General features: G+C 40.2%; 4 protein-coding genes and 1 non-coding gene across 5 annotated transcripts; 4 read left to right on the forward strand and 1 right to left on the reverse strand.

Moving 5' to 3' along the window:
• Positions 1–20,788: 20,788 nt before the first annotated feature.
• Positions 20,789–21,748, forward strand: LOC101974082 (olfactory receptor 6S1). Its single transcript, XM_005342763.2, has one exon. The coding sequence runs from the start codon at positions 20,789–20,791 to the stop codon at positions 21,746–21,748; it is 960 nt and encodes a 319-aa protein (XP_005342820.1).
• An 8,622-nt stretch (positions 21,749–30,370) lies between these two features.
• LOC144367226 (olfactory receptor 2A12-like) lies at positions 30,371–31,324 on the forward strand. The gene has a single exon (XM_078022834.1). The coding sequence runs from the start codon at positions 30,371–30,373 to the stop codon at positions 31,322–31,324; it is 954 nt and encodes a 317-aa protein (XP_077878960.1).
• An 11,952-nt stretch (positions 31,325–43,276) lies between these two features.
• LOC144367228 (olfactory receptor 11L1-like) lies at positions 43,277–44,248 on the reverse strand. The gene has a single exon (XM_078022836.1). The coding sequence runs from the start codon at positions 44,246–44,248 to the stop codon at positions 43,277–43,279; it is 972 nt and encodes a 323-aa protein (XP_077878962.1).
• Positions 44,249–59,772: 15,524 nt separating this feature from the next.
• LOC144378590 (E3 ubiquitin-protein ligase TRIM58-like) lies at positions 59,773–79,295 on the forward strand. The gene is given in 8 exon segments (XM_078053107.1): positions 59,773–60,210; positions 62,432–62,527; positions 65,674–65,904; positions 68,325–68,347; positions 68,424–68,524; positions 74,225–74,470; positions 74,473–74,540; positions 74,542–79,295. Coding segments are annotated over 8 exon segments (1,449 nt in total). The 5' UTR covers positions 59,773–59,787; the 3' UTR covers positions 74,803–79,295.
• Positions 67,168–67,269, forward strand: LOC144367857 (small nucleolar RNA U13). The gene has a single exon (XR_013427393.1). It is a non-coding gene; the product is annotated as a small nucleolar RNA U13 (small nucleolar RNA).
• Positions 79,296–144,179: the final 64,884 nt, after the last annotated feature.

Consider the following 144,179-nt stretch of genomic DNA (forward strand, 5'->3'; position numbering starts at 1 on the left):
TGAGCAGTACTTCACAGTGTTCACAGACTATTTCAATCCATCTAGCCATTCTCTGCTCTGTGCTAACCATAGACTGAGATTCTTATACATTTTGTAGATCCCTGGTAAGTGGTCAAACTGAGCTGCCAAAAGTAGATTAAAGGCCAAACTGGAAGGTCAGTTCCAAGACTTCCCCTTCCTCCCAAAGTCACCCAGCTGCATAAATGGAGCCACTGAGAAACAAAGTAAGACACATACCACAGAAACATTGATAAGAAGCTCAAAGTGTCCTAAATGCCACCCACAGATTAGCTCAGGTGAGCAAAACCTCAGGGAATTAAAGAGAGATTTGAACTCTCACACATTGCAGTTTGGAGAGCAAAGTCACACATCAGTTCAGGGAAGGTTTGTGGCATATTCTCATGAAGGTAACCAGAAAAGCATCCTATGATCCTCATAGTTACATGTTGGAAGGAAATAAAAGCATGTGAACACATGAGCAGGCACTAAAACTTCAAGCAGCCTTATTAATGATTTCTAGTACCTGGGACCAACACAAATGACTCTCGCTTGAAATCTGTATGAATAAATTGCAATTGATTCAAAAATGAATTTGAAAATTTGACAATTTGACATTTTAGAACCAAAACCCTGACACATTCAACAGACACAGGATTATCAAAGACACTGTGCTATATGACAGAATTAAAGTGTAAGAAAACTGTAGACAGCCATGTATGAGGGTCTTAAAAGGCTTATCAGCCTGCACCCAAGAAATGGTCATGGTGTCAGGGAGGGCTACCTGGAAGGGAAGGAAGGACAGTCTGGAGAGGGACATTCTGCTCCCCTTGTGCAGGGGTGTGTGCATGATGTGAACCCAGGGCACAGTCTGCACCTGCCCCCTAGAGGTCCTGGCATCCAGTGCTGGACACCATCCCCCAAGATGGCCTCTCATCATCCTTGCTTCCTGGGGTCCTTGCCCTGATATCCAGGTGCTGCTGCCTTTGCTAAGTAAGGGCTGACCCTCCAATGATAAAGATAACAGTTTGTACATGCAAGGTTCATCCTCAAGGGCAGGTCCACCTGGGTCCCCTGCAGTGTGTTCTGTGAGAAGATGGCACCACACCATGACTACAGTCACGTGGTCCTATAAAGGGGCCAGGGAATCTGAGTCTTTTGCACAGAGCCCTGTGGACCAGGAGCCTTGAAGTGATTTTTCCAGTCCCGTTGATACAACCTCAAACTATCATGTAGGGATAGATCCAGGATGAAGCTTCTGACCAAGGCCCAAAACTCTGAACTGCATCTCTCCATGGCTGGTGCAGTGCCTGGGGCTTTCTCAACTAACTCAGACTGAGGAGGGTGTTCCTAGCTGGATGGGAAGGGTGCATGGTATCTGTGTATTGTGTCACAATCATTGTAAATAACAATAAACTCAATTCAGTAGGTTTTGTCTTTGAAGCAGTATAAGAAATTCTCTGTAGTGTAGGCCTAGAAAAATGAGAAAGTATATTAAAGTAAATGAAATCTGAGTTTCTCCTAGGTGGAAACCTTAGTTTCCTGTGAGTCTGAAGTGTTTCAATCACTTTTAATTGATTTTTTCATATACAAATATGAAGGGGAAGGAGAACATGTGCCCTTTTTTATTCTGAATTGAAATGGAGGCAAATTTCTATGTTGCTATACATATATATGTGTATGTATGCATATGTATAGATATATCCCCTCTATGAAATAGTAATAGATTATCAACTAACAGAAATGTATTATTATTACCAATTCACTTAATGTAGACAGGAATCATGAATATGAATGTGTATTCCATGTGCACGTGCAGAAACCTGTTGCTTAGAAGGTTTCAAACCTTTGAAAACTCAGTATCAGTGAGCACACCAGTGACCAGAGATTGATCTGTAAAATATCCTCATTTAATGAAACTAGAGGTCTTGAGAAAAGAGGTGATTTCCAGGAATGAGCAAGTCAATGTGTGGGTTGGGCTTCTTAGGTCTTGTTGTAAAGAAGGGAATCTCTCTAGATAGTCCTGTTTATTGAAGTATAAATTTTCTAAGGATGCCTCTGATTTTCAGAAGAATTGTGATGTTAATTCATCTTACATTTCTACTTTTGTTGATTTGGGTCTTCTCTCTCTCTCTCTCTCTCTCTCTCTCTCTCTCTCTCTCTCTCTCTCTCTTTCTCTCTCTCTTTCTCTCCCCTCCTCCACAATTTATAATTAGTTTGGCTGAGGGTTTACAAATATTGTTTGTGTTTTTAAAGAACCAACTCTTTAATGCATTGAAAATGCAAATTGTTTTCTTTCCTCTTTCATTAATTTCATTTCTAATCTTAATTACTTTCTGTCTTCTACTGATTTTGAAATTAGTTTGTTCTTTTCTTTTCTAAAGACTTGAGTTGGAACATAAGCCTATTTATTTGAGAACTCCCTATTTTTTTAAAGTAGGCACTCGATGCTCAAAAATTTTGCTTTAGAATTGCTCTTCTCTGTCCCAGAGATTTTGGTCTATTGTATCTATGTTCTCATTTGTTTCTGAGAATTTCTCAAATTTTTATCATTTCTTTTATGATCCATTCTTCATTTTAAGAGAGTAGTGTTCAATCTCCATGTGTTTATGTGGTTCATTTGGTTTATAGCAATATTTGGGTCAGAAATATTTTTATTGATCTTATATTTGGCTGGTGGCTATGTTTTGACTGATTATTCATCTGGAGTATCCATCTCTCCAGTTCTGTGTGTTGAAATGTTGTTGAGGCTCACATAGGGCTAGATGTTTTGTGGAGTGACATTCCCTGTTACTTGTGAGAATTTCCTGGCACCAGGATCTATGCTCTGTGAGTCTGAAGTATTTCAATCACTTGTCAGCCTCTCTTGGAGAAAGGGAGAGCCAAAGGTAGCATTAATGTTGGCAACCATTGTATAAACTTAAGATAAATGTTTGACATTCATAGCACCAATTGTCATTTGTATAGGAATGGAGGGGGTCATCATCTAACATCTGAACCAACAATAAAAACCTGAGCTAGATCAGGCATTAAACAGGGGCATCTACTACATCATCCACCATATTCACAATCACTACTCAATTAGGGGAGGAATTTTACTAATTACTTAACTGTATCAGAAAGTTGTCAAGTGAAGGGAAAATAAACCATTGAGGCAAGAGAAAATCTAAAATATTTAAAAGTGAACGGAGGAAGACAAGAGAGAAGTAGCAGACAATCACTATACGGATAGAGAAAAAAGGTAATAAAAAATGAAAAAAAAATAATTTAGAACAGGGAATTTAGCTAATAGTGTAAGAGAGATTAAAGGGGTGCATTAATAAGGACAAAACCAAGGTACAAACAAACGCACAAATGTAAGATCAAAACCACTCAAACACATGGATAAATTTTACCCAACTAAGTCAAATTAAGGCTATATGATAAATGAGTCAAGAACAAAGCAATTAAGTTAAAGTTAAGACTGTGGCTGCTGTCACTGCCACCACTGCTGCTGCCAGCCCACTGGCACTGACACTCAGAGGCCTGCGGCCAGATGCGGCCAGGTTGACTCCATGCAGCAGCTCCATCTTGGGTTGCGTCAAGGTCTGGGGGAAGAGGGCCCAGGAGGTTTGCTGCCACTGCCATCTTGAGGTGGACCCGCCTTTGCCTGTGGGGATGCAGATCCCCTCTATGGCTGAGGTCAGGTTCGCCCCATGCTGCCTTTGTTTCGCGAAGATTACAGGACCTTCCACATTCACCCGTACAGGTCCCAACTACCACTGTACCTTGACCCGGTTTCGGTCACCAGCTGTCCTGCCCTCAGCACTGTGCTGCACAGGCAAAAAGAGTGTCGTGTCCTTTTGATCTTTTTGCTGTATAAGTTCTTTGGTCATATTTTAGAATTACAGTTGGGTCAGCTTATAAAACTTTAATGTCCATGTGTATGGGTTTACTCCTCTCATGTATTTTTTCTCCCTGGGTGGGGCTGAAGGCCACCGCTCTAGTTCCAGTCTCTAATGCTCACCGAGTGGACACTCTCTGTGGTTATGGAAGGAGTGGGAGGTGGCCTCATCATACAGCCCCTCCTGTCCCTCCCAGAGCCTGGGGTTTGGGTCTGAAGAGCTCTGGCCTCTCCTGAATCAGCACAGGGAGTCCACAGCAGCTGGCCCGAGTTGCCCCCCCCCACCCCACCGGGCGTGCTCATGCACGGCAGCAGGCTCAGGGGCCCACATACTCTGGCGAGGTCCCCATAATGCTCAAGCAACTGTGTAATCCAGGAGAAAGTGCAATACAGGACGTGATCTTCCTCTCCTTACTCCAGAGAGAGAGGGTTCCATGGGTGCAACCTGGATTCTATGGAGGCTCTGGGCCAGGTAAAATGCCTAGGTGACAGGATCTGGGTTCATAACAGCAAAGATAACAGGAAAGACTTAATTAGGGAACCAAAGAGGCTAGGGATCCCAATTATCTTCTGTGGGAAAAGCCAGCCAACACCTCCTCCGCTGGAATAGCTGGATACATGCAGAAAAGTCAGGTTTCTACTCCTAATTGTGATTACACTGACAGAAAGACATGTACACCACACATTTACAACATTATTCCTTGTCAATAACATTACACTTAAAAAATTGAAAAAAAAAAAAGCAGTAACCCCTGGAGCATGCCTCTGCTTCACACAGGCTGTACATGGAGACACAGCTCAGTGCCAGGCCCCACACTGCAAGGTCAGCTCAAGTGGCTGCTCTGAAATGCCCCACCTGGGCTAACACCCAGACAACTGGAATTCAGCCAACTGGCGGGGCAGGTTTGAAGACTCAGACTGGGAGATCTGGGTAAGGAAAGTGCTGGGAGCCATGGCAAAGCTCAAGAAGGAGCTCAGCAACAGCCATTGGTCTGAACTAGGGGCATTTGCAGGACCTGAAACTGATCAGGGAGCCAGAGCAGACCCTCAAGGGGCTACCCCAGAACAGAGGTCATGGACATGCCACCCTGTCCACACCACCAACTGCTTCAGTGGATTTAAAGATAGCTCAGATGGAGGGTCACACTCAGATGGTGCTAGGAGGGTTGAAGGGCAGAACTCCTGCTATTTACAGTTCTACAGGGCAAAGGGCAGCCAGGAAGGCCATGCCGATTGCTCCTGGGGTCTAGAAAGAGGCAGCCAGAGCTGTGGGAAGTGGATTATGCCCCAGCAGGCAATATGGCTTCAGCCCAGGGCTGCTAATGTGGTTTTCTGTGCTCTGGGGAAGAGGGCTGTCCCTGGCTGTCTGCTGCCTGGCCCTGGGATGATTAGAGCTGGTACAGTAGCCAGGAGTGTGAAGTCCAGGTAGAAAGAGTGGTCATTGTAAGAGATTCAAGGAAGGGAACTGACAGTGCCTCATTACTATAAAAAACACCAGTGTATACCATGGAGAAATACCACAACACACCTTGAAGTTTCCCTGAAATCAAAAATTCTAAAATCTCCAAGCACTGATGAATGCTAGACAATGGAAATTCTCATAAGTAAGCTGGTCACCCTCTCTGGAACTGTGAGGTTGTCTGGGAGATTCAGGTGTGCTCACATGAGGTGCACACCAGGTTGCTCCCAACACACCTTTTAAATAAGCCCCAAACTGAAACAGTCACACTTGTCCATTGTTGGTGGGACTGCAGACCAGTGCGACTCTCTGGGAAACAATATGAAAATGCCTCAAAAAAACTGGGATGGACCCACAATAAGACCAGCTATCCCACTCCTAGGTATTTCCCCAAAAGAACTGAAATCAGCATACTACAGCAATGCAGCCAATTCACAGTAGCCAAATGATGAGATCAACCCAGATGCCCATCAATGCAGAAATGGATTAATAAAGTGGTGTATATACTCCATGTGGTTTTTCTCAGCTGCAAAGAAAAACAAAATCATGGCATTGGCTGGTAAATGGAAGGAAATGGGGAACATCATGCCAAGTGAAATAGGCCAGATTCAGAAAATGAAGGGTCAAGTTTTTAAAGGAAAGGAGAAGGGAAGAGTAGCACATCACAGAGACAAGGGTAGATCAGTCATGCACAAGAAGGGAAGCCAGAGGCAGAACACAGGGCCAGGAAGGGCAGGAAATGTGGAATGGATATTCACTCATTCAGTGAATATATACCCACATGTTATGTGTGCAATGTGTGCATACAAATACAGCACAGGGATCCACCTTTATGTGTGAGTAAAAAGAACCAATTGAATATAAATAAATAGAAAAGCCAAGTCCAGCAGAGCAGAGGAAGGAAAGTGAGGTAGGGAAGGGGAAAAAGAGGACAGGGGAGAGGTGAACTGAAATCAAATTCCATGCATTTCTGATTTTGTCAGGATGAACCCAGCTACTAAATATAACTATAAAACTCTAAAAAAAAAAAATAGCGCCAAACCCAAACCTCCCAAATTGTTGAAAAAAGTAAATAAATTTTTACATATTTATGTGAAATTCTACAATGTTAAAAGAGAAGAGTCTTCAGGTGCCAACAGTAGGTTCAAGGGCACATTTTACAACTAAAATATTGAGTGAAATTAATCTCTCACAGAGGAATACACATTTCCTGAAAGTTCTTGAACTACACTTTATTTTAAGGAATGCATAAGTGTTAGTCAGCTTTTGTGTCATTGTGACCAAAATACCAGAGAAAAACAACTCAGGGAAGGAAAGTTCATCTGGGGCTCACAGTTTCAGAGGTCTCAGTCCATAGACAGCAGCCTCCATTGCTCTGAGACTAAGGTGAGGCAGCACTATTTCGGAGAAAGGCCCAGAGGAGGAAAGCTGCTCGGCTCAGGGGAGGTCAGGAGGCAGAGAGGGGCATAGGCAAACACATCCTTGCAGGGCATGCCCAGGGACCATCCATCCCCACTGCTACACCTACCATCACATCAATCCAGTCAAACTAAGATGGAGGGCTAGGTTACATCTCTCACAATCCAATCATCTTACCTCTGAATATTTCTTCATTAACAGGAGCTTTGGGGGACACCTCACATCCCCATGGTAACAGCATATTTGCTGCATAAAAACGGGGAAAAATGGGAATATTGAATATGTCAACTCAAGAAACACATTCATGAAATAAGTGTCTGCTTTACCATATCTTTTTTAGAATTGCACATTTTTTCATACTTTTTAGGGTCTATGTCACTTGTAAAACTAAAAATAAGTCCTTATATTTGTTTATTTCTGGGAATAATCACGAGGTTATCTAATGACAGTGATTGGGCCTGGTCATGAAGTTCTCATTTCTGGTGCCTGAGGGTTTGAACTTCTGCTGCTTGTTTAGGGAGTTTTCTTTTACTGCATGTGTAGGAAGTGAAGGATGTGTCCCCCTAGGTGCCAAGAAACTCAAATCTCAGCACTCTGGTCCTGCCCCCAGCTGCATGGGGATGGCCTTGCTCATGCAGTGGTGGCTCCTCCTGGATGTCTAGGGGGATGAAGTGCCCTGCCATCACTGAGGGAGATGTGGACCCTGTCCACAGCCACCTCCCAGGGAAGGTCCCGAGTTTCCTACAGCCCCTAGCTGTTCCAGATGTGCATCTGAGAACTCAGAGGTGGGAGCAACCTGAGGGCTGCCAGAGGTGAAGGAAGCACACCAGACTTGGTGGCTGAGCAGGGCAGCAGTGAAGCAGGTTTGAAAAAAGGAATAATTAGTGGAAAACTTCGGATGATTTCAACCTTCTTGAGTTTATTCCCCTCTGCTCTCAGCATAAAAACTTGGCCAACCTTGTTCAACCCAATGAAAACAAAAAGTAAGAAGAAGATCTCTCTCCCCTTTTTTTTCAGTATTTTGAAGTAATTGAAACTTATTAGTTGAAGTCTTCCTTCATATCCTAAATTCAAGAGCAGGTAATGTCACCAGGCACGTGTTCATGTGTAATCTCAATGATTCCGGAGGCTGAAGTAAGAAGATCACAGATCCAGGGCCAGCCTCAGCTGCTTAATGAGGTCCTCTCTCAAAATAAGAAGGGTGGAGTTTAGCTCAGTGGTAGATCACCCCAGGTTCAATCCCCAGTACAAAGGGAAAAAAAAGAGTGGTCATAATCTTAATGAGTTAAACTCATTTCAACACATTCCTTTATTCCATGATTTTTAAATTATAAGTGACTCCACAGAGTCACTTATACTTTTGTAGTGACTAGCAATGAAAGCATTTAATTTCAAAACACTTGTCATTTTTATATTGTTTAAATTTAGAAAAAAATCTGCTTGCAATTTTGATATTTATCTACAATTTATCTTCATGTTTCTCTGAACATCTTTTTTAATTCTAATTTCTTTTGTCAGTGATCAGCTCAGTGGTGGATATCCTCTAATATTGTATCATTGGACCTCATCTCTTCCACCATCTTCTCCTTCTGCTAGTTGATTAGCTGTCCACAAGATCAGCTGCCTAAAATGTGCTCATAAATTCTGACTAACATCCAAAATTTATGTCTTCTCCTGAAAAACTCAGATCTAAAACATTAGGCACTCAGTTCACTCTTTAGGCACCTGTAAAATGCATATATTCTTACTTTCCCAGAAATTCTGTTTTGCTCAACTATTTGTCTCTTCATTTATTCCCCATACAAAATGGAGTTGCTGATACTGTAAGTCACACCTCATGTGCTTAATATTTGCAATACAGCATGAGGAACACACTTATAGTCCTGGATCTCTTGGAATGATTTATTTAGCTAGAGGGAAGCTTAATACAGATAATATGAAATGTTATTAGTGTTCTGTAGCCAAGAACTGTGCATGATTTTGGTGGAGGCAGGTTCCATTCCCCTAGCTGTGAAGATGGTGATGTTTGGAAGAGACTATGAAACTCAGGACATGGAAATACACAGGCTCGAGATTGAATGTAGCTTGAATAGCTCACAAGGAGGGAATCTGAGGTACATCATAATCTGAGAATCACTTGGCCTCCACTGTGAACCCAAGCCCAACAGAGGTGCAGCATGCAAAGGGAGGGTGAAGAGTTGAGGTTTCCTCCCAATCAGGTCCTGGGGGGACCCTTGGGGAGCATCTGTCCTTCTATTGATGAACATCTGGTGGAAGCTCCTTCCTATCTTTCTATGTCAGTGCATAATTGTACTTTCCCACCAAAGTGCACAAGGGCTTTAATTTCCCCTCCTCTGCCTGATACTGGCTATCCACATACTGTTATTTTCACATCTAACTGTTTAACTCTAGACTAATTTATACACTTCTAGGACAGTGAATCAAAATATGGACTAAGCATTCAGAAAGTGCTAGCAATTACTTTTTAAAATAATGTTTCAGGCCAGGAGTGGCGGTACACACCTGTAATCCCAGCTACAGGAGACTGAACGGGAGAATCACAAGTTCAAAGCCAGCCTCAGCCATTAAGCGAGGCCCTAAACAACTTAGTGAGACCTCATCCCAAAATAAAAAAATAAAATTCACTGAGGTCAAAGCTCATTGGTTAAGTACCCCTGGATTCAAATGCCAGCACCATAAAGTAGCGGAAAAAATTTTGTAATTTTTTAAATTATTTTTTATTTTAATTTGTTATATATGACAGCAGAATGCATTACAATTCATATTATACATCTAGAGCACAGTTTTTCATATCTTTGGTTGTACACAAAGTAGAGTCACACCATTCATGTCTTCATACATGTACTTAGGATAATGATGACCATCTCATTTCACCTTCTTTCCTACCTCCATACCCCCTCCACTCTCCTCCCTCCCCTTTGCTCCACCTCGATTTTGTCTAATCCTCTAATGCTCCCTCCTAACCCCACTATGAATCAGCCTCTCAATATCAGAGAAAAATTTGGCATTTGGGTTTTGGAGATTGGATAACTTCATTTAGTATTATCTTCTCTAACTGCATCCATTTACCTGCAAATGCCATGATTTTGTTCTCCTTTAATGCTAAATAGTATTCCATTGAGTATATATACCACATGTTCTTTATCCATTCATCAACTGAAGGGTACCTAGGGTTGGTTCCACAGTTTAGCTATTGTGAATTATGCTGCTATAAATATTGAAGTGGCTGTGTCCCTGTAGTATGCTGTTTTTAAGTCCTTTGGGTATAAACCAAGGAGTGTGACAGCTGGATCAAATGATAGTTCCATTCCCAGATTTCCAAGTATTCTCAATACTGCTTTTCATGTTGGCTACACCAGTTTATAGCTCCACCAGCAGTGTATGAGTGTGCCCTTTTCCCCACATCCTCTCCAACACTTATTGTTGTTTGTCTTCATAATAGCTGCTATTCTGACTGGAGTGAGATGAAATCTTAGAGTAGTTTTTATTTGTATTTCTCTAATTGCTAGAGATGTTGAACATTGTTTCATATATTTGTTGATTGATTGTATATCATCCTCTGAGAAGTGTCTGTTCAGTCTCTTCACCCATTTGTTGACTGGGTAATTTTGTTTTTGATGTTAAGATTTTTTTTTTTATTGTTGGTCGTTCAAAACATTACACAGTTCTTAATACATCATCTTTCACAGTTTGATTCAAGTGGGTTATGAACTCCCAACTTTACCCCGTATACAGATTGCTGTTTCACATCAGTTACCCTTCCGTTGATTGACATATTGCCTTTCTAGTGTCTGATGTATTCTGCTGTCTGTCCTATTCTCTACTATCCCCCCTCCCCTCCCCTCCCCTCCCCTCCCCTTTTCTCATCCCTGTTTAATGTAAATCTTCTTCTCAAGCTCTTCGTCCTTACCCTGTCCTTGTTTACTCCCCTTATATCAAAGGGGTCATTTGGTATTTGTTTTTTAACGATTGACTAGCTTCACTTAGCATAATCTGCTCTAATGCCATCCATTTCCCTCCAAATTCTATGATTTTGTCGTTCCTTAATGCAGAGTAATACTCCATTGTGTATAAATGCCACATTTTTTTATCCATTCATCTATTGAAGGGCATCTAGGCTGATTCCATAATCTTGCTATAGTGAATTGTGCTGCTATGAACATCGTTGTAGCAGTGTCTCTGTAACATGCTCTTATTAGGTCTTTAGGGAATAGACCGAGAAGGGGAATAGCTGGGTCAAATGGTGGTTCCATTCCCAGCTTTCCAAGAAATCTCCATACTGCTTTCCAAATTGGCTGCACCAATTTGCAGTCCCACCAGCAATGAACAAGAGTGCCCTTTTCCCCGCATCCTCTCCAGCACTTATTGTTGTTTGACTTCCTAATGGCTGCCAATCTTACTGGAGTGAGGTGGTATCTTAGGGTAGTTTTGATTTGCATTTCTCTAAGTGCTAGCGATGGTGAGCATTTTTTCATGTACTTATTGATTGATTGTATGTCCTCCTCTGAGAACTGTCTGTTCAGGTCCTTGGCCCATTTATTGATTGGGTTATTTGTTATCTTATTGTCTAATTTTTTGAGTTCTTTGTATATTCTGGTTATTAGGGCTCTATCTGAAGTGTGTGGATTAAAGATTTGTTCCCAGAATGTAGGCTCCCTGTTTATCTCTCTTATTGTTTCTTTTGCTGAGAAAAAACTTTTTAGTTTGAGTAAGTCCCATTTGTTGATTCTAGTTGTTAACTCTTGCGCTATGGGTGTCCTATTGAGGAATTTGGGGCCCGATCCCACAGTATGTAGATCATAACCAACTTTTTCTTCTATCAGATGCCATGTCTCTGATTTAATATCAAGCTCCTTAATCCATTTTGAGTTAACTTTTGTGCATGGCGAGAGATAGGAGTTCAGATTCATTTTGATGCAAATGGATTTCCAGTTTTCCCAGCACCATTTGTTGAAGATGCTATCCTTCCTCCATTGCATGCTTTTAGCCCCTTTATCAAATATAAGATAGTTGTAGTTTTGTGGATTGGTTTCTGTGTCCTCTATTCTGTACCATTGGTCCACCCGCCTGTTTTGGTACCAGTACCATGCTGTTTTTGTTACTATTGCTCTGTAGTATAGTTTGAAGTCTGGTATCGCTATACCGCCTGATTCACTCTTCCTGCTTAGCATTGTTTTTGCTATTCTGGGTCTTTTATTATTCCATATGAATTTCATGATTCTTTTATCTATTTCTACAAGAAATTCCATTGGGATTTTGATTGGCATTGCATTGAACTTATAGAGAACTTTTGGTAATATCGCCATTTTGATGATGTTAGTTCTACCTATCCATGAGCAGGGTATATTTTTTCATCTTCTAAGGTCTTCTTCTATATCTTTCTTTAGGGTTCTATAATTTTCATTATATAAATCTTTCACCTCTTTTGTTAGGTTGATTCCCAAGTATTTTATTTTTTGGGGGGATATTGTGAATGGAGTAGTTGTCCTCATTTCCGTTTCAGAGGATTTGTCACTGATATACAGGAATGCCTTTGATTTATGCGTGTTGATCTTATATCCTGCCACTTTGCTGAATTCATTTATTAGCTCTAATAGCTTCTTTGTAGACCCTTTTGGGTCTGCTAGGTATAGGATCATATCATCTGCAAATAGTGATAATTTAAGTTCTTCTTTTCCTATTTTTATGCCTTTAATTTCTTTTGTCTGTCTAATTGCTCTGGCCAGTGTTTCGAGGACTATGTTGAACAGAAGTGGTGAGAGAGGGCATCCCTGTCTTGTACCAGATCTTAGAGGGAATGCCTTCAATTTTTCTCCATTCAGAATGATGCTGGCCTGTGGCTTATCGTAGATTGCTTTTACAATGTTGAGGTATGTTCCAGTTATCCCTAATTTTTCTAGAGTTTTGAACATAAAGGGATGCTGTACTTTGTCGAATGCTTTTTCTGCATCTATCGAGATGATCATATGGTTCTTATTTTTAAGTCTATTGATGTGGTGAATAACATTTATTGATTTCCGTATATTGAACCAGCCTTGCATCCCAGGGATGAATCCTACTTGATCATGATGTATAATTTTTTTGATATGTATTTGAATCCGATTCGCCAGAATTTTATTGAGGATTTTTGCGTCAAGGTTCATTAGAGATATTGGTCTGTAGTTTTCTTTCTTTGAAGTGTCTTTGTCTGGTTTCGGAATCAGGGTGATGTTGGCCTCGTAGAATGAATTTGGAAGTTCTCCCTCTTTTTCTATTTCCTGAAATAGCTTGAAAAGTATTGGTGTTAGTTCCTCTTTAAAGGTTTTGTAAAACTCTGCTGTATACCCATCCGGTCCTGGGCTTTTCTTAGTTGGTAATCTTTTGATGGTTTCTTCTATTTCCTCTATTGTTATTGGTCTGTTTAGGTTGTCTATATCCTCCTGACTCAATCTGGGCAGGTCATAAGACTTAAGGAATTTATCTATGCCTTCACTATCTTCTATTTTATTGGAGTATAAGGATTCAAAATAATTTCTGATTATCTTCTGTATTTCTGAAGTGTCTGTTGTGATATTACCTTTTTCATCCCGTATGTTAGTAATTTGAGTTCTCTCTCTTCTTCTCTTCGTTAGCATGGCTAAGGGTCTGTCAATTTTATTTATTTTTTCAAAGAACCAACTTTTAGTCCTGTCAATTTTTTCAATTGTTTCTTTTGTTTCAATTTCATTTATTTCAGCTCTGATTTTAATTATTTCTTGCCTTCTACTTCTTTTGCTGTTGTTTTGCTCTTCTTTTTCTAGGATTTTGAGATGAAGTATGAGATCATTTATTTGTTGGTTTTTTCTTTTTTTGAGGAATGAACTCCAAGCAATGAATTTTCCTCTTAGAACTGCTTTCAATGTGTCCCATAGATTCCGATATGTTGTGTCTGTGTTTTCATTTAACTCTAGGAATTTTTTAATTTCCTCCTTGATGTCTTCTAAAACCCATTGATCATTCAGCAACCTATTGTTCATTCTCCAAGTGATGCTTGATTTTTCCTTCATTCTTTTATCGTTGATTTTCAGTTTTATTCCATTATGATCAGATAAGATGCATGGTATTATCTCTACCCCTTTATATTGTCTAAGAGTTGCCCTGTGACATAATATATGGTCTATTTTTGAGAAGGTTCCATGTGCTGCTGAGAAAAAAGTGTAACTACTTGATTTGGGGTGGTATAGTCTATATATGTCAATTAAGTCTAGGTTGTTAATTGTGTTATTGAGTTCTATAGTTTCTTTATTTAACTTTTGTTTGTAAGATCTGTCCAGTGGTGAGAGAGGTGTGTTGAAGTCTCCCATGATTATTGTATGGTGGTCTATTAGACTCTTGAACTTGAGGAGAGTTTACTTGATAAACACAGCCGCACCATTATTTGGGGCATATATATTTATGATTGTTATGTCTTGTTGGTGTATGGTTCCCTTGAGCAGTATGAAGTGTCCTTCTTTATCCCTTTTGATTAACTTTGGTTTGAAATCTATTTTATTAGATATGAGTATGGACACTCCTGCTTGTTTCCGCATTCCATATGAGTGGTATGATTTTTCCCAACCTTTCACCTTCAGTCTATGAATATCTTTTTCTATCAGATGCGTCTCCTGTAGGCAGCATATTGTTGGGTCTTCTTTTGTGATCCATTCTACTAGCCTGTGTCTCTTAATTGGTGAATTTAAGCCATTAACATTTAGGGTTATTATTGAGATATGATTTGTTCTTCTAGCCATATTTGTTTATTGATGTTTCTAAACCTGATTTGTTATCCTCTTTGACTATTTTTCCCCCTTTACTGTCCTATCTCCCATTGTTGGTTTTCAGTGTTATTTTCCATTTCCTCTTCCTGTAATGTTTTGCCAAGGATTTTTTGAAGAGATGGTTTTCTAGCTGCGAATTCTTTTAACTTTTGTTTATCATGGAAGGTTTTAATTTCATCTTCTATCCTGAAGCTTAATTTCGCCAGATACACGATTCTTGGTTGGAACCCATTTTCTTTCAGTGTTTGAAATATGTTATTCCAGGATCTTCTAGCTTTCAGGGTCTGTGTTGAGAGATCAGCTGTTATCCTGATTGGTTTGCCCCTAAATGTAATCTGCTTTCTTTCTCTTGCAGCTTTTAAAATTCTCTCCTTATTCTGTATGTTGGACATCTTCATTATAATGTGTCTAGGTGTGGATCTCTTATGATTTTGCACATTCGGCGTCCTGTAGGCTTCTAGGATTTGTGATTCTGTCTCATTCTTCAAGTCTGGGAAGTTTTCTTGTATAATCTCACTGAATAGTCTGTTTATTCCTTTAGTTTGGAGCTCTGTGCCTTCCTGTATCCCAATGACTCTTAAATTTGGTCTTTTGATATTGTCCCATAATTCTTGGATGTTCTGCTCATGGTTTCTTAGCAGACTTGCTGAGCTGTCTATGTTCTTTTCCAGTTGAAATACTTTGTCTTCATTGTCTGATGTTCTCTCTTCTAAGTGATCTAATCTGCTGTTAGTATTCTCAATTGAGTTTTTAAGTTGGTTTAATGATTCCTGCATTTCTAGGATTTCAATTTGTTTGTTTTTTATTACCTCTATCTCCCTGTGAAATTGATCTTTTACTTCCTGGGTTTGTTTGTCAATGTGATCTTTCATTGTCTGATTTTGCTGTCTCATGTCTTCCTTGAGACTCCAGATCATCTGAAGCATATATATCCTGTACTCTTTATCTGACATTCCGTCTGTTGCAGCTATTACCTCTTCTAAAGTTGAGTTGACCTGCATTGCTTGTGGTCCTTTCTTTCCTTGTCTTTTCATACTGCTCACGTTTCTTTCTGCTTGGTGCAACTGTTGTGTTTTTGAAATTTACCTCCTATTTATTTATATTGCTCTTGTATAGTTGGGAAGTCTCCCTTGCAGGGCGGGTAGTGGCTGTGCTCCTCCCCTAATTAGGGTGGTCTGTCTACCACGCTAATTGGTCGCAGGTCTGCCCCCACTGCAGGCACTGGTGGCTGTTCTGCTCTGACCCCACTCCAATTGTGGTAACGTAACTACCACACCCTGGGGTCGTTGGTCCTGATCTGGATGTGGGTGGCGGCTCTGCTGTGCCCCCACTCCAATTGGTGTGACGTGTCTACCACGCTGGCAGACCTCTAGGCCGGTGGGTCGCAGTTCTGCACAGCCCCCACTCCCAATGGGGGTACCTGACTACCTCTCCAACGGGTCGCTGAGCCCCCTCTGGACCTGGGCGGCGACCCTGCTCCACCCCCACTCCAACCAGTGTGACGCGACTGCCTCAGTGTTACGTGTCCACCACGTTGGCAAGCTACCTGGCCTGTCTTGCCAGTGGGTTGTTGGTCCTATTCTAAGCGTGGGCGGCTTCTCTCTTCAGCACCAGCTGCATTTGGGGTTTCATGGTACCACGCCGGCGGGTCACTTGGCCTGCTCTGGGCGCAGGTGGAAGCTCCACTCTGCCCCCACAGCACCAGGCAGGACCCTGGCCGAGAAGCAGTCACCGCCGGTTCCCTAGCCTTGGGCCAAAGCAGCTTAGGTAGCAAGAACCCCGCCTTTCCTATCCGGATACACTCTCTCCGCTGGGAGCTGGCCCCAGCGAGCGACCCCCGGGGTTCCCCAGCCCCAGGCCAAAACTGTCTCGGGAGTCAGAACCCAGTCGCCCCAAGCTCAGCGCACGCTCCACTCGGAGCTCGCCTTCACAGGCAGTCTCCGCAGATTCCTCAGACCTGGGCCCGGTTAGCCCCGGGAACCCAAGTCCCGGGAACCCAAGTCCTGCTGCTCAGTGCCCGGTGCACGCCTTGCCAGGCACGAGCCTTCAAGAGTATTCTCCACAGGATCCCTAGTCCCGATCCTGAGCAAGAAATCTGTCTGCTAGACGAAGGCAAATACCAGCCTGAATTCACCTGTTCTGTAGCTGAATGAGCTGAGATCAGCAGAACAATGGGATGATTACATCATCTCTCCAAGATGGAGGCCGCCGTCCTCCGTGGTCAGACCGGTGACTGGAACCGCCGCTTCTCTCCTCTGTCTCAAGCCGGAACTCTGCACCAAGTGCTGCCGATGTATCACTGGCAGGGGCCCCCCGAATCCGTATCGCTGTTCTCCCTCTCCTCGCTGTTCTCCCGGTCCGGCTCCCTGCCGATCCCCAGCACGCGCCACAGACAACCCGCCGCGGAGCGATCAGGCTATGCGACCCTCAGTGCGGAGAAATGGAGCTCCCACTGCCGAACCTCGCACGATGGAAACCTGTCTATTAGATTCTGTAGTGCCTCAATTTCACTGGAAATTCCCAACAAGATATCCTTCAGCCGTTTCATATCTTCTTTCACTGGCTCAGTGATGCGGCGCACTGGGGTGATGCACTCCCTTCGCCGCCATCTTCTCTCCTCCTGATGTTAAGATTTTTGAGTGCTTTATATATCCTAAGATTAGTGCTCTATCTGATATGCCTGTGGTAAAGATTTGCTCCCATTCTGTAGGTTCTCTATTCACCTCACTGATTGTTTCTTTTGCTAAGAAGAAGCTTTTTAATTTGAATCCATCCCATTTATTGATTCTTGGTTTTAATTCTTATGCTATAGGACTCTTATTAAGGAAGTTGGAGCCTAATCTGACATGATTGAGATTTAGGCCTACTTTTTCTTCAAATAAGTGCAATGTCTCTGGTTTAATTCCTAGATCTTTGATCCACTTTGAGTTGAGTTTTGTGCACGGCGAGAGATAGGGGTTTAATTTCATTTTGTTGCATGTGGATTTTCAGTTTTCCCAGCACCATTTGTTGAAGAGGCTATCTTTTCTCCAATGTATGTTTCTGGCACCTTTGTCTGATATAAGATAACTGTATTTATGTGGTTTAGTCTCTGTGTCCTCTATTCTGTACCATTGGTCTACAGGTCTATTTTGGTGCCAGTGTAATGATGTTTTTGTTATTATTGCTCTGTAATGCAGTTTAAGGTCTGATATAGTGATGCCTCTTGCTTCACTCTTCTTGCTAAGGATTGTTTTAGCTATTCTGGGTCTCTTATTTTTTCAGATAAATTTCATGACTTTTATTTATATTTCTATGAGGAATATCATTGGGATTTTGATTGGAATTGCATTAAATCTGTATAGTGCTTTTGGTGGTATGGGCATTTTAACAATATTAATTCTGCAAAGCAAGAGCAAAATAGATCTTTCCATCTTCTAAAGTTTTCATCAATTTCTTTCTTTAGTGCTCTGTGGTTTTCACTATAGAGGTCTTTCATCCCTTCTGTTAAATTGATTCCCAGGTATTTTTTTTTTAGGCTATTGTAAATGGGGTAGTATTCCTCATTTCCCTTTTAGAGAACTTGAAACTGATGTACAGAAATGCCTTTGATTTATGGGTATTGATTTTATATTCTGCTACTTTGCTGAATTTATTTATTCACATTTTTTAATTTTTAACATTTTAAAGTTAGTTTTTCTTTTATTGCTTATGTAAAATAGTTATCATAACTCATGGTAATGGTGCCACCTATTTCATATGGTTATCATAAGTTTACAAATAACACCCTTACTATTTTGGGAGATTACTAGTGAATATTATTTACTATGAGTGCCTACAGCTAGTAGATAGTACTTACTAAGAGTTGGCTAAGGCGATAAGATCTAAAAGGGAGAAAACCTACCTCCTGCCCTGATGGTGGAAGGATAATATTCTGCAGTTAATGGAGCCAGCCTTGACCCACTGATAATTTCTCTGGAGGTCCCTGTGTTTCTCATGGAGGTTGTGTTTGCAAGTTCACCTGTTCAATTTGGAAAACTTTTACTTTTCTTTTAATTACAGAGTTTTTTCTTTTTGGTTGCATAAATTGATCTCTGGAGACCACCATTCCACTTGAAGCCCTGCCTCTAGGGAAGCCACCGTGCCGAACCTTGGCTTCCCTCCTGCTTTCCAGTTCCAATAACCTGAAGACCTGAAGATGAACAAGATCACAGACTTCACATCAGTTCTTTCCAGAGGGATGTGAAGAAGACACACCACCCCAGGCAACTGCACTTGCACACACACACACACACACACACACACACACACACACACACACACAGTTGTAATATCCATAAATTTGTTTTCTAACATTTTGAGACTGTCTGAAAAAGACAATAACCTTTAGAAGCATTCCCACTGTGGACCATACCCAAGTCATGTGCTTAAAAGTAAAGAGAACTGGAAGCAATGCCCTCAAGCACTCACAAACATCTGATACACTGTAGCGGGTGAGTAGATGTTCTTTTTTCCCATTTCCTCTTTATATTCTCTCTATGGCTGTGACTCTCCGGCTCTTTTCCATCTGAACCCATGCAGAGTTTTCTGATTGAGTAGATGGAGCCCCATTACCTCTCCACCTGTGTTCAGTCTCTGCCAGACCCTGCTGTACATCACTGATTGCTCACAGTTAAGCCAGCTCTATGGGGACCACAGGAGGAGCTCTTTCTAGTGACATCCTGTAATCAAATGTTGCTTTGCACTTCTCCATCAGCCATTCACATGTTCTCTGTCATGATCACAGGAATGAAACTGATTGCAATTTTTCTCACCACATCACCTTACTGACACCTTCAGTGCTTATTAATTAAAATATATTGAACTCAGGTTAATGTATTTGGAAAGGTCATTATAAAGTATTATAGTACAAACCTCCATTTTAAACCAAATCCTTTTTCTTCCTCATATCCCTAAATGAAAAAGGATATGAGGAAGAGAAATTCCTATATGAAATTTATTTGCTTTCCAGTGTGCTATAAATATGTAATAATAAAAGTGAATTAAAGAACAAACTAATAAATATTTGTGTCATACAAGCATCCAAACCTAAAGCCTAATTAGATACAAAAGCTTATCTTGTTTGCAGCACAGGCCTTTGTGATAAAATTTTCCACTAGCCTCTAACACACTCATCCATCACTCTATGGAAAAGTAGCAATAAAAATATCCACTCTCCTAAAGTCAGCTTTGTCAAAGCCTGTCAATATCAATTTTTTGTTTGTATTGCAATGTGGGATTTGAAATCATGCCTCATTTCAAACTTCTACTCATAAGAGTGGATAACTTCAGTTGATTACCTTGATAATATAACATAAATATTTCTAAGTGACAACTTAACACATACAAAACTGTCTGCAACAGGTTCCTGTTTTCTCTGTACTTCTGGCCCATGATTTCTGAACAACTGCATAATCTTAGGTTCTTGTTCTTACTCATAAGAAAAGCAAAATCCCAGAGGTTCAACTCCTCTACCCCTCTTCCTGAACATTTGCTTTATCTGTCTGAATTCCAAGATAAGAATAAGCAACAGTGCTATTTTTAAAAGTTGTATTTTGCGATCTTTTACCTTACTTCTGAATGTTCTATTAACATTTTATGCACACTGATATCAGATTCCATGGGGAGTTGGCACAAGGCTGACTTTAACTATTTTAGTGGCCAATTTGACAGTGTTGGTTGGTGCTCAGGGGTCATCAACCTATTATGTGATTGTGTATAGTTGTGTTTTTTCAATATTTTTCTTTCTCATTGGTAATAAAATAACTTTAAAAGACACTTTGTATCTATGCACTAATGTAGAGTTGGTCGTGATTGCAGCTGTGCCGGTCAGCACTGTAAATGAATACTTGGCCTCTGAGAGGGTGAGGGGCACTACAATATGTCCATGCAGTTGTCCACAGGTCTTGAGAGCCGCTGGATTCCCCCATCATAGGAGGTTCACAGCTTTCTTAAGGAGAGGTAGAAGTAGTCATAAAGTCCTTGAGACTCATTCCTATTAGGAGGGCGTCTCAGCTTTGAGCTCTCTTATCTTCCCTGGCTCATCTCAGGGCCTATTTGAACACTGGAAAATAATCATTTGCTTTCATTATGATTCCCTCCATAAAAACAAAAGGTGCCTAATCCATATAGGTAGGATGGGTGCCTCCAGGGCGAGATGCAAGGAACGGGCAATGAACCCCTCTTTCCTTCACTACAGGTGGAAGTGGAAGCTGCATGGATGGGAGCAACCTGACCAGGGTCACTGAGTTCATCCTGCTTGGGTTTCAGAATGAGAAACCGGTGAACATTCTTCTTTTTTCTGTGTTCCTGCTCATGTACCTGACATCTCTGGTCGGCAACACCCTGATCATCCTTCTAGTGTGCTGTGACCGTCGCCTGCACTCACCCATGTACTTCTTTGTAGCCAACCTCTCCTTCCTCGAGGTGGCCATCACCTCCACTGTGGTGCCTGAGATGTTGGGCAACACTTTCTCACTCACCAAAGCCATCTCCTTTGTGGGTTGCCTCACGCAGTCTTTCTTCTACTTCCTCTTGGGGTCCACCGAGTTCTTCCTCCTGGCGGTCATGTCCTTTGATCGGTACGTAGCCATCTGCAACCCACTGCGGTACGCGCTCATCATGAACAGACAGACGTGCGCGGCGCTGCTCCTGGGATCTTACGTGGGCGCCTTTCTGTCCATCCTGGCGCCATCAGTTTTAACGGCCCCCCTGCCCTTCTGCGGGCCCAACGTGGTGAACCACTTCTTCTGCGACAGCGCCCCAGTGCTGAAGCTGGTCTGCGCGGACACCTCTCTGGCCGAGCTGGCGGACTTCGCCTCCTCGGCGGTGCTGCTCCTGGGCTCCCTGCTCCTGACCGGCGTGTCCTACACCTGCATCATCATCACAGTGCTCAGGATGCCCTCGGCGCAGGGCCGGCGCAAGGCCTTCTCCACCTGCGCCTCGCACATCACGGTGGTAACGCTGTACTACGGCAGCTCCATCTTCATCTACGTGCGCCCGCGGAAGGGCGGCGTGATGGACGTGAACAAGTTCGCCACCGTGCTGAACACCATCGTGACGCCCATGCTGAACCCCTTCATATACAGTCTGCGCAACGAGAAAGTGAAAGGCTCGCTCAGAGACGCCCTGGCGAAATGCCCTTGCAGACTAGGGACAACCATGTGCCAAAGGTGACACTTCCACGAAGGTGCCCTCAGGACGGGCTGCAAAAGCATTTGTCAGTACAGAGTTAATTTTCCGTGTGAGGGGTTAATGATCTCTTAATGCCTATTAGACTCTCCAACAGAAGCTGACAGATGAAACATAAGACACGTGCTGCATTTGTCAGGCATGCTGTAGCTTGTGACAAAAGAAACCGCAAAGCTACAGCATCTGCCTTAGGTAGGTTCTCTTAAGGATCTAACTGGTTCCTCGCTGTGAACTGCGGATGCCTTGCGCCTCTCGGATTTTGAAAGTCTGACTCCTCTTCTAATCGGAAGAGTGAGTCCTAATAATCTTCCTCGTGTTCCTGGTCTTCCCAGCAGCATCTGCTCACTTGCCAGCAAGCTTCTAGGGCACATCTGGAGCACTCTCCTAGAGTTCAATCATGGCTGGCCAGCGGAAGGGAGATAGAGTTCCCCCAGTACAACATCTGGAAGTCACCGTTTTATTCCGCTATGTTGTCATGAGAAAAACCTGGGAATATGATTAGTGATGAAGTTAGTGGGCATGAACTTCCGAAGAAAAGCCTCTCTAGAGCAGCTGGCCAGCTTGCAGATGGGGATGATGGCAGTCAGGCAGCTCCTGGCAGCAGCTCCCTCCCCCTCACTGTTCCAAGATAAGGTGGCTCTCCACGTTTCCCGGGGAATTGCATGTCCCGGACCTCCCATATCAAACACTACTTTCCTTTACTTGAAATTGTATTGCATCCCCTATTGCGATTGGTTGGTAAACTTCATTGCCTATGATACAGAATTTACAGAATAGGTCATTCCTGTGGCTGTTTTACTTATATTTCTGTTGCTGGTTGTCTTGGTATGCCTCCATTAGTTGAGGAAAATGGGAGAGATGAAATAATATAATTTAAATAGTTTCTGATTTGTTAATGCAACTGAAACAATTCTTTTTATTTTTATTTATTTTATTTTATTTTTTTTATTTTTTTGAACTAGGGATTGAACTCAGGGGCACTTGACCACTGACCACATCCCCAGCCCTATTTTGTATTTTACTTAGAGACAGGGTCTCACTGGGTTGCTAAATGCATTGTCGTTGCTGAGGCTGGCTTTGAATGTGCGATCCTTCTGTCTCAGCCTTCTGAGCTGCTGGGATTACAGGTGTGCGCCAGCTTGCCCTGCAGCATCTGAAACAATTCTTGTACTTGTAAGTTAGATTCATTTGTGAAATATCTTCTGTAAATGCATACTTTTGTATTACTCACATGTGGGTGTAACAATGTTCTGGGGAGAATTTGAAAGTGTTCAAAAATGTGTTAAAAAGTTCACAATTTTTTTTTAATTTTCCCTTTTTCCTGAAACTTTCAAATAAAACTCAAAAGAAAGCCAAAGTAAGATCACCATATAACTTCTTCAAGATTGAAGATAAGTTCAGCTATTTGTCAAGAGGATAATAAAATTGTCTAGATGAAAAATATCTAGAATACCTTATTCTAACTTCTTACATGGTGGAGATAAGAAGGGAGATCTGAGGCCACAGCGTAAGCAAGGCAGGGGCTGCATGGAGCTCAGAGATTCAGTCATTATTTCTCAAACTTAATATGTATTTTTATCCTGTTAAGTGCAAGGTTACTCAGAGTTAATGAGAGCCATTGTAGACAACCTAGGTAAATATGAAAAGAACATGGGGAAGAGAGATAAACAATAACACAAGACAATAAATGGTTTATCAATAACCTTACCACATTTTTTGCACATAGACTCACATGAAGGTTCTAAATTTATATATATATATATATATATATATATATGTCTTTTTTTATACAAAAACTGATCCATACATGATCCATTCATGATAACTTTACTGGGGCAAAATTCACACTACATAAAATCTGTGTTTTCCCTGTTGCAGGGCACAGTCCAGTGGCCTTAGGTGCATTCACCTGTGGGCAGCTGTCCCCACATTCCTTGTCCAGAGACATGCATCCTCTCAAAATGGAACTCCATGCCCCCTGGGAGAGAAAGTCCTCAGCCCTTGCACCACCTGCCTCAGGGGATTTGTGCTCCTCCAGGCTCCTCCTATAAAGATGCATGTCCTCTTGCATCCAGGTCAGGTTAATAGCATACAGTTCCAGGTTTATTGCTATTGCAGCACACATCAGAATTTCATTTCTTTTACAAGGCTAACTAATCTCTCTCTCTCTCTCTCTCTCTCTCTCTCTCTCTCTCTCTCTCTCTCTCTCTCTCTCACACACACACACACACACACACGTACACACACACACTCCTTTGCTATCCTGCTCTCTGCCAATGGACTTAGATTCCCATAGTCGTTCTACCATTTGGTTAAAAGGAATAATGGTTCTATAGCCATTGGTTTACAAATATCTGTTTGATTTCAATTCTTTTAGGTATATACCAGTAGTTAAAATGACATGCCATAAGGTAATTCTATGTTTAATCTTCTAAAATTGATAGATATTTACATTTAATTTTTGAGGACCCTCATACTGTCATCACTAGCAATGCTCAGGAGCTTTAATTTATCCACATCCTGTGAACACTTGTTATTTTACAGTTTGGGGACCTTTTGAATAACTGGCATCCTTTTGGATATGTAGTGGTATCTCATTGAGCTTTGGATTTGCATTCCCTCAATAATGAGTGATGTGAAATAGGTTTTGATGTGTCTATTGGCCATTTGTATATCTTCTTGGGAGAAAGTCTGTTCAAGTCTTTTGCCCATTGTTGACTTGGATAAGTATTCTTAGGTTGACTTGTTTTCTTTATTGTTGAGCTTTGCAGGTTCCTTACATTTTCTTAATATGACTTCCTTACCAGACATATGATTTGCAATAATTATTTCCACTCCATGAGTTGCCTTTTCACCATGCTGATTTTGTCTGTTGATGCACAGTTTTTAATTTGGTGAAACACAGTTTACTTCCTTTGTTCCTTGTATTGCCTGCTATTTTGATCTTATATCAAGAAATCCTTGTCTAATCCAATGTCATAAAGCATTTCCCCTAGGATTTTAACGAGTTTCATAGTTGTACATGTGAAAGCTGAAAACGTTGATTTCTTAAAAGAGAAAACAGAGTAGGGTTCATAGAGGATGGGTAGAGTGTATGTGTTCCTGGGTTCCTGGTGTAGTCAATGGTTACTCAGCTATCTCAATTGGGGGGGGGGTAGAGACTCTGTGTCAACGCAACACAGAGATGCTGGGAAACAGTGAGAGCTGGCAGGTGACCTCCAGGCCATCTCGTTTATTTTTGGAATGCATACAGCTGTTATAGGGTTCAGGTAGGGCGTGCCTGCCAGTCATACATAAGCACCTTAACATCTCTAAGCCAATCATCTTATGCCTAATGTAACTGCACTATGAGGAAGCACTAAATCTTGCTGTCGTGATGGAAGGCAGTCTGGAAGGGTCTTTGACCCTACGGGAGGGGGGCTATGAGTTGGGGGGTTACATGCCCTGAAGCGCTTGACGCTCGGTTTCCTGACTTGGTAGTCTGGTAGCTTGATAATGCTGACCACAAGTGCTGAGGATGTGGATTCACAGCTGGCTAAAGCAGGGCGCCTCATCCTGCTGGTGTTCCTGGCAGGTCTGTACTACTAGCATAGGTTTTCCTAGCACTCTGAGCTGCTTGTAGCTGCTAGCTGTGAACTTAAAGTTATTCCAACAGTAGAGCAGGGAGGAAAGTGGGGGCTAGGATAATGGAAACCAAAATAGTTAGAAGGAATAAGTTCTAGCATTCTATACTACTTCTCTACTACTTAATAAATAACAACTTATTTATTAAGTATTTTAAAATGAACTAGAAGAGAATAGTTCAAAGATTATCAATACAAAGAAAGGATAAACATTTAAGGATAAGAAGCTAATTACCCTGATCTATTACTCATTGTACACATGTAGTGAAATATCACAGTGTATCCCATAAATATGTACAATTAAAAATAAAATGTTCTTTTTGGAAAATAAGAGTTTCTAATTTTAGCTTGTGGTGAAAACAACCACACATGTCTTGCTCCTGATCCCAATGGAAGAGGTTTCTGTCTTGCACCATTGAGTATTATGCTGACTGTGGATTTTCATATATGTCCCTTATTACAAGTTGAGGAAATTTCCTTCTATCCCAAGTTTTTTGAATGTTTTTATCATGACAATGCACTGAGCATTGTGAAATTCACTCTTACGGGGGTGCCCAGCACTAGGGACCGGGGCCTCTTCTGGATGTTTTTAATGACCTATTTGGTGCAGTGCTTGACATCACTGTCCTAATTGCTGGGCAGGCTCCTCTCTTCCAAGTATTTCTCACCTTCAGTGAAATATTAACCACAGCCCATGCTGTTCTGTGAGGTTAGCAGGCTTTCTTCCAGCAGAAAAGAGCCTCATTTGCTGGGTGATTCACCCAGTCCTGTTTACTTTCTTTCTGGAGGCTCTGAGTTATTCCCTTGGCTGTCGCATCCCATGACCACTGTGTGGCCATTTGCAGCCCCTTTCAATACCCTGCAAAGAAGACCAGTTCCTTCTATCCACCTCCCCGTCCCCTCTGGGGTGGGTGGCTCTCTCCTCACCCTTCCATTTATCATCTTCAAGGTAGGGCTGCTGCTCTGTGGTCCAAGTTGACAGATCACTCTCTGTGGAAGCATCGCTCCTCCCCTGGACTTGTGTAGACACTGGTGCCATGAGCCCCTGGGCTTCCTCAGCCCCTTGTCCCTCTGAGCAGGTCCTGGCATTCACAGAGGTTCCTAGGTCCACACCATCTCCACCATTCTGCAGGGGCCCTCGGGCTGAGGCCCAGTGCAGCCCATGGCAGTAGCACCTCTCTCTGCTCAGTGGTCTCTGTGGCTGTGGGACCCCCAGCTTTGCCTGAGTCATCCCATCTCAGATGAGCAGCCTGTCATGGACAGGAAGCTCCAGGGTCATGGCACCTCTCCCAAATCCCTTCACCTTCAGCCTATGCCATGAAACCACGAAAGACTCACTGGAGGACACTTGGCTGAGGCCAGACATCCTCCAGGGATGAGGCTAAGTGACAAGATCTTTGGAGTGGACTTCAAAGTACAAGACCCTCAGCACCACAGGGAGCAAGTTAAGGATCTGTCACTACAGCTGGGAGAGGGTGGCTGTGTTGTGTTCCCATCATCTACGCTCACAGTCACATGGTGAGATTGTGTTTGTATATGAATTACTTTAAGATGACTAAAGATTAAAAAGCACTTTGATGGTCACAGGGACACTACAGACCTGCACATCGTAGATTATCAAAGTATGGGGACAGCACTCTCTATAAGGTGGTCACAGTGATAGTTTGCAGTCACATTGCCTCCTGTTGAGTGTGGTAGTTTGCTGAGTTGATATTATGCAGAAAAAGGAAGCACTCAGGTTTTCAGGAAGGGAAGACTCATGCCACACACACACACACACACACACACACACACACAGAGGACACGGTCGGTCGAGGGTTCACTTAAAACAGAATCTGAACTCCCCAAGTCCCTTAGGAGCATCTGAGACACACCTACCTGCTGCTTCAGCTCAGCCATTATCCAGTGTGCCCTGCACCTCTTTCTTCCATCATCCCAGCCCCAGAAGAGCGAGCTCATGGATGTGGGGGGGCAGTGAACTCTCCACTCTGCCCTCCAGTAATCCTTCCTCACCTACGGCATCCTCCATTTCCCCAGGTATCCTCTCACCTGTCGCAACATTATGAAGTCTTTGCTCGACTTTGATCAAGGCTGGTACTTTGGCTATTCTTTATTTTACCCTGCTATAAGTCATAGTGCTTATCACTGCATGGTAATGTGTTGTGATGAACACATGGACAGGTGAGGTGTCTTTGCCCCTTCAGTTATAAGTTTCATGAGCATCTTGTATATAATTGGAAATTTGCCCTTGTTCCCTCTAATTTTGTCTGGAGATGATTTGATGCTCAAAAACTCAACTTTTAAAGGGAATGGGCAATAGTATCAACAAAAAACAAACAGTTATTTTTATTAATTTATACGGAATTAAGTCAATTTTTCTGCCTATGATTCAAGTTTGTTAAAGGGTTGTTATGGAAGCCCACCCAGGAGCTTTATCTTGCCAGTGTTCTTTTTTAAAAATATATGTATATATATTTTAGTCATAGGTGGTCACAATATCTTTATTTTTTTTTTTTGTGGTGCTGAGGATCAAACCCAGTGCCTCACACATGCTAGGCAAGTGCTCTCCCACTGAGCCACAACCCCAGCCCTTGCCAGTGTTCTTGCTTTGGAGAATAGCATATGTCTGACCACAAAAGAGTTATCCACACTTCAGTAACATAACATTTCTTTGTTAATTGTATTACTTATATTTATAACGTAATTGAATTTACCTAGGATTTTGCAAAATTTCTGTTCAGAAAATTTGTATGTCTTAAAATATGTCATTAACATATTAGTTTTAAATTTTTTGAATTTAAAATTCCAAATTAAGGTGTTCCTCTCAGAGAAGTAACAGAGTCAACACCTGGAACCATCAGTAGGAAATTAAAGTTGCATTAATGAGCTGTCTGCATCAAAAGTAAGAGGCACAATAATTAATTAGTTTTTATTTTTTACATAAAGTTAACTGGTTCCCATTGGGATTCAGCTAAAACTTCGGCTGTTAATATATTTCACTTAACTCACTGAAGTCTCTATTCCAATTTATAATGCCTAGAAAGCATCTTTCCCTCACTTCATTTTCATTTCCTTGCAGTGAATGCAATATAAATTTTTTGGGGGGGGGAGTAAGGAAGGGAATAAGAGGATGTGAATAAGCTTAGATGTGAAATGGGCTTTGCAGATTATTACAATGGTCCTCTCATTCTTTGCAACCTGAGTTCCACAGTGCTGAGAAGCACCTTGTGAAGAAGACACAATTTCTAGCTAAGTTTAACTGTGAGGAGCCCCAGTGGCTGACAAAGCTGTGCTCCTCATGCCACCTCTTTAATAGGTGAAGATCTGAAAATGTGATCCTTTTCAGGACAATTCATTTACAAAGTACCAGTACCAACTATGAATGAACATGCTGCCTAACATCTAAAAGCAGGCAAGTATGGAGACTCCTCTCCCCAAGCTCCTCCCTCCCAGTGGGTATCCTCCAGTTCCAGCTCTCCCTCTCTGGCTTCATCTGGGCCTCTGTTTCCCTTTTATCCTCCCCCACTGTGTGGCTTGGTGTCAAGTAGTCCTACTCATTGATTGATGCAGGCTGTGCAAAATGGAAAAACACTGAGAAGAGAGTAGGTGGACAAATCTAGAAATATCCTTCATAAAGAATCAAACAGGGAAGTGACAAAGGGGGGGATTTTAAGCAGGACAAAGAGAAAAATAGTAGAAATAGAACTCAGTGGAGAAAAGAGTGACGTCTGAGTTTATGTGAATCTTGGGCTCCATGTTTTATGATTTCTGCACTGCTGTAATTCAAAATATTCTCAGAGCTGGGCAGAGTGACACAAACTTGTAATCTCAGCAACCCAGGAGGCTGAGGCAAGAGGATCACAAGTTCAAGGCCAGCCTCAGCAACTTAGTGAGGTCCTAAGCAACTTAGGGAGACCCTGTCTCAAAATCCACAGTACAAAAAAAAAAAAAAAAGAATCTCAGGAACAGGACTGGGAACGTACTCAGTGGTAGCGTACTTGCCACTTGCCTAGCAGGAATGAGGTTATGGCTTTGATCCCCAGCACTAGTTGGGAAAAAAATATCTCAGAAGCTCTGTTTGTTTCCCTTTGGTACTATGCTGCATGGTAGCAGCAGCGGATATTGGCATATGTGTGTCTTAGAAGACGATCTGCACTTTATGTGACCAGTCCACAGCTTCTGTTTCAGCACAAGCAGGAACATGAAATTCATGTTTTCTTAAAGATTATAGGAAGTGTATTGCTGCAGATGTGGGCACATTTGAGAAACACAGTTCGGTAGAGCCAATCCCACATTGCTTAGAGTAATAAAGAGGCCTGGGTTTGAAATGACAGTATTATGTACTCAGAGATCATGACTAGAAATTCCTAGAAATTCAAAAGCTCCATTGTTTACATAATTAACTATATTATTTTTACTAACACTAAGATGGTTGAAATAGACCAATTAGCTGTAGTGTTCCACAAATATGAGATGATAATTTATTTTCCTTAGGGATCAGGAAGAAAAAACAAACCTTTTGTCATGATAAGGGAAAACTATTCTGTCATTTCTGTTTTTACTGTAGTTAGAGGAGAATGGAATTATTTTCAGCCTTCAAATTTTCAATGTGTGATGTTGGACAAGTCATCTTATTTTATTGAACCTAAAACATTTGATTGGCCAAATATAGGGGTGCACTGGATACATGGAAAATAGTGAGTAGAGGTGGCTGAAGTGCTCAGCTTGAAACCTAAAGATCTGCCTTGCGTCATATATGTGATTAAAATAAATACCTAAGTAAAGTTCCGCTTTACCAGAAGGCAGGCCACGGGATGAGAGTGCTGTTCTCGAGTGTTCTGCTGTCCAAGGAGATTTCACAAACGGTTGCCACTTCTGTTTAAAACGCACTGACTTTGGCAGTGGAGCCGAGTGCAGGGGGACTGGCTCGACCCCAAGGTTCCTTCCTCAGATGCTGCTTTCTCCTCCCTGGTCAGTGGCGGCCATGAGACTGGAGAACGCCAGCATCGTCTCTGAGTTGGTGCTTGTGGGCTTCTCCAATCACCCCCAGGCCGAGCTCCCCCTGTTCCTCCTGCTCTCTCTGGTCTACCTGACGTGCTGCTTCGGGAACACGGCGGTTGTCACCTTAGTGGTCCTCGATGTCTCTCTTCAGTCGCCCATGTACTTCTTCCTTTGTCATCTGGCTTTGCTGAACGTCCTCTTCAGCACGCTGGTGGTGCCCAAGATGCTCTTCAACTTCCTCATAAGCAGGAAGGTCATCTCCTACGCCTTCTGCCTTGCTCAGACCTACCTCACCCTGTTCCTCGAGTGCACGGAGTGCTTCCTTCTGGCAGTGATGGCTCTGGACCGCTACGTGGCCACCTGCCACCCGCTGCTATACCTGCTGCTCCTGAGCTGGCCCGCGTGCGTTGCGCTGGCGCTGGGCGCCTGGGCTCTGGGTTTTTTCGCTTCGGTGGTGCCGCTCTCCTGCTTCATCCTCCCACTCTGCGGTCCCTACGTGGTGGACTACATTTTCTGTGAGCTGCCCATCCTTCTGCACCTGTTCTGTGCAGACACGACGCTGCAGGAAGCCATGATGGCGGTAGGGGGCGCTGGAACCGTGATGGTACCCTTCCTCCTCATTCTGCTCTCCTACCTTCGCATCCTGCTGGCTGTGATGAGGATGGACTCCGCGGAGGGCAGGAAAAGAGCCTTCTCCACCTGCACTTTCCACCTGACTGTGGTGACCATTTACTACGGGACGGGGCTGATCAGGTACCTGAGGCCCAAGTCCCTTTACTCAGCCGAGGGGGACAAGCTCATCTCCTTGTTCTACGCAGTTATCCACCCCATGCTGAATCCTTTCACTTACAGCCTGAGGAACAAGGAAGTACAGGGAGCCCTGGGGAGGGTGATAGAGAGAGCGCGAAAGCCACAGGCTGCGCTCTTTAGACGCTAGCCACATGCCCACTTTCCTTCTCAGCATGCTCACATCCAAATTACATCATGGAAATCCAATCTGGCAGATTGGCAGGTGAAGATCACCACTGCATTTTTGCAAACCTTCCCTAGTGCTTCCAGCTCAATTTCTCCTCTATAAATGGACACGTGTAGGTATTCACATGTCTTCTTGGAGTCTTGGAGCATCGCTCTGCTGGTTCGGATGGCATACCCGGGAACCTCCCTCAGACTCTACCCTTGCATAGCATTTGATTCCGTCTTCTCTGTCTTCCGAAGCCTCAGGTCCCGCTGAGGTGTTCATTCCTGTTCCCCACAGCAGCTGCCTGGTGGGGTCTCAATGTGAAGGTGAGTCTCAGCTCTTTCAGAAGCAAAAGAATGGCAATGGAAATGGAGAAATCCATATTGTTTTCAACATCAAGAGATGGAAATACATTTAAAGCTATTAATGATCATTTTTAAAGGAGCATAGATTCTGTTAATTTTTATTTATCTAAATTTTTGCCCATTTTGAATAATTTTAGAAAACTATATGCTTTCCTTAACTTTAAAATGAAAAGAAATTCTCTATTCAGTTTGTTCCCTATCGAATACAGCTCCCATGAATAAATAATAACAGTAATTCCATTAATTTACTTTTTATATACTTAAATAAATTGACTACAATATAATAACAAGTGTGGAATTTCCAAGGGCTACATACTAATTTGTTAGTTACTAAGATTGCTGAATTTAGAGGCAGAATGAAGATTTAATTCCAAATCACAACAACTAGTTGTTCTATGTTCTTTACAAATAACTTCTCTGTGCATGGATTTCTTACTTGAAAGCTCAGGAAATGCCACGTAAACTTATAATTTTGTACAGGTAGATGAACATTATCCCCTTAGACCCAATAACACTGATTTAGAACACCATGCAGTCTAGATCCTCTGCCATCTTCCATCTGCTAGTGAGAACAATTTCATACTGAAATTGTGATTGTACTTCCACTAAATAGACATCCTATTTATTGATTTATTTTGGTACTGGGGATTGAACCCAGGGGCACTGAGCCAGATCCCCAGCCCTGTTTATTTATTTACTTATTTATCTTTATTTTGAGACAGGGTCTTGCTAAGTTGCTTAAGGCCTTGCTAATTGCTAGGGCTGCTCTAGAATTTCAGTTCTTCCTCCCTCAATCTCCCCAGCTGCTGGGATTACAGGCCTGTGCTACACACCTAGCTTACATAGACATCATTTTAGATGGAATTTACTGACCACTGTTGGGAGCTGATGTTCCTGTTGAAGTGGATGTTGTTTTCTGGGGCCAGGTAGTGTACTAAAAAAAAAAAATGAGGCTCTAAATATAAGGTGACTAAATGTAGGATCCAAAGAACTTAAAAAGTGTCTAGTTAACCCATGCACATCTGTACCCTGGAGATAACTAGCTGATCATAACAGTTCATCCCTGTGGGGACAAGTGCATAGAGTACTACTGCGTAAGTGGCGACTGTTGAGGGCTTCTGAGTGGCAGGCTACTTCCCCAAGCTAGGCCAGTTAGTGGCAAAGGGAAGGCACAGCCCTGGGTGTTTGGCCTCCTGTTGCAGTCGCTGTGCTTGCTCCACAGCCGGCTCCTCCACTGGTCACTACAAGGACAGTTGGCTAGATATTGCATTGGTGGCTGCCTGAGATCTGCTTAGCTGCTGCCTGAGTATATATACATGGTAACTGCACAATAAAATCAGACCTGCTCCCTGATTGGTCTGCAAAGGTCTTGATTAACGACTCTGCAGCCACACTCTCCTCTACCCTGTTCCGTGGATCTCCTCGCTGAATGAGAGAGAGCCCACACACATCCCTATTCAGATGGACATAGATTTCTTGTGAAGACATTTAATACTAAAATATCCAAGAATTTGGACTTGTTCCTCTGCCATAAATTTTAATATATTTTTATGTGCAATGCCACAAGAGAAAAAAAAGCAAATATTAAGATGGAATGAGATAGTAGGTGCTTAATTGATACATCTATGCCACCATTGCAACATGGTTTTGTGTGTCCCCAATTGTATGCTTTCATTTTACAGTAGCTGTATGTGTATGGCTTTTGTTGAAAGCAACAATGTTTTTGTGGTGACCCAGAGCCTTGCCCTCTTACTGACACAGTTGAACATGACATCTCTTCTTGCTCTCAAGTGCCTTGCCTAGCCAGTGAACAATCCTGAGGAAAAACACTGTGTATAAAATCAGAGGCCTGAATAAAATCCTGACTCAAACCAAAGTTAGTAAGCATTACTGTCTGTTTTTTTCATCTTGAATTTAATAACTGCATTACTCTTAATGCATTGCAAACTGATCATTTTATGGTTTTAATAAAGTTTCCCAATTACTTACATTATGCAAAGAAAAAAAAGCAGAAATGTTGTATGAGAATGTGGTAGGGGGTAAATAAACCTAGAGTTGGGCTGGGGATATAACTCAGTTGGTAGAGTGCTTGCCTTGTATGCACAAGGCCCTGGGTTCTAATCCCCAGCACCACACACACACACACACACACACACACACACACACACACACACACAAATGTAGAGTCAACAAACTCACAGTGAAAACATTGTGGTATTTCTGTTTGATTTTCTGTTTGATATAATTATGTGTTAGGTGAAATGAATTTCACAAAGCACCAAATTAACTGTGAACTCATAGACTTGGTTTAATATAAATTAATAATAACTCTGACTGAAAGATCACATTTTAAGACAGCCCATAATTATAGATTCCCATGTTTCATCTTAAATTCAATAGAATTAAATGTTTAGCTACTTCTAAATGAAAAATCCCAAGGGCATGGATTCACCTATTTCTCAGTTATTCACCCTGCTCATTAGTTTTCTAGTTTCACATAAGAAACACAAAATACATTCATTTAATACTTGCATGATAATTTATGTTAAAAAAAAAACTTTGCAAAACTACCTGAATTTGACTAAATTTTGCACTTTATCCCACAAAGACTTAATTAGTTCACTCTTCAGTTTTGATTAAACCAGACCCTGAAGCTACATGAAAAGTAAACCTGAGATTGGTTACTGATAAGATGAGTGTGTGAAAATTGAAATGATTTTGCAAATCAATCTGTTCCTGGAAAACAGACAAGAAGTGGGTAGAGGGAAAGGTGTGTTTATTGGAGGGTGGCACAGGGAGAAGTCAGTTCCCTGGGTGACTTCAGGTTCAAGGATGCTCTCAGTGCTCCCAGAATCTTAATGAGATCACAGCAGAAGGTGCTTCTTGATTTTGACTCGTCATTCCCAACACATAAACGAAAATGACTTTTTAGGGGTCTAAATGGGATACCTGCAACTTTAAACAGAATCAATTTGACCAGTTGAGATGAGCTGAATAATCAAGTAAATTTGTTTATTTATTAATTACATTAAGAAAGTTAAAAGCCCATTAATTGTTTTTTCTCTCTAGCATAGAAAGAGGACAGATGTATTGTGTGTGTGTGTGTGTGTGTGTGTGTGTGTGTGTGTGTGTAAAATATATGAACTTAATCAGTTCTTTGTTGTGGGTTCTAATCAAGTAAGAATTTGATATGTCTTAATACTTAGAAGCAAACAAGAAAGAAGTCTCTCTGACAGCATTGCACTACAAATTAGAAGTCATCATCTTCTTCCCAAAGAGTAACTATGTTTAGTCACAAGAAATCGTGTATCTCTTCCTTCCTTTTATTTTCAATAAAATATTTTTGTTTTTAATAAAATGTTTCAGAATTCATCTTTCCCCAGCTTGAACATCACATTTGACAAGTGAAATTGTAGAAATTTACTGTACACAACTTGATGCTTTTATATATGAACATACTGTGAAATGATTAAACCTGTGTTTAAACTTTGAAAATTCTCTTTTATTTATATATGTGAGAATGTTGAGCCCAAAACTAAGAAATTTCTTTCCTATTATGATCTCATTAAGGTTTCTGGAAAGCTATATGTGGTAGTGCACACCTGTAATTCCAGCAGCTCGGGAGGGTAAGGAAGGAGGATCACAAGTTCAAAGCCAGACTCACCAATGGCAAGGCACTAAGCAACTCCAGTGAGACACTATCTCTAAAAATAAAATACAAAATAGGGCTGGGATGTGGCTCAGTGGTAGAGTGCCCCTGAGTTCAATACCTGGTATTAAAAAAATAGATTTCTGGGAAAACCATGTAATCATTAATTAATGCAGAAAGTTTCCCACATATGGTACTTAAAGAAGCTGGCTTCCCTCCATATCTTCCCACAATTATACTTTTTTGGCCTTGTTTAAATTTGCTGTGGTTCCAGGAACAGAGTTATTTGAAAAATTGTTTGCATTTTCCACATCCACATATTGTCCACAGCCAGTCTGACATTCAGTTTTGTTTTTTGTTTTGGAAGGGGTTGTTGGGGGAGAGTGGGTATAAAGAATTGAGCTCAGTGGCACTCAACCACTGAGCCCCATCCCCAGCCCTGTTTTGAATTTCATTTAGAGACAGTGTCTCACTGAGTTGCTTAGCACCTCACTTTTGCTGAGGCTGGCTTTGAACTTGCAATTCTCCTGCCTCAGCCTTCCAAGAACATTCAGTTTAAGTGTGATTTTATTCAGGCCTCTGGTTCCACACCCAGGTTTTCACACCCTTAAAACTGCCACAGTCATCCCTTGGATGTGGGCTGTCTTTAAGTGGTGACATTAGGTCCTTGGGGCTTCATACTTACCTAGAATGGATAGAACCTCTAAATTATTATATGCACAGTGCCTGGTCTAGAAAGAAGAATTAAAATTCCATGGAAGCATCAATTTCAACAATGATACATGCAGCAGTCAGACAAATTGTCCTTTTAGCACCATTTCCTTGGGGCTTCTCCTGGCTGAAGCATGGACCACAAGAGCAGGACATGATGTCATGATGTCAGTGTGCACTTGCATATGTAACATGGTGTCATTTACGATCAACAAGGTGGCAGCACAGCTCTCAACAGATGTCCAGATGCAGCCACTGCAAAAGGAACCCACTAGATTGGAGTTTGGGCCCAGCATTCATGTCCATGTTTCTGCAGCACTGAGATACCTGCTGCAGGAGGCATCATAAACTAGACACACAACCTGTTTCCTTTGTTCTCTGGTGACATCACATGTGAAAACCCAATGAAGCTCCTAACTGAAGAATAAATCCAGATGCTTGGAGTGTTTCAGCATTGAATGTCTTTGGAAGAAACCAGAGGTCTTTTACTGTGAAGCAGCTGAAGGGCTCTGGATCCAGGTAACACTAAGATAGCTGTGGATGTCATGTTCCCAGGGCTTTGCATGTACCTAAAATATGGACGGAACCCCAAATTACTCTCAGTGTACTACCTGGCCTAAAAAGAGGAGTTTCAATTGCCGAGAGTGGTAATAAAAGTCTGAAAAGTTGTCTACTTGGTTAAATTGCATATTTCTCTTCTTTTATGAGCTTACAAAATTCAGCACAGAACACTTCCTTTGCACTTAGTAACAGATGAAAATGATGGTATCCAGTGTGCTCCGGGTCCTCACTGCTCTAGCTATCTTGTTTGTGTTTACCTGAGCAGTGTCCTGTAGGCTGTATCACCTGGTCCATCCAGTATGAAAGTGATGCAGAGTGGTTTTTTGATGAAAGATGGAAAAACCCAGTTGCTGATTTTGGAATTATCTCTGAAGTCTGCCTCCAATTTCAGCAATGTCAGAATAATTGGCATCTGGCTCCTTGAAACATCAAAATTGCAAATGTTGTAACTAATATATCTTCCTAAAAAGAAAGTATATAAAACTTCTATAAGTATTTAGGCATCTAAACTATTTCACATATGGAGCTAATGAATATGTAATTGAGAAGAGTCTCTTTCAATTTAAAGTTGAATCACATTCTTTTTCCCTCACAGGTAGCATTTTTCTTAAACGGACAATAAAACAAAAATGAGAATGCCTACACATCTTTTAAAATTTTTTTATTAATTACTTCAAAAGATATTTTTCTCTAGTAAGATTTAAGGGTATATGTATTTCATAAGTTGGATGACTTTTTTTTCTTTTTTACTTTTAACCTTGGTATTCGCAGAGGATTGACTTTTGCCTCAAAGACACCAAAATTTACTGATTCTCAAGACCTTTACCAAAAAAAAAAAAAGTATAGCATTTGCATATAACTTACACATATCCTGCAGACACTACACACATCAACTCTAGATTATTTATAATACTTAATACAATGTAAATGCTACTTTAGTTTAGGGAATAATAAGAGAAAAGTCTATATGCGTTCCTTACAAATGCAATCTCTAAAATATATCAAGTGTAAAGTTGGTTGAAGCCATGATCCAGAAACAATCCAGAGTGAAATTGCTGGATCATAGGGTGTATTTTAAATTTTTATTTTTCTCAGCAACCCCTAAACTGTTTTCCATAAGGGCTTCAAAATTTTACATTCTACAAGTAGTACACAGGTTTCTAATTTCTCTCATTTTCAACTAAACTTATTATTTTATGAAATAATAGCCAAAAAAAGCTACATAGTAAAAAGGACTGGGGTATAGCTCAGTGGTGAAGCACCCCTGGAATCTATCCCCAGTACATCATCATCATCATCATCATCATCATCATCATCATCATCATAATACTTTGGACATATAAAAGTTGATATATTTCTGTTTTGTTGCTTTGTCTTTATGCTAGTCCTTTACTAGCTTCTCCATTCCAATGGAAAACAACATGGAGTTTCCTCAAAAATTAAAGAGAAAATAGAACTACAATATTATCCAGATTACCCTCTTCTTAGAATGGAGGAAAAAAATTATAGTATTAAAATGAAATTGTGTACACCAGTGAAAAAAAGAAATTAGTTTCACTTCTACACATGAGTAACTATCAAAAACAGAACTGTAATTAAAAAGGGTAAGAAAATGTAAATTTATTTATAAGACTTTCTAAAGTGGGGAATTATATATATATATAATTATTATATATATAATATATTCTGCTTGGGCACTCATAGATAGTGAAATCAGCAAAACTAAGCAAAGGGAAGGTTATTCCAAAATTCAGAATAATAATTATCTCATAGAAAAAAGAAGCCATATTCTTCTTTAATCTAAAGTCTTGACTACAAAACCAATGAGAATGCAAAAGTTTTTAAGCCAGGGTGATTGCGGCACAGTTGGTGTGAACTGAGATCATGGAATGACTGCACTTTGGCTCAGAGCCCAGAACAGAGCTGGGCAGCTGTGGAGGGCACTGGACCCATGGCATTCTGACCAGATGTTTTTGGGTTGTGCCAGACCACAGAAACCACTACACCCTGGACCCTCACTTGCTCTTTGTGCATCTGCAGCAGCTGAGCAGTGATGACTATTGAACTTGTGGTCTGTGAAGTGGCCATTCCCTGAGAACGTGGGTCAGCCCTAGAGTGTCCCTGAGTTTGATTCCTGGGAAAGAGAGAGAGAGAGAGAGAGAGAGAGAGAGAGAGAGAGAGAGAGAGAGAGAGAGAGAGATACAGATTTGGAGCTATTCTTTGAGGCATCACACAGATTTAGAGATGGGAAAGAAAGGTTATAAATAGATTTTTGGTTAAAACAACAGCAAACATATGAAGAGGATGAAAGATTACAAACCCAGGAAAGAATGTGGATTCATATGCCATTTAAACTCTAAGATCAGGCAGTCATTTTCCTCTATTTTAATCATAAACTCTTTTTCACTGTTGAACCACTCCACAAAGAAAAGACCACTGATTCCAATTTTAAATCAAATTAAGCAAGCTTATATTGTGTACACAAAGAAAGCTGGCCAGGACTGATTTTCCCAACTCTGCGCTAGAGATCAGCACCCCAGATCTCCAGAAAAGTTTTATAGCACAAAAAGTTGCAAAGGGAAGTGTCTTGAGAACTTATAGCTAACAGGATTTTGACAAGCATAATACAATGATCTGCATGGCTTAACATTTCAAGGTAGGGAATAAATTCGGATATCAACATCAGAATTTATGAGGTGCTGCTGAGATTTCAGAGAGGGTTGTTATCTGGTCAGGGGGAGCCAGGATTTATGAGGTACCACTAAGGTTTTAGAGAGGGTGGTTCTCTGGTCAGGGAGCCCCAGGCATGGATGAGTTCAAGGCATGGGCAGGCATTCCAAACAAGTTGAGAAATCTCATGAATTTATAGTAAAACAGAAATGAACTTTTCATGAATTTGTGAGGAGATGGCTCCCAATCTTAAAATGGAATTAGGCTGGGTTTATCAGTCACTTGGTGGTTAAGAAGTAAATGGGAAATAGAGGTGATTTTCATGAAAATGGAATAGTTTCTCTATTCATCAGGAAATTGAATGTCAAGTTTCCTTTTCTACACCCATCATTAAATAGTTGGTCATGTTGACACCTTAATCAAAATAATGGTATTTATATAATAAATGCATTCTTTCCATTCTATGTGCACAATAGGTAATGTACCCACGTGATTCAGTTTGTTATATCACAGTCAGAGAACTGAAGCATCCTTTAGGCATTAGTAAGGCCACAGGAATTATTTTCAGCATGGGGTGAGCTTTATTCTAACTCCTGTCTATGTTGTACCTATGACAGAAATACTTCAGGTATCTGAAATGACACCTTAAAAAGTTGATACATTTATTTATTCAACAACTGAGAATCAAAATAAATAATAATTTTAAAACACATATTATTACTCATATAACACTGTACAATGGTCCAGTGATCTTTGGAAAAGTAACTGAGGAATAAATTGCGCCGAACTTCAGGTCCATTAAACCATCTCCCACCAAAGACAGGACTCCGTGAGCCAGCACTTGCACAAGCCACTGAAGGGGGAGGGAGGTGTGGGGCGGAGTGACAGCTGCTGCGCCTGAGTGGCCTTGCACAGCCAGGAGGGCGCTCCAGGCAAGGCCACTGCTGGGCAGAGGGCATGGCTGCATGCCTGACCCCATTGCGCCCACCCCGTCCAATGGAAAGCTGAACTCTAGGTTTCCTTCTTTCTCAGGAGTGGCTGAGGAGCCTGAGGAAGTCCTTGCTCTACCCTGCTTAGTCCTGGGTGTCCTCCCACACTCCCTTTTGAAAACCTCTTCCTTGGAGAATCTTGCTCCTAAATACAAGAAGCTGTCTTTCCAGATTAAGATGACCCCTGTGCCCCGGGATGCTCCCTCTCATTTGCAAATGACTCTAAAGTCCTGCAGGTCTTCTCACAGCCAGGAGCCCTGCAGGGACTGATCCCTCCCCACTTCATTATGCCCAGCTCCTCACTGTTCCAGCGGCCACACCTTTGGCTCTGCTTTCACTCCAAGCCAGACAATGCCTTAAATTACTGATTGAAGACACCAGACCCCTAAGTATCACTTCCTGTCAATCCAGGTAGCTCAGGTAACCTGGTTAGATCTGCCTTTAGTTTTTGCTTTGGATTTCTATCCTTGGCTTCGCTTACTAACTGACTCTTCATTTCTCTTCTTTGTCATCACCAACTTGAAGTCGTTCTCTTTCTTGTTCCATCTCCAACTGTGCCCACAAGCTCAGCCTCAACCCAGGATGAACCCTGACTTTCACCATAATCCTAAGGTGCTGAACCCACAGGCAGTGCCACATGAACAAATGATACCACCCTCACTGGGCAAAGTGGGTCTGGGGCACCTGTAGCCCTCCCTTCAAGCCCAAGGGTGCTGCTGTCTGTGGCACATAGGCGCCACTGACCTTGTCATAAACATAAGCAGGATAGGGCTGGGGATACAGCTCAGTTGGTAGAGTGCTTGCCTCGCATGCACAAGGCCCTCGGTTCAATCCCCAGCACCACATACACACACACACACACAAAAAAAAAATGGCAAATCTTACTGTATGTTAATTGTATGTTAAATATGTTAATTGTACCTCAATAAAATTGACACACACACACAAAAAAAACACGTAAGCAGGTGAGCCCTCAGGTGAAAGTGCCCAATCCCATCTCCATTTCTAAGACCTCATCCAAGGAAGACCTCTGCCTTCTGCCCCTGAGGCTGAACCAAGTTCTCTCCCTCTGAGCACTGCCACTTCACACTTGTCCTGGACCCTGCCCTGCCCAATCCCAGGCTTTCAGGTGCTGCTTATACTAGAGACCTCTCAGGATTTTGCACACACCTGCGTTGGAATCGACCCAGGGGCTAACATCTTACAATTTATAAAAACACAGCTACACCTCCCGTGAGATAGTTGGCTCTCACCCCTTCAACACCACCCTTCAGGAAAACTGTTTGCAAACACAGCTGCTCCCTTCCCTTGGAGCATTCTCTGGGGTACTGCCCCCTGTAGTATCACCCTCTGCATGACAAAGACACTGCCCTCTCGGGACAGCAGTGCTCTGGGTCAGACAGTGTGCAACTCCCTGGCTCCAGCTTCCCTGCTGTCCCTTCCTCCTGCCAGCTCCACCCCTGAGCCACCAGCTCCACCACTAGCTCAGCCTCCTCTGGGTGTCTCCTACCATGTGGGGTTCCTCCTCCCACCTTTTTGTATTTTCCATTCCTTTGCTCTGCTCTGTCTTTGCTCTCTTGATTTTTTGGTTACACTTTCCTGAAGGGACCTGCTTTCATGAATTTCATTATTAAATCTAAAATCAACTGCATTTGAGCTGCTGCATTAACCCAACAGTTCTTTCTCTGTCTTTTCTTTAAATAGTCTTTAAATAGTTGTAAATGCAAAATTCATCTTCAATTCTATATTTAGTACCCTCCAATAATCAATCATTTCTCTTAGTGAAAAATCAAAAACCTCTACAGGATTACTAATGATCCATAGGAACAAGGCTCTACCCCTCCCCAGGCTGACCTCTGTCCACCTCCCCAGTCACTCTGCCTCCCTTTTCTGTCCTGCATGCCACCATCTCAGCCTGGACTTCTCTGTCCACTTCTGCTCTCCTCCTCCCAGCAGTGAAGGTTGAGCACTAGGCGGGCAAAGCTTCCCTAACCCCCTGCTGATGCAGGCCTTGCTGGTCTGCCTTCACGCCCAGCCTACTCTCTGTTCCACAGTGTTTACAAAAATAGAAGCACATCCTTATTCTCTATAGGGCTCAAGCCCTCTTACCTTCTGGAATTAGGCTTCATTGAGGCCAATCTTCCTCGACTTTTCTAAATCTTGTATCTCCAGGCACTGCAGACTGCAGCAGGAGACCTCCTACTTCAGGGGATTAAAAGTATTTGTGGAATTAAGAAATGGAATCTGTCAGGGTGTGTGTGTGTGGGGGGTCGGGAGTGGCAGAGACCTCCTAAATCCTGGGTGAGCAAAGGATCTTGTGAAAGAAATTTGTATTATGCTACAGGGCCTGACTCCAGTCTTCCAATCCCTCTACCCCCTTCCTTCCTTCTCTGGAATTTCATTAAACAGAAAATATTAGAAGTCTAGCTTATCCAAGACAAATGCTTAGCACTTTAAAAATCCTTATTTGTTCTCTTATCACTAGTAGATAATGGAGGACAAAACACAATTCCAAAGCCTTGGCTTGCTTTTTCATTCATTCTTGCCACAGCTGTCATACATCAGGATTGAGGTGTGCAAGGCCAGTTTCCCAACAGTGCGTAAGAGGTTAGAACTGCCTGTCCCTGTGCTGTGCAAATGCAAGGAAATCCCTCAGGGACCAGTGGCCTTGCTGCCTTCTCAGGGCTTTTCTAACAGCCTCCTTGAAGTCTTTGTTCCTCGAGCTGAAGACACTGGCTTCAGGCCATGAGTGCCATCACCAGGTGCTAAGACTGCAGATTCCCAGCAGAAGAGAAAACATGCCTGAGGACAGAAGGTCCCCAAACAGAAGCCCATCTTCTGACGTCTCGTGGGCAGGGGGACCTCAAGTCACTGATTCCTTACAGCCGCAGGACCCTCTGCACACTAGCGGGGATGCTCGGCCTGGGCTCGGAAGCCGGAGTCCTGGTCCTGCCTGGCCCCAGGAGCTGCTGCCTGCAGACTCTGCCTACCTAATGAAGACCTGTCCTCTCACTCCGACTCCACAGCGGCCGCGCTGCCTTCTGATAGCTTTTCTAACAGCCTCCTTGAAGTCTTTGTTCCTCAAGCTGTAGATGACTGGGTTCATCAGTGGTGTGACCACAGTGTAGAAGACAGAGATGATCTTGTTGATTTCGGGTGACAGGTGGGCACTGGGGCGCACATACATGGAGATCATGGTCCCATAGTAGATGGTGACAACAGCCAGGTGGGACCCACAGGTGGAGAAGGTCTTCCTCCGTCCAGAAGTTGAAGGGATCCTTAATATGGAGGACACAATGAAGACATAGGACACTAGGGTCAGGAGAAAGCAGACGCACAGCACTGCGACCGACAGGACAAATATGGCCATCTCGGTGATGTGGGCACTGGAGCAGGAGAGTTGCATGAGCGGCGGGAGGTCACAGAAGAAGTGGTTGATCTGGTTGGGCCCACAGAAGTCCAGCTGGGAAATCATCATGGATGGCAGAAAGCCTGTGCCCACCCCTGTCAACCAGCAGAGGGCCACCAGGTGCCTGCAGGTGTCAGGGCTCATGAGGAAGGGGTAGTGCAGTGGACTGCAGATAGCCAGGTACCGGTCGTAGGCCATCATGGCCAGGAGGAAACACTCAGTAGCCCCAAAGAACACGAAGAAGTAGAGCTGTGCCATACAGGCGGAGAAGGAGATGGCCCGGCCCCAGGAGACCAGGTTGGCCAGGAGAAGGGGCACGATGGTGGACGTGTACCAGATCTCCAGAAAAGAGAGGTGCTGGAGGAACGTGTACATGGGGGAGTGCAGGCGCCGGTCCTGGCTCACCACTGCGATGATGACCATGTTCCCGGTGAGGGTCAGGAGATAGATGAGTAGGAAAATGGTGAAGAGCAGGGTCTGCCACTCCTGAAGGGTCCGGAATCCAAGCAGCTGAAACTCGGTGACTGCAGACACATTTGGGGCTTGCATCGTCTGGGGGCAGGGACTGCAGAAAACATGTATGATAAGCACAGGGTACAAGGACAAGAATATTATGACTGCTGGTGTTTGGACCTTCAGGGCTTTTTTGTTTTGTTTTAGGTTTGCATGTGCTGCTCTTGGGAGGTTCAAATGCACAATCCCATGCTCCTTTTATTTGACCACATTTGGATCTGAATATCAATGGCTCCAGGCTTCCTGACCCAGTCACTCCTCCTGACCCAGTCACTCCTCCTTCTCCTCAGTGAGGATTGCAAATGTGTTCTGTTTTCAAACCTCAGCATGGCCTTGTCTCTTGACCAGAAGCCTGGGGTCCCCATGGGAGCACGTGCAGGCTTAGGCCACTAACACCCCCACTGACCGTTCATCTGTACCCCGAAAGAGTGGTGTGCATGGGTCTCAGCTAGTCCCTCACTTGGGCTGTGTCCTCCCCCACACTGGGAGGTGCTGCAGGTTTCCAGCTCACCCTCTCCTGGCCAGCAGTGGCCACCTCTCTGCTGGAGTTGTTCCAGTTTGCCAAAAGCCTGGTTTTTACTCTCTGTAAATGAGAGATGAAGCACATATCAAAGGTCCAGCTGTGCTGCCTCCATGGGCTGCCCACCCCCATGGACTCCTTCCCTGGTGGAGACCGTTCCTTTTTTCAGTGGCCCTTAGTCTTCTGCTTCATTTATGAGTTGGTTTGTGCGTTTGCTTGTTGTAGTGGGGGTTGAACCCGGGCCTCATTCGTGCAAAGCAAGTGCTCTACCACTGAGCTCCACCCTAGCCCTTTGGATTTTAGACAGGGTCTCGCCAGCCAGTTGCCCAGGCTGGCCTTGAACTTGCCACCCTTCTGCCTCTGCCTCCGAGAAGCTGGGATCACAGGTGTGACCACCACCACCCCCAGCTCCTCTGCTTGCTTTGTCCACTGCTCTCAGGACCCCTCCCTCTTCCTGATCAGCTGTCACTTAATATCCATGACCTTCCTCTGGATTCCACCGTAGCTGGCTCTTCACGTTTGCAAACTCTCAGGGTTTGTAGCAGCTCAACATGCAGCTCTTGACTTTACTCATTCATTCATTCATGCTGCTGGGGTTGCACCGGGCCTCCTGCTAGCCTGACTCTAGGTTCAGTCTCTCAGCTCTTAACCCTCAATTCCACATGTCAATCTTGAATATTAGGGTGCAAACAGCTGTCCTATCTGAAATGCACCACAGATGTCCACTCAGCTCCTGAGACTTCTGTGACCTCACCTCCACCCAGCCTCCCAGAGCTGCCCACCAGACCCTTGGTGCAGCTGTCCACCCCCACAAGTGGGTACTCTTCACCACTGCTCAACCAGAAACCTTGACTTTGACCCAATATTAGACTGTTCTGCAAAATCAGCTGGCTCCACCTGCAACTATTTCCAGGTCCAGGGGGATCACTATTTTCCGCCCACTTTGCTTGCTGCCTGGAATAGGTTCCACCATCTCTCACCCTGATGGCTGCAGCGCTTTCCCTGTGGCCCTCCATGACCACTGTGCCCTACTCAGTAACTCAGTCTCTGTGAGGAAGTGAAAGTGCATCTTACAAAGGGGCACAGAGAAGCTGCGGATCGTCCCTGGTTGGTGAACAGAACACTGGCCAGTCCATGCACTCCTCTGATGACTCTCTCTTCTGCTGATTTGCCACTTTGCTCATCATCTCCAAGACTGCAGTTCTGTTTTTTGCTGTGTTCTGTTTTCTCCTCTTGTGCCTGGGCAAAAGCATCAGGAAGGCTACGTCCACTGAACATGGAACCTTTACATGGACTGAAGACGACATCGTAAGCTCTATGAAGCTGCCTTCAGGAGCCCAGCACGGAGCAGGAAGCCTCACGCACACACTGGATCTCTTAAATCCAGCTCAAGACGAGGCCATAGGGACCCCAGGGCATTCTTGGTTGGCTGGGCCCTGCTGGGTCTCCCTGCCTCTCACACCTGGGTCTGCTCTTCTCCTTGCCCATTTGGTTCCCAACTCTCATCTCCTCTGGGTTCTTCTAGCCACCCAGATCTTGCCTTTCTGTCGCCTTCACAGGCCCCTGGGATATTGTCCCTGGACATGTCTGCGGGCTCATTTCCCACATCCTTTTGCCCCCTCAGAGACCACTTCCTTCCTGAAGTCTGGAGGAGCTGGTTACCTGTGTGACCAGCAGGTGACACCATCCAAGGCAAGTGCTGCCCCTTGGCCTGAAGAGCATATCCCAGCAGTTCTGCCTCTGACCTTCGCATGAACAACCAGGGGATGCTGAGTGCTGGAATTTAACCACATAGAAGGATTTGCTCGAAGATTGGGCAATACTTAGAAGCTGTCTGGGCACACAGCCATGATACAGCTATGCCCCCAGATTCTTATAGTTATTAACTACGCCATCTTGGAACATGGTCTTTTCCTGCCTTGGCTTTCTCACTTTTTGTGTGTGACATTATCATGTAATTAAGTAAATCTATTTACTGTTCCTTTTAAATGTAATATCCTGCTTATCTCGCTCACTTTTTCAGACCCTTATATACACCTAATATCATACTTTTATTACCATTTACCTTGATCATGAATAAATTAAAAATAAATCATTTAGCCATGGGGAAGTATGATATGCAGGTTTGTGAAATCCCAATAAAAGCAAACAAACACAGCATTCCACTAGACTAAATTTACAGGGTTTTGGGCTAAGTTTCCCAGTTAAAGTTCCTTTTTGGGAGGCAGGGTACTGGGGAATGAACTCAGGGGCACTCAAACACTGAACCATATCCCTCGCCCTATTTTGTATTTTATTTAGAGACAGGATCTCACTGATTTGTTTAACACCTCAACGTTGCTGGGGCTGGCTTTGAACTCCAAATCCTCCTTTCTCAGCCTCCTGAGCCTCTGGGTTTACAGAAGTGCACCACGGCTTCTGGCTAAACTTTCTCTTATAAGTTCAAATGCAACAAGAAACTGAACTTATTTAATCACCATTCATGGCTTAAATACTTTCAATAATAAACTCACTACAATTACTTAAATATTATTTCCAACTTTTAAAATTAACTTCATGAGCCGGGTGCGGTGGTGCATGCCTGTAATCCCAGTGGCTCTGGAGGCTGAGACAGGAGGATTGCGAGTTTAGATCCAGCCTCAGCAAAAGCAAGGTACTAAGCAACTCAGTGAGACCCTGTCTCTAAATAAAATACAAGGTAAGGCTGGGAATGTGGTTCAGTGTTTGAGTGCCCCCGAGTTCAATGACTGATAAAAAAAAATTAGCTTCATTACATTAGCTGAAAATAATAAAGATTGCTGCCTCTCAGAACGCTGCCTGCTTCAGTACTAGAGCAACAAGCATAAACTCAGGTCTAATTCTGTGATTTTTCTTTTCAAATTATATGAGAATAAACACAATCAAGAATATTATCGTTCTTTTTTGATGTTTTTTAGATGTCAATGGACCTTATTTATTTATTTATTTATTTATTTATTTATTTATTTATTTATATGCAGTGCTGAGAATTGAACCCAGTGCCTCACACATGCTAGATAAGTGCTCTACCACTGAGCCACTTATCCCAGCCCCTTTATTGTTCTTACATGCCATCTGCCTACAGTACATTAAATGGCTTTGATGTCTCAGAAAGCCTTTTTAAGTTTTTGTTGTTGTTGTCATTACAGTTTTATATCCCAGCACATTTAGGCAAGACCATCTCTTTCCACATAGGCAGAGCAAGTTGCCTTGACAAGGAGGAATCCACAACCATAGCCAGGAAACTGTGCCCTTGGATATGAAACACATACCATGCTGATTTTCTCCTTGAAAAGCTGCCTCATCTGCACGCGCCTCCCCTGCTGTCCCTCTGGCCATCACAGGGAGATCCAAGGGCTGCTGCTCTGAAAGCTGCCTTGCCCTCCTCTGACCCAAAGTCCACCTGCATTTTCATTGTGAGAGCTGGAACTTGTCTCTCCTGCTGGTGTCTGGCTCTGGGTGGAGCAGGCTTCTCCTTTCAGAAACCCTGGGTATCTCGGGGACCTGGCCCTTCCGAGAATCCTTTTCCCCAATGTGTTCTATAATTTGCCAATTAAGTCTGTAAACAATGAAAGCTAACTTCTGATATTCCTCTGTGTCCACTGAGGCTTTGTTGTGGGTAAAACGTTGAGATAGAAGCAATTTGCACATTCTTTTTAAAATGGATTTAATTTTTTCTTAACTCAGAATGGGTCCTACCTTTGCTATAATATATGTATATATATGTGTGTGTATATATGTATATGTGTACATATCTATATGTATGTGACAGCAATAGTAGGACCATATACATATACACATATATGTATATACATATGTCTAATATATATCTCCATGTTCAAACTAACTCATTCAATTAAAGAAATATTGCAAAAGTCTTTCTTTCTTTCTTTCTTTCTTTCTTTCTTTCTTTCTTTCTTTATTTATTTATTTATTGGTACTTGGGATTGTACTCAGGGGCACTTGACCACTGAGCCACATCCCCAGCCATATTTTGTGTTTTATTTAGAGACAAGGTCTCACTGAGTTGCTTAGTGACTCACCATTGCTGAGGCTGGCTTTGAACTCCTGATCCTCCTGTCTCAACCTCCTGAGCCATTGGGATTACAGATGTATGCCACCACACCCAGCTTAAAGCTCATTCTTGGCCTGGGGATGCAGCTCAGTTGGTAGAGTGCTTAACTTAAGTGCACAAGGCCCTGGGTTCAATCCCCAGCACCATTTTTAAAAAAAAGGCTCATTCTTAGTGAATCTCTCAATCTAAGAAAATGTAACATATGAATTACAGACAAATTGGAAAGGTTTATCAGGTCTTAAGTATAGCAGGATTTATTTTTAATCTAAGTATGTGGAAGTCTATTTAAGGTTTAATTTGTTAATACTTCTAGTGAAAGTGATTTTGAATATTTCAGTTTAAAAGAAAGTGTTGAAGTATTGAATAAAAAAGTTAAAAATAGAAACTTTTTTTGCTTTTTTAATCAATCATTAATTTAATAAATACATGCATGTTAAGCACCTACTACATACCTTGAACTCGTTGGAGTATTAGGATACACAAGAGAATCACACAAATACCCTGATAGAGAAGGCTATATCATTAGTTATTTGTTGATGCTTATTTGACTAATATACTGTTTTTTAAAAAAATATGATTCATATGTATAATTTTAGAAAATTTGGAAAATGAAAGAAATTACAGACAAAATGTATATTCCCAAATACCCAGAGTGCTGTCACCCAGAGTCAGGCTTCTGGTGCTCTGCCTGGTGCTCTGCTCCACTCCTGGTGTGGCCCACAGCAGGGGTTCTGGTCTATAGTCTGTAGCTTGTCTGCAGGTTTTTTTTTTTTTTTAATGGTTAATGTCCAGACTAGTGTGGTAGCCCATTCCTGTAATCCCAGTGGTTTGGGAGGCTGAGGCAGGAGGATCATGAGTTCAAAGGCAGTCTTGACAACTTATCAAGGCACTAAGCAACTCAGTGAGACCCTGTCTCTAAATAAAATACAAAAATGGGGCTGAGATCTGGCTCAGTGGTCAAGTACCCCTAGTGCCCCTGAGTGCCTGGGGTACCCCTCCCTCCCAAAATAATAATAATAGTTAATGTCCGTGATAGGCCTTTTCTCTCTAGTGGGAAAATTAACATACTGTTAATGGATTCTGTTTGAGGATGGACCATTTCCATCTGATGCCATTATAGCTCTTCTAAGACCCGAGACCTTGCAGAGAGAGGCTTGGTTGGGTCTGCAAAGCAGTTTGTGTATTCTTTCTTTGTCAGCTGCAGAAATAAGGTAACAGACCTATGTGCAGGTCAACCCCAGCTGGAGAAAAGGAGAAGGCCAGCTGCAGGTTTTCAAAGACCATCTCAACTCACCTCCACAGGCCAGAGGGGCCCTGGGACGAAGCAATGCACACAGCCACCACCAGAATGTATCAGCTGCAAAGTCAGTCCAGCTGCCCAGTGAGAGCTGGTCATGGTGGGCAGGGGCATCAGGAGGCTACTGTCCAATGTTCCTCCATGTCATGACAGGGTGGGCTTCCCTATCCTGCAGCAAGGAGACACTAGCAGGAGACACATCATCTCTAGAAGGAAGGGAATATTGACATGGCTTGAAATGTATAAAGTGCAGGGCACAGTGTGCATTTGTATGTTCCCACAGGATTAAAGACATCAACCTGTGTGCACCCACAGGCTACAGGAACTTAGTTTTGGAAGGCCCTGCTTTGTGCTCCTCTCCCACTCAGTCATTGCTATGGTGTGGCTATTACTTGTCCCTCAAGGGTTCATCTGCTGGGAGTGTGGATGAGCCCCAGAGAGATGGTGATACAGCCAACAGGGCCAGCCAGAGCCTGTGCCATGCTGTTTGGACTTTCAGCCACCAAAAGTATCAGCTAAATTGTTCTTTTCCTTATAAAGTCAACCCATCTCACGTATTGTGTTAAAGTAATGCAAAATGAACTCATGCATTCATCTTCCCCTCTTCCTCCCAGCCCAAGTCACATGGTCATTCCTTCCAAGAACCTTTTCTTCCTGTGTGCACCATGATTTCTGATAGTGACTTAAGAAAGTAATATGTCCTAAGAAATGCTCATTTGTAGTCATTAACTGCATAGTGGATCAAGCATCCTATTACTGGCTTCTCATTTTGAACGTGGCACACTTATTTTTGAATTGCTTATTAATTAAGAATTATGTTGTGAAATTGGGTTTGGTTTGGTCTATCTGTAATCCCAGCAACTTGGGAAACTGAGGCAGCTTTAACAACTTTGCAAGACCCCATCTCAAAACAAGAATTTAAAAACAGGCTGGGGAAGTAATCCAATGGTAGAACACTCCTGAGTTGAATCCTCAGTAACACACGTACACACACAAGGTTACACTGTTGAACTAAAAATAAGTATCCATTTGTACATAACACTAAATTAATACATTTACTAATGTGTAAATATTTAAATTTTATCTTGGATTAATATTTTAATTTTTTAATATTTTTCAGTAAATTTTAAATTTTTTTCTTCATAGGTACATAGTTAATTTATTGCTGCACAGAGAAGTTTGAAATTCTGAAATGAGTTAGCACCATGATATTGGTGATATTATGAGTAGCCTGGCTATGTTGTAGTAACTGCTGTAGATATTTTGGTTCAATAAAAGGAAGCGTGTTCTAAAACTCAGGCTGAAGTTGCGTGGAAGACTATCCCTTGCTTAGGTATTACAGAAGGACAGATGATTTGATAGATGGGATAGACAAGTTTTTTCTAAAATTTAATTCTATAATTTCATAGACAAAATGATCGTGAACTAAGGTGGGGACACAGTTTGTTGACAAAACTAAACTCAACTTTGTCAGTATAGGAATTGCCTCAGCACAGGGTCGCAGGGGAGGGATTTCCCAGGAGTGCCAGTCAAGGCTTTACTGCCCCAAAGCCCCAGCCCCTCATCCTAACACTGCACCATTGCTAACCTGCAGAGAGGGCTTGATGTGCAATGGGTACGTTAGATGTCCAAGTCCTGCAACCTAAGTTATTGGAAGAATTATTGTCACATATATTATTTTTATTTCTATTTTTTTTTATAAAAGACTGGGATTATCTTAATAGTCTATGTCATTTCTTGCTGCATTGTCTGTGTACCTATTTGATCCCCTGGGCTATTATGGATAATGCTTTGCATTCTTCTCAGCAGGGTGACAGATGACATTGTATTTTATCAATATGTTAATGTCCCAGGAAAAATTGGGCCAAATGACTGTTTTTAAAAATTAGAACCATTCTCTGGAATCAAGTAATTGAGTTAAACTAGCGAATTAGCTGAAGCAACCAGCCACAGAGGATAAATGAACAGGCCCAAAACCACCAGTCACTCTTTCTAGGACAGCCACATCCTGAAACTGGCAGCCCACTTGCTGTTATCCTTGTCACCACCCGACTCATAACTAGAGAGGGAGCCTCACAGAGGAACAGCTCTGTTTGGAACACACCCTGGAGATAAGGAAACTCAGAACAATTAGCCCCTGAAGACAACAGTGTCCCCAGAGACCTGCACTTCCTCTTCTTTCTCCCTTGGTGTTCTGTGGCTGGGGAGCATCTGCTGAGTCACATCAGAGCCACATGCTCCACTCTTAGTTTCCACCACGCCTTATTTAGAAGCCATGTCACCACAGGACACAGGCAGAGAAGTCCGTGTGAGTACCAGGGGCAGGTGGGAACATGGAGTATGCAAGTCGCCTCAGCTTCAAAGTGCTCTTGGGACAGTCATAGGATTGCAGGTGCTACATCAATAGAATGAAGCTCCAAGGGACACCAAGGGACGAGAACTAGTGATGGTTACACAAGCCTTTCAAGGTCTCATCCCACCAGGCAGCTCAGGAGCTGGTAAGGGAGGCCCAAGGGGAAGAGACCAAAGCAGGCACAGCAGGGGGTGAACCTGCTGGGTGAAGGGTAGACAGAGAGCATCCACCAGGGCTGGGATGGCTTCTGGCTTCCGGATATAACTGCTGGGACAGGGCTGTCACCACCACATCCACCTAGGAAGATCAGCTCTTCAGAGTAATTTTACTTGTAAAGTTAAATTTTGGATGAATATTGCTTTTGAAGGGCCTAATTAGGGTCACCTACCTTTACTTACACACTTTGAAAATATGTCCATTTCCAAAAAAAGTTTATGCCAGAATCTCTAATCTTTTGGATTTTTTGTTGTTCTTTGGTTTTTGTTTCTTTCTTTTTTTTTTTTTTTTAGGTGACCCTTCTCTCTCTCTCTCTCTCTCTCTCTCTCTCTCTCTCTCTCTCTCTCTCTCTCTCTTGCATTACAATTCTTAATACACCTTTATACCACAATTTATCATACTTCATCCACCTCCTCTGCATCCACTGGTAGGCCCTTGGTCAACATATAAGATATGTTGACACTTGTTTCTTTATTTAAGTGTTTTACATCCTGTTTCCACTTTTAGGAAACCACCTTCAAACACCATGATGAGTTTTTTCCTGATTTCCCTCCCACCTTGCCTCGAATTAATCCAATAACTATGTCCTTTATCTTCCTTTAAATATCATAGAAAGCAGAAGAAAATTGTTTTTCCTCTGGCTCATGATTTTTCCTTCTTGTCCTACAGTGGAATTTGTGGGAGACCCATACATTCAGACCCTCTTAGCGTGGACCTGCAGCAGGAGTGCTCAGGGCCAAGGCATGTTTCTGTATTAAACTGTCATCCACAAATGCATGGTGTAAAGCCTGGACCTGATCTAGGAAGCCCCTGAAGAAGTGTGTAAGTCTGAGGCCTGGAGAAGTGCCCCCGCCTTTCTCCTGCGTTTCACACAGACTGGAGACTGGATCCACAAGAAGGGCTGGGGCGGCCTCCAAGCTCCCTGGAGAGCTTCCCAGACACCTCGCCCAGTGGAGGCCAGGAAGGCCTGGCATATGTGTCTTCCATTTGTCAGATAGATAATGGGTTCTGTGCAGCTGCAGCCCGGGTGGGGCTGCCTCTAATAGCCGGCAGAACACCCCACGACTTTACTGTGCCATTCCACCCCAGCTGCCCTGGGATGTCCCTGAGGATATACAAAGCCTCTAGTCCACACTGACCCAAGGGCTTCCACACTGACTGCCTCATCCACAGTGTAGACATACTGCATGCGATGACATTGGGATCCACTTCTTACCAACAAAAATCACACTTTCTGGAATAGCGCGTACAACTAGCCCTATCCAGTCTCCCTGGATGGCCACCTAGGAAGGAGACACATCAAATTCCTGAGGACCCAGCACACCAGAAAGACAGTCCTGCATCTTCGGCCGCTCTCTGCACACTGCTTCCTCTGAGTAGAATCCTCTGGAATGACAGGGCAGGCTGTGTCTGCCAAGCCTCCGGAGCACCAACTTCAGACACAAGCTCCTTTGTGAGTTTTCAGGTCCATCCCCGGGCTCACATGCTACCTGTGTTCTGCTGCCCCTCCCCCCAGTACTTGGGTCTGGAAATGTCACCCTTCTGTGACACTATTTTGTCCATGTGCCAGTTTCCCCTGAAGCAGGACGTGCTCTCTGGTGCATGGCAGCTGAAATCATCTATTAAATGAGTAAGTGGTGGCCTGCGGCCAGTCTGAGAAACACAGGACAGCACTGTCCAGTCCAGCCCTGTTCACAGCCAGTACTGCTCCCTACATGTGCTCAAGTGGAGACTCTCTCCCATCTAAAACACAGAGCAGGTGTAAGAGAGATGATGAGACTCTCTTGGGCTATCACATTTGTTAACTTCCTGCAGGAGCTTGACTCGACTTTACTCTGTCCTGGCTCAGAGGAAAGGGACTTGGGAATAAAAATGTGAACAGAATGCATTATTGTCCCTGAATCAGGCAAATTGCATAAAATAATAATACAAACCACTCTTTAAATGTAGCATTATCACATAGATACAGTTTGTTGAAATGCAGGTGCGCTGTCTGGAGTTCTGGGCATGGAGAGTGCTGGGGAGGGCATCTGCCTCCTCCGCATCCACTTCTGGTAGGCCCTTGGTCCACTTTCACCACCACTGGACCCTGGGAGTGGTCAGAGCTTGGCCCTTCTCCCTGAATTCTTTCCATGGCAGCACCAAGGTGCATTGGGTGCCAGCATCCCTCCCTGGGCAGGGAAGGTTGGTGCTGTGCCTACAGGGAGTAAGAGACCACCTGGGTGGGCCAGGCTTCAGTGGGGCTTCTGGGGAGAAACTGCAGGGCTAGGAGCTCACACTCATTAGGTCAGTGCAATAGAAAGCAGGAAACAGGGCTGGAGACATGGTCGCAGTGGAGTGTTTGTCCAGAATGTGCAAGGCCCTGGGTGTAACCCCAGCATGAGCACTGAAAAAGGAAAACCATGAAAAATAAGAGCAGAAAATGGCAAGAGTGGGGAGCTTGTAAAGAAAGTGGAAACTTTGGCACTGTTGGAGAAGCTAGAACTACCTTATGATGTGGAATCCCACCTCCAGGTACAGACCCACCAGAATAAACCAGGGTCTGGAAAGATTGCATGTGTATTTGTGCTCTTAGAGGCATTCCGCACACGGCTGAAATTCAGAAGCAGCCCATGAGTTCCTGACAGAGGAGTTAATAGTCAACTGTGGGGTGTGTGTGTGTGTGTGTGTGTGTGTGTGTGTGTGTAAAATGAAACATTATTACGGTTACACATGAAGAAATCTGCAACATGTTATGATGAGGATGATTGTTGCAGAAGTGACACTGAGTCAAATAAGTTGACAGAAAAGACGAGTATTAGAGGACGCACCTGGGGTGGGCAGGATGAGAGGGACAGAAAGCAGAAAGGTGTCGCCAGCCACGGGGCAGAGCAAGTGGGAAGTTATTATTTAACAGAGCGACAGCTGTGTATGGTGAAATGTTTAGGAGATTATCATTGTTTTCAACACTCTTGATGTATTTAATATCACCAACTCTGTGCTTAAAAACAGGATTGTAAATTAAAAAAAATTTTTTTTAGTTGTAGATGGACAGAATACCTTTATTTATTTATTTTATGGAGTGCAGAGACTTGAGCCCAGTGCCTCACACATGCTAGGCAAGCACTCTGCCACTGAGCTACAGCCCCAGCCCCCAGGGTAGTCAATTTTTTGTTAAGTGTATTTCACTCCATTAAAAAAAATGTCACGGGGCTGGATTTATGGCTCAGTGGTAGAGGGCTCGCCTAGCATGCATGAGGCACTGGGTTTGATCTTCAGCACCACATAAAAATAAAATAAAGAGAAGTAAATGAAGGTAAAATAAGATGTTTGAAAAAAAATGTCAGGGTTACAAATGCAGGGTGCAATTGCTTAAGTGGAAACAAACAGAGACATTTTAACAACCCCAAGCTGGAGGGAAATGCTGAGTCAGACCTGGTGCTCTTGAGGTCTCAGCTCAGGCTGTGGGGCTGGGAGATTGTGGATCCCTCAAGCAGAGAGGAGGGTGGGACCTGGGAGAGATGAGGGCCTTGGCCAATAGGGCTCCTTGTAAACAGGAGGCTGTGCAGAGACCAGCAGCCCAAACTTTGTTTATGTGGTGCTGAAGATCAAACCCAGTGCCTCATGCATGCTAGGCAAGCACTCTACCACTGAGCCATAAATGCAGCCCCCTGCCAATAGGAAGTAAGCTAAGGCTAGCAGCAGAGGAGAACATGGGTTCTGTATTCCAGCTAGCTGATGGCTTCATAGGAGGCTGGCCAGGGAGGCCAGAGGAGGTGTGGAGGATGGGCAGGGCCCCCAGGGGTGGTGGTGGGGATCCTAAACTTTGCATCCTGAGTCTATCAGGGTTAGGGTCAGGAATGGAGAAGCTGAGCATCAGAACCACGTTAACAACAAGGAGCATTGGCACAAAGATTGTTTACCCTGAAAGAGAGACCATGAGAAACAGGAATTCAAGTTAAATAATCAGATGCCCGGGAGGAGCTTCCTGCAGGGCTATTACCATCCACCCTACTACTGGCCCACTCCTAAGGGAAGTTTGTTTTTAAGAACAATGTTATAGACCTCATTCGCCTCCCAGTGTCAGAAAACAAGCAATTTTAGGCCTGGCCCTGTGGTGTAAGACGTAATCACAGGTAATTACAGGGGCTTGGGAGGCTGAAATGGGAGGACTGGGAGTTCAAAGTGAGCTTTATCAACTTAGTGAGGCCCTAAGCAACTCAGCAAGACCTTGTCTCCAAATAAAATATTTTTAAAAAGATGGGGATGTGGCTCAGTGGTTAATCACCCCTGGGCTCAAGCCCTGGTGCCAAAAAAAGAAAAAGAAAAAAGAAAGAAAACACTTTGAGCTTAACAGCTCTAAAACAATAAGTGACCTCCCCTATCTCACCCCAACCTCCGAAAAACCACCATGACCCCACCAGTAATGGTGATCTTTCCTTAGCCTGCCATCGTATGGGAGTGTCTGGGTTCAAATTACCCTAATTATCAACTTATCCATGCATGGGAGCCAATAGTTGCTTTATTGTATTTCAAGTTTTGTGAATCAGATATTCCATCCTTTGCCAGAGCCATGGGGACAGAAAAAGATGATAAGAAAGATACAGATGTCATGCTGGATGCATAATGGTCACCTTTGAATTCTCTCCTACCTTCTTTCCCCACCCCCGCTTGCTAGCATTTGCTGAGTGTCATATGTGCCACTCACTCTATGAAGTCCCGAGGACACGGCAGTGAAAACAGGAGCTGGCCCCAACCGGAAGCAGCTCATCTTCTAACTCATTATCCTTGCTCCACTCATTTTGTTATCTCTTTTTCTGTCTTTAGTTAAATATATCCAGCTTATGCCAGGACCTCTCTTTGGCATGTAGTGCCTCTTAGCTCATGTGACCCTCTGCACAGCCTCGTAAGAGGCCGCAGCACTGACCTCCAGTGTGAGATGAAATGCAGCAGGGAAAGTGACCCAGCTCGTCCCAGCCTCTTAGCAAGTGGCACAGCCTGCAACCTGGAACCAGGTCGGCTTCTCCAATTCCAGGCCTGCGGCCCTTTCCCTTTCTTCTCAAACCTCACATCTTCAGTATCCTGCTTGAACCTGAAGTGCCGATCCATTTCATCTCTCCACCTCACTTTTGGGCAGGCAACCTCAGGGTCCTTTACACCCCACTGACTACCAAAGCCCAGGCCAGGATTTGGGCTCATAGGCATGAACCTTGGAGGACAGGCCAGGGCCTGAGTCATCTGGCCCAGCCACTCCCTGCAAACTTATCTTGCTGCCACTCCTCAGGCCCAGCATGAGCCTGGCTGGCCGCCTCTGGCCACCTGGTGCCCCAGCTGCCTTCCTCCACAGCCACTGTGTGCACTGGTGGGGGATCTACCTGCAGCTTCACTCACCCCCACACATCAGCAGACCTGGCAGGGTCTGTCTGGACCCTGCAGGCCACTGTAGAGTCCTCTGCTATATTCCTGCAGTACCAGTGGGTGATATTTCTCCCAGGTAATAACTTGTAATGACACATTGGCCTGACTCTGTGCTCATCTCTTTCAGTTGACCTCAAGGCTGCTTTAGAGATGAGGTCCTGGCTCTGTTCCTCATCCTCATGTCTCAGGCCCCAGGGTTTCGTGGCTACCAATAAACACAAACATGCACAGACAGACTGATTTGCCAGAAGCACGACCCACTGTCATCTTAAAACTCATCCATAGTGAAATTGCACTTTGTTCAGATGACAGACATTCCCACCGACCTGCCAGCCTTCTGGATGACATTAAAGACCTCACTGTACTCCTACAACTCTGCCTCCCTTTGGGGGAGCAGGTCTTTGGTTAATCCCCTACCTGCTCCTGTCTCAGTCTCCCCCCTCCCATAGATGCACTGATGGTGGTGGGAAATGTGTCTTCCAACTAACACCTTGGATTACCTCTTTCTCACTTCCAGTGTATGCGTTGCCCCAATTGTAACACACCAGTCCATACTGGCTGTCAGCAAATGGGTGCCACATTTTTTAAAATATTTATTTTTTATGTGATGCTGAGGGTGGAACCCAGTGCCTCCCACGTGCTAGGCATGAGCTCTACCATTGTACAACCTCAGTCCCAGTGCCATATTTTTTAAACCTTCAGAATTGTTGCTGGGCTGTAGACCTATCATCATTACGTGCATCTATTCAGGTATCTCCTCTTCAATGGTTTCATTTCATTAGATAATTCACAGAAGATAGAAAAACTAAAGTTGGTGGAAAGATTAAGAAAAATGAGCATACTATATAAAGAAAAAGATTTAAATAATGACTATGCTATAGGAAGACCATGGAGTGGATCAGCAATAAGGAGAGGAAGGAGCTCAGTTATTCTTCAAATCTCCTGACCCTGTAAACATTAGTAGCCGCTTCACTGGGAAGGTGCAAGGCCTGGAGAGAAAGGTTCAAATGGGCGCACCCTTAGGCAAATATGTGCCACCGTGTTGAGTTCACCTGGAATATCGTGAAGACCACAGAACCTGGCTACAATCAGCTAATCCCCTTCATCGATGCACTTCAGGTTACTTTGTGGTTTTTTGTTGTTGTTGTTGTTGTTTTGAGTTTTTTTTTTCGTTTGTTTTTTAAAAAAATATTTATTTTTTAAATTATAGGTGGACACAATATCTTTATTTTATTTTATGTGGTGCTGAGGATCGAACCCAGTGCTTCCTGCATGCTAAGGGAGCGCTCTACCTCTGAGCCACAACCCCAGCCCTTACTTTGTAAAATTTTGTTAAACTTTGGACTTTTGAACTTTTGAGATAAGTAGTCAAATCTCCATAATGTCTCCCTTTCAGATGACTTAAATGTTGCATTACATCAAAGAACTCAAATAAAAATGTTCCCTGGAAGGAAGAGTGAGGAAGAGAGAAAGAGTTCAGCTTCCTAGGAAGTGAGGATTACTTGAATGTCAATTTCACTCCTGAGGCTGACGGTGTCTGAGTTGTAAATCATCAGCAGAAGTGGATAATTAAGACTCTTGAACCCCAGCCAGCGATAACCCATCCTGGCCATGAGCCCTTCTCTTGGTTCCAGGCGACAGAGGAGATAACCGGCGCCGCGGAGCAGCGGCAGCCACGCGGCCAAGCGAGGCCAGTACCATGGCCTTCAGGACGCCCGGGGAGCGGCTCCAGGAGGAGGCCCGGTGCTCCGTGTGCCTGGATTTCCTGCAAGACCCCATCAGCGTGGACTGCGGCCACAGCTTCTGCCTCCGGTGCATCTCGGAATTCTGCGAGAAGTCGGACAGCGCTCAGGGCGACGTGTACGCCTGTCCTCAGTGCCGCGGCCCCTTCAGGCCCGAGAACTTTCGGCCCAACCGGCAGCTGGCCAGCCTGGTGGACAGCGTGAGGCAGCTCGGGATGGGCGCGGAGCCCGCGGGGGCGCGTCAGTGCGCGCGGCACGGCGAGGACCTGAGCCGCTTCTGCGAGGAGGACCAGGCACTCTTGTGCTGGGTCTGCGACACCACGCCCGAGCACCAGGGCCACCACACCGCGCCGCTGCGGGAGGCCGCCAGGAGCTACCAGGTAAGCGCGGGAGCCCGGGTGCCGAGCTGGGCGGCGGGCCGCTCGTGTAGGGCGGAAGGCACCGGGGCACCGAGCCCTGGCCCGCCGGGGTCGTCCTGCCTTGGCTCCAGCTAGCCAGCGCGGGACCGACTGCCGAGCGCAGGACCCTCGGTCCCTGGCTTTCAAGCTGGTTTTTTTCTTTCGGATCCCGAGCCGGCGGGCTGTGCAGTGAGTCTCCGGTGACAGCCTTGCACCTCTGTCGTACTCGCTTCCACTGACGGGATTCCTAGGGCGCGGCATTTGCCTGGTATCCATCTGGGTCTCTTAACCCGGGCACCAAGGCCACCCTCTGGGTCGGACCTTCGTGAGGAATAGCGTCTGCTCAGGCCTGGACTGTCTGGGTCCCCTGAAGTAGGGGGCCACTCAACTCCACACGAAGGTCTGGGAACCGAGGACTTGAGCATTCCCCTGAGGAGGTGCTTGACCCCGAGAGCGCTCCGAGGAACTCTGCCCAGGTGTCTTCCCACGGGTGCCCTCGGGTCCTGGGACACACTCTAAACACGTGCCTGTCCCGGCATCTGGAACAGCTGCTAGCACAGAAGAGGTCAACGCTGTCTTTTTAATCTATGGCACAGTTAGCCAAAGCACTCCGTCACACTGGAATAAGTTCCAAGTACCAGCTTTCTTAAAACGTTCATTTATTTATTCTATTTGTTTGTTTTAAGTTAAGGACTGGGGTATTCACGAGCCAACATTCATCTGGACAATCTTGGAAATTTCTCTCGATTTTTCCTCTTGATTTCTGTTATCCTCTGCAAATTACAGGTACTAGGTACTCTCTAGCCTACCTGAAAAGTCAAGTATGCTCCTGTCTGTCTAAATCCCCAAGGTACCATACAGAACATGGCTGCTGTGATATCGCTAAAGATGTTCTCTGTTTTCAGTAGTCAACTAGATAAAAAATAAGTACCATCCAAACTCCTTGGCCTATCAATCACGACTTTCTAGGTTCTGAAGTCCCCTTCCTTCTGCTCTTATCCGATCCAAACATGGGACTCAGCAAAATTAGCCTAGTCACTCTTGTCCCCAAACATGCTCTTCTTTCACCTCCTTGCTTTTGCTCAGTGTCCTTGGTCCCAGGGAGCTTTCCTCCTTGTACAAGTGAGAATGGCTCTATTCCTTGCAAACACCAAACATATGCCTCTTTTTATTCTGATGCCACCATGAATTCTAATGTTACTTTATGTGTACTTTATATAGAGTATTATAATATTTTAAAGTGAATGATGTATATGTAAGATTTATTGAATAAGTTTGGAGGTAGAATTTGTATTATTTTCTACTAAAAGCATATTTCTATATATGTCTTTATGGGTGCTTCCTGTTTTTTTTAAAAAAAGGCATGCATTTGCTTCTTGGAAGGGTCTTATCACTGAACAGAGATCTAATTTCTGGGTTTTTGTTTGTTTAATTGTTTGGTAGGCTTTTTTATATTCTTCTTTTATTCCTTTTAAGATGTACAGAATATTGTGTTTTTCACCTAAAGTATTTTATTTTATTTATTAATTTATTTATTGACACCAAGGATTGAACCCTGGGGCTTTACCACTGAGCCACATCCTCGGACTTTTTATTTTTTTTATTTTGAGATAGGGTCTCACAAGTTGCTTAGGGAGGTGTTAAGTTGCTGAGGCTGACCTTGAACTTGAGATCCTCCTGCCTCACCCTCCAAGTTGCTGAGATTATGGGCATGTACTACCGCACCTGACTTCATTTAACATATTTTAACCAACAAGATTTATTTTTGGTGAAATATCATGACTTATAGTACTAATAACAAACACTTGATTCTCATCGTAATTAATAAGAAATTGTATCACTCTTCAACCTAGCACCAATAGATGACATTTCACCTAATGATGTCTTCATTTTCCTCCATCTATTTTTTACATATTCATTATAAGTATTTTTTTCAAAATTGGCACTGTTATAAAATGTACTTATTTGACATTGTAATTCTATTTCTTGACATTAAGTTTCTTATCGTGTTAATGTAAAATGTTTTGCCACTCACTTTTTACATTTTAGTCATTGTAGTTTTACTATCGTAATGGTGCAAGGAGCATGATTTTAGATGTATCTTTGCATCTGATTATTAACTGAGTTACCAGCAAAGGTGTCCACTATATTCTAGGGAGTTTTCCAGTTGATCCTGCAGGTCCTCACAGTCTGCTCCACACAGGTGAAGCTGCAGATGGCGCTGGAGCTGGTGAGGAAGGAGATGGAGGAGGCCCTGATGCAGGAAGCCAACGTGGGGAGGAAGACTGTGCTGTGGAAGGTAGGGGCGCTTGGGCCTGGGGAGCTGCAGGCACCACCCTCTTCCTGAGTCTCCATTCTCCAGCGAGCTTGCCATTTACTTAGGCACTCTATGGAAACATCTCATGGCCATCCTGAATTGTCCCAGACCCCAAATGACATTGTTTATTTTTGTTTTAACCTTGTCGGCAAGACCCTATCCAGATTATAAATAGCTTTACTCTCTTGATCTTACTGTGAAACTCACTGCTGGGGTGGGTGCCACCACCTGCTACTGTAGTGTCAAACTGTATTTGTCAGACAGTTAAATAGTGAATGCCACAGGCTTGGTGACAGATGTGGTGCAGTTCCCAGGGGCCATCTATACAGGGAGGGACTGGAGCCTTCAGCCTGCTTGGGTGATCCATCCACGGTTCCCTCTTTCTGCAGCCCCTCCCCCCTTGTTTTTCTCCTACATTTCATTTACCCACTGTGGCTGTGAACCTTATCTTCTCCTATTGCTATGTCTATTAGTAAAGTTAAGCCCTCCTCTCCTTTCCACAGCTGGAGAGGCTTTGGGTCACCACGCTTGCTGCTGCCATTCATGGCAGAGGCTGGAAAGTTGCTCGGCTCCCTACAGTGCCCAGAACAGCAACTGCACCCCACAACAGTGAATTGTAGGTCAAACCTGCCAAAGTGTCAAGGCTGTGAACCACATATAGTGCATGGGTAGATGGGTATATTATGTACAGAGCACAGTATACAACATGATCAGTTATATTTTATAGAATATTCCTCTTCCTGCTAGAATCATTCTTATATTTTATATTATTTTATATTATTTTTATATTATTTTCTTCCTCAAAAATATAGTTTGGGTTGGGAATGTGGCTCAAGCAGTAGTGCGCTCACCTGGCATGCGCGGGGCACTGGGTTCTATCCTCAGCACTACATAAAAATATTAAAAAAATTCTCTCTCTCTCTCTCTCTTTAAAAAAATTTAGTTTGATATACTATCTTCATACAGATGTTTTCATAAGGACATTTATTTATTTATTTATTTACTTATTTATTGTGCTGGACATTTAACTCAAGGTGCTCTGCCATTGAGCTACATCCAAAGCCCCTTTTACTTTTTATTTTGAGACAGGTCCCACTAAGTTGTAGAGGGTGGCCTTAAACTTGTGATCCTCCAGCCTCAGTGAGTCACTGGAATTACAGTGCAATACTGTACCTGGCTCCTAAGGACCATTTTTGCTAACATTTTTCTTATGAAATAAGTCTTATCTTCTCCTATTGCTATGTCTATTACAGGTAAAGTTAAGCACTGATCCACAATCTTTATTATTTAAAGCTAATAATATTTAATTTTTTTAAATATTGGCCTGACCACAGATTTATGAAATCAGGAGCCCAAGTGCAAGATCTGAATTCCCACATTTTAAAACCTCCAATGCATGTCATAAAATAGAAGTGATACTAAGATATCTTGTTCAGAGGCAAGAAGCCATGTCTGAACTTCTTGGTCGTTCATGTTCACATGAGCTAGAACCATCAGGCACAGGCTTGATGGAAAGGAGCTCTAAGTTCTGCAGCAGCACTTCTTCTTTCTTCACATCCAGAGGGGGCCGAGCAACATTCCAGCCTCTGCCATGAATGGCAGCAGCAAGTGTAGTGACCCAAAGCATCCCCAGCTGTGGAACTGGAGAGGAGGGTATTGTGGCCCAGGTTCACAGCCACTGTGTGTAAATGAAATGTAGGAGAAAAACGAGAAATTATCAGGTTTAAAAACAAAACGGACAACCCAAGGTGGCACTCAAGAGGGTGACATGAAGGAAGCCGGGCTGCTGCTGCCCCTCCACCCCGTCATCCCTGGTGCACCCCTGTACTCCCCTCCCTGTGGCAGTGCTCAGCCCTCTCTCCAGCAGCCTGCCCTGGGAGACAGTTTGCATTTCTATGAGCCATGCCTCTCAGGAAGCAGAATGTGGAATGCAGAGTCAGTGTCCCTGAGGAGGAGGCCAAGAGTGTATGAATCAGTGATTTAGAAAACGGTAAAGGAGGTAGGAATGCAAAATGGGAAGAAGGAAGTGGGAGACCTTGGCACTGTGGCCAGTGGGGCCCTCAGCTCCTTGGGGGGTGGGGGGGTGGGCAGGTGTTGCTGTCACTCAACCGCACTCAGCCTCTGCAGTAGATGGTGGCAGCAGGTGGCACTTCCCCTAGAGGGGCGATCCAAAGTCCAAAGTACCTCCAGACATTTGGGGAGAACTATTATTTGGATTACAAATATATATATATATATATATATATATATATATATATATATATATGTCTTTTATAATAATTTTGATGATAATTTATGTCTTTCAATTAAACCAAGAAACTATCAGGTTTAAAAACAAAACGGACAACCCAAGGTACAGATGCTTTGGGAGGGTGACTTGCTGCTCATACTCAGTTTAAAGCTGGGTTTCTAGCTACTAATTTCAAGAGAATAACATTTAGATGTGATCCCTGCGCACAGTGTGATCCTTAGGTTCAGTCAGACACCTAAGTGTGAGGGCCAGGTGTGCCTCAGGGGCAGAGCTTGCCCAGCCTGAGTGAAGCCAGGGGCTCTGTCCTCAGCACCAGGAGCAACAACAAGAGCCGTGATGGGAGATTTGGGTAGGGGCTGGTGTATTAGCCAGGAGTGAGTGGACTGCGTGGCAGTTAGTTCTTCTGGGCTCTGCAGAGGACATGGCCTTGTGCTGGTTTCTTGCTTCTCCTGGGACAAGAGAACATCTGTGTGTTCTCCTGTCACATTGTCCCTCACAGCCCAGGTCTTCTGCTCTTCCTGGCCACCCACCCAGCAGCAGAGCCAGCCCTCTGCTGTGGGGCCACACAGGCTCTCGGAGGTGCTGCATTTGACTTGTGATATTGAAACCCGAATGTCGAAGGCCTTGCCTCTGGCCCTGCAGCACAAGGGGGCCCACAGCCACAGTCTTCCCAGACTCTGAGCTTGAAAACCCCACCAGCCACCTCTCCTGTTCCCGGCCTCTGGTTTCTGAGGTCCTCCCCAGAGGTGCAGAGCGAGGGGGGTGGGTTCAGGGGTGGGGGGTGGTGCGGGACGTTTCTTCTCTGGCTGCCTGTCCCACACTTGAGGCAGGCCCCGCACACCTTGCCCCAGCCTGATGGGGTCTCCTGTTGCTCCAGGAGAAGGTGGACATGCAGCGGCATCGCTTCAGGTTGGAGTTTGAGAAGCACCACGGCTTTCTGGCCCTTGAAGAGCAGCTGCAGCTGTGGAGGCTGGAGGAGGAGGAGAGAGCCACCCTGCAGAGACTTCGGGACAGTAAGGACCAGCTGGCCCAGCACAGCAAGGCCCTCAAGGAGCTGGCAGAGGAGCTGGAGGAGAGGTGCCAGCGCCCAGCCCTGGGGCTGCTGGAGGTGAGGCGGCCTCAGGAGGTCAGGCCCACAGAGGCTGAGGCGATGGGGACAAGCCTTGGCATGGGACACGAAGGCACCCAACTCTCTAGGACAGAGCTCAGCAGTGCTTCCTTAGAAGGCATCTTATGACTGAATACTGGGCCCGGAGTCAGGAGGCACCCAGAGGACCATTTAGCTCATGCAAAAGACAAAAACTTCAATAGGTGATGAGATAAAATTAATTATTTATGGAATCGTGAACAGCTGGGGCAAGGACAAGCTTCACCATTCTGGCTGAGAAACTGTCCTTTTATCAAAGATGATATTGCTCATTTTCATAAATTTTCAACCCTCAAAGCCTCTGGCAGCCCATTTCATGGAAAATAGCCAGAAGTATGAGCAGTGCTTCACCTAGTCCAGCTTGAAATTCCCGTGTTAAGTCCTAAGGGGAGTGTATGGTGGGAGTGTATGGACTCCAGTCATGGTGGGAGTATATGGACTCCCATGCAGACTTGTCAATCTGTTGGGACTTCAGAGCAGTCTTTTTAAAGTTTTAATTGGAGACAGGGTCTCACTCAGAGGCCCAGACTGGCCTTGAACCACCCCCTCCTGCCCCAGCCTCCCCAGGGTCTGGGGTCACAGACACGGCCATTCCGACCCACAGGTGTTGTTCACAGGGCTGCCTGCAAGAGAAAGTCATTCACCTGGTACTTTTCTCTGTACCTTGCCCCAGTGACAGGTGAGGATTCTAACCTAAAAGAGAGTGCAGATCCCCACTGAGCAGCTGGCCCACAGTGTCCCAACTGACTAGCCTCTGGACACTGCAAGTTCCAGACACATAAACCCAGTCGCTGTCCTGTGAAATTTGCAAACACAGTTGTCACTATTGTGGCATCTGATGAGGAATCACTAAGTAACTGCATGAAACACTTTTATCTACCAAGCACTTTATTTAATCTGTCCATTCTATTTTTTTTTATTGGTTTTTCAAACATTAAAAAGCTCTTGACATATCATATTTCATACATTTGATTCAAGTGGGTTATGAACTCCCATACAGATTGCAGAATCACATCGGTTACACATCCATGTTTTTACAAATTGCCATACTAGTGACTGTTGTATTCTGCTATCTTTCCTATCCTCTACTATCCCCCTCCCCTCCCCTCCCATCTTCTCTCTCTACCCCATCTACTGTAATTTATTTCTCTCCCTTGATTTTTTCCCCTTTCCCCTCACAACCTCTTACATGTAATTTTGTATAACAATGAGAGTCTAAGTGTGATCCTTCAGTTCATAAGCGTGATGATTGGGTGTTCATGCTCTTATGTGAGATGTGCCGCCCTCTAAACCTTGTTACGACATCGGCACATTACCCGTCTGACGTGAAGAAAAAAAAATGCCCATTCTATCTTTATTCCCATTACCAATGTCATGGCTGTGCTCATTTCCTAATGAGTAAACAGAGAGCCAGAAAGAAATTAATTTTTCAAGTATAGGTGGCAAGTAAGCACAGGAACGTTGGCATTTTCAAAAATAATATTCACTGCATTATCTCAGATAAATCTCATTTAAAATGAGTATTTCTTTGCACCATATAAATGTTAAAATGATTTATAGTACAAATCATAGTAAGAATATACTCTTACATAATTTTTGTCTGTGTCCTCTCTCTTTCTTCTCTGATACCAATGATCTTCATTTTACCCCACTGGCCAAGACCCAGGCCGATCATGTCCATAAAGGACAAGGCAAATGGTTTCCCTGCATTCATGCCTTGTTGAAATTTGTCCGACTGTTGACCACTTTTAGGGAAGAAGACAAGTGTGTTGGAGGTGACCTTTTTGTTACCCGCTTTGAGATACACTGTTGCTGGATAGTAGTGACTTCCTTTCTTATCTCCTTAGACAGTTAGTAGCTTTGTCTGTTGCTTCAGAAAATTCGAATTTGAGGATGACCTTTTCTGGAGTACTGGGACAGAACACAGGGCCCTGTAAGTCAGGCAAGCCCTCGACCATGAGCGATATGCCCAGTCCCAGGATCTATGCCATACTTATATCTGTTCCTCGAGTAAATTCTGAAAACATGTAGGATTTTTACCCTAATTGCATCTGTATAAAGTGCAGAATGTAACTGTTAAAATAGCCCAACAACCAGAACTATCAGTTGACAATCCATAGTTCATGGATAGGTTTCATGGGAATTAATATAAACTTTGTGTAGTCTGACTCTTTTCTAATTATATGCCTGATTTTTAAATTTGAGAGTCATGTGAGAATTCACTTATAGCCTTTTTTTGCCTTTAGTTAACAGAGATTCACTGTCATCTACAGTCTTATGTTGCTTGTTAATTATTTCCAGTACATTCTAAAGACATTTTCGTGGTGTGTCCCCAGTCAACTGTGGGAGCACTTACACCTGCTTGTGTCTCTTACTTCCAGGGTGTGCAAGGAGCCCTGAGCCGGTAAGTGAGGGAGAGGAGGAGGTGGAGAGGGCTGATGTGGCCATGCTGACATTTCTGGGTTCTCTGCTCTTCTCAGAAGTAAGGCTGTCATGCCGCTGGAACCAGAGACCATCCCCATGGAGCTGAAGACCCCATGTTGCATCCCTGGCATGCGGGAAATGTTGAGGAGATTCCAAGGTGGGTAGACCCCCCGAGCCTGGGAACTGATGCTGAGAGTGTGAGGCTTACTGCTGTCCTTACTGCCCTGGCCTGTGGCCACAGCAGAGTAGCCACAGCAGAGTCTCAGGTCTCTGAGACTCACTGTGCGAGTGTGCTCTCATATGCGAGTGAGCTCTCAGGGTGTCGCGGCCTCTCACCTGGGGTCCAGCCTGGCAGACCTCCAGCTCCTTCCTGGGGCACAGTGCATCAGTCCTGCCCAGCAGAACATGTGGGTGTCTCCCTCGAGGAGTCCGTCAGTTCTCCGGGGTTGCCCCGCTGGCTCCCACTCACTCTATTCTGACACTGTCCACCTGCAGACATCATTGAATCCCACAGGTTGAGCGCCTGGTCCCACAAGGCTGTGCCCTGCTTCAGGAGCAAGGAACAAGCAGGCTGTGGCTTGTGCCTCTGACCAGCCAACTGCAAAGCAGCTTTCCTGGGACCCGCTCTATGAGCGCAGTTTGTTTGCTAGAACAGCCCCCAGAACTCAGTCCCTACTCACACTTGGTCAGTTATTGTACAGGGTGTTGCAGAGGATGGGGACCAGCAGCCGGGTGGAGGAAACCAACAGGGTTGGTGTGGGGAGGGGCAACACGCCCTCTCTGGGTGCTCCCTGCAGGATCTCCTTGTGTGCAGCCACTGGCAAGCTCCGTCTTTGGGTTTATGAAGGCTTCATTCAGCAGGCATGACCAATGACACCACTGGCCACTGCTGGCCCCTGGAGCTTCAGCCCCCACTCTCCTCCCAGAGGTAGGGGGATGTTGGACTGAAGGTTCTATCCCTTTAATCCCAAGGGGATTCTCTGGAAACTAGTCCCCATCCTGAGGTCATCTAGGCCACCAAGCACCAGCCATCTCACTAGCATGCAAAAGAGTCTCTTGTCTCAGGACTTTTGGGAACTGGTGTGTCAGGACCTGGGACATAGACCAAAAATACACTGCACTCTCTCACCATGACTCATGCACTGCCCTTGGCCTTCCTGAGGATTTCAGTGTCAGGCTGTGAAGGGGTGGAGCAGTGCACCTGCCTGCAGGAAGGGGGAGGGGACATTTGTGCACAATCCGTGCGGATGCCAGTCAGGGACACCCAGAGGGTCTGCATGAAATGGCTTTGTTCACCCAATCATGTTGTTCTTTAAAATGGTGACGATTCAATATTTTTACTATTTCCTTTTAAAATCTACTTTGTGCCACATAATACAAACTGTGGCTTCCCAGGGACAGTCTTGTCCTGTAATGAGAAAACCTACCTCAGTTGTAGCGCCCAGTGACCCCCCTGTTTGGTGGATAAGTGAACATACACTAGCCATGTGACTTGATGAGGGCCTTCGTAGCACACCCCCAGACTCTGTCACCTCCTATGCTTTTCCTTTTTACCGAATTAAATAGTTAGTGAATGAATCCAGCCTTTGCTGCCTAGTTTATGCTGCCCTTTCTACCAGGTGAGTAAATCATTGAGGAACAAAAGCAAATCAAATGTGCTATGACCCGTGATTCATGGTGCAAATACTGACTTCAGTTACCCAGGCACACGGCTGTGAGGAGAGGACACGGACTTCTGGAGAGTGTGATTTTTTTTTTTTTTATTGTTGGTCGTTCAAAACCTTACACAATTCTTAATACATCATATTTCACAGTTTGATTCAAGCGGGTTATGAACTCCCAACTTTACCCTGTATACAGATTGCTGTATCACATCAGTTACCCTTCCATTGATTGACATATTGCCATTCTAGTGTCTGATGTATTCTGCTGTCAGTCCTATTCTCTACTATCCCCCCTCCCCTCCCCTCCTCTCCCTTTTTCTCTCTCTACCCCTTCTACTGTAAATCATTTCTTCCATTTGTATTATCTTGTCTTACCCCTCCATTACATAGTTCTTGATATATCATATTTCACATTTTGATTCAAGTGGGTTATGAACTCCCATTTTACCCCGTATACAGCTTGCAGAATCACATCAGTTACACTTCCATTGATTTACATATTGCCATCCTAGTGTCTGTTGTATTCTGCTGCCTTTCCTATCCTCTAGGATCCCCCCTCCCCTCCCCTCCCCTCCCCTCTTCTCTCTCTACCCCCACTACTGTAATTCATTCCTCCCCCTTGTATTATTTTTCCCTTTCCCCTCACTTCCTCTTGTATGTAATATTGTATAACCCTGAGGGTCTCGTTCCATTTCCATGCAATTTCCCTTCTCTCTCCCTTTCCCTCCCACCTCTCAACCCTGTTTAATGATGGTCTTCTTCTCGTGCTCTTCTTCCCTAGTCTGTTCTTAATTACTCTCCTTATATCAAAGAAGACATTTGGCATTTGTTTTTTAGGGCTTGGCTAGCTTCACTTAGCATAATCTGCTCTAATGCCATCCATTTCCCTCCAAATTCTATGATTTTGTCATTTCTTAATGCAGAGTAATACTCCATTGTGTATAAATGCCACATTTTTTTTTATCCATTCGTCTATTGAAGGGCATCTAGGTTGGTTCCACAGTCTTGCTATTATGAATTGTGCTGCTATGAACATCGATGTAGCAGTGTCCCTGTGGCATGCTCTTTTTAGGTCTTTAGGGAATAGACCGAGAAGGGGGATAGCTGGGTCAAATGGTGGTTCCATTCCCAGCTTTCCAAGAAATCTCCATACTGCTTTCCAAATTGGCTGCACCAATTTGCAGTCCCACCAACAATGTACAAGTGTACCCTTTTCCCCACATCCTCGCCAGCACTTATTGTTGTTTGACTTCGTAATGGCTGCCAATCTTACTGGAGTGAGATGGTATCTTAGGGTGGTTTTGATTTGCATTTCTCTGACTGCTAGAGATGGTGAGTATTTTTTCATGTACTTGTTGATTGATTGTATGTCCTCCTCTGAGAAGTGTCTGTTCAAGTCCTTGGCCCATTTGTTGATGGGATTATTTGTTATCTTATTGTCTAATTTTCTGAGTTCTTTATATACTCTGGATATTAGGGCTCTATCTGAAGTGTGAGGAATAAAGATTTGTTCCCATGATGTAGGCTCCCTATTTACCTCTCTTATTGTTTCTTTTGCTGAGAAAAAACTTTTTAGTTTGAGTAAGTCCCATTTGTTGATTCTAGATGTTAATTCTTGTGCTATGGGTGTCCTATCTGGAGAGTGTGATTTGATGCATGTTAATAATTATAATAATAGAAAGAAAAATCTGCGTGATGGGGAGAGGAGCAGAGTGTCGGGCAGCAGGAAGTGCGGCAGGTGTGCTGGGACTGTGAGGACAGGATGGTGAGGGCAGCCCAAGGGGAGGGCGAGGAGGACAAGGCAGCAGGGCTGGGGAGGTGGGCTTGCTTCTGTGAGCAGCACTCAGTGGGAGAGCACAGGGTGTCCCTGGGCAGGACTGGCCTTGTGTGCACATCATCCGGGTGCTTTATTGTGATGAATTAAAGATGCCAAGACAGCAGCTGGTGTCCTTTGTCACTGTTCATTGACAGCTGAGTGTAGGTGACCCCCAGTGTTGGTATGAAAGGTGCCAGATGGCCACATCCTTGGCCAACCATGGAGGCGGAGCTGCCAGATCTGCTCCTGAATGAGGTGTGTTTTGTGGTGAGAGGAGAGTGAGGAGGACACATGGTCTTGGACCCCAAGAACTGCCACACAAAATGGCTGGTTGTGCTGATGGCCATGCTGCAGGCAAGACCCAAGAAGGGCGACTGGTTTGGGGGCACTTTGGCAGATACTTAGCATCCAAAACTGGCCAGGGAGGCAGATGAGTTCACAATAAGGACCTTCAGGGGAGAGTCCAGGCTGGCAACATGCACTGCAGTCAGTAGCAGAGGACTGGAGTTGACTGGAGAGTTGAGTGAGCCAACCTACAACCACAGGGCATGGGCTGAGAAAGAAGTCCCCAACTTGGCACTGCGGCTTTGACCTGGGGCAGTGACGGAGGAGATGGGAGACCAAGATGGAGGGAAGCATGGGTGCTGGTGAGTCTGGAAAAGAGCAGGAGTCTCTCCAGGACAGTCAGGTCCTCATGGTGCCAACTGTCACAGATGTCCCTTCACCACCCTGGTGGCCACTGGGAAGGTATTACCCTTGACAGCTGGGTTTAGGAGAAAGGAACAGAGAGAACTAGCCAAAGCTCTTTCACAGATTTCTTTGGCTAACAATGGAGCTGAGCATTGTGCATGTTAAATGAGCCCCGCAGTCCCCCCCCCCCGCCCCCGCCCCCAGAGCCACATTCCAGGCTGGTATTTGCTTTCTGTGGAGTTGGGAAATCAGGTACAGTCTTTGAATCTCCTCATCAATATTGTGAGGTGGTAGTAACCACATTAAGGATGGCTTCCTAGCCGGGTTTAGTGGCACATGCCTGTAATCCCAGCAGCTGGGGAGGCTGAGGCAGGAGGATCATGAGTTCAAAGCCAGCTTCAGCAAAGGCAAGGTACTAAGCAACTCAGTGAGACCCTGTCTCTAAATAAAATACAAAATAGGACTGGGGATGTGACTGAGCGGTTGAGTGCCCTGAGTTCAAGCCCTGATACAAAAAAAAAAAAAAAATTAAGAAGAAGGTGGCTTCCTGATTTAACATAGGTAATGAACACACAGAGCCTAGTGATGTGGCCAGTCAGGTTTAGATATCCATAGAAGTTCATGACGTGTGGCTTGAAGATGAATTGGACTAGTACGAGTAGTAACTGTTTTTGCCATGGCCTTAAGGTCTATTAATGAATTTACTACCTTTGAGTGCTTATAAGGAAGTACTCTGGTTTTGATGTAGATGCGTTTGCCTACTATGTATGTGAATCAAACCTGCATCAGTCTTGCTGGGACTCCACAGTACATGTTAGATGGTCCTCCTGTTGTGGAATCAATCACTACAAATAGCCACTTTAGACCACACCCACTAGTAAGCTCACAGGTCCAAAGATCAGACTTGCAGGTGGGAGTAGCTGGCTCCCTTGCTTGGGTTAGGGTCTCCGAAGGCCAAAACCAAGGGACTGAGCCTCTCTGAGGAGTCTGGAGAAGGACTTTCCAGCTGGAGTTCCCTGCAGCTGCAAGGCCACGGTCCTTGTTTTTCCTTCAAGCCATCATTTGGGGCCAGTCTGCTTCAGAGTGCTCTCACCTTCCCCTCGTGACCCTTCCCACCTTCCACCCTGGAAAGGCTGTATCAGAGCCAAGTCTAAGACTCTCTTCTGCCACCATCTTGATAGCTAGAGGACTTTCTAGTTTTAAAGAGCTTGTGGGATTAGATCAGACCCTCCCAGATAGCCTTTCTTGTCCTAGAATGTCATATAATCATGATGGTAATAACACCAGGGTGTGGAGTCAGGGCATCTAGTGTACAATTCCCCCACCACAGTCACACCATTTTGAAAGTAGTGGATTTCATATTAATGAAATTATCCTATAGGTTTTGAGAAAAACAGTTTATAAATTTCATGCCAAGCACAGATGATCCTAAGTGCACCAAGAGCTCTGGGTGCAAATGCAAAGTTGCCTTCGACTGGGTGTTTGGCTTCCCAGCAAGCTGACAGCGCTGCTGTCCTAATAGCCTGGTTAAGGCTGCCCTGGGCGCCCCAGCAGATCAAAGACGTGCTCAGACCCTGGAGAAAGGCCTATTTCTTGGGGCAGTCTGAGAGAGGGTGTTGCGGACGCTCACTCCCCGGGGCATCTAGTCTTTCCAGTTTATTCACGTGTCCCATCACTCTCTCTGCAGTGGACGTGAAGCTGGACCCCTCTATAGTGCACCCCAGTCTCCTGCTGACGGCCGACCTGCACAGCGTGCAGGACTGGGAGCTGTGGAGGGACGTGCCCCGCAACCCCGAGCAATTCCCCTGCATCCTGGGCTTGCAGAGCTTCTCATCAGGGAGACACTACTGGGAGGTGGTGGTGGGAGTGCGGGCAGAGTGGGGCCTGGGCGTCTGCCAGGACTGGGTGCAGAGGAAGGGGGAAGCCACGCCGTCCAGCAGAACGGCATTTGGGCCCTGTGGCTGCTGCGCGGCTGTGAGTACATGGTGCTGGCCTCCCCGTCCGGTGCCCCTGCTGCAGCTAGAGAGGCCGCACCGCATCGGGGTCTTTCTGGACTACGAGGCTGGCGAGGTGTCCTTCTACAACGTCACGGACGGGTCCTACATCTACAGCTTCAGCCAGGTGTCATCGGGTGTCCTCCGGCCCTACTTCTTCGTCTGCGACGAGGCGCCGCTCATCTTGCCACCGATGGCAGAAGTGAAGACAGGGACCTTGGCGTCCGGGGGCCACCCTGACCCTCCTCCCGTGGGCGACCTTCAGTCCTGAAGTGCTGTGCTCAGGGTCCTCCCGCAACCTATCCAAGGGCCCTGGAGAGCGGCGGAGGACGGACATACAGCTTCACCAAGTGCCCAGCTCAGGGCAGCCTCTTACTCGGGCCTGGGGAGGTTCCTTGAAATCCATGCTGTGTATGCGGGAACGTTGAACCTGGAGGGTCTCCTCAAACTTTTCCCGAATGGCCCCCCACTTACTCGATGGCTTTTCTTTCAAATTAATAGTCTCGTATTAAAGAGTTCTGAATGGTCCTTATAATTTCCATTCTCTTCAGTATCTTCCCATCCTGACGCTGAATCTCCAGACTGAGAGATGGAAACCCTGAAGGGGGCCCCAGCAGGCTGAGGCTGCTCCCTCCTGGACCCTCCCTCACCTTCCTCCTCCTCTGTCTCATTCCTTGCCCCTCCCCCCTTTTTTCCCTGGATACCTCTGGTTGTTTAAAGTTTCATTTCCTTTTACATCGACATAGTCAAAACCATCCTTCACACGTGTGTGTTTCCAGTCACAGTCTTCACTTGCTTTCTGTCTTTATTCTGGGAACAGTTTTTGAGGATCGTGAAATTCATTGCTCCGACCATAACATGGATTTTGATCTTCTCTCTTTATCTCTGCATATGTTTGTAAAAGTAGGAATGCCCTAGAAATTTGATTCAGCTGGTTTTCTTCAGGGTCAGGAGGGACTAAGGAAGGTTTGCATCAGCTTGCCAAAGGGCTGCGCCCATTCATGGGACCAGGGGACAGCTGCAGCCTCCTGCCTGCTCAAGGGACTGGCCCCAGGACCGCAGCAGGGGTCCTTCACTCAGGGTCTCCTGTGTCTGGAACAATTTACTGCCCTCACAGTATTAGGGTAGGTATTTAAGGTCATGATTGATGTGACTAGTTTAAATTTTTTTAACTGTGTTTTTTAAATAAAATGGTGATGTTGAAAATGAAATGATAAAAATAACTTATTTTTTTTAAAGAAAGAGTGAGAGAGAGGGAGAGAGAGAGAGAATTTTAATATTTATTTTTTAGTATTTGGCGGACACAACATCAACATCTTTGTTTGTATGTGGTGCTGAGGATCGAACCCGGGCCGCACCCATGCCAGGCGAGCGCGCTACCACTTGAGTCACATTCCCAGCCCAAAATAACTTATTTTTGAAGTATATTCTGTACCTTTCCAACAAAATCCTTTAAAAGTCATGGAAGACCTCCTATTCTGCCACCTTTGTCTTCATTTTTATCTAATATGTAATTGCTAAACAAATATTATAATATTCTAATGCTAAATGCTTAAATGCTGAACAAATATAATTTATGAGCAAATTTAATTAATGTTATCTTGATAATCTACCCAAAGTGTATTCTTCCTTTTTAACTCCATCTCAAAGTTCAAGATGCTTTTTTCTTCCCGGATATTTCTGCGACTGTCCTTCCCTGGCCTTGCAATCATGTGAATGACAACTTTCTTTTCAGCTTCTTAATTGTCTGGTGACAAGCAAATGCTTGCCCTCTCTGCCTCTCATTTGCAAACAGAAGAGGTAGAAAGATGTTGTAGAAACCAAGCTGTCTCTGATGTGCAAGCCATGCAGGGGACAGCTCTGAAGTGCAGCCTTCCACACCGGGATGACAAAGGCTCTCTGGGGTGAAACCTCCAGGGACCCGGCCATTCTCTGGGACAGGAAGCCTTCTCGTGGGAAGTGGCAAGTCTACAAGCCTCTGCTCTCTCTGCAGGGTGAAGAGAGCCTCAGGAACACCCCTGCCTGCCCTGGAACCTTGTCTCAACAGTGGCCTTGAGACTTGTCACCTCCTGGATTTTATTTTGATTTCTCTGGGTCACTAAATGTCAGTCCTTCTTAGCTCCAGTGTGCTAAGCTTCAGGGATCTCCACAGTTCCTATTGCAAACTCTTCTTCATTCCTTCCAATTCCTAAAAGGTTCCCACCATTCCCCTGGGATTCTTGCTTATTACCTGCCAGATCCTCTAAATACGTATCTAATTCCTGACCTTCTTCATTCTTTCTCCTGAGCCTTAGCTTTTCACAGTCAAGTGCCATCTGTCATCAAAATAGATATTCTAGGGGCTAGGGACATAGCTTGGTTGGTAGAATGCTTGCTTTGCATGCACAAGGCCCTGGGTTCAATCCCCAACACCAAAATAAAAAAAGATATTCTAAGCTCTATATGCCTAAATCTTAACCACAAATATCTCCAGGTCTCCCTAAATGATAAAAAGATATTTTAAAGCCTCCCCTTCTGAAGGGAGGCCTGCTCATTTCTTTGTCAGGTAGCCCAAACACCTTAGTGACTCCTTTCTGCATTTCACTCCAGCTCCCTCCCCTCAGCGGTAACACCCTTTTGCTTCCATGGACCAGAGTCCAGTCAGCCCTTCCCCACCCCCATCCTGGTAGTCTGAGCTTCCCCTCCCTTGAGATCACTGGGTTCATCTCACAGTGGTCCCTTCACCTCTGAATGTAGCCCTCATTGCTCTAAGGTTTATTTAAAAAAAATTTTTTTTCCTCTCTTCTCCCCTCTCCCCCTCCCTAACAAGATTTGGAAGACAGTGTCATCTTTTCTTCCCCTAGTTAACTGCCCTGGAACACCTGCTACAGGAAGAGGGTGCCTGCTGAGGATCTGGGAAGTGAGGATCTCCAAAATGTGAATACTAATAGGCCATCAGGGCAACTTGAAGGCCCCCTCCTAGAATGTAACCCTTGAAAAAAAATTTTATCTCCTTTGCTAGCAAAGCAATGAAGCTTCTCTTTCCTTTTCCTCAAAACCTTGGCTTCATTATCAAATTGGCATTGGAGAAAGGGACCGAGCTTTTGGTTACAAATCTTGTCACCAGAGATGGGACCCGAGAAGAAGCCCTGGCTTTGGGTTTCTTAGACAGTCCTGGCACCCCATGAACTGCATTTCTATGCTGAAGATGTAAGATGAACTTTTGGAGAACTCCTGGAAAGTTAGGGGTGAGTGGGCCTCGGGTGGAACTGAACCAGAGGAGCTATTCCTGTAAGTAAAGGGACGGACGGAGGGACTCCCAGCAGCTGCTGAAGCCCCTGAGCTCTGGGGGCCTCTGTTTTCCTTCCCTGCACTGTAAGGATCTTGGTCTACTGGGAGAAAAAGGAAACTGAATGCAGTAAAGTTTCAGCACCTTGGCCACCTGGTAAGCTGCCCGGTGCACACTGAGACCTTTGATTCTATACTTCTGGTCCCCTTTGTGGGAGCATCTGGTTCCCCACCCCTATGGGAACATCTGAGGTGCCACTGATGTAGGAGTCACAGTTAAGAGGGAGTTGGGAACTTGGGGAGATTTTCCCACTATCTGGTCTGTTTTAAAGGTCCCCATCTGTCTGCCATGGTTTGGGGATCCTCTCTGTTTCTCTGTCATTATGTTTCTTTGTTTTATCTGTTTCTGCCCTTTAAGACATGGACAATAAGGTGTTGATCCTATAGATTGTTTCTTGGGAAAGATCTTGACTAAATGGGCCACCTATAGATGTAAACGTGACTAAGAAAAAAATGTGACAATCTGGTCTTTGAATGGTTTTCTAAATTATTGTACAGTTGGGAGTTGGTCTGTCAGAGATAAAATGAGTATTCTGTATATACAGACATGTAGGCCATTACATAATAAGGAGTCTTAACAGTCAAAACTAAGTTGGATGCAAAAGGTGCTGCCCTAATGTGTGAGCAGCAGGACACCAAAGGAGGATTGAAAAAAAAAAAAGAAGTTTTTTCCTTTCAACCCAGTGCTGACAGTGTGAGCACCTTCTCAGCCTGGCCCCAGGCAACTGCAAATCATCCTGCTGTGGGTCAGGATCACCAGTTCTGGGATCAAAGAATAAATAAATAAATGAATACAACTCAAGAAAGCTGCCTGGTCTGTAGAGAAATGGGCGAACAGGATCTGCCTTCTACTCTGCTTTTTAGCCATTCTTTGCCCAGGGATAAAAGTTTGAGAACAGGGCTCAGTTTGCTGCCTCTGAAGACAAATGCCGGCTGTAGGTCTCACTGATTTTCTTTCTGTGTTTTTGTCTCATGGGTTCAAAGAATGAAATCCATGGACGATGACAGAGGATAAAAAATTTTTAAATTATTTTTGAGTAAGGAAAAAGAAATGAAATTCCCCGTCATGCGAGGAAGAAAGTGGCCGAAAGCTTTTCCACTTGAGTACACTAGTCTGGGAACTTAGGCTGCTGGATAAAGGCTCTGATCAGAGTCCATGTTGAACAGACATTAAAAGCGATCGAACTAATTGTTGGAATCTATGCTGTAGGATGTTGGGAAGGGATGAAAGTTATTGACTTGGCTGTGACTTTCTATTTGGCTGAATGCCTTTAGCCCTGAAGTCTGAATTTTTTTTGCAACCTCCATTTGGGTCCACCCCCATTTCCATTTTCCTGCCACCCTGGGGACAAAGGAGTGGATTGGAATGCTGGACCTCACTGGGTTTACTTTACATTTGGAAAAATTAAACAAATAAATAAATAGCCTTATCTGGAACCCATTACACTCATTGTCTTATGATTAACTAGCCTATCTTAATGGGGGGGGGGGGTAAAAAAAAAGCTGCCAGTCAGTAGGAAAGGGGCAATGGTCTCCAGTACTCTTCAATAAAACAATAACCTGGGGAAAAGATAGTCTCCCCTTTCTAAGCTCTGAAAGCATGTCCTATTTGGCCAGAGGACACTTCTGGGTGCAGCCCTACCTGTTGTCCAAAAAGCTAAAATATAAGGGCCTAAGCACCTATGTCTTGGCACTGCTGATTTCTGCAGAGAGAGAGGTCCTAACAGTCTTTGTATAGTCAATGTGAACTTACAGAATTCCCTAGATACATACATACATACATACATATGTAGAGAGAATCTCTGGGTACAATTGACAGTGGGGAATTCACTTAAAGTTGATGGTATTATGATGATCATAAGGGAGACTGGTCAAACAAAAACAACCTGTGCTCCAACCTCTTGAACACAAACTGGAAGGGAAAAAGATTAAGGCATAGTTTTTAACTATTCCAGCCTGATCCCTCTCCTGGAATAAAATTTGTTATAAAAATTAAATGTACAGAGTAACGCAAAGAGTAACAACTTCATTTGCAAGTGTCTTCCTGCTCTGCTGGAGGTCTCCTAGAAGAGAAGGAGGCTTTTCAGACCAGAAGGACCCCAAGAAAGTGATCAATGTTTTCTCAACCACAATTTTATTTTAGGAGGAAATAACTTGCCCTTGAGTAGGAGGGGATAACCCCTTAAGCGAGAGACATTAATGGGGATTCATCTTCTTAAGGATGGTTGTTGGAAATGTGACTTGAGTCAGCTTTGCCAGATCTCCTACTCTGTCTATGCTGCCTGTTAAAAAACTCCACACTAATGAGTAACAGTTTGTGCAAGGCTTGAGCTCTAAAATATTAAAGTGCGATGCCCATTACTTTTAGGATTTTTCTTTGTTAGAGAAACAGATAACTTATAATTTTGGTCAGGCTTGATTTTTTTTTTCATGAATAACCTGAATATATGTCCCTAGATATATGTATACATCTGAAACTAAATATGTTTGTCTGAGCCTTATTTATATGTTCTGTAAAAGTTTATAAAATGAAAGTTCATATAGGTTTAACCAACAAGCGCTATCTTTTATATATTGCATCTGACATAAAAGAGCCACACTGCCAATTGAGAAACTGATATAAATCTGTCTGCTTTAACTAAGTCTAGTTCTGACCATTAACACTGTTCTCTAAATGCATAAGAGATTTAAGGCTATCCTTTGATTTTTGGTAGTGCTGCTAAACTCTGCAAACCTGTAAGGATCTATGAATTCTGAATTTTACTGTAAAAAATTAAACCTGATTAATATAAAGACATCTGTGTAATCATAATGCTAACTACTAGTTCTTTGCATATTAAGTATACTCATGTTCTTCTAATATACAAGTTTTAAAATATAAAGCTTGGAAAAGCACTTTACCAAGCTAATGTTCTCCAACCTAAATTTGTCTGAAATGGTGATTTTAAACTTAAAGAAATAGAAATTTAATTAGAGATTTCTTTATGTCATTTAATGTTCTGTAATAGGACCTGTTATCAATAAGATATATAAGATATATATATATATATAATTATATATATATATAATTTTGTTACTTTTAAAAAATATTTATTTATTTATTTTTAGTTTTTTTTCCAGGTGAACACAATATCTTTATTTTTATTTTTATGTGGTGCTGAAGGTCAAACTCCATGCCTCAGGCATGCCAGGTGAGCACTCTATGGCTGAGCTACAACCACAACCCTTGTGTTACTTTTTATACTGGGGTAAATGTATTTTTAAAAGATAATAAGTGCCTGATATTTTTTGTTAGAGCAGGACGCAAGAAAAGACCACTGACTCCAATTAAAATCAAATTAAAGCAAGCTTATTATTTCCACCAGCCGGGCTGCCTCTCCCTCCCAAAACAGCAGGAACAAGACAGCCCCGAGGCTTCTTTGTGGCCCAGTTTTATAGCCCAAAAGGTTACACAAAGGGGGGTTACAGATAACAACACTCTGAGGAGCATAACACAAGTTTACATTTTTGCTGGCCCCGGCATCAGAATTTATGAGGACCATTAGAGCCTCAGAGAGGGTCGTTGTCTGGCCAGGGAAGGCCAATATTTATGAGGTGTCACTAAAGTTTCAGAGAGGGCTGCTATCTGGTCAGAGAGCCAGGCATGGGTGAGTTCAAGACATGGGCAGGCATTCCAAGCAGGTTCGGAATTTGCAGTAATTTATAGTAAAGCCGAAATTATCTTTTCATGGTTTTATGGTGAGATGCCCAATTTTAAGAAAAGATCAGGTTGGGTCTATCATTTTAAAGGTGGATATTGTAAAACATGAAAACATTTTAGCACTGTCCACAAAAGGGTTAAAAGCTCTCTAAGCTTTTCTTTCATTCATATTTTCTTTCATTCATATTTCAGATATATGAAGAACCCCACCCTACCTTAGATCAGGCTCTGGCTCTCACTTCAGCCCTTGGCCAGCATAGGCTTCATAGGTGAAGGTTCAATACCTGGGAATCCAAAGGGAGTTTGAATTAAAGAGACAGATTCTAATTACCTTTAAACCAGCTCCAGGATGGCTTCGGCACCCGAAGCCTCGAGCTACTGAGCTACCTATTACAGTAGTGAGCTTTACTGAAGAGGAGAGAGAGAGAGAGAGAGAGAGAGAGAGAGAGAGAGAGAGAGAGAGAGAGAGAGAGAGAGAGAGAGAAAGAGAACACGCTAGGGAGTGGACTTTTATTGGGGAACAAAAATTCTGGGGAAAATCCCATCCAATGAAGATTAAGGGGGGCAGTGTCCCAAGGTCAGGTGAGACCTTGGGTCTTTAGGGGCTGTGGTCAGGCACGCCTCCACAGGGACAAGCCCTCAACCTGAGAAGGGTGGGGAAAGCTCTGAACACAAAAATGTGTCTAAGTGCCTCTCACCCAGCCAGGAGGTAACTCGAATCACTTTCAAGGATGGCCTCTCACATCCCACCTTATTCGATGTTAGAATGGCTCCAAAAGAAGCTAGACTTCTGTGTTCAAAAGATTGATTTTTGTTGTAAAGATTACTGTGATCTCAAACAGGGGATAGAATGTATAACTATGTAAAGGTTCAAGATTATAAGTCATTTTTCTTGATTCATAGCTACTACACAAACTGAATATGTTTTTGCTCTGTTAATTTCATTTTTTTAAGAGAGAGAGAAAGAGAGAATTTTTAATATTTAGTTTTTAGTTTTCAGTGGACACAACATCTTTATTTTATTTTTATGTGGTGCTGAGGATCGAACCTAGCTCTCTTCACATGCCAGGTGAGTGCACTACCGCTTGAGCCACATCCCCAGCCCTCCATTTTTTAATTTTCCTTGTAAACTTTATAAGTGTTGCCTGTTTGTGTTTTGCAGAGGTACTGCTTCTAAAAGAAAAAGGAAAAAACACCCCTTGGGTTAATTTGGGAGAATATGCCATCACCTACAGGACAAATAGTATAAAATGCTGATTTGCAGTACTAATACTAACCCAATTAAGTGAAAGGGTTAACTGTAAACTTACAGATATTAATGCTATAACCTCTTACTCTCTCTTTAAGACTGGTGCAATTGGCTTGAAGGGTGTTTAAAACCAAAAATTTGGAGACCAAAGTCAAAGAAGTAAAAGGGCAAAGGAAAAAGCAGCCAATATTTGGCCCTTGCCCTCTAAGGTCAGCCAGCACACAGGGAATCATGGGACCCTCTAAGGGCTCTGAAACCCTGGTGAGTCACCTGATCTGCCATAAGGGAGATGGAGAGGACCCTAGAGAACAGAAAGCCAACTGGTGGTGCATATTCTGCAAAGAGGAGGGTCACTGCAGAGTGAAATGCATAAAGCTTCCAAGAGAAGCCACATATGTGGTCATCAAGACCCTGACCTGACCCAGCCTGGCCTATGGCACCACTGATATAGAAAATCTAAAGGAGCCAGGAGGCTTCAGCCATGTCCCCAAGAGTGATTGCTGATGAATCTCAGCTGACTCTTAAGAATAGATGGGAACAAGGTCAGTTTTGACCAAGTTGGTTTTGAACATCTGGCAGAGCACAGTCCTACAGGGACATTTACAAAAATACTATATATATATATATATATATATATATATATATATATATATATATATATATATATATATATATATAAATACAACTTAAGATGTACACTTGTGTCAGTCCTAACCAAAATTAAGGAAAGCTGGAGGCTGTAAAGGAAGGGTAGTTAGGAAAGTGCCTAATATTTAACCTTCACGGAGGACTCCAGAGACACAGGCTGTCCTGCATTCCAGAGACTGGCTGAAATACCGATTGTTTTCATTGTACTTGTTTGCCAAAAAAGTAAAGCTTTCTGTCATGTTTATTGTTGTCCTGGCATAAACCTTGCCTATGGATACCTTGTCCAGTCACCTGCCAGCTGCCACCATAGACCTCTGGACTGTTGTGATGTTGAACACTCTTAACACTATGCCCCACCTCACAGAAAACAAGGACTTTGGTCACTTTCCCCCAACTTGGCCCTCCCTCAGCTCAAAGTAGCTTGGACATGTGGAAGTAGCCCCTTTTCCATAGAAATGGAAGGTAGAAATTGACAATGGGGAAATGTAACAGTGGTCCCTTCACCTTCTGGATGTAGCCCACATTGCTCTCTCTCTTCTCCCCTCCCCCTCCCTAATAAGACTGGAGAGACAGTGTCATCTTTTCTTCCCCAGTTAGCTGCCCTGAACACACCCACTACAGGAAGAGGAGGCCTCCTGAGGATCTGGGAAGTGAGGATCTCTCAAATTAACAAGTGAATCCTAACTCTTTCTGCTTCACAGTCCCCTTCCTTAGGCCTCTGGGACTCCCTTTCTTCCCTCCTTTGGGCTACTGTAATCCTGCTTCCTGGGAAGCAGGAAGGAGCAGCTGCAGGAGGGAACAGCTGCAGGAGGGAACAGCTGCAGGAGGGAGCAGCTGTGCTCACCCTCAGCCCCTGGGCTCCCCTCCTGGAAGGCCCCAGGGTACTGGGGCTCTTTCCTTTCCAACAAGCTGCACAAGTCAGCTTCTATTGTTCCCTTATATATTGTTTTAGAATTAATTTATTAGTTTATTCATTTGGCAGATGCAAGGACCAAGAGGGAGAGGTGTTCAATCTAGGGACAACATAAGTCTTGGACACATTCCTAGCTCCTCAAACACATTTGAGTGGTCAGCACTGAATGCTCTTACTTGTTGAATGAATGAATAAATGTTTGACTTTGTGGAGAGCAGAATTAAATTATGGATCTGAAAATGTTTTGTGAAATGTAATAAGTTCTTATGATATCATTAGTAATAATAGTAACCATTGTCCAATAAAGGGTTTAAGTTATTTATTTATTTATTTGTTTGTTTGTTTAATTTTTTGTCAGTACTGGGGATTGAACCCAGTAGCTTTGTGGCACTGAACTACATGTCCATCCTTTTTTTAAATTCTTATTTTTCAAGATAGTACCTTGCTAACATGCTGAGGCTGGCTTTGACCTTGAGAACCTCCTGTCCAGCCTCCCAAGTTTCTGGGATTACAGGCCTGCCTCACCATGCCTGGTTTCCAGTAAAGCTCAGTACCAGGGGCTCAATGGCAATGTCAGTGTTTAGGTACAGAGACAGTGTGACAGAGCCCTCTGGAAAGTGCCTGAGTCCACTACACAGGAGCTCCGAATCCTAGGCAAGGCATGGAGCCTCCTGCAGTTTCAGCTCCCTGTGATTTCACAGAGACACCCTTGCATTAGGCACCCCTCATGCTCCATAGCCATCCCTCAAGAAGCTACTCTGGCTAGGAAGCTGGAGACCCGCTCTAAATGCCTATGGATTAAACCTTCATTGGAGAGTAGGTTCCTAGGTCCTCTGTGGGACTCTTTCTGAATGTCAGGGCAGAGTGCTCGCTCCAGAAACAAAACTCCTGGGTCTGCCCTGCTCCCCACAGGCTCCCTCCACTGCTCTTCCCTTTCCTTGCTGTATGTTGAGCTTATTCCTAGCTCACATCACTTTGGCTTTCTTCTCTCTGACAAATCCTTAAATGCAGCCCTAATAAATATCAAATTCCCTAAAAGACTTGGGTCCAATTCCCAGCTATAAAATACAATAAGATGAAATAAGGTGAAAAAGATAAAATAAGATAAAATACGATAAAATACAATACAATAAAATGAATAAAATGAAATACAATACAATACAATAAACTAAAATACAATACACTAAAATGCAATAAAAGGCAATACAAGGCAATGGAAGACAATGGAAGGCAAAGCAAGATAATACAAGACAACACAAGGCAATACAATGCAGTAAAATAAAATAAATAAAATACAGTAAAATTCAATACAATACATAAAATGCAATACAATAAATGAAATAAAATAAAATACAAAAAATACAATGAAATAAAATAAAATATGATACAATTCAATATAATAAATTAATATACAATACAATACAATAAAGTAAAATACAATACAATAAAATGCAATACAAGGCAGTACAATGCAAAAAAAATAAAATTAAATAAATAAAATAAGTAAAATAAAATACAATAAAAAAGTAAAATACAATATAATAAAATGCAATAAAAGGCAATACAAGGCAATGGAAGGTGATGCAAAGCAATAAAATAAAAGGAAATAAAGTAAGATACAATAGAATACAATACAATAAAATAAAACACAATACCATAAAATAAAATAAATACAATACAACAAAGTAAAATAAAGTACAATACAGAACAGTACAATACAAGGCAATACAATGCAATGAAATAAAGTAAAATAAATAAAATAAAATAAAATAAAATAAAATAAAATAAGATACAATACAATAAAGTAAAATACCATGAAATAATATAAAATAAATACAATAAATAAAAGACAATAAAATAAAATATAATGCAATAAAATAAAATAAAACACAATAAAGTAAAATAAAATAAGGTAAAATGCAATACAATAAAATAAAAAATTAAAAAACAAATAAACAAATTAAAAAATAAAAAATTAATATATAAAAATTTAAAAATTAAAAACTAAAAAATTTAAAAAATAAAAAGTAAAATAAAATAAAAAATAAATAAAATAAATTTTAAAAATTAAAATAAGATAAATTAAAAAATTAGAAAATGAAATGAAATGAAATACAAAATAAAATATAAAACAAAATAAGAAAATAAAACAAAACAAAATAAAATAAAATAAATAAAAAATAGAATAAAATAAAAAATAGTAAAGTAAAAAATAATACAAATAAAATTAAATAATAAAATTTAAAAATTTAAAAAATTTAAAAATAATACAAATAAAATAAAATAAAATAATTAAAAAATAAAATAAATGAAATGAAATGTAAAATATAAAACAAAACAAAATAAAATAAACAATAAAATAAATAAAATAATACGAATAAAATAAAATTAAAAAATACAAAATATAAAATAAAATAATAAAATTTTAAAAATTAAAAATGAAATGAAATAAAATGAAATATAAAATAAAATATAAAACAATACAAAATAAAACAAAATAAAATAAAATAAAATAAAAATAATACAAATATAATAAAATAAAAAATAAAAAAATTCAAAACTTTAAAAAATGAAATGAAATGAAATAAAATAAATAAATAAAAATAAAATAAATAAAATAATAAAATTTTAAAAATGCAAATAAAATAAAATAATAAAAAAATTTAAAATAAAAATAAATGAAATTCAATGAAATGAAATATAAAATAAAATATAAAACAAAACAAAATAAATAAATAATAAAATTAAAAACAAAATAAAATAATTAAATAAAACAATACAATACAATAAAAATAATACAAATAAAATAAAACAATAAATAAAATAAAAACATAAAAAATAAAATAATGAAATGAAATGAAATATAAAATACAATATAAAACACAACAAAATAAAATAAAATAAAGTAAAAAATAAAACGAATAAAATAAAATAGAATGAAATCCTCCATGTTAGATCCCTGCGCTCACTTTCCCTGTAGCGCTCCACAGCTGGGCCACAGTCTGTGTTCCCAGAAGCCTGGGTTCATCACTCAAGTCACTAATTTGACAGGTAAGCTCTCTTCTCAGGTCCCTCTCTAGTGAACAGGTGGCAGGTCCGTGGAGAGAACTAGCTAAGCGGCCATTTCGAGGCAGTGGGGACGGCCTGAGAGAAGGCACCTGGGCGGTGGTCCCCTGGGGCTGATGGGACAAGAGGTGAACAGCCCCTCAGTCGCGGAGGAGACTGGTTTAAACTCCCAGCTCCTGGAGGGCAGAGGAGTCGGCGCCTAGGCACTGGTTACACCGCCGGCTCTCGGCACCAGCCTCCCACTGAAGGATTTCCACGGGAGACTTGGGCTTGCTGCTGGACCCCGCTGGGTCTGTCCTGTTGCCCAGGGGAGGCGGAGGGAGGCTGCTCGGTGCAGAGCCCAGCTCCAACGACGCAAGCTGCTTGTGCCCTCACGGAGTGGTCTCTTCGCCCCTCTCCACCACCTCTACCAAAGTACCTGAGCAGCATTTTGATTGACCCCTTGGTCACCCAGGACATCAATTAGCTGGCTCTGTCTCTGACACTGCCTTGCTGATCGCAGGGTCTCAGTTTCTCTTCATTTGATTACTTTTAGCCTGTGGCATCGCTTTTGCCTCTACAAGAGCATCATCAACATGGGCACATTTGCGCAGTATAAGGAATCAGTCACAAGGTGTTCGATGTCCTTCTGGTTAGTTTGAAATTAAAATATAAACCGGCATAGGCTGACACCCCCCTTTCATATCCAAAAGTAAGAAGAAGTAAACGTAAGTGAAACAAGCTTTTTGTTCATCCGGGCACCTCTGGAGTTCTTTCAGTAGGTGGACAATGGGTGTTTTTCTTTTTCATAGATAAAATTGTTAGCCAGAAGATGTCAAAATACATTTGCCCTGTTTTTAATAGATCCAAAACTTTGGTTGCTTCTTGGCATGCAATACTTCTGGGGAGCTGGGGGAGGGAAGTAAATGGCCCTGGGATTTATGTCCTCTGAGCAACCCTGGATGGAGAACTCCAGTTTTACATGTGTGAGGTATTAATTCCTTCTGATCTTGAGGGACAAATTCTCATGGTCCTCATTTTCTGCCTGAACCTACGGGAGGCTGGAACATTTGAGGTGATGCTTGCTGAGCCTGGTGGTTTCAGAAGTTTCCCAGAGCTTGGGGAGGCTGATGTACCTGGATCACCCTCAGGTCCCTCTGAGATATTTCCTCAGGGGAGCTGCATCCACTCGCAATTGCCATAAACCCCTCTGCACACACGTGTGGCCCATTGGTTAGAGGAACTGGCTGAGCCTGAGGGTGCCCCCAGTTCCTCCCATGCCTGGCACTGTGCATCGGGGGGAGCAAATGGCCAGATGGCGACCGACCTTCTGCGTCCTGATTGGCTGTGACCCCTAGAAGTGCCCAGTGTGCAAGGAGAAATGGTGAGTGGGTTTCTAACTGAGAGGCTCATCTCGGAGATGTGCTCTTCCAGGTTGGTTTGCTGAAGAAAGAAGCTGAGCTGGGGTTTGGATCAGCTGGGATTTGCCCTGGGTTCCATCCCCTGTAATGGGAAAAAAATCCCAAGGCTGCCTCAAAGGTGTGGAAGGAAAGAGAATGAAGAGCTTCCTCTTGAAGAGTTTATGGACTATGACAGACACACCAAAGACAGGTGCACATAGGAACATGCATATCCAACCCAAGTTACTTAAGTAGAAGAAGCAGTAAATTTTTCAACGCGAAATTATGTTAAAGGATTAGGAATAAAATTGCTTAGAAAGTAACTCGTGAAAAAAAATTTTTTTTTTTAACTGTTGGAACTGGAGTTTGTTGGGGAAAAAAGAACTGAGATTTGACAGGCAGAACTAAGAAAATGGAATCTCTGACATGAATGTTATTGAAAACAAAACAAAACAATGGAAACGGCGTGGTCCTCAGGCTCCAGTGGGGTTGAGGAGCCTGCAGCCTGTGCCCTTCTCTGAAAACAAGATCTCACTCTCCATCATCTGTCATTGCATTCATAATTTCTGTCAATTTTGAGTTTTTTAATCTTCAATGCTACAAAGTAAAATTATTTTTAAAATTCAAACAAAAATAATTTAGTTTTAATTTCATTTTTTTAAAAATTTTAAGATTAACTAGAAATACTCAACCATATAACTACCTCCTTGCTCCAGGAACTGAAAAGGGCACTTCTTGTGGCTTGTGAATGGCCCTTTCTGAGACAGACAGTGAGTACTTCTGGGAAGTTTTCCCTCTGCGTGACCAGCCTGCAGTCCCCGGGCCTCAGGACCAGCGAGTGGCCTGCAGGACCTGCGAGTGGCCTGGCCCCCAACCCTCGCCCACAGCGGAGCAAGTGCGTTCCTAACGCCAGGCCTCCTGCCTCAGGGGGCGCCCCACTCTCTGCGGGCTCAGCGGGGCGCTCTGTCTGGCAAACCCGTGTTTGCAGCGGGTTCTTGGCCTCTCCACTATCACTGTGGTGGGCACCTGGCGGGGAGCGCTCACCAGTTTTCTGATATTCTACTTTATTTGGGTAGCCCTACACATTTCAAAATGTGAAAAAATAAGAATCTTTAACTTACAACCCGTACATTCAAGATCATATTCATGTATGTATAATATTTATTCATCCTATTAAATGTCAAATATTTCTAGAGACTGTTCACAGTTCTTGGACATGTCCGCAAGTACCTCTAGAATATGCTGCATTGAAAGAACACAGCATTGCATGTATGATATTCCTTCTCTAATGGCATAATCTGATTCCACTCATGAGGGAATATCATGTGATTCTGAACTAAAGGAAAATCTACAGAGGTACTGAAGTACACCATTAAAAAACTTATTTGCCATAAAGAGCCCAGAAAGACTAAAGAAATATCCCAGATTAAAGGAGGTGAAAGAAACAGGACGAATAAAGGATTCTGAAATTTTCCAAGACTGAATTTTATTTTGGTTATAAATAACATTGCTGAAATAATTGGAAAATTCTGAATCATATTTGTACATTAGATATTTATAATGAACCATTTTTAAAATTTTGGTCTTTACACTGTATGTAAGGTAACTCCTTGCTTTTAGGAATACAAATATTCAGTAATGAAAAACAACATGTCTGCAACTAACAAATGGTTCAGAAAAAAGAAACTTTGTTATATAGCTATAATTATATTTACTAGAAAGAGAGAAAGAAAAGAGATAAAGAAGAGAAAGAGAAGAGATAAAGAAGAGAAAGAGAAGATCAACATTTTATTAAAGTTGATAAAATGATAACATTTGGGTTAACATTTCTCTGTACTTCAATATATTAAACTTTTATTAATCTAAAATTGTCAAAACACAATATTTCTGAAAGAAATATTTTTATAATAATATTAACAAACAAAAGTATACTCAATTAAATAAATCATGGATCTGTATAGATACAAGTAAATGAATAAATTGAAAGTTGGATGAATAATATTTATATAGTCTCCAAGTACTTCCCCACAAAACTAAATAATTAAAGGGAAAATATGATATAACATAAGATATATCTAGGAGATAAGACCTTTAGTAATTAATGTTATTATTAGCAATGATGGAGAAATTAAAATACAGGTCTTCATCTTGGGATTTAAAGAGAATAATCACAGAATAACTTTTGTGATAATCTTGCCCAAAATATGTAACCTTGTCTCAATCATAAAGAAAAATCCATCTTAGGCACATTCTACAAGTATTATTCTTGAAAAGATTCAAGGCCATGAAAGTCAAGGAAAGATTAAGGAATGTTTGAATCTAAAGGTGTCTACAAAATACAATATTAAGTTCATTTCATGGATCTGAATGAAATTATTTTGTTATAAAGGACAATGTGAGCCAAGTTGCAAAACATGAAAAAAAATAGATTTCAGTTGTAGAAGGCATTTGATAGAATGTATTAGTATTTCCTTATAAACAAGAAAAAAAACTTATTTAAATTTTTATGATTTTAGTATGAAGCACTAACATAATTTTTTCATGATGAGAAATACATTTGCTTAAGACATTTTGCCTTTTTTCTTTGTTTATTCTTTCTTGAAAAATAATAGTCTAGCTAGAACTTCTAGCATAAAGTACATTTTTTCTACGGAATAATGAAAGCATTATGAAGGTTGCATTGCAGTTATGCAGCATGTTCTGACTTTTAGGTAATATTAAAGAAGTCCTGAATGATGGCATATGACAGCCATTTACTCTAAAATTAGAGGTTGCGAGGGGAATGGGTAAATAAACAAGGAGAGAAGTGAAATACAGTAGATGGGGTAGAGAGACAAGATGGGAGGGGAGGGGAGGGGGGATAGTAGAGGATAAGAAAGGGAGCAGAATACAACAGTTACTAATAGGGCATTATGTAAAATTGTGGATATGTAACAGATGTAATTCTGCAATCTGTATTTGGGGTAAAAATGGGAGTTCATAACCAACTTGAATCTAATGTGTGAAACATGATATGTCAAAAGCTTTGTAATGTTTTGAACAACCAATTTAAAAAAAAGTATTAGGAAATCACATGGTGGGACTGCAAGGTTCCTGTTATAACTCCAGGAAGATGGGATCAGTGCTCAATGTACATAAGATGAAAGAAAGATTATAATTGACTCTGTTTTATAGTGGTTGCTTTTCAAAGACTCTTGATATCATTGTCACCTTAGAGTGCTTCCAGTCATCAAAATTCTTAGATACATAAAAATGGTCTTAGTATAGCACTGCTATACTGCCCATTAACCTGTATGAAAATTACCAGTATATGATTGTTGAGGAATGGCCTTTATCATCTCCATCTTGTCATCCCAGTGCTTGCCATAGTACCTTAGTAAATGATTATTGTATTCAAAAAGAGGGATGGAAAATCTGAAGCCCTAATACTCATTCACAGTGACAGTTCTGTATGAAACTATGGGCTCCTTGTTTTACAAATTTAAATAAATGCTTAATTAAACTACTTTAAATATATTATAATAGCAGTAACAGTGAAACAATAAACATATTTTACAAGAACTATGATAAAAATTATGTTAGTAAAAACAACTAAGGATATATTTTTATTAAAAAACTGTCAAAACAATTTAGCAAAAGCAGAAATCAAATAATTTTTAGTGTTACAAGCTTATTTAATTTATAAAATTATTTAATAATCCTTTACATTAAAAACATCCATATTTGTGAAATTCTTGAGTATCAATCATGCATTTTTGATTGAGTGGAAACCTTGGGGGTGGTGCTGGATAAACAAAAGTGTTAAAGGCACAGACAAACTAAAATCACACAGAAGCGATGTCAATCACTTCAATATTTCTTTTCAATTGTGGACAGTGATATTTATTTTAAAAATTAATTTAAGAAAAGTTCAAATTATAAGTTCAGTTAAATATAGTTAAGAATACAGTTAAGAAGTAACTGTCTAGTGGATCCAACGTGGTGGCGGGCTTGGAGAGATCAAGTCTCTGACCTCTTCAGCTGTGCGGGCATATGGAGTCGTAAACTGCCTAAATGCTGTTTGCTAAGGATCACTAGGCAATGCTGAGCTGAGGTGGATCTGGGTTGAACAGTCTGGGCCTCTCAGAACACATACTGAGCCCGGATCGGCTTAATGCAAGCTCCCTTTTGCCTGCTTCTCATAGACAAACTGCTGTGACTCAGCACTAAACGATCCTGCTGGAACAACTGGTCAGCCATTCTGATCCTATGGAGGTTAATGCCAATGAAGCCTTCATAGGCAGTAGCTACAGGATTGAAACAGGGCTTGGGAGAGACAATCAGGACCCACCTGTTGCATTGGTCACCGGCAAAGGGAACGAACTCTCGCCATTTGCATGGGATACCACCATGGCAGAGAACTGACGTCACCAGAATGCAGTGGAGGAGATTACTTCATTGAAAACAGTGGCTACAGGTGTATAATCCCCTAGCCTTCCCTCTCCACACAGCGGGGAAACCTTAAGGGCCCCTCCCAGCTCTCCCGTGAGCTCGATAGCCAACCAAGGGAATCAGGAGTGGCGCAGGACCCGCAGCAGGGAACTCCCGGCTACTGCTCCCACCAGTGCTGACATCTGAGGTCTCCTGCACCAGCTACTGTGGCCGTGGCTACCAGAGGGCAAGCAAAATTTGCTGAAGGTTCTAAGCCCCAAGCTCTACAAACTTAGGGTCTGAGGAAATGGCAAACAGGGAGAGTGTGCCCAGTCATTCATGAAAATAGGGCTCCTGAGAGCAGCAGACCTAGCGTGTAGCCAGTATTGTGTTGAGCATCATCGGTGAGCAGGGCCTGGCTTGAGGAAAAGTGGGAAAGTGACTAGACACAAGAGAAGGCCCTAGGCACTCAGGATTAGAGACCCGCCCAGTCTGGGAGGAGGAGCTGCTGCACAGTGATTGGTTTCCGCTTATTGAGAGGAAAAGCTTGGCCCAGTGGGCATAGCTCCACCTACTGGAAGAGAAGTTAATCAAACTCTAAGATTGCATTTATTAATTTTTAATTTTTTTTTCATTTTCATTTTTTGGTTGTTTTTAAAATTTTTTTTAAAAATATTTTTTTATTATTTTTTAATTTTAATTTTAATTTTTTATTATTTTTTAATTTTTTTTCTTTTTTTCTTTTCTATTTTTTTCTTTTGTCTTTTCATTTCTTTTCAATTTTCTTATTCCCCATTCCTTGAATTCTACCTGCTTACTCTCATTCTCTTTAGTGACTTCTTCCCTTCCCTTCTAATACCTTTCCTCCCAAGCATCAAATAAATTTATAGGAGTAAACAGTAACTCAGCAGTCAAACAGAACAAGAAGTAACATGAGCAGCATTAAAAAGCAAGGAAGAAAAGGAATACAAACAATGCAGGACATCCTAAATATTCAGGAGGACCTAGAGACATCAGAAAAATGGTCAAATAAAGAACTCAAGGAATACCTTAGACAGATGGAATGGAACCTTAAAGAGGATATGAGACAGCAAATTCAAACAGTGAAAGAACACATTGAAAATGAATTACATAAACAGATAAAAGAAGAAATTAAGCATCTTTATCAGGAGATAGAGATTATAAAAAAAATCGAACAATAATTCTAGAAATGAAGGAAACTATAAACCAAATTAAAAATTCAAATGAGAGTATCACTAAGAGTGGAGCAAGTAGAAGCCAGAACGTCAGATAATGAAGACAAACTATATCATCTGGAAAAGAGTCTAGCCAACTCAGAAAGGCTGGTAAAAAATCATGAGAAAAACATCCAAGAGATATGGGATAACATAAAAAAAGCAAACTTAAGAGTCATCGGGATAGAGGAAGGTATAGAGGTCTGAATCAAGGGAATGAGCAACCTGCTGAATGAAATAATTATAGAAAACTTTCCAGAAATAAAAAAGGAAACAGACATACAAATTGTAGATGCATACAGAACACCAAGCATACAAAATCACAGTAGACCAATGCCAAGACACATTGTTATGAAGATATCCAATATACAGAACAAAGAGAAAATATTAAAAGCTACAAGAGAAAGGAGGCAGATTACATTCAGGGGTAAACCAATAAGGTTAACAACGGATTTCTCCTCACAGACTCTGAAAGCAAGAAGATCCTGGAACAACGTATTTTAAACACTGAAAGACAATGGATGCCAACCAATAATTTTGTATCCAGCAAAATTAAGCTTCAGGTATGACAACAAAATAAAAATCTTTCATGATAAGCAAAAGTTAAAAGAATTTGCAGCCAGAAAACCAGCATTGCAAAGCATCTTGAGCAAAACACTACACGAGGAAGAAATGAAAAACAATAACCAAAATCATCAGTGGGAAGTGCCTCAGTAAAGTCAGAGGGTGGGGGGAAAGCTAATCATGGAGAAACAAACTAAATTTAAAAAAAAGGTAAATAATCAAACATGGCTGGAAGTACAAACCATATATCAATAGTAACTCTAAACGTTAATGGTTTAAACTCTCCAATAAAGTGACGTAGGCTATTAACATGGATTAAAAAAAAAAAACAAATCCAACAATATGCTGCCTCCAGAAGACACATCTGATTGAAAAAGACATACACAGGCTGAAGGTGAAAGGTTGGGAAAAATATACCACGCACATGGTCCTTGTAAGCAAGCAGGGGTGGCCATCCTCATATTGAATAAAATCGACTTCAAGACTAAGTTAATCAAAAGGGATAAGGAAGGACATTATATACTGTTAAAAGGAACCATTCACCAACAAGACATAACAATTATCAATATGTATGCACCAAATAATGGTGCTGCAACGTTCATAAAACAAATTCTCCTCAAGTTCAAGAATCAAATAGACACAACACAATAATTATGGGTGACTTCAACACACCTCTCTCACCATTGGACAGATCCTCCAAACAAAAGTTAAAGAAACTATAGAAATCAATATAACACTCAATAACCTAGACTTAACTGACATATATAGAATATATCAACCATCATCAACTGGATATCCTTTTATCTCAGCAGCACATGGATCCTTGTCAAAAATAGAACATATATTATGCCATAGGGCAACCCTCAATAAATATAAAGGGATGGAGATAATACCATGCATTTTAACTGATCATAATGGAATGAAACTGGAAATCAATGATAAAAGAAGGAAGGAAAAGTCTTACATCAACTGGAAAATGCACAATATGTTACTGAATGATCAATGGGTTACAGAAGACATAAAGGAGGAAATCAAAAAATTCTTAGAGATAAATGAAAATACAGACACAACATATTGGAATCTATGGGACACAATGAAAGCAGTTTTAACAGGGAAATTCATTCCTCTGTACTACAGAGCAATAGTAACAAAAATAGCATGGTACTGGTACCAAAACAGCAGGTGGACCAATCATACAGAATAGAGGACACAGAGATCAATCCACAAAATTACAACTTTCTTATATTTGATAAAGGGCTAAAAGCATGCAATGGAGGAAGGATAGCATCTTCAACAAATGGTGCTGGGAAAACTGGAAATCCATATGCAACAAAATGAAGCTGAACCCCTTTCTCTCGCCATGCACAAAAGTTAACTCAAAATGGATCAAAGAGCTTGATATAAAATCAGAGACTCTGTGCCTGATAGAAGAAAAAGTTGGCTCCGATCTACATATTGTGGGGTCAGGCTCCAAATTCCTTAATAGGACACCCATTGCCCAAGAGTTAATAACAAGAATAAACAATTGGGACTTACTCAAACTAAAAAGTTTTTTCTCAAGAGAAACAATAAGAAAGGTAAATAGGGAGCCTACATCCTGGGAACAAATTTTTACCCCTCACACTTCAGATAGAGTGCTAATATCCAGAATATACAAAGAACTCAAAAAATTAAACAATAAGATAACAAATAACCCAATCAACAAATGGGACAAGGACCTGAACAGACACTTCTCAGAGGAGGATATACAATCAATCAACAAGTACATGAAAAAATGCTCACCATCTCTAGCCGTCAGAGAAATGCAAATCAAAATCATCCTAAGATACCATCTCACTCCAGTAAAATTGGCAGCCATTGTGAAGTCAAACAACAATAAGTGCTGGCGAGGATGTGGGGAAAAGGGTACACTTGTACATTGCTGGTGGAACTGCAAATTGGTGCGGCCAATTTGGAAAGCAGTATGGAGATTCCTGGGAAAGCTGGGAATGGAACTACCATTTGACCCAGCTGTAAAACAGTATACTATAGGGATACTACCACCTCAATGATAATAGCAGCACAATTCACAATAGCTAGACTGTGGAACCAACCTAGATGCCCTTCAATAGATAAATGGATTAAAAAATGTGGCATTTATACACAATGGAGTATTACTTTGCAATAAAAAATGACAAAATCATGGAATTTTCAGGGAAATGGATGGCATTAGAGAAGATTATGCTAAGTGAAGCTAGCCAATCCTTAAAAAAACAAATGCCAAATGTCTTTTTTGATATAAGGAGAGCAACTAAGAACAGAGCAGGGAAGAAGAGCATGAGGAAAAGATTAACATTGAACAGAGACGAGTGGGGGGAGGGAAAGGGAGAGAGAAGGGAAATTATATGGAAATGGAAGGAGACCCTCAATGTTACACAAAATTACATATAAGAGTTTTTGAGGTGAAAGGGGGGGGGGAATCAAGGGAGAGAATTGATCAACAGCAGATGAGGTAGAGAGGGAAGATGGGAGGGGGGTGGATGGGGGATAGTAGGGGACAGGAAAGGTAGCAGAATACTGCAGTCACTAATATGGCATTATGGAAAAATGTGAATGGGAAACCGGATTCTGCAATTTGTATGGAGAAAAACTGAAAAATGGGAGTTCATAACCCACTTGAATCAAATGTATGAAAAATGATATGTCATGAGCTGTGTAATGATTTGAACCACCAATAAAAAATAAATAAAAATAAATAAATAAATTTGAGGTAAAAAAAGAAAATGAGACCTCCTGTGATTTTCAAAAAAAATATGTAAGATTTTTTTTAATATAGGTTAACATGACCTTTACTTAACATTCATAACTTAACAACTCAGTATTTCACCAAAACAGAACAAGATTACCAGAAATCAAATCTGAAACCCCAAAGAGAAATATAATGTAACTAATCTCAGCAGTTACTTCTCAATGCTTTGACATGAAGCTACACAATTTTGGTAGGATTCACTACATTTTCTCTTTGTATAAAATTTTTGTGAGGTAACCAATTATATGTAATCCAAGGGTACATTGGGAAAGAACTTTTTCACAGAGGACAATATGCCATTTGGCACTGCTGTTTCTCCATCAGGAATCTGTTAGTATTATATTACCCTTCTGTAGGCTTTTTTTTGATTCTTTGAGGATTACACAAGCCAATTATTTAATATTTCAATCTTTTCCTAAATGACATGCATTTTTTTCAAAAAAATCTCATTTGTCCTCATACTTTTCCTGCTGTACCTGAATCCTGCCATCCTCATAGTCTAGAAATGGAGATTCAGTTTCAAATTAATGAATCATAGATGAGTACAACTATCTTTGTACTTGATGAGTCTATATCCTTTTCATGATAGCAATTGAGTTTTGAAGAATAGTCTGATCAAGATATCGTGGAAATAATCAATAAATTACAGATTTAATCAACCATGGTTTTGCTGCAATTTATCACATTTGTCTTAATTTATGATCAAGAGAATTAGATGCTTTTAAATAGTTGAGAGGTCATGAAGATAAATAAAATCTAGACAGCTATTTTTATTTAAATCAATTTGACATGAATACAATTAAATCAAAAACTAGAAATATATAATGAAATACAGCATCTGCATTTCAGTTCGTCTGGGAAATCTGTAATGAAATGTTAATTGCAATTAGGTATAAGCATTTCCATTTATCTATTTTCTCATGGTATTAAAGTATGACAATAGGGAGACATGGGGATGGTGTGTATTCCAGTGGTAGATCCTGTGATTACCATGTGCAAAGCTTTGGGGTTTCAATTATCAGCAACAAATATAAATATTGTTTCAACATTATTGAGAATATATTATGAATGTCAGCATATATAGCTACTAAAAATCTATAATTCAACCTCTTAAAACTTTACAATTCTTTACTCAAAATGAAGCCTCTACTAGGTCCAAGGTTTTCAATATTTTTTCTTTCTTAAATTTTAAAATCAGTTCTATGTAACTCTAAGTCTTCTGTGTTTAATTGGCTTATAACTGTACACATTTATGAGATAGAGTGTTATTTCAAAATGGGCACACACTGTATAACAATCAAATCAGGGAAATTGGAAGACTTATCACTTCAATGAGGTCTAAGTTGTATTTGCTGGAAATCAGTTATGTTTCTGTGTTGAGACAGAAAATGTGTTTATAATATTTGAATTTTTACATTCACCTAGATGCAACATTTAGCCATACACAACTATCACTTTGAGTGCTCCTTCAAAGACAATTCAAATAGTTTACTTGCTTGATACTTACTTCATTTTCTGCTTTCTCTTTTCATACTGCTATCTTTTTGTGAAAGACTATTTTCATGGATTAACCTCATATTTCTTCTTTCCAGAAACAGACGGTATGTTTCATTCTCAGCTTGCAATCGTTTTATAGTGTCATAAGATTGGTTTTGGTTATGAGTGAATTTTCAACTTTGATTTTCAACTTTGTTTTTAATGTCATGAAATTCCTGTTTAAGGTGTGTAATTTCACTTTGGAGTCTACATATTCTCCTCTCTCTAATAGATTGCTGCTTTCTGATGTGTTCTTTCATTTCCCTTTGTTCATTTTCATATGTATGTCTTTTTTCTTGTTCTGAAACCAAAGTCCTTTCTCTGAGATTATCACTTTTCTGACCAATCTCATTTTCTAGGTCACTTGTTGTCATTTCCAACTGTGAAACCTGTTTGGAAGGAAGATCAAGATACCAGTTATGATATGAGATTTACACACATTAATAAATGATAGAACTAGGATCAGCATTTAGAATATGTATGTTTATCAATAAACACAGTTCTGGAAAGCAGGGTGAGGCCAAAAATATAGGAAAGTAGTGATATATTTTTAATACCTTATCTATCTATTTGTTTACTTATGTGGTGCTGAGGAGAAAACCTAGGGCCTCACCTGTGCTAGGTGAGCACTCTATTTCTGAGCCACAACCCCAGCCCCAAGTTGTGAGATTTTATCCAAGCCTTCCACCTCTGCTTCTAGTGCCCATCCACCATTCTGTCCTGTGAATGTATAAACATCAGACAAGGCTTGTATTGCAAGATACTAATGGCAAAAAAAAATTAAGTTGCTGCTCAGTATTATTTATTTCTCCTTAGTGAAGTTTGAAACATAGTAAGTGTGAATTTGAGAAAGTAAACTGACACAGTTTATTCTTATACCAGTAAGTTATCAGTGTGTACATATCATGGTATATCATTATTTACAAAAGTGTTCTATATAAAATAGGAGATTACTTGATGCAAAGTATTTCTCTTGTCAAAAGTGAGGAAATGATATCCAAAAACCAGGATCTCTGCTAGCCACATTTTTCCTTCTTACTTAAAAGTGGTATAGTAAAAAGCACATCTTCACATTAATACACCAAGGGAGAAAAATCACTTCCCCAAACCAGAAGATCTATTGTTAGAATCGAGGTTTTGAGATCCTAGAAAAGTCATCAAATCCTGTGAAAAATATTAAAAGTCTTTGAAACAGGACACTGTGAAAACCACCACTGGAGTGCTGCAGACAATCGGAATTGAATAATAACATTACTTAATCCAGTGGGACAAAAATGCCCACATCCTCACTCCCTAAATATGCACCTTATGGTTATACATTTATGTTTTTTATGATGGATACAGTTACTATTCACACACACACACACACACACACACACACACACACACACACACACCCTTGAAAACAACAGAGAAAAACAATTGATTTCAGTTTTGGCCATATTTATCACTTTTTGTTTCCTAAGATGTTTTGCTGGAATCCCATCTTGTAAATTCGGGCAAACTGTTCTAAAGAAATTTACCTATAGGTGTCATTTTGTTCTGATGAGACCTAGAGATTTTTCAGTAGGTTTTGTCCTTATCTCAGTAGGGAGTAGAAAGTCTAAAAGCTTAATTAGCAGTGGTATCTTCAAAATAAATAACCATTCAAAAGAAGTAGATTATTAAAGCACATAAATCTTTATCACACATGAATTACTCAAATTTAAACTGCATAAATGACAGAAAAAAATCCTCAAAGAGTAAAGATATTTATTAAATACAGGTATAAATGCAATTGTGAAAAATTTTTAAACAAAATATTTAACTAGTTTCAAATCTATTTACTCTATACCTTAACATTTAAAAAATCTCTTTATTATCTTAATTTACTTTTTCTTTTAATTTGTCCTTATTTTGTCAAAAAACAGAGAATCATTTATTCTATTCTCTTTTTTTAAAAAAAACTTTATTTTTTTGCAGTTGTAGATGGAAATAATGCCTTTATTTTTTTTGTTTATTTATTTATTTATTTTTTGTGGTGCTGAGGATTGAACCCAGTGCCTCACACATGATAGGCAAGCGCTCTGACACTGAGCTATAGCCAAAGCCCCTCCTTTTTTAAAGCACATCTGCAGTAAAATTGATAATCATGTCAGTGATTAAACTCAACTCTTTTACTCAGGAAACAAATATGGAGCATCTACTAGATACCAAGATTTGCAATAATTAATCTTGCAATAAATGTCATCAATTAATTTTAGGGTGAGATAAAATTTTGTTTTAAACCAAAATAATCATGTCACACTCTACATACCAATGCTTTGTGAGATATACATTGCATGTACAATGGAGATCCTGTATTGTGGTAGATGTCTGAAGTTTGTGCAAGTACACACTTATGATGATTGTATGTTGGTACAATTGCCAAACAGCATATTTTTCAGATAATATACCCTTCATGAAGTGAAACATGGCTGGATATGGTATGTTAAAGGGATAGTATAAATAAGTTTGTTGAAATAAAATAAAAAATTTAAAATGTACTGAAAACTCATTTACCTGATTAAATTCATCTGCTGTAATATTTAATTATATATCAAATTTTCTGACAGATGTTTCAGGTTTCTTTTTAATTTCTTTATTATCTTCATTTGTTATTTCATTTAACTGGTCCCTATTTGGTTCAAGAAACAGAGAATCATTTCTTGTATTCTCTTCCTTTTTAAAGGCACATCTGCAGTAAAATATATTTATCTTAAAACTGATTTTTCCTGAGAAAAATAACTTTATTCTACCTTTTATGTTTCTCTTATGGTAGCACTTACCTTGTTAATCATTATGTATTTTGTAAGCAAGTCAAAATCCCCTTTGGAACAACACTGAGTCTAATATATAATCCAATAATTGAGAGTATAGGTCTTTTCGACAAAGAAATAAGAAGAAATTTTACTTATAAACCAGAGTTAATTTGAATAAAATAATCAGTAATCACTTTCCATTTCATTTTTAAATAAATGTTAATATTAAAACTGTAGCTGAGGATCTAGCTCAGTACTAGCATATCGGCTTAGTTGAACTAACACCTGGGTTTGATCCTATATAGCAGAAGAAAAACTATAAATGTTTTAAAATGTTTCTGGACAGTGAAAATGCCCATTTTATTATCTTTAGGAGAATTATAAGTAACATAAACTTTCTTGAGAGGAATTTAGAAATCTATCAAATACCTTTTAAAAAAGTACCTCTAATCAAATAATTCTACATTGAAAATGTATTCAGAGTAAATTAAACAAATAGAGAAAACTGGTTTTCTAAATTTCATTCCTTGAAACATTGATTGTACTGCAAAAGGCAAAAATATAGATATAAAACCACCGAAATATCTATTTGTTATATAAATAGATTCCTATTCAGGTGTGGTGGTACATGTCTTTAATCTCAGTAACTAGGACAGGAGTATCTGAAGATCAATGCCAACTTCAGCAACTTAACAAGGACCTAAGAAACTAGCGTACCATACCTCAAAATTTGAAGTTCTTGTTTCAATGCTACATTTTCCTTTTTAAGCTCTGATGTTACTCTTTTTTCTTTAGTATATTTCTTTTCAAGTTCATAAAGGTCATTTTCCAGTTTTGCAATTTTTTTTAGTAAACACTGTGAACAGTAACTTTTTTTATGTTTTATTATGTGATGTGAAGAACCTGCATTCAAATGTTCTAATTGGATATCAGAATTTGTATCAGGAAGAAAACAAAATAGAAATAATATGTGAGTAATTTTCATAAGTGAATGACTGTATATTTTCACATGCAGTATTCATACACTATACAAATGTAGAGTACCTAAAACATGTGTGTACTATGTTCTACGGGATAAAACCTCTTTTGTTGTTTAGCTTAAAGTCTAGTGGATGTGCTCCACTGTGCCCAATAAATCTTGTCTTCTTTAGGAAGTATTTCTGATTATCCAAACAGAATCTTTTGCTTGACAAATATTTCTTTGTGGAGAAAGTGAATGTCACCAGGTTGAATGCAAATAAATATCTCAAAGATTTATCCACAAATCCACCTACTCAGTATAAATGTACCAATTCTTAGAAACAAAATTTTAAAATAGATAAAAATCAGAAATTCACATTGTTCACTATTTTTTACCTCATAAAAATAAATTCTATGCAACTCTTGTTCATCATCAATGGCTTCTAAAGTGAGTGATAATTTTTACACTTTTATCTGTGACCACCCTGTTCCTTATCTGAAATGTTTTATCTGAAATTGTGACAATATTATTTGCTACTCTAAAGACACAGTGTGCTTCATGCACTTACAGTTGATTTGGACTCTAGTTAATCACAATAAAATTGTTTCTTTACTCAAGCCAACATTAATACTTTATCATTTTTTCCCACTATATCCTTTTAACTTAAACAGTAAATTGTTTATTAATTAGTTGACAGTCCCTTTTGCTTGTGAAGAGGAGATAATCTTTCCAGTCATCTCTGTGAAAATAGTGTCTATTTATTTGACTCATTAATTACTTTTGAGTTTCTGGTAAGTGCTAATGTAGATAAATGGTATCAGAGATAATGTCTAGCAATAATGCCTGAGCAGGGATATAAAAACTGATATTATCAGCCAGCTTAAGGGAAAGGATAAGAGCTTGATAAGCAGTAGCAACTGAGGAAGATGACTATTACATGGGATCTGTATTTGTCTAAATATGTAGGGATCCATGAAGAGTAATACCAGAGGAAAGGGTAGAGGGAGGAAAGAGATAAAGATAATTAGGCAAAAATCATATTATGAAAGATTTATATGTAAATATAAAATGTTTTGATATTCTTGTTCTAAAGAATGATTCATGTCATATTTGCATTGGAAATAGATCACCCAGAATGTGGGCAGGTGAAGATGAGGTGCATAAGAATGGATGGAGAACAATAGTTAGAAGGCATCAGTGCAAAATAAAGATGAGACAGGCCTGAACTAAGGGAATGTTTCTGAGAATTTGGGATACAATATTTTCACTAACTCAGTAAAGAATAAAGTGTTATTAAATTTAAGAAATAAAAGAAAAATTCTGAGTCTCCATGAAATGAGACTCTGTCCAAAACAAAAACAAAAGGTGTCAAAGAAGATGTAAAATTAAGCACCTGAACTCTTTAAGTTGCTTGTCTTTATCATGTGATTTTTTAAAAAAATTAACATCTTCCTATTTCAAGTGAAAGAATTTGTGTATTTTCTCTGAACTATTCAAATAAAAAGATTTTACAGGATCATCAACTTTAAAGAGAAGGCTGGCAGCCAGTCTCAATTGTAGAGCAACTCCTCAGCATATTAAAAGGCCTTGTTTCAGTTATTCCCTCCATGGAAAACAAAACAAAACAAAACAACAACAACAACAACAAAACTGTTACCTAAAGTACAACATATGTTCATTGCAATTACTTAATAGTTTTGATCATGTACTGGAAATAAACTAATAAATTATTTAAAGATATGTCTCTCTTATTTAAATTTCCTAAACTGAACCCTACCCTCCTGGCTCAAGTAAATTTGTGCCTCAATCTTTTAGGAAGATGGGAATATAGTTTTGCCCCACTGCCTATCTTTGCCATAAGAATTTTAAAACTATATTATTTTAAAAAGATTACATTCTGATAATTTACCTTTGAGAATCCATAAATGGTGAAGGGATTATATTAAGGAACTTGAGACATAGTAAAATTTGAGAAAGAGTTCAAATTTTAAAAATCTTTTTCATATGCAGGAATGTATCATTTAAGAAAACTTGAATACCAATATTGAGATTGATATTTTTGAGGATAAATCCTCTCATTAATTTCAGAAAAAAATAGGAACAAGGAAATTTCCAGCATTTCCGATGGTTTCCGGGTAACTTTACAGAAAAATTGTACTGCAAAATTTACCTGATTTGCGTGTCCTTCTTTCTTTCTTCTGTTTTGACTTATATATAAGAGAATCTTTGATTATGATGGCAGGCTTCATGTGCTTAGAGACAAAGATATCATATAAATAGTGTGTATTTAATCCAGTACCCAGTTAATACAATGAAATAATCATAGAAGATCAATTACCTTGCCAGAAGCATGTGTGTTCTGAGATACTGAAAAGGAAAGAAAATGTATTCTCAAAAAAACCCCTGAATATAAAGAGAACTACCCTCATAATCTTACACAATGAATATGAACCCGAGTCCCAATGGTTATGTATCATAAATGTGATTTTAACTTTGGTGTGTCTGCTTGTTTGGGACTTTTTTTTTTTGAATACAGCCACATCTCTAAAATATGCTAATCAAAATTGGGAATATAGCTTTTGTAAAACTTGCAATTAATGTTCCAATTTTGAGGTCATATTTGCCATGACAATAAATACATAATCAAAGGGTATATGTACCAATGAAAAGGTACAGAATGCTGGTGAGCACAGTGATCTGTATTCAGAGGAAAATAGAAGGATCTGAAAATTTCAACATGAAAGCTGAAGGGAAAACACAGCTACACATATCTTCCACAAAACTGATCAGAATTACAAGTACAGAACCTCTCTTCATTTGCCCTACAATTTAGTAAGTCCAAATTTGTGATGGGATTCTAGGTGAAGGTTTACTTAATTTCTCCTCAGAGAGTTTTTTTGAACTAATTAGCTCAGACATATGCTTTTAGAAGAGCAGCTAATACACATGTCCTTGTTTTTCATACCCATGTGGAGCACTAGTGATTTTTTTCCCCTGTAGCCTCTGATTTAACCAATGTGATTTTTCTTTTTCCATTCTTGCACAAAGATACATGCCCCACAAAGAAAAAATGTAGGATAAAGCATAAAGAATTGAGATATGGCAATCCAATAAAAGAGATCTAAAAACTGCCAGAATTATCAGACATTAATAAACCTTTGTATTTTAGTCATTGGAATATAACTAAGATGAACAGTTCTGTTAGCCAAAGAATAAAGTTCATGAAAACTATGAGTTACAAATGAATCTGATGTGGTATATCTTGACAGATTATCAAGTTGTTTAAAAAAGGGGTTGACTGATCAAAAAATTAGGTATCTAACAATGAGAAATTTGCTCAGTAGTAAAGTGAATTAATGGCATGCTCAAGTTTCATTCCAAATCATCAATAAAAGAAAAATGGTAAAAATAATGATAATAATAATAATTAAGTAAATAGCTGTCTTGAAAACAAACAATGTTTCAGGAATGCTAAAATTCTCATATGAATGACTCAAATGGATGCCACATACATCATGGAAGCTGGTAGGAGTGGAGAAGAGAAGTTTAATTTGAGGCTGATACACTGAAAAGAGATGAATTGCATTATCCCAGTATTCTCATTGTTTTATCCAAAATTACCTAGGTAATTCTTTGGTTTCTCTCTAATGTTGCCTCCCACTAAGCTTTAACCAAGAAACCTCTAGAGCTGGAGATTTGATTATTTCCATTCTTATTTACTTTCCATGTATTATTCCATCATGTTGTCTTGAGAAATTTCCATAATTATGCCTGATATTCATGACATATACTGTTTTTTGTTTCACTGGGGCTACCTCATACATTTTATAGCTTCCAAACGAGGTAATAAGCATGTGACTTATAAATTATTCTTTTTTCTGTCTACTCCATCAGTTCCTGGACTTAAAGAGGCCACTTTTGCATCACATTGTAATCAACAGCTTTGTTTATTCCACCCGCAATTGAGTTTGTGGTAAGATCTTGAGAAGAAAACAGGTACCAGGGATGATTTATTTTCTAGAGACGGAAATAATGGAGACTTCAAAAGAGAGGTTATATGCCAGAGGCTAGAAATACTGAGCATGAAATGCTGTACATAGAGAAACAGGGTTTAAAAGGGAACATGAATGAATGAATGAATGAATGAATAAATAGAACATATTTTGTGGAGATATAGTGATTTGTAAGAGAAGAATCAGAGGACATTGCAATCAGAGAGGGGGATCAATATACACAGTGAGGAAAAATTTGTATTATGAAAGATTCCTAGGAAAGTTAAGGTGCTTGGACATCCATGATCTAAAGAGGGCTGATAGTCATATGTGCAGTATATACATAAATAACAGGACCATCCTCAGTACTCTAGCAGGTTAACATGAAAAACCTGTGCACAAATGGAGATACATAATGAGAAGGCCACAGTGCACTGGAAGTTGATTCCAGTGTAAATGGAGGGAATGTTTCTGGAAATACAGAGGATAGAACAAATTCAGTGAACTGTGTAGAGTGAAGACTAATTACAGAAACAAAGAAAGAAGCTGGGCCACAGGAATGTGTGATTCTGCTCCTGACTATAACTCAAGGATTCAAATAACGTGTGTAGTAAGTGCAGCTACTGTGAATGTTGCTTTCCTTTATCATGTAGTTTCTTCATAGCACTATCTTTCTATGTTGAGGAAAATTCTTTAAGAAGAAGATGGGCAGTTTTCTGAAGCTTGGATACACAAAACACACCAGAGAAACAGAGAGGTCTGTGGGAAAGGATCACTGGGAGATCAAATGCTTAGCATGCAAAAGGATCTCATTAGTGCCCACTGAGAATAACATAAACAAACAAACCATGTCATAAAAATATGAGCAAGTGCTACTTTGGTATGTGGAAGTACATTTTTGATTTACAACAAAAAAAATTTCTGGAAAGAAGGTTCTCCAGCAATAATGGATTTATTTTACAGGAAAGGAGTAAAATAAATTACATATAATCATACATTGCATGCTTTCATGCTATAAACTGACCACATCAGTGGTGAAGGGAACAAACAAAAGTATAGCATAAAACAAAACACTAGTTCTTGGAATTAGTCCATAAACATGGTGTCATAGTAGAGTTGACTTTCTCTTGTCAATGAGTTTCTCCTGTGTCACAGATTGGCACTGATTACCTGGGTTCAAGCAAAAATCATATCTTCATTCTCTCAGGCTTCTCAGTTCTACCTCTGCCCCTTTAAGCTCTTTTTAAATTTAGAGAGGAAAGAAAATAAGCCTCACATTCCAACTAACCACTGTAATGACTCTATTCTGGGACACATAATTTTAGCACTTTTAAATACATTTTCCTCATGAATTTACAAACGTATTTTGAAAAATGGATGCAAGCATCAACATCCACATGTTGTGGCAATCCTCCCAACACATTGTGGAATATCTATATATATCATGTGTGATTAGTTTGTTATCCTTTCAAAACTTTCAATATATGTTTTCTAGAGAAGTTGTACCACAAAAGTTACCTAATTTGAAGTTCCATGTTTCCATCGTCAATTTTGCTCTTATTGGAAGAGAATCTTCTATTTTGTTCATATGCTTGATGTGCATGGAGAAAAGATATGATATATATATATATATATATTTTAGATTTGATCCCATACAGCATACATTTAATAATGTAACATAAATATAGAATATAAATTTTACCTTGAAGTATTCACATAAACCACGATGAACTGAAAAGAGATTGAGATATATGCTCAAATAAGTCTGAATATGCAAAGGGGAAGGAAGGGAGGATATGTGGAGGCAGGAAAGATGGTAGAATAGATGGACATTATTACCCTAGGTACTGTATATATGGTGTGACACTACACTGTGTATAACCATAGAAATGTGAAGTTGTGCTGCAATTGCATAGAATGCATCAAAATGTATTCTGCTGTCATGTATATACCTAATTAAAATTAATTAATTTCAAAAAATCGTAATATAACAAAAATATTCTCATTTCACACTAAATGAATATGGACCCTAGTCCTGGTAGTTAGCATTGGTGAAGACTACGTTAGCTTTAGGAATCCTCTTTCATTTGGGGGATTTATGTTGAGCAATGACAGAAGACTCAAATGTACTAAATCAGAATCAGGAATATAAGTTTCAGAAAATTTGCGGTTAAGTTTCCAGGGGTAAAATCACTTTTGCAATACCCTTAATAGAATGCTGGAGATGCAGTATGCTGGAGAGCATAGTGATCTGTTTTCAGAAGAAGAAAAAAAGATCCTGAGAAGTGCAATAAGGAAATTGAGTTTAAAATGTGACAGGACATATCTCCAGTGAATCCTATAAGAATCATGTAATACATTTTATTATAAGTATGCTTCCTGCCCTCTGATTTTCCTCATAATTATCAAATCAAATGTTGATATGAGTTTTTTGGGGGGAAGGTATAATTGTGTGCACATCAGAGAGAGTTTTCTGAACTAATTAGCCCAGATATGTGTGTTTAGAATAAAAGGTAATACACATATTGCACATATTCATGTGAAAACTGGTGTACCTTCTTTTCCCAGAATCCCTTGTTTAATCAATAATTACTTTCTTTTTTTTCCCTCTTTTGGGAAGACAGTGGTTCCTCATTCATGAAAAAAAATATACAGTAAAGCTAAAGTGTTCAGACTAGACAATACGAGGCACTTTTCCAAAAAAAAAAAAAAAGTGTTCTGAAAGTTTGTAGAATTATCAGATATCAATAGACTAGTGTGTTTCAAAGAAATTGGTTGAGGGCTGGGATTGTGGCTCAGTGGTAGAGCACTCGCCTAGCATGGGCGGGACCCAGGTTCGATCCTCAGCACCACATAAAAATAAAGGCATTGTGTTGTGTCCATCTAGTTAAAAAAAAAGATTCTCTTTCTCTCTTTCTCTCTCTCTCTCTCTCTCTCTCTCTCTCTCTCTCTATCTCTCTAAAAGAAATTGGTTGATACACAAAGAGTACTATATTGGTGTTTGAGGAGTAAACTTCATAAAAGATTTCTGATTAAAAAATGAGTCTGGTGTGGCTTATCTTGACAGCTTTTCAAGTAATTGCACAAAAGTCCCAGATAAGCACAACATTTGCTTTTTAGAGTTCAGAATATATCTCAGCAATATCGTGCATTCCTCATAAATCGCCAATAAAATTATGAAATCAAGAATATTAAGGATGATAATAAGAATAATAAGTATGGAAATATTAGTGTCCTTTAAAGCAACGAATGCTTCAAAACTGCAACTCGGCTCATCTGAATGACACATATGGATTCTTTACACACCATGATACCACTGGATACAGATGGGAGAAATGGGTAGCTGCAGGTTATTCAGATTCTTCCAGTTGTAACTTATTCTTATCATCACTGCTTGGGATTTTGAGTTGAAACAGACAAACTGAAAAGAACTGATGAGAATTCTCTTACATTCCTCATACTTCCTTGCTAAATTCTATGTTACCTTCAACACATTACCATCCCTTTAGCTTTTCCAAAGGAATCCACAGAAGTGGGAGCTTGTCTCCTTACATTTTACATTTTATGTGTGGCTCTTTGCCATGCCTTGTGGCCTGTCAATGTTACAGATTTATCTTAGAAATATGTGCTCTTCACCTTAGTCTTTGGGTCCCTCCCACATCTCAAGAGACATGCTCAGAATGAAAAGCAAGATTTGTGCTTGCACTTGATCTTGGTTGTGTCTTGAAATGTAGAAACTGAGAGTGTTTCTTGCACAGTTCCCAAAAGGATATCCAATGCACAGCTCCAATTCATTTTTTCTACAGATCAGGATCATTTGAATCACCTTAGACTATAATGAACATATAGAAGCTATGACCTGCTGAGTCAGAACAAGATTTTGAACATGGTCGCCAAGAGATGATTCCTAACAATTGCAGAGTGTCAGTGTGAAATTTGTCCTCTTCTAATTCCTAGGTTAATTTGAATGTATCTCTGGATTCTTCCCTCAAAATAAAGTTTACAAGAATCTTTAAACTTTCCAAAGTTAATCTTAGATACCTGTGGATTTGGAAAGTGCTCAATAATAATTACTAGTCCTTTCAACTAATCCATTTGCTGTTTCTGTCCTGAAACTTTGCCCTAATGAGTAGCAACGTGTTGCATGTCATTGACTTGTACACCTGCCTAATCATTTAGGGTAAGTGAACTTATCTCTGTGGGAATAGGTCTTCACTGCTCAATTCATTCCCAACTGTAAGTCAGGAAGGGTGGAAAAGTTGTACCCTCTCCATCATTCAACTTTGGAACAGGAAACTCACAAATTCTTCTCACACTTTAAAAACCCTGTTCTTTTCCCTTCTTACATGTTGTTGGAATTTCCTACGCTCTCCTGAGTACCACTGGTTCTTTTTTGTTTTTATTCTTTTTGACAATGTGTACTCACTACCTTCATCAGTCTTCATTCCCTCTTTTTAATGTCATTTTCCTTATTTAAATTTACCTGTGATAAAAGCATGTCTCAACTGCAACTCACAGCTCAGTACCTTTAGCTATCCACCCAATTTAACCTGTGGCTGAAACCTAATGAGATACTCTACTTCTTACCTTTTTTTTTCTTAATCTTTACTACTTATTTGATAGGCACATGTCTTGCACAATTAGTATATACCAGTGCTCATATTTCTTGGCCATTTTTCTTTCTAATGTACTTTGGATCCTATGTGGTTCTTACCTTGTCCAAGTTCACTTATTCCCTTTTTTGTGCTTGCATAGATCTCAACAGATTTAGAAGCAGCACACATCTCCTGATGTTGCTCAGAATCACTCTGGTAATGACAAAAATGAGTTACATATAGATATTATCATCACTCTTTGCACATCCCCATATTTACAGTTGTGCAATCTTTGGAGTTGGAGATTAGACCACTACATTTAGTGAAATAATATTTACTTATAAGACTCAATCTTATGCACTCCAGATGAAGCTGAGCTCTTATCTTCATCTAGCTACCCATGGGTCAAAACCAGGAAAAAATGAAAGAGGAAATGTATTCTCTGACAACAAGCACTGATATACATATATTCAAAGCATCTCACATCAGTGTTTAACTAGCAACTTGTGTATTCCTCCAACAAAACTCTTTTGAGACTGGAACTTGATGTTATATAGATTTGACATTTTAAACATAGGAGGGTTAAATTTTTTTAATTTATTTTTTTTGCTTGTGGTTAGACAGGATTCATTTATTTGATTGATTTATTTTTATGTGATGCTGAATTAAACCCAGGTTTCACACATGTGAGGCAAACACTCATCCCTGAGCCACAACCTTAGCCTGAAAGAGTTAAATATTTAATGTTAAAATATGATATTTGATGTGATAGAAATTTTAAATGTGTCACATCAAGTAGGAAGAAAATACTCTTGGAATTGTTTGATTCACCAGAGTCTTCTAAAAATTAATATATTTCAGCAAAGTATTTACTTCATCAAAATTTGAGTTTCAAGGAAGAGAAATTTGGAACAAAAATGTGTTTACAATTAATGTGGACAAAGAGAAACACTGCATTTGGGTAGAGTATGCAAACATCTTCACTGAAGAAAGCCTTGGAATTCCATGGAAGGAAGGCTGTATTTAATGATGAGTATTTTCAGAGATTGGAGCCAGAAAAACTGGTGTATGGCTACATAATGAATAAGTCAGGCTGTTTGGAAATGCTAGAAAGCCATAACAAGAACCAATGACCAGATGAAGCACAGAATCAATGGATTTTAAAAAAAGAAAAGCATTCATTGAAGGAATAGACTGCAGCATTGCCAGGAAAAACTAGCAGAGTGCAAGTAATAAATCTCTCCTCTCAAAGGCTGAGGAGAATCTCACTAACACAAGTAAAAATGGGAAAAGCAAGATATACACAGTTCTTCAATCATGAATTACAAAATGCCCACTAGAAGTCAAGGAAATATCATTCAAAACTGCATTGGCATTTCATATGCCCTCAGTCAGAATGACATATTTCAAGTATTCATATAATAAGTCCAGTGCAGGATGTGGCAGGAAAACTAATCCTAGACTGCCAGCCTGAAAATTAAGACCTCCACACTGCAAAGCATTCTGGAGATTCCTTTAGATTCTAGGAATATGTTCCAGCTTTCCCACTCCTTACAATTAACCCCAATGTATGAATCAGAATGCACATGTGATATATGAACTTCAATATTTTATAGTTCAAGTCACATTTATAGAATTATGGAAATAGCTGATACCCATCAACAAAAGAATGGATTAAAGAAAACACATGAAATATTCAGCACTGATTTTCAGCAAATTAGTTATTCTTGATAAAAATTATGGCAAAATGATTTCACATATTATGTATTAAAATACTGCCTTAAATGTCTTTCAAACATATAAAAGTTAGAGCAGCAATGTCTTATTAATTGTGTAAAAATTATTTTAGAGAGAAAATAAGAAACTAATAGAGATTTCTCTAAACACAAAAACAACATTTTCAGCAAAGGAGAGACTTGGATTTTTGCATGGATATCAAGCAAATTTCAAAATACTGCCCAAAATCCTGGGCAGAGTTAGACTGTGAGTATAGGATCCTTTTATCCCTGGTTACCTCACAGAGGCTTTTTTCCTGGGATAACTGAAACAACATACATTCCTATTTCAACTTCTAAAATCAGATCAAACCATGGTACAAAACAATGGTTGAGAGGCACCCAAAAAATAATTAGGGTGGGTTCTAATCTGAGACCAGAATCTAAGACCAGATCTGCTGAGAGGCTTCAGTAGCTGAATCTTGGACCCGTGGTCTGCCAAAGATTAAAAAGTCATGGTACTTTCATTGAAATATGCTGTTTGAAGGTCTCTGATAGCAAGTGCCCGGGCAGTGGCTGGTAGGAAACTGGAAGCATGCAGAAAACACACATGACGATCCACACCAGGGATGGTAAACAAACTCAGCTGAGAGGCATTTAGAAATTTGTTGGCTTTTCCAACACACTGGTTTTTGTAGACACCCTTCTGGTGATTACAATGAAATTCTCAGAGTAAACACCTTGGAGAAGAGTTTCATTGTATAGTAACTCTGTTTGCTGGATCACAAACCATTGCAGGTATTGCAACTCCTGAATGCAGAGCCAACACTCCTTGCAGAAAGGTAAAAGTTTACTCTGATCCATTGATGTCAGGATAGTGATAATCAGGAATTGGATGGAAACTCTCATCAGGAATACATGTGTTTTGCCTGTTGGACAGTTATTTGAGTAGAGGTCCATAGAATACTACCTCTTTAAATGGTTGGTGAGAACAATGACAGTGAAGGAGACTATTTGAGAAATCAAGTGATGGAAGAATCTAGCAGTGCTGGGAATTGTTAGGTACAATGGCATTTTCTTACAGTTCCCAGAAGAAATTGCAGATTCTCCAAGCAGGTCATGACTGCCATGCTCCAATAGCTTGTAAGAAAACCCCTCAGATATATGGACTCTTGCCCACCTCTACATCACTGATTATAGGAGGCCATCTTTAGAGTCTGCATTGCTCACTAGAGTGTTTGTCAGTAAGTATCCATGTTAGATGGGCCCACATCCCTGTGTACATAAACAAGTACTAAGGGTGAGATTTTCTCCAAATTGTGAATTTCTCTCATTTCTCTGGGTGAGGTTGGGGCCATTGAGTATCTGAGGTCAGCTTATTCATGGCAATAGCAGGTTAGGATATTTGCAGCTAAAGCAAACAAAGAAAGAGGGTTTCTAAAATTAGAAGTCCTGCACAGAAATATCTCCTAACATTAGTATAAGGGAAATCTTAAGCTTTTTAAATTGGTGTTCTTGATGTGTTTTTATCTGTTATTGGAATGGGGTTTTCACATTATTTCATTTTTCACCTTCAATCTTATTTTTTTTTTGAGAATTTCATTGCATTACTCTGTTTGTGTGTGTGTGTGTGTGTGTATTTGTGGGTTTGTGTGTTCACTATGAAGTGACCAGTTTACCTCTCATTTTAAATTTTTTCTTTCCAATTTGAGTTCATTTTCCCTCATCTCCTCTTTGGCCTTCTTTATTCCCACCTCTTTTCTTCTATTTTAAAACAAGCCCTACTAATTATATTAAAACCAAGGCCTCTTTTGATTTTCCAGGTAAACATTGATATTTCCTTTTTCATCTCTTCTTTTTGTAGTGTTATATTCTATTACAGGTGACAAGTGTTTTGTTATAAACCGTGATCATTTGTGTAGTTCATTCTGTGACCTCAGAGAAATATTGGTGAGTGAAATTGGCATGTGCAACATGCTGGTTTTCACTCTGGTACTCAGATATAAACCATACCCAGGACACAACCAAAGACAAATCTGTACACTACAAGGACCCTTGTGTAATAGTGGAAGAAAACCCATGCAAACATATGCGAATCCTTTACATACTAACACAGATCATATGAGATCAGGAGGCATATTCTCATATTATCTATGTTAGATTATATGAGATCTAAATTTCATAATTTAGATTATTTCATAATTTATATCTTTAAAATTTTATAATTTCCCAAAAATGATATCAAAAATCTTTAGTCTAACCTCACATAAAGAGGTAAGGTAAATATGTTTCATAATTTTATTGATTTCTTACAGATAATGGATTGGAAATATATATTATTTGTACATTAGCAGAAAAGTACCCATCCTGGAGTGTTTTGATACAACATGAAATTTTGTGCCTGATTTGAGCCTGCTCCCTCCCTCCAAGGAGATGCTGAGATCCATGGAGAATAACATCTTTAACTTTGGCACAGATGACAGGTAATGTGAAATTAAATGTTGAACCCTTGGGAATGAAGTTGTTTTTACATGAATGGGTTCAGTGGTTATCGCATTTATGTATGTTCATGATTTCAGCTGCTTATTTCTAAGTCTCTGACTTATTGCTTCCAATTTATGGATGTCACACAGAGGAAAACACAAACATTCTCAAAAATATAGGCACAATGCTAACACAAAGCATATGTGTAATCCACTTTGATCTCTAAAGTTAATTTTTATTATTATATATTAATTAATATAACATTTCATGTCTTAACATCTTTATACTTAAATATTAAATTATGATGTTTGAATTCCCAAAGAATGTTCTATGAGTTCAATTCACTTGGCCTAATTGACCTTCTATAAAGAAGAAAAATAAAAGTAATTGGGAATTTGACATGTGCATACCTGTAGCTTACTGTATTTAGTGTCTTCAAGACTCTGATGCTCTTCTTGTGACCACTTGCTCAAATGGGACTCTGTTGAGTACAGATTTACTTAAACTACTTCAAAATAATGTGAATGTCAGATTTACTTAAACTACTTCAAAATAATGTGAATGTCACATTTACTTAAACTACTTCAAAATAATGTGAATGTCAATTAATCCAAGTAAAAATGAACAGTAGTAATAATCCTATAATTTTACTTTCCTCAAGTACCATTTCAATCAAGCTAAATTTAAGGTGAATATATCTTATTTTTGGAATGTTTATTGCTGTTTGCATGTGGGCCTGAGTATTTTATACAGGGACATGTATGTCTTTAGTAGAACTATAGTGTTCATATCAAATTCCCTGTCTTAATATTTAGAGAAAGGGCATCTGTAAATACTAATGTTGGCTTGAAACCCGACAGGGATTTATCATCAGCCTTTCAAGTACCTGCAATTACATATGTATCCCTCAGAATCCAGTAAATACTGACATCAATTAGTAGTAATTTTAGTGATCAATGCATCAGAACACCTACAATTGGGGTGTCACCATATATAATGCTAAAATAATTTTCAGGTTATCTATTTTAGGTGAAACTGAATTTTACAGAAAAAGATTTATATTTCTATGGAAAAAGGAGGCATCAGAGTTTTTACTGTTTCTTTTTTCAAATATCATAGAAAAAAATCCATTGTTCATCATTTGTCATGTCCCCCCAAACTGATTATATTTACACATTGATCAGCAAATTCCATGTTGTTTTTTAATTTACTTTCCTTTTTTTTTTTTGGTTGTTGCTGTTGTTCCTTCTTTACATTAGGAATCACTCTGCCTTGAGAAATATCCATGATTATGCCTGTTGTTCATGACATAAACTGTCCCCCTGAACAATGGGGCTACTTCATTTCTGAAATGTAAATTAAACATGTGACCTGTAAAGTCCTGTTTTTCCTATCTAGTCTATCAGTTCTTGGACTTGAGGGGACTACTTTTACATCAAGTTGTAGTCAACAGTATTTTTTGTTTATTCCACCTACACTTGTGTTTGTGGTAAGATCTTGAGGAGAAAATAGAAAATATATATTATTTGTACATTAGTAGAAAAGTACCCATGATTTCTTTTCTGGAGATGGAGATGAGTGGAGACATCAAAAGTGAGGTTATGTCCAGAGGGTGGAAATGCTGAGCATGAAAGGCTGTACATTGAGAAATAAGGCTTAAAAGGGAACATGCTTTTATGGAGATATAGTGATTTGTAAGAAGAATTTCAGAGGACATTGCAGGCAGAGAGAGGGATCAATATATACAGTGAGGAAAAATTTGTATTATGAAAGATTCCTAGGAAAGTTAAGGTGCTTGGACATCCATGATCTAAAGAGGGCTGATAGTCATATGTGCAGTATATACATAAATAACAAGACCATACTCAGTGCTCTAGCAGGTTAATATGAAGTACTTGTGCAGAAATGGAGATACATAATGAGAAGGCCACAGTGCACTGGAAGTTTATGCCAGCGTGAATGGAGGGAATGTTTCTGGAAATACAGAGGATAGAACAATTTAATTGAACTGTGTAAAATGAAGACTAATTACAGAAACAAAGAAAGAAGCTGGGCCACAGGAATGGGTGATTCTGCTCCTGACTATAACTCAAGGATTCAAATAACGTGTGTAGTATATGAAGCTACTGTGAATGTTGCTTTCCTTTATCATGTAGTTTCTTCATGGCAATATCTTCTATGTTGAGGAAACTACTTAAGGAAGAGGGTGGGCAATTTTGTGAACCTTGGAAATACAATTGTTTAATCCATTTTATTATAAGTATGCTTCCCATCAGTGAATCAGAGTCGTCTATGGGAGAGTTTCAGTGGGAGATGAAATGCTTAGCATGCAAAAGGATCCCAATTCAGTGCTCAGCAGTGAGAATAACATGAACAAACCAACAATGCCATAGAAATAGGAACAGATGCATCTCTGATATGTGCAAGTGTATTTTTGATTTGCAACTACTAGTGAACACTTGGAAAATAATGGTCTCCAGCAGATAATGGATTCATTTTTCAAGACAGGAGTAAAATAAATTACATATTGTCATACATTGTATAATTTCTTGATACAGACTGACTACATCAGTGGTGAAGAGCAATAACAAAAGTACACATAAAACAAACCAAAGGTCCAATGGAAGTTGTCCATATGCAAGGTATCATTGTAGAATTGTCATTCTCTTGTAGATGAGTTTTTTCTATTTCACAACTGGGTTGACCTCCTGGGTTCAATTGCATATCATATCCTCATTCTCCAAGGTTTCTCAACTCTAGTACTGCCCCCACATAAGCTCTTTGTAAAGTTAGAGTGAAAGAAAATCAGCCTCATAATCCAACTAACCACTGTAATGAATAAAATGTGGGAAACTTAATTTTAGAGACATCCATGATATAAGCTCTTTTAAAATATAATTTTCTCATGATTTTACATAAATATTTTGAAAAGGGATGCAAGCATCAACATCCACATATTGTTGCAAATCGTCCTGACTCACTGTGGGAAAACAACATATAATATGTGTGACTAGTTTCTATCATTTCAAATATATGTTTTCCAGAGAAGTTGTACCACAAAAGTTACCTGTTTTGACTTTCCGTGTTACTGTCTTCAATTTTTGTCTTCAGGGAAGAGAATCCTTGTTCAAAGGCTTGATGTGCTTGGAGAGAATATATTATATAAACATTTTACATTTCATCCCATCCAGCATGCACCTAATAAGGTAACTTAAACGTAGAAGATGAATTACCTTGAAAGAAGCACATGAATCCCGACATTCTGAAAAGAGGTTGAGATGTATGCTCAACAAAATCTGAATATGACAAAACTACAATCATGGTTCTACTGAATGAATATGGGACTCTAGTTCTGCTAGTTAGCATTGGTGAAGACTATTTCAGCTTTAAGTATCTTCTTTCATTTGGGGGCTTTATGTTGAGTATGAAATCAGCATCAGGAATATAGGATTAGAAAAAATTTTCAGTTGAGTTTTCCAACAGTAAAGTCATTTTTGCAATGATCCTTAATAGAAACATATTAGCTTATATATCAATGTCAAGATGCAGAATGCTGGAGAGCACAGTGATCTATTTTCAGAAGTTCAATGTAGAAGATGAATTAAAAATGTGGCAGCAAATATCTTGAGTGAATCCTATCAGAATTATTTACCCATTTTATTATAAGTATGCTTCCTGACCCTCATTTGCCTTATAATTCATATATCCAAAGTTGTGATAAGATTCCAGGAGAAGGTATACTTGTTTGCTCATCAGAGATAGTTCTCTGAGTCAATTAGCTGAGATACATGTGTTCAGAGTAACAGCTAAAGGTCTTTGCTCATACTTATATAAAAATCTGGTTTACTTCTTTTCCTGGAAACTCTGATTTAATCAATATCACTATAATTTGTAATTCTTTTTACTCTTGTACAAAGAGAGTGGTCCCACAGCTATGAAACAAATGTATGGTAAAGCATAAAGAGCTCAGACAAGGCAATCCAAAAGTAAAAGTGTTCTGAATATTTGAAGAATTATCACTTACCAATAATCTATTATTTTTCAAAAAAGTTGGTAAATACATGAAGAGTAACAATGTTGGTGTTTGAGGAGCAAAATCATAAAATTTTCTGGTTAAAAAATGAGTCTGCTGAGGCTTATATAGACAGATTTTCAAGTAATTGCACAAAAGTCCCAGATGATCACAACATTTACTTTCTAGAGTTCAGAATTATCTCAGCAATATGGTGCATTCCTGGCATGTCCAGGAAAATGGTTTCTCACAAAGCACCAATAAAATAATGAAATCAACAATATTAAGGATGATAATGAGAATAGTAAGTATGGAAATATTAGCATATTTAAAGCAATGAATGCTTCAAAAATGCAACACTACTCATCTGAATGACACATGGATGCCTCACACACAGAGATGCCTCTGGATGTAGACGGGTGAAATGGGTAGCTGCAGGTTACTCAGATTCTTCCAGTTGCAACTGATTCCTATCATCACTGCTTGGGATTTTGAGTTGAAACAGAAAAACTGAAAAGAACTGAGAAGAATTCTCTCCTGTTCCTCATATTTCTTAGTTAAATTCTATGTTACCGCCCTCATTTTACCATCTCTTTATCTTTTCCAAAGGAACCCACAGAAGTGGGAGCTTGTCCCTTTACATTTTCCATTTTATGTGTGGCTCTTTATCACTCCTGGATGCCTGTCAATGTAATTTATGTTAGAAATATCTTCTCTTCACCTTAGTTTTTGGGTTCCTCCCACATCTCAAGAGAAATGCTCAGAATTAAAAGCAAGATTTGTGCTTGCACTTGACCTGGTTGTGTCCTGAAATGTAGAAACTGAGAGTGTTTCTTGCATAGTTCCCAAAAAGATATCCAATGCACAGCTCCAAATCATTTTTTTCTATAGACCAGGATCATTTGAATCACCATAGAATATAATGAACATACAGAAGCTACGACCTGCTGAGTCAGAACAAGATTTTGAACATGGTTGCCAAGAGATGACTCCTAACAATTGCAGAGTGTCAGTGTGAAATTTGTCAGCTTCTAATTCCTCTAGGTTAATTTGAATGTATCTCTGGATTCCTCCCTCAAAACAAAGTTTAGAAGAATCTGTAAGCTTTCCAAAGTTAATTTTATTTTTTTAAAATTTTTAAAAAATTTTTATTGGTTGTTCAAAACATTACAAAGCTCATGACATTCTATATCTGTGGATTTGGAAAGTGCTCAATAACAATTCTTGGTTCTTTCAACTAATCCATTTGCTGTTTCTGCTCTAAAATTTTGCCCTAATGAGTAGCAACATATTGCATGTCATTAACTTGTACACCTTCCTAATCATTTAGGGTAAGTGAACTTATCTCTGTGGGAATAGATCTTCACTGCTCAATTCATTTCCAACTGTGAGTAAGTCAGGAAGGGTGGAAAAATTGTACCCTCTCCATCCTTCAACTTTGGAACTGGTAACACACAAATTCTCACACTTTGAAAACCCTGATCTTTTCCCTTCTCACATGTGGTTAAAATTTCCTACACTTTCCTGAGTACCACTGGTGCTTTTTTATTTTAATTTTTTTGACTATGTGTACTCACTACACTTATCAGTCTTAATTCCCTCTTTTTATGTTCTTTTCCTTAATTTTTTTAGGAGTGATATGTTACATTTATTTTGAAAATTTAAATATAAGAGCAGCATACCACATCCATTAACATAAATATAAAATATTGCAAAGTCAAATTTCTCCAAGTGACTTACAGGTAATTTGCAATTGTTATTGAAATTTCCTTATTTAAATTTACCTATGATAAAAGCATGTCTCAACTGCAACTCACAGTTCAGTACCTTTATCTATTATTAGATAATAGATAAAGGTACTGAATTTAACCCAATTTAACCTGTGGCTGAAACCTAATGAGATATTCTACTTCTTACTTTTTTTTCTTAATCTTCACTACTTATTTAATAGGCACATATCTTACACAATTACTACATACCAATGCTCATATTTCTTGGCCAGTTTTATTTTCAATGAATTTAGTATCCTATGTGGTTCTTACCTTGTCCAAGTTCACTTATTCCCTTTTCGGTGCTTGCATTGATTTCACCAGATTCAGAAGCAGCACACATCTCCTGATGTTGCTCAGTATCACTCTGGGAGTAATAATGAGAAAAATGAGTTGCATATAGATATTATTATTACTCTTTGCACATCCTCATATTTACAATTGTGCAGTCTTTGGAATTGGAGATTAGACCATTACATTTAGTAAAACTATATTTCCTTATGAGACCCTATCTTATGCTGTCCAGATGAAGCTGAGCTCTTCTCTTCATCTAGCTACCCATGGGGTAAAACCAGAAAAATGAAAGAGGAAATGTGTTCTCTGACAACAAGCACTGACATACATATAGTCAAAACATCTCACATCAGTGCTTAACTAGCAATGTGTGCATTCCCCCAACAAAACTAAGAACACAGTAGAAAATAATCAAAACTCTTCTGAGACTGGAACTTGATGTTATATAAATTTGACATTTTAAATATAGGAGGGTTAAATTTAAAATTTTTTAAAAGTTGTGGATGTATGTGATTCCTTTATTTGATTGATTTTTATGTGGTGCTGAATCAAACCCAGGGTTTACACACATGCAAGGCAAACACTCTTATCACTGAGCCACAACTGCAGCCTCAGAGGTTTAAATATTTAATGTTAAAATATGATATTTGATGTGATAGAGAATTTCAAATGTGTCATGTAAAATGGGAAGAAAATACTCTTGTCATTGTTTAATTTGAGTCACCAGAGTCTTCCAAATATTAATATCTTTCAGCAAAGAATTTATGTCATCAAAATTTGAGTTCAAGGAAGAGAAATTTGGTAAGAAAATGTCTCCATATTTAATATGGACAAAGGAAAACACTGCATTTGGGTATAGCATGCAGCCATTTTCACTGAAGAAAGTACTTAAAGAAATTTCAAAGAAGGAAGGCAGTAGTAGCACATCATCAGACACTATTTAATGACTGAGTATTTTCAAAGATTGGAGCCAGAAAAACTGGTGTATGGCTGCATAATGAACAAGTCGGGCTGTGTGGAAATGCTGGAAAGCCATGACAGAGAACCAGTGACCAGATGAAACAGAGAATCCATGGCTTTTAAAAGAAGAAATGCATTCATTGAAGAAATAGACAGCAGCAGTCCCAGGAAAAACTAGCAGGGTGCAAGTAATGAATCTCTCCTCTTGAAGGCTGAGGAGAAACTCAGTGACCCAATTTAAAAAAATGGGGAAAAGCAAGAGATACACAGTTCTCAAATCAGGAATTACAAATTGCACACATACCTATGACAATTAGTCAACAACACTATCTTTCAAAAAAATACCATTCAAAAGTGTGTTGACATTTCAGATGCCCCCATTCAGAATGATATTTTACTAGCATTCAAATAATAAGGGCAGTGCAGGATGTGGCAGGAAAGTCTAATCCTACACTGCCAGACTGAAAATTAAGACTTCCTACATTGGAAAGATTATGGAGATTCCTCAGAAGATTCTAGGAATATGACTGGCATATAGATTTTCCACTCCTTTGAGTCTGGATGTATGGATATCAGTATGCAAATGTTACGTATGAACTTCAACATTTTAGTATTGCAATTCACAATTATAGAATTATGGGAGTAACTCTGATACTCATCAAAAGAAGAATGAATAGCAACAACAACAACAACAACAAATTTGAGAAACTCAGCACTAATTTCAGCAAATTTGGTATATGTGATAAACCATTATGTGAAAATGAACATATATAAATATAACATATTAAAATATTGTCTTAATATTTTCAAAGTATAAAAAAGTAGAGCACCAAATTCTCCTTAATTGTATAAAGAAACTTATTTTAGACAAAAGGAGGAAACTAATATAGATTCCTCAAATTGAAATACAATACTTTCAGTAAAGGAATGACTTGGGTTATTGCATGAATATCAAGCAAAATTAAAATATACTACTAAATCTCCAAAGAAACAATTAGAAACTCAGTTCATGATCTTCTTTGCTCACTATTCCTGGGGTGTCTGAAAAAATATACATCCTATTTTAACTTTTATAAGATGGAACTATGGCACAAAACAGTGGTTGGGAGCACCCCCAAAAAGAATTAAGATGGGTTTTAAAAAGAATCTGAGACCTGTATCTGCTGAGAGGTCTGGGTAGCTGGAGCTTGGAACTCTGTTCTGCCTAAAGATGAAAGGTCATAGCACTTTAAATGAAATGTGTTGTTTGAAGCTCTCTGATAGCAAGTGCCAGGGATATGGCTAGTAGAAAGCAGGCTGCACTCTAAAAGCACAAATCAGCAGCCACACCAGGTATGGTAAACAATCTCAGCTGAGACGCATTTGGAGATTTGTTCATATTTCCAACACACTGGTGCTTACAGAAAGTCTCCTGGGGATTACAATAAAATCCTCAAGGCACACACCTAGGAGAAGAGTCCCATTGTACTAACTCTGTGTGCTGGATCAGAAACCACTGCAGGTCTTGCAAATTCAAAATACAGAATCAGCTCTCCTTAAAGAATGGTGGAAGTTTACCCTGATCAAATGGTGTCAGGATAGTGATAATCAGGAATGGGATGGAAACTCTCATCAGAAATACATGTGTTGTGCCTGTTTGAGTAGAGGTTCATAGAACACTGCCTCTTGAAATGGTTGTTTAGAATAATGACAGTGAAGGAGAAGTGCTTTTTTTAGAATTCAAGTGACAGAAAAATCCAGCAGTACTGGGGCATTAGAAGGTGTAATGGTGTTTGCCTTCAGTTCCCCCAAAAAATCACAGATTCTCCAAGCAGGTGATGATTGCTGTGCTTCAATAGGTTTTAAGAATACCCCTCAGAGATATGGACTCTTGCCCACCTCTACATCACTGACTATAGGAGTCCATCCTTGGAGTCTGCATTACTGAGTAGTTCCCAGGGTTTAAGGACCAGAGAGTTTGTCAGTTTCCATGTTAGATGGGTCCAAAGCCCTGTGTATATGAACAAGTACTAAGGGTGAGAATTTTCTTCAAATTGTAGAGTTCTCTCATTTCTCTGGGTGAGGTGGGGAACCAACAAGCCTATGAGCTCTGCTTATTCATGCCAATAGCAGGTTAGGCCTTTTGGGGCTAGAGCAAATAATGAAAGAGCTGGATTATTTTTGTTTCCCAGAAATCTGCCAAAGTAGGTTTCTAAAATTAGAAATCCTGGACAAACTATCTTCTATAATGTTAGTATAAGAGAGATCTGAAGCTTTTGCTGTTGTTGTTCTTGATATGTTTTTGTCTGCTATTGGTATAGGATTTTCACCTTATTTCATTTTTCACCTTCAATCTTATTTTTTTGTACAAGAATTTCATTCCATTACTGTGTGTGTGTGTCTCTGTGTGTGTGTTCATTATATTTGACCAATTTAGTTCTCATTTTAGGTTTTTTCTTTCTAATTTGAGTTCATTTCCCCCTCATCTTCTCTTTGGTCTCTGTTATACTCACTTCTTTATCTTTCGTTCATTTTTAACAGAAGTCCTAATAATTGTATTATAACCAGGGCCTCTTTTGATTTGCCAGGTAAACATTGTTATTTCCTACTTTATCTCTTCCTTTTGTGGTGTTCTAGAGATGATTTTAAAAATACATTTTATTTACAGGTGTAAGTGTTTTTCTATAAACTTTGATCATTGTTGGAGTTTATTGTCTACTCTCACAGAAATACCTGTGAGTGAAACTGGCATGTGGAAAATGCTGGTTTTCAAACCTGATACTCAGATATGCTAAGGACACATCCCTAAGAGAATCTTGAGCACTACAAGGACCCTCGTGTATAGTGAATGAGAACCCATGCAAATGCATGTAAGTCTTTACATAGTAACATAGATCATTTGAGAAAAGGAGGCAAACAACCCTTCAGAATTTCATTATTTCCTGAAATGGCATCCAAAATCTTTAGTCTAACCTCACATAAAGAGGTAAAGTAAACATTTTTCATAATTTTATTGATTTCTTACAGACAATGGATAGGAAATAGGCATTGTTTGTACATTAGCAGAATAATACCCATCCTGGGTTGTTCTCATCCCATAAGGAGAGAGTTTTGTTTTTGATTGGAGCCTGTTCCCTTCCTCAATGGAGACACTGGATACCTTGGCCTAGATGACAGGTAATGTGAAATTAAATCTTGAGCCTTGGGAATGAAGCTGTTTTTCCATGAATTGATTCAGTGAGTCATTGCCTTTCATGTGTTCCTAGTTTCAACTGGTTATTTCTAAATCTCCAAGTTATCACTCTCCACTTATGGATGGTGCACAGATGCAAACACAAACATTCTTCAAAAATATAGGAATGATGCTAACATAAAGCTTACTTGTAATCACATTTATATCTAAAGCTATTTTTACATTAATAATTTGTTAACACCTTTACACTTAAATATTAAATTGTGATGTTTGTATCCCCAAAGAGTGTTCTATGAGTTCAATTCACTTGGCCTAATTGATCTTCTGAGAATGAGAAGAATAGAAGTAATTGGGAATTTGACAAATGTGCATACCTTTTTTTTGTTGTGCCCAGGGCCTTCAAGTCTCTGTTGCTCTAATTGAGATGACTTGCTCAAATGGGACTCTGCTGACAAATGCACAGATTTATTAAACTACTTAGAAAATAATGTAAATGGCAATTAATCCAAGTAAAAAGGAACAGTAGTAATAATCCTATAATTTTACTTTCCTCAAATACAGTTTCTATCAAGCTTAATTTTAAGTGAATATATCTCATATTTGAAATGTTTATTGCTGTTTGTATGTAGGCCTGGGTATTTTATCTAGGGGCATGTATGTCCTTGGCAAAAACTACAGCATTCATATCAAATTCCATGTATTAATATTTAGAGACAAGTTGTCTATGAATACCAAAGTTTGCTTGAAACCTGACAGGGATCTGCCCTCAGCTTTTCAAGTACCTGAAATTATAGATATGTCTCTCTGAAGCCAGTACATATTGACACTCATTAATAGTAATTTTAGTGATCAATGCATCAGAACACCAATTGGGGTGACACACTATGTCACTATGTACAATGCTAAAATAACTCATAGGTGTATCTAAATTCAGATGAATGTGAATTTCACAGAAAAAAATTATATGTCTACAGAAATAGGAGGCATCATAGTTTTTACTGTCTTTTTTTCAAATTATGATAGGAAAATATCTATTGTATATCATTTGTCCTGTTCTCCAAAACTGATTACATTTACACATTGATCAACAAATTCCATGTCATTTTTAAAATTTACTTTCCATTTTTTTGTTGCTGTTGTTCATTCTTTCTATTAGGAATCACTTTGTCTTGAAAAATATCCATGATTATGCCTGTTGTCCATGACATAAACTGTTTTTCCTCTGCCCCTGTGGATACCTAACATCTAAAATGTGTAATAAACATGTAACCTGTAAAGTCTTGTTTTTCCTGTCAAGTCTATCAGTTCTTGGACTTGAGTGGACTACTTTTACATCACATTGTATTCATCAGTTCTGTTTATTTCACCCACAACTGTGTTTGTAGTAAGATCTTGAGGAGAAAACAGGTGTAGAGGATGATTTATTTTCTAGAGATGGAGATGAGCGGAGACTTCAAAAGTGAGGTTATGTTCCAGAGGGTGGAAATGTCAAGCCTGAAAGGCTGTACATTGAGAAACAGGGCTTAAAAGGGAACATGTTTAATGGAGATATAGTGATTGGTAAGAAGAATGTCAGAGATATTGCAGGCAGAGAGAGGGATCAATAAACACAGTGAGGAAAAATTTGTATTATGAAAGATTTCTAGGACAGTTAAGGTGCTTGGACATCCATGATCTAAGGAGGGCTGATAATCATATGTGTAGTATATGCATAAATAACTGGACCATCCTCAGTGCTCTAGCAGGTTAACATGAAGGACCTGTGCATGAATGGAGATACATAATGAGAAGGCCACAGTGCACCAGGAAGTTAATGCCAGTGTGAATGGAGAGAATGTTTCTGGAAATACAGAGGATAGAACAATTTAATTGAATTGTGTAAAATGAAGACTAATTACAGAAACAAAGAAAGAAGCTGGGCCACAGAAATGTGTGATTCTGCTCCTGACTATAACTCCAGGATTCAAATAATATGTGTAGTAAATGCAGCTACTGTGAATGTTGCTTTCCTTTATCATGTAGTTTCTTCATAGCAATATCTTTCTATGTTGAGGAAACTACTTCAACAAGAGGGTGGGCAATTTTTTGAACCTTGAAAATACAATTATTTTATCCATTTTATTATAAGTATGCTTCCCATCAGAGAATCAGGGTCGTCTATGGGAGAGCTTCAGTGGGAGATGAAAATAATGCTCTCTAGCCAATAATGGATTCATTTTATAAGAAAGGAGTAAAATAAATTCATGTGATCATACATTGTATCATTTCTTGCTACAGACTGACCACATCATTGGTGAATGTCAAAAACCATAAAACAAACTACAGATACAATGGAATAAGTTCATATACAAGGAATCATAATAGAGTTGAAATTATCTTGTAGATGAGTTTTTTTTTCTGTTTCACAAACTGTTCTTGACCTCCTGGGTTCAATCCCATACCATATCCTCATTCTCCTAGGTTTCTCAACTGTAGCAGTGCCCCAACATAAGCTTTTTTAAAATTAGAGTGAAAGAAAATCAGCCTCATAATCCAACTAACTACTGTAATGAATCCAATGTGGAAGCATAATTTCAGAGACATCTATTATAAGTTATTTTTAAGTATAATTTTCTCGTGATTTTATTGAAATATTTTGAAAAGAGATGTAAGCATCAATGTCCACATATTGCTGCAAATCCTTCCTACACACTGTGGGGAAAATAATGCACATGAGTTGTGAAGATTTGCTATCATTTCAAAGTTTCTCTATATGTTTTCCAGAGAGGCTGTACCACAAAAGTTACCTTTTTTGTCTTTGCATGTTACTATCTTCAGTTTTGGTCTTGGGTGAAGCAAATCTTCTTTCATAGGCTTGATGTTCTTGGAGAGAAGATATTATATAAACACTTTAAATTTCATCCCATCCAGCATACACTTAATAATTTAAAATAAACAGAAGATGAATTACCTTGAAGGAAGCACATGAATCCTGACATCCTGAAAAGAGATTGAGATGTATGCTCAACAAAACCTCAATATCTAAAAACTACAATCTTGGTTCTACTGAATGAATATGGGACCCTAGTTCTGTTAGTTAGCATTGATTAAGACTATTTTAGCTTTAAGTGTCTTCTTTCATTTGGGGACTTCATGTTGAGTGAGAAATCAGCATTAGGAATATAGGATTAGGAAAATTTTCAGTTGAGTTTTCCAACAGCAAAGTCATTTTTGCAATGACCATTAATAGAAACACATTGGGATATATACCAATGTCAAGATAAAGAATGCTGGAGAGCACAGTGATCTGTTTTCAGAGGAGAAAAGATTGACCCTGAGAAGTTCAATGTTGAAGCAGAATTAAAATGTGGCAACAAATATCTTGGGTAAATCCTATCAGAATTATTTAACCTATTTTATTATAAGTATGCTTTCTGTCCCTCATTTGCCTTATAATTAATATACCCAAATTTGTGATAAGATTTCAGAGGAGGGTACACTTCTTTGCTCATCATAGAGAGTTCTCTGAGTCAGTTAGCTCTGACACATGTGTTTAGAGTCACAGTTAAGGAACTTTGCTCATATTCATGTAAAAAACTGGTGTGATCTTCTTTTCCCAGAAACTCTGGTTAAACCAATACCAACTTTCTTTTGGCACTCTTGTGCAAAGATAGTGGTCCCACATCTATGCAATAAATCTATGGTAAAGCATAAAGAGGTCAGACAAGGCAATCCAAAAGGAAAAGTGTTCTGAATTCTTGCAGAATTATCACATACCAATAATCTAATGTGTTTCAAAAAAGTTGGTAAATACATGAAGAGTAACAATGTTGGTGTTTGAGGAGCAAACTTTATAAAGTTTTCTGGTTAAAAAACGAGTCTGGTGAGGCTTATGTAGACAGATTTTGAAGTAATTGCACAAAAGTCCCAGATGATCACAACATTTGCTTTCTAGACTTCAGAATTTATCTCAATAATATGATGTACACCTGGCATGTCCAGGAACTTGGTTTCTCACAAAATTCCAATAAAATAATGAAATAGATACATTAAGGATGGTAATAGGAATAGTATGATTGGAATTATCAGCTTCTTTATAGAAATAAATGCTTCAAAAATGCATGGATCCTCATCTGAAGGACACAAATGGATGCCTCAAGCACTGTGATGCCTCTTGGATATAAAGGCAGGAAATGGGTGGCTGTAGGTTATCCTAATTCTGCCAGTTGCCACTGGTTCTTACAATCTCTGCAACAGACTTCAACTTGAAGAAAGGAAAGCTAAGAGAGCTGACTAGAATTCTCCTATTTACTCATTTTTTCTTTTTTAAATTGTATGTTTTCTCCCTCACTTTCTCTTCCCTTCAACTTTTCCAAAGAAACTCATAAAAGTGGCAGCTTGTCTTTTTCCATTTCCATCCTTCATATGGATCTTTGCCACTCTTGTTGCCTGCCAATGTGACAGAGCTATCTTAGAAATATCATTTCTTCATCTTAGTCCTTTGTGTTCTAACCACATCTCAAGAGACATGCTCAGAATGAAAGTGAGATTGATGCTTGCACTTAATCAGGTTGTGTCTTGAAGTGTAGGAAGCAGCTGTGGTTCTTGTATATTTCCCCAAAGGATACCCAATGAACAGCTCCAAATCATGTTGTCTACAGACCAGGATCATTGGAGTCAGCTTAGAATGTAATGGACATGTAGAGGCAAAGACCTGATGAGTCAGAACAACAGTTTGAACATGATCTTTAAGGGATGATTCCTTAAAGTTCCAGAGTTCCAGTATGAAAATTGTCAGCTTTTATTCCTCTATGGAAATTTAAATGTAGCTTTGGATTCCTCCCAGAAATGTTCCATCAAACTAAAGTTTGGAAAGATCTGTAATCTCTCCACTGTTAATTTTAGATACCTATAGTTTTGGAAAATGCTCAATTACCACTCATATTTCCTTCTACTTTTACATTTGCTTTTTCTGCCCTATAATTTGCCTTAGGGTGTAGCAACAAGTTTCAAGTCATTTAACTATATACATGCCTAATCATTTAGGGTAACTGAACTTAGTTCTGTGGAAACAGATCTTCATTCCTCAATTTATTCCTAATTGTACATAAGTGAGGAAGGGTGGGAAAGTTTTATTCTCTCTTTCATTCAACTTTTAAACTGGAAACACATAAATATTTTCCAGATTTTGAAAATCCTTTTCTTTTGAACAGAAATATAGTTTAATGAGTTAATATAATGTATTCCCTCTTTTTTATTTCTAAGAAATTTTGTCTTTTCTTTTTTTAATGGTTTTATTAAATGGCAGTGTAATGCATCACAATTCATATTACACATACAGAGCACAATTTTTTATATCTATGTTTGTATACAAAGTATATTCACACCAATTCATGTCTTAATACATGCACTTTGGATATAATGATGTTCATCACATTCCACCATCATTTCTAACATCCTGCCCCTTCCCTTCTCCTCCCACCCCTTTGCCTATCAGTAGTTCTTCTATTCCTCTTAGGCTACCCCTCCCTACCCCAGTATGAATCAGCCTCCTTACATCAGAGAAAACATTCAGCATTTGTTTCTTTGGGATTGGCTAACTTCATTTAGCATTGTTTTCTTCAACACCACCCATTTCACTGCAAATGCCATGATTTTATTCTCTTTTATTGCTAAGTAATATTCCATGGTTTATTTATGCCACATTTTTATCCAATCACCTAGTCAAGGGCATCTAGGTGTGTTGTTCTACAGTTAAGCTATTGTGAATTGTGCTGCTATAAATGTTGATGTGGCTGTATTCCAGCAGTATGCTGTTTTAAGTGTTTGTCTATTGACCAAGGAGAGGAATAGCACGTCAATAGGTGGTTCTATTCCCAGTTTTCCATGGATTATCTATACTGCTTTCCATATTGGCTGTACCACCAGCAATATATGAGTGTACCTTTTCCCTCCACATCATTGCCAACACTATTGTTGTTTATCTTTATAATAGCTGCCATTCTGACAGGAGTGAGATGAAATCTTAAGAATAGTTTTGATTTGCATTTCTCTAATTGCTAAAGATAATGAACAATTTTCATATATTTGTTGATTGATTTTATATCCTCTTTTGAGATGTGTCTGTTTAGGTCCTTGGCCCATTTATTGATTAGGTTACCTAGAAAACCCTCTTCTGTTCCATTCTCATCTGTAGGTGGAATTTCCCACCCTCTCCTGACTACCACTGATTCTTTTCTATTTGTTTTTGAATGTGTGTACTCACTGCCTTTGTCAGTCTTCATTCCCTCTTCTTCCGTCCTTTTCCTTATTTCAAATTTATCTGTGAGAGAAGCACGTGTCAAATGCAACTAACAATACAATTTCTTTAGCAAATACACTCAATTCAACCTGTGGATGAAACCCAATGAGATACACCAGTTCTTATATTTGTTTGTCCCTACTAGTTATTTAATAGGCACATTCCTTGAACAAGTGCTGTATACCAGTGCTCCTAGTTTTTGGCCATTCTCTTTCCAATACAGTTTGTATCCTGTGTTTCTTACCTTCGCCATGTTCATTTATTGTCTTTGTGCTTGGATTGAACTTACTGGATACACCAGCAGCACACTCCTCTCAAAGTTGCTCAGAATCACTCTGGTAAAAATAATGACAATAATGAGTTTTATATAGATTTGTGCTCCTCTCTTTGAAAATCATTCTATTTATAGTTATTAAGTCACTGCAATTGCAGATTAGACCATTGCATTTTCTGCAATGATATTTCCACATGGGACACAATTTCACATGCAGTCCAGGTGAAACTAAATTCTGCTCTTTATCTGGCTACTGATGGGGAATATCAGGAAGAAAGAAAGAGAAAATTTGTTCCCTTACAACAAACTAACTGATATGCATATATCCAAAACAACTAACACCAGTGCTTAATTAGTAAACTCTGCATTCTCCCACAAAATAAATATAAAATTTGTTTAAAATGTTTTCTTGAATTAAATTTGATGTTATAGAGATACATTTTGAACAATGAAAGGCCAATTATTTGTTTGCTTAAATATGATACTTGATATGATAAGAGACTTTCAAATGGGTCATCTTGAATAGGAAGAAAATATTCTTGCACTTGTTTCATTTGAGTCTCCAGAGCCTTCCAAATATACATCTCATTGAGCAAAATATTCACATAGTAAAAATTTCATTTTAAAAGAAGAGTGATTCAGTAAGAAGATGTGTCTGTATTTTATGCACACCAATGAACACACTCTATTATTTTAGAGAATGAACACATTTCATTGCAGAAAAAACTAAAAGAAATTTCAAAGAAGTAAGGCAGTAGCACAGCATCATGCTATGTTTCTTGACTAAATACTTTCAGAGTTTGGACCCAGAGGTATGAGACACAGGTATATAGCTGCATAATGAATAAGTCAGGCTGTGTGCAAACACTGAAAAGCCACAACAGAAAACCAGTGACCACTTGAACATAGAAATCATGGATTTAAAAAAATATATATGCATTCTTAGAAGAAATAGACTGCAGCTGTGCCAGTGAAACTAGCAGAGCGTAAGCAGAAGCTCCTCCTCTCCTATTTTGTCTCTCTTTAGTTCCACCACTTTCAATCAACTTCCTTTTAAAAATACATTCTAATAATTGTATTAAGACCAAGGCATCTTTTTTTTTTTTTTTTTTTTGGTGGTTAACCTTCTTATTTCCTACTCCATCTCTTCATTTTGCTCTGTTCTAGAGATAATTTAAAACATACATTTCATGTACAGTTAATACATGTTTTTTTTTTTTTTTATGCTGTGATGGATGTTGGAATTTACTCTCTCCTGACAGGAACAAACCATAAACTTTACGAGAATCAAATAGACATAGAAGCCACTGGGTAGAAAAATCTGGTATCTGGGAATTTCCATCAGTAATCTTGCTGGTTTGAGACTGCCCCCTATGTGTGACTTCTTACACAGCTCCATCAGGTTCAGCACTGCACTGGAGTTGGGTTGACAAGGTGAAGCCACACAGCCACATAGCCAGAGTTGGGTGTGGCCACTATGCTAATCAACCTCTTTGCTGCAAGACACCTACCACACCAAAAACAACATTCCTCCTGTTTCCATGTGCATGCCTGTAATTCCAGTGGAACAGGAGGCTGAGCAGGGGGATCATGAGTGCAAAGCCAGTATCAGCAAAGAGTGAGGTGCTAAGCAACTCAGTGAGACCCTGTCTCTAAATCAAATACAAAATAGGGTGGGGGATGTGGTCTTGTGGCCCTGAGTTCAATCCCTAGTTTGTTAGTTCTCTCTCTCTCTCTCTCTCTCTCTCTCTCTCTCCCTTAATTGGAGAACTGGTGACATTTTCTAGTTGCTCAGCTTCAGCTCCACTGAAATTGGGGATCCATTTAAGAGCCTGCTTCACCTTTCAAACTTAATTTCTGGCTCCAACTCTTATTTCTTTACTATTTATTTCAGACCTTCTATTACTCAGATGGCTTTTACCCCCTGAGAAGAAACTACCCTGGCAGTGAGATGGAGGCTCTGTGATACTCTCCCCTTACAGTGATACTTGTAAATGTAAGTAGCATGTAAAATATGCTCATTTTTCAGATGTAATACTTAGATATAAATCTGGCCCAGGAAACATCCCAAAGAGAAACTTGCACACTAAAAGTACCCACATGAGACTGTGGAATAGAAATCCATTCAAACACATGGAAATTAACCACCTACAAACACAGACAACAAGTAACCTCCAAACTTTCATGATTTCCCCCAAATTGCATACAATGAATTAGGTCTAACAACTAGATAGATAAGGTAAATATGATTAATAGTTGCATTGATTTCTTGAAGGATAAGGACATGAAATAGATAGAAATTGTTTGTATAAACAGAAAAGTTCCCATCCTGAATTATTCTGATTCCATTAACAGGTAGTTTTGTGTCTCATTTGAGTCTGCTATCTGTCTCAGTAAAGACACTGGAATCCATGGAGAATGACATCTCTAACCTTGGTATGGATGACAGCTAATGTGAAATTAAATATTTTCACATTAAATGGGAATGAAGTTGTTTTTACATGAATGGTTTCAGTGGTCATTCCATTTATGCATGTTTCTAGATTCAACTGATTATTCAAAATTCTCCAATTTATTAATCACCAGTTAAGGATGTCACACAGATGAAAATGAAAATGTTATTGGAAAATACTAATGCAATTGCTTGCATAAAGTTTATCTGGCATCCACCTTAATTGCTAAAACTATTTTGATATTGATGACCAGTTAACTTCTCTGTACTTAAATATTCAATTACTATGTTTGGATTCCCAAAGAGTATTGTAGTAAGTCACTTCAATTGTTATGAAGTCATTGTAATTGCAGATTAGACCATTACATTTTCTGCAATGATATTTCCATATGAGACACATGTAGTCCAGGTGAAACTGAGTTCTGCTCTTTATCTGGCTACTGATAGGGAAAATCAGGAAGAAACTCACTGATATGCATATATCCAAAACAACTAATACCAGTGCTTAATTAGTAAACTCTGCATTCTCCCACAAAATAAAGAGTAGAAAATTTGTTTAAAATGGTTTTTTAATTAGATTTGATGTTATAGAGATACAACATTTTGAACAATGAAAGGTCAAATTTTTTTGATTGGTCACATATGATACTTGATATGATAAGAGTCTTTCAATTGGGTCATCTTGAATAGGAAGAAAATATTCTTGCACTTGTTTCTTTTGAGTCTCCAGAGCCTTTCAAATATGCATCTCATTGAGCAAAATATTCACATAGTCAAAATTTCATTTTAAAAAACAGCAATTCAGTACGAAGATGTGTTTGTATTTTATGCACACCAATGAGCACACTCTATTTGTTTAGAGAATGAAAACTATTCATTGCAGAAAGAACTAAAAGGAATTTCAAAGAAGTAAGACAGTAGCACAGCATCATGCTGTGTTTCCTAACTACTTTCAGAGTTTGAACCCAGAGAAACTGGTGTACAGCTGCATAATAATGAATAAATCAGGCTGTGTGGAATAAATGGGAAGCCACAACAGAGAACTAGTGACCACATGAAACACAGAAATCATGGCTTTTAAAAAAAATATGCATTCCTAGAAGAAATAGACTGCAGCTGTGCCATCAAAACTAGCATATGGCAAGCAACAAATCTTCCCTCTGGAGGGCGGAGGAGAATCTCACCAATCCAATTTAAAAAATGGCAAAAAGCAAGAGATAGACATATTTTAAATCAGGAACTACAACTTGCCCATAGCCATATAAACATTAGTCACCATCACTAGCACCCAAGGAAATAGCATTCAAAACAGCATTGACATTTCAGATGTCCCCAGTCAGAATGACATTTATCAAGTTGTCAAATAATAAGTGATGAACAGGGAGTGGGAGAAAAGTATAATCTTACACATCCAGATTGAAAATTAAGATTTCCACACTGAAAAGCAATATGTAGAATCCTCTTGATTCTAGGAATACAACTGCCATATGACCCAGTTTTTCCACTTCTTGATTTGAATGTCAATGTACCAAAACCAGCATGTACATGTGACTTTTTAATGTCAATGTTTTAGCACTGTAATCACAATTATAAAGTTATGGAACTATAATATCCATCAAGGAGAAAATGTATATAAAAAAGATACTTGTTACTGATTTTGAGCAGATTAGTTTTTTATAAATCCCAATATTTTATATGAATCCAGTGCCCTAAATGTTCTAACATAAAAGTTGCAACAGCAAAATCTCCTTAATTATACAAAGGAAAATACTTTAGTGAAAAAAGAAAACTAATGTATAATCCTCTCAATTCAAATGCAACATTTTAAGCAAAGAAGGTATTTGAATTTTCTCAGAGATATCAACCAGAATTCAAAATACTGCCAAATTGCATAAGCAGAATGGCACTGCAAATTTTAGAAAAAACCTTCATTCTTATTTTAACTTTTATAAGATGAAACTCTTTCATAAACTGTGATTATTGAGGCACCCACAACAAATATTAAGGTAGGTGTAAAAGAGAACTGAGACAGATCTGCTGATGGCTCTGGGCAGCTAGACTTTGGTCCTGTGGTCTGCCTAAGGATGAAGAGTTCTTGGCATTTTCATTGAATGATGTTGTTTGAAGATTTGTGAAAGCAATTGCCAAGGTTATTTCTGGTAGAAAAATTGTCCCCCTACAGAACAACACACATGTGCAGACACACATGCAGATAGGGTCAAGCCAGTCAGCTGGCTTGAGAGGCATTTCAAGTTCTTGTCTGTTACCACCATGCTTATACTTGTAGACACACTGCTGAGTATTACAATAAAATACTGAGAGCAGACACCTTTGACAAGGGTACCCTTGTAGCAATTCTGTGAGTGAGATCAGGAACCACTGCTGGATTGAACTTCCCAGATGCATAGCCAACTCTCCACACAAAATGGTGGAGGTTCACCCTCATCATATGTTCTCAGGATAGTGATAGTCAGAAATGGGCTGAAAATTCTCATTAGCAATACATGTGTAATGCTTGTTGGACAGTTACTTCAGTAGAAGTCCACAGAGCACTGCCTCTTTAAATAAGTATTTAGAATAATAATAGTGAAGGAGAGTGCTTTTTGAGAATTCAAGTGACAGAAGAATCCAGCAGTGCTGGGGCATTGTTAGGTGCAATGATATTTTCCTTCAGTTTCCAAAAGATTCTGCAAGCAAACCAGGACTGCCATGCTTTAATAGTTTGCCAGGAAACTACTCAGAGACATGGAATCTTGCCCACCTCTAGACCACTGGCTACAGGAATCCATCAGGTGGTCTGCATTACATACTAGTCCCTAGGCTCCATGAACCAGAGTGTTTGTCAGGAAGTTCCCAAATTAGATAGACCCACTTGTCTGAGTCATAAACAAGTACTGAGGGTAAGGGTTTTCTTGAAACTGATAAATTTCCTCAGTATTCTCTGGGTGTGGTGAGAGACAAAGGAGCAGAGGGGCTCAGCTTATTCAAACAAATATCAGGTTAGGCCTTTTGCAGCTAGAGCAAATAAAGATAGTGTTGGATAATATTTGTTTCCCAGAAACCCCCAAAGTTATTTGTGGCTAGATTTAGAAATCCTGGACAGATATATCTTCTTTTCTACTGTGTTAACATTAGGGAGTTTCAAACTCTTGCTGTTATTGTTCATTATTTTTTGGTCTGATATTTGTATTGGTTTTCCATGTTATTTCATTTCTCTCTCTCTCTTTTTTTTTTAAAGAGAATTTCATTCTATTTCTCGGGGGTTGGTACCCAGAGACAATTTTTATTCTCACTATAAATCCTTTCATTTCTTTTTTTCATTGTTCATCGTTCAAAACATTACATAGTTCTTAATATATCATATTTCACAGTTTGATTCAAGTGGGTAATGAACTCCCAATTTTACCCCGTATACAGATTGCTGTATCACATCAGTTACCCTTCCATTGATTTACATATTGCCATTCTAGTGTCTGATGTATTCTGCTGTCAATCCTATTCTCTACTATCCCCCCTCCCCTCCCCTCCTCTCCCCTCCCCTTTTTTCTCTCTACCCCCTCTACTGTAAATCATTTCTTCCACTTGTATTATCTTGTCTTACCCCTCCTTTCCTCTTATATGTAATTTTGTATAACCCTGAGGATCACCTTCCATTTCCATGTGATTTCCCTTCTCATTCCCTTTCCCTCCCACCTCTCATCCCTGTTTAATGTTAATCTTCTTCTCAAGCTCTTCATCCCTACCCTGTCCTTGGTTACTCCCCTTATATCAAAGGAGTCATTTGGCATTTGTTTTTTAAAGATTGGCTAGCTTCACTTAGCATAATCTGTTCTAATGCCATCCATTTACCTCCAAATTCTATGATTTTGTCATTTTTTAATGCAGAGTAATACTCTATTGTGTATAAATGCCACATTTTTTTTATCCATTCATCTATTGAAGGGCATCTAGGTTGGTTCCACAATTTTGCTATCGTGAAATGTGCTGCTATGAACATTGATGTAGCAGTGTCCCTGTAGCATGGTCTTATTAGGTCTTTAGGGAATAGACCCAGAAGGGGAATAGCTGGGTCAAATGGTGGTTCCATTCCCAGCTTTCCCAGAAATCTCCATACTGCTTTCCAAATTGGCTGCACCAATTTGCAGTCCCACCAACAATGAACAAGTGTACCCTTTTCCCCGCATCCTCTCCAGCACTTGTTGTTGTTGGACTTCATGATGGCTGCCAATCTTACTGGAGTGAGATGGTATCTTAGGGTGGTTTTGATTTTCATTTCTCTGACTGCTAGCCATGGTGAGCATTTTTTTATGTACTTATTGATTGATTGTATGTCCTCCTCTGAGAAGTGTCTGTTCAGGTCCTTGGCCCATTTATTGATTGGGTTATTTGTTATCTTATTGTCTAATTTTTTGAGTTCTTTATATACTCTGGATATTAGGGCTCTATCTGAAGTGTGTGGAGTAAAGATTTGTTCCCAGGATGTAGGCTCCCTGTTTATCTCTCTTATTGTTTCTTTTGCTGAGAAAAAACTTTTTAATTTGAGTAAGTCCTATTTGTTGATTCTAGCTATTAACTCTTGTGCTATGGGTGTCCTATTGAGGAATTTGGAGCCCGACCCCACAGTATGTAGATCATAGCCAACTTTTTCTTCTATCACATGCCGTGTCTCTGATTTAAAATCAAGCTCCTTGATCCATTTTGAGTTAACTTTTGTGCATGGCGAGAGAAAGGGATTCAGATTCATTTTGATGCAAATGGATTTTCAGTTTTCCCAGCACCATTTGTTGAAGATGCTATCCTTCCTCCATTGCATGCTTTTAGCCCCTTTATCAAATATAAGATAGTTGTAGTTTTGTGGATTGGTTACTGTGTCCTCTATTCTGTACCATTGGTCCACCCGCCTGTTTTGGTACCAGTACCATGCTGTTTTTGTTACTATTGCTCTGTAGTACAGTTTGAAGTCTGGTATCACTATACCGCCTGATTCACACTTCCTGCTTATCATTGTTTTTGCTATTCTGGGTCTTTTATTATTCCATATGAATTTCATGATTGTTTTATCTATTTCTACAAGAAATGCTTTTGGGATTTTGATTGGCATTGCAATGAACTTATAGAGAACTTTTGGTAATATCGCCATTTTGATGATGTTAGTTCTGCCTATCCATGAACAGGGTATATTTTTTCATCTTCTTAGGTCTCCTTCTATATCTCTCTTTAGGGTTCTGTAGTTTTCATTGTATAAGTCTTTCACCTCTTTTGTTAGGTTGATTCCCAAGTATTTTATTTTTTGGGGGGATATTGTGAATGGAGTAGTTGTCCTCATTTCCGTTTCAGAGGATTTGTTGCTGATATACAGGAATGCATTTGATTTATGCGTGTTGATCTTATATCCTGCCACTTTGCTGAATTCATTTATTAGCTCTAATAGTTTCTTTGTAGACCCTTTTGGGTTTGATAGATATAGAATCATGTCACTTGCAAATAATGATAATTTAAGTTCTTCTTTTCCTATTTTTAATTTCTTTCGTCTAACTGCTCTGGCCAGTGTTTCAAGGACTATGTTGAACAGAAGTGGTGAGAGAGGGCATCCCTGTCTTGTAACAGATCTTAGAGGGAATGACTTCAATTTTTCTCCATTCAGAATGATGCTGGCCTGTGGCTTATCATAGATTGCTTTTACAATGTTTAGGTATGATCCTGTTATCCCTAATTTTTCTAGAGTTTTGAACATAAAAGGATGCTGTACTTTGTCAAATGCTTTTTCTGTATCTATCGAGATGATCATATGGTTATTATTTATAAGTCTATTGATGTGGTGAATAACATTTATTGATTTCCGTATATTGAACCAGCCTTGCATCCCAGGGATGAATCCTACTTGATCATGGTGTATAATTTTTTTATATGTTTTTGAATCCGATACGCCAAAATTTTATTGAGGATTTTTGCATCTAGGTTCATTAGAGATATTCGTCTGTAGTTTTCTTTCTTTGAAGTGTCTTTGTCTGGTTTAGGCATCAGGATTATATTGGCCTTGTAGAATGAATTTGGAAGTTTTTCCTCTTTTTCTATTTCCTGAAATAGTTTGAAAAGTATTGGTTAGTTCCTCTTTAAAGGTTTTGTAAAACTCTGCTCTATACCCATCCGGTCCTGGGCTTTTCTTAGTTGGTAGTCTTTTGATGGTTTCTTCTATTTCCTCTATTGTTATTGGTCTGTTTAGGTTGTCTATATCCTCCTGACTCAATCTGGGCAGATCATAAGACTTAAGAAATTTATCTACGCCTTCACTATCTTCTATTTTATTGGAGTATAAGGATTCAAAATATTTTCTGATTATCTTCTGTATTTCTGAAGTGTCTGTTGTAATATTGCGTTTTTCATCCCATATGCTAGTAATTTGGGTTCTCTCTCTTCTTCTCTTCGTTAGCATGGCTAAGGGTCTGTCGATTTTATTTATTTTTTCAAAGAACCAACTTTTAGTTTTGTCAATTTTTTCAATTGTTTCTTTTGTTTCGATTTCATTAATTTCAGCTCTGATTTTAATTATTTCTTGCCTTCTACTTCTTTTGCTGTTGTTTTGCTCTTCTTTTTCTAGGATTTTGAGATGAAGTATAAGATTATTTATTTGTTGTTTTTTCTTTTTTTAAGGAATGAACTCCAAGCAATGAATTTTCCTCTTAGAACTGCTTTCAATGTGTCCCATAGATTTTGATATGTTGTGTCTGTGTTTTCATTTAACTATAAGAAGTTTTTAATTTCCTCCTCGATGTCTTCTAAAACCCATTGATCATTCTCCAAGTGATGCATGATTTTTCCTTGCTACTTTTATCATTGATTTTCAGTTTCATTCCATTATGATCAGATAAGATGCATGGTATTATCTCTACTCCTTTATATTGTCTAAGAGTTGCCCTGTGACATAATATATGATCTATTTTTTGAGAAGGTTCCATGTGCTGCTGAGAAAAAAGTGTAACTACTTGATGTTGGGTGGTATAGTCTATATATGTCAATAAAGTCTAGGTTGTTAATTGTGTTATTGAGTTCTAAAGTTTCCTTATTTAACTTTTGTTTGGAAGATCTGTCCAGTGGTGAGAGAGGTGTATTGAAGTCTCCCATGATTATTGTATGGTGGTCTATTAGACTCTTGAACTTAGAAGAGTTTACTTGATGAACATAGCTGCACCATTATTTGGGGCATATATATTTATGATTGTTATGTCTTGTTGGTGTGTGGTTCCCTTGAGCAGTATGAAGTGTCCTTCTTTATCCCTTTTGATTAACTTTGGCTTGGAATCTATTTTATTAGATATGAGTATGGACACTCCTGCTTGTTTCCGCAGTCCATATGAGTGGTATAATTTTTCCCAACCTTTCACCTTCAGTCTATGTATATCTTTTCCTATCAGATGCGTCTCCTGTAGGCAGCATATTGTTGGGTCTTGTTTTGTGATCCATTCAACTAGCCTGTGTCTCTTAATTGGTGAGTTTAAGCCATTAACATTTAGGGTTATTATTGAGATATGGTTTGTTCTTCCAGCCATATTTGTTTATTAATGTTACTAAACCTGATTTGTTTTCCTCTTTGATTACTTTCCCCCCTTTACTGTCCTACCTTCCACTGTTGGTTTTCAATGTTATTTTCCATTTCCTCTTCCTGTAATGTTTTGCCAAGGATTTTTTGAAGAGATGGTTTTCTAGCTGCAAATTCTTTTAACTTTTGTTTATCATGGAAGGTTTTAATTTCATATTCCATCCTGAAGCTTAATTTCGCCAGATACATGATTCTTGGTTGGAACCCATTTTCTTTCAGTGTTTGAAACATGTTATTCCAGGATCTTCTAGCTTTCAGAGTCTGTGTTGAGAGATCAGCTGTTATCCTGATTGGTTTACCCCTAAATGTAATCTGCTTCCTTTCTCTTGTAGCTTTTAAAATTCTCTCCTTATTCTGTATGTTGGACATCTTCATTATAATGTGTCTAGGTGTGGATCTCTTATGATTTTGCACATTCGGCGTCCTGTAGGCTTCTAGGGTTATTTCAGTGAATAGATTGTTTATTCCTTTGGTTTGGAGCTCTGTGCCTTCCTGTATCCCAATGACTCTTAAGTTTGGTCTTTTAATATTATCCCATAATTCTTGGATATTCTGCTCATGGTTTCTTAGCTGACTTGCTGAGCTGTCTATGTTCTTTTCAAGTTGAAATACTTTGTCTTCTTTGCCTGATGTTCTATCTTCTAAGTGATCTACTCTGCTGGTAGTATTCTCAATTGAGTTTTTAAGTTGATTTATTGCTTCCTGCATATCTAGGATTTCTATTTGTTTGTTTTTTTTTACCTCTATCTCCCTGTGAAATTGATGTTTACTTCCTGGATTTGTTTATGTAGTTCCTTGTCAATGTGATCTTTCATTGTCTGATTTTGCTGTCTCATGTCTTCCTTGAGAATCCAGATCATCTGAAGCATGTATATCCTGAACTCTTTATCTGACATTCCATCTGTTGCAGCTATTACCTCTTCTAAAGTTGAGTTGACCTGCATTGCTTGTGGTCCTTTTTTTCCTTGTCTTTTCATACTCCTCACGTTTCTTTCTGCTTGGTGAAACTGTTGTGTTTTTGAAATTTACCCCCTATTTATTTATATTGCTCTTGTATAGTTGGGAAGTCTCCCTTGCAGGGTGGTTAGTGGCTGTGCTCCTCCTCTAATTAGGGTGGTCTGTCTACCACGCTGGTCGTTCGCAGGTCTGCCCCCCCTGAAGGCGCGGGTGGCAGCTCTGCTCTGCTCCCACTCCAATTTTGGTGACGTAACTACCACGCCTTCAGGTCGTTAGTCCTGATCCGGATGTGGGTGGCAGCTCTGCTCGGTCCCCACTCCAATTGGTGTGATGTGTCTACCACGCTGGCAGGCCTCTGGGCCTGTTCTGCCGGTGGGTCGCTGGTCTGCCCATCCTGCGGGCTTGGGCAGCAGTTCTGCACAGCCCCCACTCCCAATGGAGATACCTGACTGCCTCTCCAACGGGTCGCTGAGCCCCCTCTCGACACGGGCAGTGGCCCTGCTCTACCCCCACTTCAACCAGTGTGACGTGACTGCCTC

The sequence above is a fragment of the Ictidomys tridecemlineatus genome, chromosome 1 (assembly GCF_052094955.1).
Source record: "Ictidomys tridecemlineatus isolate mIctTri1 chromosome 1, mIctTri1.hap1, whole genome shotgun sequence".
Taxonomy (NCBI): Eukaryota; Metazoa; Chordata; class Mammalia; order Rodentia; family Sciuridae; genus Ictidomys; species Ictidomys tridecemlineatus.

Bases quoted from the DNA above. Each gene is read 5' to 3' on its own strand.
- LOC101974082 (XM_005342763.2), top strand. From the start codon at position 20,789: ATGGATGGGAGCAACCTGACCAGGGTCACTGAGTTCATCCTGCTTGGG.
- LOC144367226 (XM_078022834.1), top strand. From the start codon at position 30,371: ATGAGACTGGAGAACGCCAGCATCGTCTCTGAGTTGGTGCTTGTGGGC.
- LOC144367228 (XM_078022836.1), bottom strand. From the start codon at position 44,248: ATGCAAGCCCCAAATGTGTCTGCAGTCACCGAGTTTCAGCTGCTTGGA.